The sequence below is a fragment of the Rhynchophorus ferrugineus genome, unplaced genomic scaffold, assembly GCF_030347505.1.
Source record: "Rhynchophorus ferrugineus isolate W39M unplaced genomic scaffold, kcgeb_rfMv2 rfM1, whole genome shotgun sequence".
NCBI classification, from domain to species: Eukaryota; Metazoa; Arthropoda; class Insecta; order Coleoptera; family Curculionidae; genus Rhynchophorus; species Rhynchophorus ferrugineus.
Genome location: NW_027472580.1, coordinates 60,845,803 through 60,967,698, shown reverse-complemented (window position 1 = coordinate 60,967,698; position 121,896 = coordinate 60,845,803). Strand labels below are relative to the sequence as shown.

Sequence of the window (121,896 nt, the reverse complement as noted above, 5' to 3'; positions counted from 1 at the left end):
GCTCGGGTTGTTCAGGAAACCCTTGATCTTGGTATAGGAAATTCTAACGAAGGCGGCATATTCCCCAGACTTGGCCCCATCCTACCAAGCACACCTAATATATCAATGTATAAAATTTTAATTTACAATATAATGCAGGAAGAACATAGATTTTTATTTTCTCATTCTATACAAAATGTCAAGGTCCACCGTTGACAAAATTAATGACAAAAATGTTTAAATATTTTAAGAATATTTTGCCTTACAAGAGGAAGGTCATAATACTCAGTATCTTCATTATCAGTTATTACCCAATATTTTAGGACAAATGTATAAACTCGCCAAAAGCGATTCTAACCTCAAACATTATCTCCATTTTAGATTATAAACACTTTTATCATGATATCTCGATTAAATTTTTTTGTTTCTCCATTATTGTCACTATACTGGTTGTGTAAACTTGTTTTGTGACATTCAACATCATTCAATTAGACATAATTCAAAGGCACAATTGATTTTTTATTTAATAATAAAAATACTATTGGGTAATATAATATACCATTTGGTAAAATAAACAGTTGTTTATATTACACAATGTATATCTAATTAGAAAAATTCGCGGTACTTATTAATTAAATTACTCAACATTAAATATATATAGTGCAGATTGAGAAAACACAACCAATCAGACCAAATATATATTCATTCCATGCCTTGAATTATGAGAATCACTACATGATTTAAAATTACTAAGTGAGTAGTAAAACTGAGTCTAACATTATCCCCCTTGTTTATCATGAAACCAACACCTGATGATCGATAAGTTGTTAATCTTCAATACACAACGTTTTTAACCGCTGCCATAATACCAATATCATCGTAAATTAAACATTTAAACAAGAAAAGAAAAATATTAAATTCAATTATTAATCCAGTTATTTTTAATCTTATACAACATAACATATACCATATTCATTTGTAAATTTGCAATATATTAATTATTCAATTAATAATATTTAATTAATCCAGTACTAAATTAATTTAATTTTTGATTTATAAAGTTATTCGCATTTTTATATTTTGTACTATAATAAAAATTGAATCATTCAAAGATATTAAATTTAATTTTATATTTTGTCAGAATTGAATGTCATTATTGTTACATATCAGTTGTATATATTATTTGTAAAAATATCATCAAATTATACTTTTAAAAAATTTGAAATAGCCAAATTACTAAAACAAAGGATAGCAATTAAGTAATTATATTTAAAACAATTTAAAATAATATAATTTCATGGTAAAAAATTGAACAATAGTTTTAGTGCAATTTTTTGGTGCTAAACAACTGAATACTTATTATAAACATTTTTTTTTTCAATTAGTTTAGTATTTCGTCATTTTATTTTCAATGATTAATTGATAATGAAATAAAAATAGTTTTAAATTGCAGTAAGCATTTTCCACAAAATAACGCACCTATTCACGTAGACAGAGCACTATAATTGTTGAATTAAAATACGAATTATTTCAAAATCCAACTCCCTCTGAGTTCTGAACACCAAAGTGTATTTAACGAAAACAATTTTCTTCAAAAGAATAATCAAACTTTACAGGCCATATAAGAAACCACTACAACATTGGAAGTCCATAAATTGAGACCACCTTTTGAATTACTGTATTGGAATTTTAAAAATTATGGGAGAAAATAAGGTAATTACTACAAACATAATTAAATATAAAAATATATTATATATATTACTAATGTATTTATTATATCACAAATCCTATTAATAGTTTTATTTGCTTACAAAATTGTAAAAAATTGGTGAGATTAAAAAGTAGTAGTAGATTTAAGTTTCAAGTATAAATATCAAAGTTTGCTATTACCTTTAAATAATAAAATGCATTGCAGAGTTGTGTGTTTATGCTTACATAACAATATTTTGTTACACATTGTGTAGTCCACCAAAAACCATTTCAAAAGGCTTAACTGCAGATAAGTAGAAATAGCAGTATTATGCATTTTTTACATTGCTATTATAAGGTCCTACTGAAATTCGAGCAGTTATACAAATTTTAAGATGGGTATAAATAAATCTTCACCGCTCAGATAAATCATATAATCAAATAAACAATATGAAACGCTACGAATCCTTTTGAAGGAGGAATGTTAGAACTATGAGGAAGTTCATCACACACTAATATATAAGTATTAGATTCCTAATAACGTGACGTGACAACGTGAATCATTCAATATGCCAGTGAGTTTTCTGAAACTTGCCAATCTAATCAATAAGTTCAAACTTTATATATTAGACAAGTAACAAGTAATAAGTAATGAGTCCTAGAACGCACTATATCTCTCCCCATAATATATAGTGGCCTTCCTAGGAAGAAATAACCTTAAGATAGATAATAGAGTGGGAACCATGGAGGAAAACATACAATATTGCTAAATTCTAAGCTTTATTATAACACAAAATTGAGAGAACATCCTTTCACTATTATATGTTTTGTGCAATGATCACACGTAGATGTTACATTCATATATAAAAGAGTGAGAACGGCCTGACCTCCATTCTCATGAAGAATGAAATTAATGATAGGCTTTAATGTTTTTTTTTTGTAAATAAAGCATTAGAGCTCACGAAAAAAAAAGGAAATCATGATTTTAGTATTACAAAATCACTAATATATAATTAGATATTAGATTTTTTGTTTAATTCCACTCATTTTGTTCTTATTATTTAAGTAAATTTTAAGTGTCTTCTTTTAGACAACTAAGTAAATATGTCTATGTATATATAGGAAAGAAGGTTAGCAATAAAACGCCAATATTTTTACAACTATTTATTCCTGTCTAATTCTTAAAACAGAACTTGGAACAACAGTTTAGTTCTCTATATGAAAATAAAAAATGCTCTATTTCAATCACAGTTAATCCTAGCTTAAACATACATTTCAAAATACCAACGTGTTATTGCCACAAAAATTGGAAGGAATTCTTTCATGTGAATTGAAAAACTATTTCTTCCCAGTAAATTGTTCTTTTCCTTTATTAGCCCATAAGCTTAAAACAACCCATTGTATAATAAAATTCTTCAAAATCTCTATTCACCTAAATTTTAGTTTTTAACTTCTTATCGACTAGTGCAAACACTATGAATGATATTAGAACTGCATTTAATTGATGTTTAAAAATATATTGTAGACCTAAAATAAAACTACATAAATCTATATAAACTGATGACAAAATTAACATATAAGATGTTTCTGAGATGATCTTAAAAATAGGAAGTTATAGGAAGCCAACATTTTCAAAACAGCTCTTAAGTGTCTAAATATATATTCTTAAGAATCCTCTATAATCTTAATTTGCAAGTATCTAACTAAAAGTTGCAATATCTATTTTCGTTGTTATAAACTTGTCCCTAGAATATATAGTAAAAGTCCTGATTTCCTGGTTAACCATTGCACTCCGAATTTAAAACTGCGAATGAATTTTAAACTGATATGTTAACTGTATATAGCCAATAATAAATTTATTTAATGTTAACAGGTAATGCAGAATAAATATGTCGATGATAGTTTTTATGTCTAAATCTAAAAATATATTCAAAAAAAATCACAACCTCTTTTAGATACTTGATATAAACTAATTATTGAACACTTGTTTCGATTTTGGCTTTAAAAGCACAAGAATTGACCTAGTGATTCAGTCTATCTTCGCAGCTGGTTGTTGAATACCTCACAAAAGTGCTTTTCCCAATATTTCTTGTGCAAGTGATATTGCTAGATGTAAAGCAGCGGTATGATGCACGCGTTCGCAGTAGAACCTTTATATATTTTGTCTACTCAAACAAAAAATAAGCTAAATGTTAGCCAATTGTTTTGAAAACAAACGAGCATAAAGTGGGAGATGAAGATAACGAAAATTTCTGCATCACTAACGAAGTCATACCATAAACAACATATTTAAAATTTTACATATTTTTTAACAAGAAACGCTTAAACATATTACAGTACAAATCAATCAAATCTTTAATTTGATTTTATAAGCTAGAATCTAAACAGCTCCCTGAAATATATGCTACATTTATATATTTGATGAGATTAATATGTTTATTCACATAAACATATATCTTCAAATAAATCAACATTAAAATTAATCATCATACTAAAGCTGCTTATTGGTATACTCTAAGTACTTCAAATTTTTCACATCAAGAATTAAACAAAGTTATTTTGTTCATAGCAAACAATGTTAAAAAGAACAATCTAAAATATAAACTATTAATTATACAAAACAAATGAGCAAACAAACTTTCCAATGTATAGCTTTCGCCGGTAAATAAATTTCATCTGATATATCATTTTTCGAGCTAGTGCTAATCCAGCTGGATCAATAGAAATCTGACATCTCTATTTGCCTTAGAAAAATCAATTTTATTCACAGGACACTGATCCGAGTACTATCACCTTAGGCGATAACCAAAGCTGGATTACATATGAATATTCAGCTGTTTAAGTGCACGTAGTAAGAGTGCTATTCAAGCTGGTAACAGATTCAAAATGAGCTGGCAATGTTAGAAGAGCTTCTTCTGCGGATCGATCTTCCGAACAATTCAATGGTTTGGCGCGTGTAGTGTTTACACATTCTATTGGCATCTTAATGGTTTCCATGTTGTAGTTATAACCTTGCAGTGTAATCTAGAATGGAGAAAAAAAGAAGTGAGTTTATACTATATTACTAGAAATACACATGATCCAAAATAGATTTTGTATGTCTGCCAAGTTTACTCACTTTAATAATAGTATGAAGCGGCACGTGGACATATGGAGTTTCGTCTGGTGGTATTTCCAAAAAGTAACCGAGCACGCAACGAAGCACGGCTTGATGAGATATTGTCAAAACGTTGGTTTCGCACTCTAATTGGGTTAGAACTGGTACCAATCGCTGCATAACATCAACATAGGATTCACCTTGCGGATAGCGGTACTTCAACTTCTCCCGATCTCTTAAAGCCAATTCTTTCGGAAAACGTTCTTGTAATTCCTCGTAGGAAAGATTTTCGCATTCGCCCTAGAGGAAAAACTAAATTAATATATGTCTTTACTGTTAACAATTAGATGATATGACTGTGAAAATGATAGTGACGATATTTTAAGTTATATTATCTTTGTTCATAAAACTGAAATTTTAAAAGGAGAAAGACGAATTCAAACGGACATTTAAGGCTGTTAGTTCATCACTAAATCATGTTAATTATATTGTCATATAATAAACAAAGATAATGAATCATTTATTTATGTAAAAAGGGATATACTTTTTTTAATATTCTTTTAATACTTTTAAACAAATTTGGTGCAGATTCTAACATATTTACATTTTGAAATCAAACATAGATTGTCGTAACATTTGGCAGAAAATAAATGATTTGATGTTGTAAGGCTATTTTTGATTTTTTCTCAAAAACCAGATTTCGTAAGAAAAGTCAAATACAACGTTAAAATGTATCTACAAAACCTACATTAAAAATATTTTTAGTATACATATTTTAGGATATATACATTTTTAAGTATATTTTTTGGTTTTAGTATTTGAACAACAAAATTTTTATATAAATAATTAGTTTGCATTAAGTAAACATATTTCGATATTATCAGAGTCAAAATACGTTTTATATTTACTATCAAACCATTCAGTAAATATTTGTAATAAAACGTGTATTAATTTTAACAGCCGAATATTTGTCATGACCTAAAAATACCATCAATAATAGTATTTTCATTTTTCACACGCTTCATAAATCCAAAACAGGTGTGATTATTGCTTTAAAAGAAGAAGCGCTGTAAAAACAAATAAACGTTGTAATATTTACCTTTATATAAGTATTTACAAAATCAGCAATGTGCCATAGTAAATTAAACACATTCGAAGACAATTTAAGAAAATGAAGATGTTTCATACCTACCAACATCCCTTAGTCCACGCCCTTGATACTTACCGACCAGATCTCGTCCAATTCATGCAGATGCTGTTGTGGGGCGTTGATATGAGCGCTGGTGGCTTGGGTTCTTTTAAGAGTGGACGTCCAGACCTGGAGACTAGGTAAGTTCAAGGCGTGGATATGTTTAGCCAGCGACTTTGCGTACATGCGACCTCTTGGTGATAATTGAGCATCGCCTCCAATACGTCCTATGACGTTAAATTCGCTCTCACCATGCTGTATGTAAATAATGTTATGATTTAGTAACAGTATTAAGAAAGTCTACAAGTAGTACTAGCGTGTATGATATATCTATATTATATTATATCATATTATATGGTTAACTTATAAATCTAACAAAAGTAATTCTAGAACTTACAGGGATTCGTTATCAAAAGTGTTTATAGAAATGACCATATATGAGGATATACATAAGGATATCGGAGAAAACAATAAATAAATTCTTATGCGGACAATTAAAGAGTTACCAGATTATGTATCAATATAGAGCATAAAAAAGGCACATGAACATGCTAAACATGTGAAAATCAGAAAAATATTAGTGGTAGTATATTGTTGCGTTTCGAAGTATGGTTATTAAAAAGGAAGGATGAGAAGGGATTAGCAGTATGGAAGACGAACGTTTTAAGAATATTTGGACGATCACAGACTAAGGATTATGTAAAAGATATAGTGAGATGATAGATGTGAAGTGAAAGAAAAATTGTTGAATAAGAGTAGTTAACAAAATTTAAGTAAGTGATGGGCCTTCCAGGTCTGTAAAACTATTGCATATGTGTATAATATCAAATAAAACAATTTGATTTAGACTCGAAATTACTTATTATTAAATCAAAACGAATATATTTTAGAGGCATTTTGACAGGCAAATATTTGGAATATTATAATAAAAAACAACAAAAAAAAGTTTAAATTACTTATATCAATAATGTTCAGGTATCAGTTGATTATGAACGAATTATTATTTTAGTGAATCTTTAAACATGGATCTAATTTCGAGAACAAATATTTATTCGAAGCCATGCGTAGGAAAATATTTTGATCTCCAGCAGAGAGTGTATAACAAATTCAAACATCGCAAAAAAAGCGTCATAATTCCGAGAATTGTATATTTAGCAGTATTCTGCGAATGTCTACTTTTAAATATAGAATAGGTTCACGTATTTTCCCTGTGATATCGGTGAAAGAGACGAGATACTGGAAATGTAGTTGTCGCCCAAGCAATTTATTTTTGGGATAATATGTAGACAATGTGGTGTCAAGCTAATGAGAACGCACTTGTCGATTCTGCCAGACAATGACATATATTACAATATTCAAAAATAAGATAGAATTTATGTTGAGGTTAAAAAGCCTATTAATATAATTTGAAATTGTATAAAATGAAGTAAATTGTGCCTTACATTGAGATTTCAAAATTTATTTTTAATTAAAGATAGAATGTCCAAAATCACAAAGATGATGCATATATTTTTTTAAATATAGAAAGAAAATTTTGTTTAAATCTGACGCCATAACATTAACGGTCTAACATATTTGGGCAGACATTATATTAATTTTGTCAAATTTAAAAATCACTAAAAACAAAGAGCTTAGTTATTATTTAAAACATAAAATATACAATTTAAAATCCGAAGTTCGAAAATAGATCCAAATTTATCTTACAACCTTAATAAAAGATACTTGAATCAACTTAGAATTTTAAATTTTAATTGTATTTTTAAATACCACAGTATCAATAAATTTAGGAGCATCATCCTCAACATGTGTACAATAGTTTGAAATTGGGCCAAAGATTCTTATTTCATAATGTATATATGCTGTTATATTGTTCAGTTAGACAAACTATTTAGACTTATTAGATTACACTTTAGCTAACAGCGCTCGGCTTTTAAAATTGAATTTAAATAAAAAAAATACTATTAAATACTACAATAAATTGTTCTATGTGAATTTTATCTTACCCTGCTGAAATACAGAGTTTGTTGGTACGGTTTAGCAGTAGAAATATAGGATAATATCTTGCTTTCTCTAACACCAGTAACTCCATGGGCAATAACACCACCCTCGCCGCCATCAAGTAGCTTTATCATGGGACAAGGTAATTCCCACAAACTTCCCAAGTTGGGTGACTCATACTGTGCTTTATAGTGAGCCATTTTCAAAGTTAGATCTTTCAAAGCTTGCTCAGTTGCCATATCACGGTAATCCGCACTGTATTGCAATATTTCCTAAAACATGATTGTAGAAATATTAGATAAAATGAAATACACATAGTTGTTAAGTCTAACCTTGAAATTCCTTTCAAGAAGAATAGGATCTTCGCAGACACATTCGATAAACATGACCCTGTAACCGCGATTAGTATGAGCGAGATCGTAGATTTCTTGGCGTTGTGATCTTGATACATTCGGCCCGTCTAGTATGGCTACGTAATGACCACTTTGGCCCAGCCAGTCACAAGCATCCTCCAAACCTTCACGGAAGCTCTTTTGGCGGATGCGCCAGGCAGGAAGGTTATCAGCCCTGAACATCTCATGGGATTCATATTGTTTCATGCGTTTACGCCTGTATTCGGAAATGTCGTAAACTGTAAAAGAGAAAGTGGGATTATTTAGTACACATTAATACGCTAATGCATTATTTGGATAACATAAAAATAATATAACCAACGGAAATTAATTATGACTAAAACTATATTCTTATTTTAATGTAATCTATTATATGTTTTCTCATATAACTGATATCAATACAGATAAATCAATTAAACAACAAATATTTATAGATATAAAAACTGTGTTATATACCAGTTATTATATCATATCGATTTATAAACTATTTATTTTTGAAAATACTGCCGTGAATATCACAATGGTACTTGAAATGCCTTTAGTCAGCTTCCCTTCAATCAACGTAATATAGATATGAAAATATGCAACACTGAAATACTAAAATTAATACATGATATTTAATAGATCAATAAATCCCTGATGTATTAATCAGTCGCATTTATCATTATTAATCAAACGTATTACATCAGACAGTTCTATTGTATGGTTCCTTTTAAATCCCACGACGTGAAAAACAAATTTCAATGTCATTCCAAATGTTATCGGTCCTGTTATTTCATTTTATTTTAGTTAAATGTTCAGAAAATGAACGAAGATTCACCGTAATAGTTGTCATGATCCTATTGGTACTGACATAAAATTTTTATTTTTATATTATAATCAAAATGAATTAATATATATATATATATATATATATATATATATATAATTAATGTATATAATATATATTAATTAATAATAATAATGAAATCAATAAATGTAATTAATAATATATTAATTAATGTTATTAAGTTGATGGACGTTGAGTTGATGGGAATATTTGGAAACGTTCAAGCTGTGACATGTACGAGCAGGCAAAACTAATCCAATATTTCATGGTGATAAGGAGACTGTCTCAGCAAATAAGAGGATATATAAAATTGTGGACTCTATTCCATCAACACATCAATTTCTAAATTTTCTCTACAATAAAAAGACAAAACCTAGGTACCTTTTTGTCGGCTTGACAAAAGGTACCTAGGCTTGAGTTTAGTTGGGGTTTATTACACTAGGTTTTCTGCACTCTCCAGAATTTCAATTAACTGTAATTGGTTTTATATCTAGTCAGCAGAGAGGCTATTGTAAAAACAATGTCAATTGAATATTTTACTATTATTTTATAAAGTTTATTCTTTTCGCTAGATGGCAACATCCTGGGTCTATTGTTTACCTTCTACATAATCATATGTTTTTATTCTGTATTTAAAATACAAACGCACATCCATGTAATGGATGCTTCGTACGCAATGAAAGCTTCGTACATTTCTAAAATCATAACATAAAAGTGATATGGTAAAACTGACCACGACCCTATCAGCTGATACCAAAACAAAGTTGCGTCATAATTAAAACAAGTTTTAAATATTATTTGAATATAAACTATAAAGTCGTTTCATAAACGTAAACGTAAATGAAACGTTCACCATTGCTACATATCGACCTGCTCTATAATGGCCCGAATAGCGCGGAGAAAATTTAATCAGCAGGAACCAAAATATTTAAAAATCTATTTTGAAATATAAAGGTCAAGCCAAAAACACGCATTTAAATGAGAAGAAAATCCTTCGGCCTGTTCTATTAATTGAGGACACGTGTAGATTTCGAATTCGAGAGAGGTTTGGAGCTTCGAACCCATTCAATCCAACTAGCGTATGCCAATAAATGACGTTAACAAATAGTGTTCAATAAACACAAAATAAACCTGTTAAATATTTGCATACAAATCGATCATATAAATAATGAAAATAATATTTCCACTCTTTATTTAATAGGAACAGTAGGTAAACTAACATCAATATAAAAATGTCAGTATTAAATAAAATTAAATTATTGGTCAACACAGTATATCATTTGAAAAGTCGCCGGTGTCGCCTAAATATGATATGTAATAAAAATGTAGATAACATTAGTAAATACCAATATACAGATAGGAGATTTGGCCAGGAAACAATTATTTAGGATGTTTTGGTACTGATATTTCAATTTCAAAATCAAAAAAACATGTATTCATTAAACGTTGCAATAAAAAATGTGATAAAAAAGTATTAGGCATATATAATATAACACTTCTTGGTAAATAAAGACTATTTGTGAATAATTTTACTGCATTTAAAAAAAAATAAGACCATAAATATTTGTTGGGTACGTTAATGTTACAGATTAAGAACACCTTTGGTAAGACTATATTATTGCTGATGAGGTAGTCAAATTAAAAGAAACAATTAAAGAATATTGTATTTAAGCTTGACATTAAAAGAAAAATGATCGTTATACTAGCCGAGTTCTAATAAAGTGACGTTTCTTACATAACCATTAAAGACATATCATTTTCTGAAGCGGATTTCAAATATAATCAGTACAATAGAAAAAGTGGCGATTAGCACTGTAATAAAATCAATGAACCAAGGACTTTTCAGTTATAAATTATTGTAAATTGAACGATTTATAGCAGATAGCGGAAAATACTTAAGTATTATTAAAAAATATTCGCACAATTATGCATTCAAATTTCAGGATATTTAGTATAATTCAAATCGTCCTCCAAATGTTTACATGAATTCATAAAATGTTAAACAGGTTAATACACAGATGATCACGAATCTTACTATATATTATTATATACGAATTTGCTACTATATTTATTAACACATCCTTATATGAATTATATGACATGATAACTTCCTAATTCATAATAATTCATAAAATTTCGAATACAGGTTATTAAAGCATATTACTCTACCATCAATGGCATTAGTGAGCTAATATAACCTAATTAATGATTGCTATTATTGAGTATTTTGTAATGAAAATTTAACAAAATTTGAGAATGCTAAAACAACATTAATAGTTAACTTTTCAGATCACAACAGCAATAATTATTAATTTGAAATAAATTAATAAAGCAATATTGTTAAACATAATTTCTTCCATTTTACTAAAAATATTCGACTTTAGCGTGGAGACTCTAATATATAATAAATTGTGATATTATATTATCAAAATTATATTATAATACTAATTGTTTTCCTTAAGAATTGGTTACACAACTACAGCTACAATCTACGGCAATTTGTATCTCAATATGAATATAATTATTAATATATTTTGTTAGATTTTAAAATGGTAGCCCTTGCTGCCGAGCTGTCAGTGTGATATATTTTTATTAAAGTGCAGGTTACCAAAAACAGTAATATTTTGTCTCAATCTAAAATTGTATCTAACCCAGTATAAATTCTTGGTATAACTTTATGTTTACTAATAATATCAGTCATAAGGCACCATATGATATAACTGTTTATATTATGAATTAATATGAGCCTTCTCTAACACCAATATATAACCACAAGTTAAAATTCCCAAAATATTTAACATACCAATTATAGTTATTCATAAATGGTCGGTTTTTCAAGAAAATACGATGGAAGGAAATATGATGCAACAAGACAACTCAATGAAAAAATGTGTTTACTGAGTAAATTAATGACGGCCATTAATGTTTTTAACGAATTGTTTTCGTAGCGCAATTATATTAGAAGGCATGGGGACTAATAGGAAAAACAATTGCTACAGCGCGCATGGCTTTAATTTTCTTTATTATTTAATGACTGATGATTAGCAAACATATCTTCGAGTTAAGTAATGAAAACTCATAATTGGTTAAATATTTGGTTATTCAAAGAAAATCAAATTAAAAATATGTAAATATATTACACAACAAAAATCCATCCATTCATAGTTCGAGCGTCCATAAATTTTTAAAATCTATTTTTATTTTTCGGTTTCCTGATTTTCGTATACCAAAGTATTTAAAAGGATGTGGAGATTATGTGAAAAAACTTTAAAATAATATATTTAGATAATTCTAGGTTAGGTTAGAGTTTTATGGATACATATTTTTGTTAATTATTGTGAATTAAATTCACTCAAAGTTGTTTAAGATATTTTTACACAATCATTTTATATTTGTCTATAATTAAACACATTTTAAATATAAAACTTAATCTAATAATAAACACATAAAAAACAGGATCGACTATATAGGTGAGCGTTATATGCTTATGACATATGGCTAACAGATAACACCAACATGTACAAAATAAATTAGAAAGATTAGAGTTCAGCGAGATTAGCTTTCTTATGACGCAAAAAGGTACATTACTTGTATTTTAATGCAACTAACTTATGGATTAAGATATTATTTTATATTGATATATTCTTTATACTTCCTAGAGCGGCACTAGGTTTCTTAGGGCTCATCAACAAAAACAATGTTCTAGGTAAAAATACATTAAACAAAATAAATATTTATTTGTATAATCGGCATTTGGTAACATAAAACTGTTTTTATATAACTATGTTTATAATAAAAGTAAATTAATGTAATAATAATTTTAAAATAAGTGTATCAATGAACGAAGAAAACAAACGTTCTCAATTGATAGCCTTTGGCATATCTCAGGTAACTCTGATAGGCATTCCTTTATGTACTCGTTTTGTAAACAATTTATTTTATTCTTAACGTTATCGATCTCCTCTAATAGAGATTACTATTTCCAAAAATTATATGTCTTAAAAAAGGAATGAAAAAAAAGAGCTTTTAAAAGCTTTCTGGATACTTTGGAGCAGTCTTTATTTTACATGCTGACTCCAACAACTCATGTTTAACTTCAACCATCTCAATTTAGTTTTTTTTGGTCCCAATATGGCTTTTAAAATTTTCCTTTGTACATTCTTATAAATGTCTTTCTTAAGATATTTGTCAAAACTGAAGTGTTTTCCCTTTTAAATTAATATTTTGATAAATAAACACTTTTATCTATTCCTCATATATATCATCTGACCATATAAAATAATATTTATAATCAAAAAAATGTAACATTAGCGAAGCAAAAACTAGACATGAGAACATCATGAAAAATATTTCATCATATCGTTTCCAGTGTAAGTACCAGAACATTCCGGTACTTACACGTTCTTATAATCAAACTGACAAAAAAATTAATCAATTTTTAAACTACTAAGCTCAGCAATTTAATACGGTAATATCTTCCAAACAATAATGATATGTAAATAGACGATAAGTTCGGAGTTACTAAATGTTTGTAGTGTTCTCTTTCCTGATACGGTTCTCGTGTATCACTTTTGTTGTTTACAAGTGCGCCAATCGAAATCGTTCAACCTTGTTAAATGTGATAAAATGGATAATTCGCGACGCTTTAATTAGAACAAAATAGTATTTAAATGTATGGGTTATATGTACATAAAATTAAATGAATTAACTTATAAAAAAATGGTGAAGGCGACAGATATATCAGAAAGCACTCAGCCTACCACTATAAGGAACTTTTAGGAAGTAAGAAAATATATCGAATATTGGAGATTTGGTATATTAAAGATAGGATTTAGATTTGTTTAATCATTTCCTTCTTTATTTATTTTAACAATGTAAGCCAAATTTAAGAAAACTAATAAAATTCATAATCCAAAATCACAGCATAATCAAAAATATCGATTAAATGAATATTATATATCAAAAGTAAATAAGGAAATATTGAAATTGTCATTGTTAAATACCAAGGAAGACATGTGCACTTAAATGTACATGCGGTTTACCCTATGGATCTGTATTTATATTATAATAAGGTAGACGAATGACCGAGTTTAAGTGTTTATTATTTCAGATACTTTGTGGAAAATTTAGCATTTCATAATCATTCCAGATTCCATCTAATAACAATAGTAAAAGCACTAATAGTCATAGTAGTAAAAGATTAATATTTACTTTATAAAAAATAATATAAAACAACATTAATATAAATTTATATATATTAGATATATACCTAGTAAGTTTTTCATATTATATTTATTAGGCAAAATTTTTCCATATTAATATTTACTTCAAATCTGAAACAAAATATCTTATTTCATCTAAAATGACATTGTTAATCATGTTCATCATCATCATGTATCATGTTGAAATGAGTCATTTTATTAGGTTCTTATAAACTAATTAATAAAACGTGGAAAATTATAATAAAACTCCAAATACGTCAAAATTAACCTCATAAAATTCAAAAAATAGTACATTTAGAAGATACATAAATGGTGTAAAAATACATATGGTCTAATAAGTTACCAAGATAGAATTGCAAATATGTTGAATTGACTATCAAGTTGATTTATTAATACAGTGGGTGATTTCAAATAATGTCCCATCCATAACTAAACAAGAAAAGAAAAATCCTAGAGAAATTAGAAATGTAATTACAGAAAAAGAAGTGTGTCGAAATAGATCGAGACAATCGTGCGACATTTTTTAAATCCTTAAATTAACCTAAAAATGATACTATTACACTATCTTACTATTGAGTATTAATAATCATCACTGTTAATATATTGTAAAAATAAAACAGCCAATAATTAAAGATGTATCAAAACAAACTTCCCCAACTTACCATCCAACTTACAAGTTTGTCATCAGTTAGCTAAAAAACGTTGATATATATTTAAGGAATTAATTTGAAGAATTTAACCAAGATCTCTCTTAAGCCATATGACACTAAATATGTTTTCAAACCTCAACTATTTCCAAGACCTTAAAATGACCCATGTCATTCAGATTAGGTCATTAAAAGTAATTTTAAAAGTATAAAATCAATATTTTTTTTGTCTAAAAGGGACTACTTGTATCCCTTTTGATAGGTAGTAAGATAAAACTGGGTGCTTCAGTTAAACGCATACCGACCTTGACAGTTCATTGGACTGTCCTATGGTTGAGATAATAGATAGAAAGTTGAAAACTCTAGTGTCTTTGTTATAATACCGTCGCATACGAGGACACACAGTCACATTTCGAAAAACAAATCAAATATTGTTTATGAGATAAAACAATTAAATATAGAAATTACCATTTCGGTTCGTAAACAGTTTAATGATAACGTAAAATAGTTAGAATAGTCTGCTGTGAATAAATAATTTGCATTCAACAATAAAGTTTATTGGCAATAGCTTATCATGAGAACATTCTAGACTAAATTTAATTCTAAATTTAACATATATAAATTATGATATAATATAAATATACAACATAATCATTTTTTATTTTCATTTAATCAGAACAATTCTGTGAAATAAATTCAGTAATTATATAATCGAAATTTGAGAAAATGTGTTTGGTAACATGCAGATACTGTATTTTTTTTTAGATTACTGGGAGTCTCTCTTTTCAGAATATCGATCAATATATTAATTATAATCTACTAAGACGAGATTATTAATATGTCAAATTTCTAGTAATTTTCAGTGTAAAAATCATTTAATACAAACAAATGGAAGTTGATACATTATAGAGAGTGATACAACTGAAGTTTGGAAAGTTTTGCTCTTGCTGTCTAATTAAATGAGAATTACTGTCGTGAGCAGTGTTGTTGAAGAGATAATCGAGTGTTGTTGGAAAAATGTGAGTATTGGCTGTGACGTTTAAGAAGTGATTATTTTAATATAGTTGACAAAGAACCTGGCCAACTGTTAGGCCAGACGCAAAATGGGATGTAGCTTGATAAGGTGAGGCAGTGTGAGGCACGGCGAGATTTTATGGGTTTAGAGAATGATAGCTACCGCGCAATATTGCTTCGCAGCGTACCGTGACGTACGTTTTAGCTAACGGCATACATACGTATTCTTGTCGCAGTTTTTCGTTTAAATTCACGGTGAGTGTTTAAAAATGGAAGATGTGCGGATCCGTCAAGATTTGCACTATACCAGTCATGTAGACTACATGAGGATTAAATTCTTTAATTAATGTAGTAATTAAACTATTTAATTAAAGTAAATTATCCGTGAGTCTTTCTTCTTATTAGATTCAACTTCTCGGTTACCTTTTACTAGCCATCTGGGAGATAACCATTACCATTTCAGATTTCAATTCGTCTTCCAACTTAGATTCAGAACTCAATTGCAGTTCAGTCGTTATTAGTGCAGTATCGACGTCTAGAAGTTTTATCCACATACATACGCCGTAACCCCTACTGCTCCACCTCACCAAGCTGCGTCCCATTTTGCGCCTTGCCTTCAACATCTAAAGGACATGACGTTTTTCCGATTTAAAAAAATATTCTACCACCACTAATGATAGATAGAACCTTCAAAAATAATGTATGACATCATATTAATATACCAATTTTGTGTATAGTACTTAATTCGATATAATTTTATCAAACTTATCCAGGTTAAGTTTTTAGAGTTACCGATTATTTACAATAAAAAGAAGATTGGTGTTGATTTCAATGTCTAAGATAAAATACGGATTATTGAACAAAGATACACAATTCATTCCACACAAGAATAAGTTCCAACATCATTAAATAGATAAACAAAACATGATCTGTTCAATGGAAATATCAAAAAAATACTGTTTTACACCATAAATTAAAAACTAAAAAGATTTATGTACATGGCTTTTCAATATGTATCACGTCGATTTGGGTTTCGAACTACGGACCTTTGGCAATTTGGACATCATGTCAGCTAATGGGGTAATTCAGATGATTATTTTCGTTTAACATTAAACTATTTTCAATATTTTCCCATATAATGAAAATGAGATAATTTATTCCGTAGGCATTAGACAAGAAGCAAAGCAGATGATCTGACTCAAAATCAAAAAACTGTACTGGTTAGACGGCAGATAGTCTTACCAAGGAGATTGCTTTATAAGTTAATCATAAAGCCAATTTAAACTTATGGGGTTAACTAAAACTATGGGGTGCGGCTAGTAATCTAAAGCTGCCAAAACAAAGTTCTTCGATTAATTCCCAATGGTTATCACTAGGTAAGGAACGATGGCCTTGAAATCAAACGGTTCTACACAGTTTTCCAAGATTTTCCTTTATAACGTGAAAGAAGGTTACTAAATCACAACAACGTCGAAGCAATATAGCTACTAGATAAAATGCAGGAAATCAGAAAGAATGCAACAACTAAGTATAATATATAAATGTTACTCTTAGCCTTAGATTAAGCAGCCTAATTTAATTATAATTTGGAAGCTAACTGACACATAGATGGCGCTACTAGAATCAAATCCATATGTTTTTTAGTTTGCCCTAACCCTCAAAAGAGGCGCGTATAAATTTGACAGCTGTCGGATCATTAGTTTGTGAATTATAGAATTTTGAGTGAAGCAACTTTCGTTATTGTGAAAAAAAATGGATAAAAAGGAATTTCGAATGTTGATAAAATATTGCCTTTTGAAGGGAAAAATACAGTTGAAGCAAAAATTTGGCTTGATGCCGACTTCCCGGACACTGCCCCAGGAAAATCAACGATCAAGGATTGGTATGCTAAGTTTAGACGTGGTGAAATGAGCACCGAAGACGATGAACGCAGTGGACACTCAAAAGAGTTTGTTACCGACGGAAACATTTTAAAAATCCACAAAATGATTTTGAATGACCGTAAATTGAAATAGCAGACACTCTAAAGATATCAACTGAATGTGTACATTATATCATTCACGAATATTTGGGTATTAGAAAGCTCTGTGCACTTTTGACCAAAAACAACGACGAGTTGATGATTCGGAGCAGTGTTTGAAGATGATCAAGCGTAATAAACTCGAGTTTTTGCATCGATATGTGACAATGGATGAAACATGTCTCCATCATTTCAATCCGAAGTCCAATCGGCAGTCATCCGAGTGGACTGCACACGATGAACCCGCTCCAAAGCGTGGGAAAACACAAGAGTCGGTTGGCAAGGTTATGGCGTCTCTATCTTGCGATGCGCATGGAATAATTTTCATTGACTACCTTGAAAAAGGAAGGACCATCAACAGCGACTATTACATGGCGTTATTGGACCGTTTGAAGGCCAGAGAATCTGCCGCATTTGAAGAAAAAGAAAGTGCTGCTTCACCAAGACAATGAACTGTGTCACAAGTCAGTGAAAACGATGGCAAAAATCCATGAATTGGGCTTCGAATTGCTTCCTCGTCCACCGTATTCTCTAGATATGGCCCCCAGCGACTATATTCCTGTTCTTCTCTGACTTTCGTCGAATGAAGAGGTGATCGACTAATCTAAACCTATTTTGAAGCAAAGGACAAATCGTACTACAAAAATGGTATCGAAAAGTTGGAGGGTTGCTATAATAAGTGTATCACCCTTGAACGGAATTATGTTGAATAAAAACTAACTTTGCCAAAAAAAAATGTGTTTTACTATGGTAGACCGGGGACTTTTCAAAGGACATCTTGCTTGTTTATTGGTGCAAGTAGAACGGAATAATATAATTAATTTGTAAAATAAGATTGTACTACGCATATCTAATGTAAGATGTAATAAAAAATATTGCGTAGTTCTATTAACAAGTGATATTATGAGTAGTATTTAATCAAATTATTTTTGGCTCCATTCTTAATAGAATTATCGAAGTGAGTACTCCGCGAATGATAGATTTATAAATAGCGTTAAATTATCCCGAAATAGATGAATGAAACGAACCAATTGTTGTTGTATCGCATAAACCAATTGGTGCTCGTAAAGCGAATATTTTAAGTTATTAAATTTAATGATTTCAAAAAGGAGTAGTTAATGAAAACGATTTGAGAAAATTGGAAGCTTTTATAAAGAAATAGAAACTGTACCCATATGTAAATTGAAAAATGTGGGGGTTACGAATATATATGAACAGGAATATCATATGATCATACGAAAGAAAATCGTAAACATCAAAAGAGAAAGTTGTTTATCAGTTGGACTTTATTAAAAAAAATTCATGGAAAGCCTTGAAATGTTGTTTCGGGAGTATTCTACCTCTTTTCTAATGTTAATTATAACCTATTTGATATTTTAAAACGTCATCATTATGGTAAATAACGTTATTTAAAAACGTATTTCTTTAATAGACTTGTAATAGATTATAGTATGTTGTTTTTCTTCTTAAAATATTACCAAATTCTTTTTTTAAATATTACCAAATTTAACAAGCTTTGCTTCCGCGGTTTTCATATCTACAATTGGTAAATATACATCAGTGCGTATTTTCAATTACTACCGTCATTTTACTAAACTAAATCATCACCATTAGCGAGATTTTTTTTTATTGCTATGAAGAATTCTGCCACAATTAAGTGGGACAACAAAGGCCGTAACAAAAGGCCGAAAGTATAAAAAGACGCAGAAATAAAATGTTAATCCGAACCAGCATGAAAGATGGCTATTAATGCGTTTGAACAATGTTCGCCTACATTTTGGAAGATCCTTGAAAATCTACATGTAAACACTTAAATGGGACGTCCTACCACACCCACCATATTCTCCAGAGTATAAAATGTATCGATCAATAATTTGCCTGACCAGCACTTCAGATCTTTAAGAGAAGTAAAAAACTGGATCATTCGAAGTTTTTTCACAGAAGGCTACATTTGAAAGCAAGAACATTTTTTTTAATTACTACTAAAATATTTTCTAATATAATTTTGATAATAACATATAAACAATATTATTTTTTATATATATTTTAAAGTCTCCTTTTACCACCTATGGGTTTATCTGGACTGGACCTAAAGTTTAACCGGGGCTCCGAACCACGGTCCTCAGCATTTAGCCTACCGACTGGCGAGTGACCAGTTTTAAAAATCATCCCAGGAGACATCCGGTCTTACCTAGCCTGGTTACTGGCGAGACTGGGATCATTTTTCACCAAAATCATCAAATAAATAAAGATCAAAATAAATTTATTAAATATACTTATTAAATTATATTTTAGCGGAATGCGTGCTTTTTATGCCAGTTAAAAATAATACAAAAACATATACATAATGGTTTTGTAAGATCCAAAATCAATCAAATTATGTATTATTTATTTATATGCATAAATTTAAATCTCCTTAATATTCATTACTAACTTTCAATATATACCATTTCATGGACTAAAATAATGTTATTAAATATTACTATTAATACTGGTATTATTTCAATACATTAGAATTAAATAAAAGGTACAATCAACAGCAGCATTTCAACATTTATAACAATAGTATTTATTTACAAAATATTATTGACTATTATTTGAACAAGAACGTTCGAAATCATACCGTTAATTTGATATAATATTATTTTAACTTCGTGGAACTGCCTCGTATACACTAGCCACGGTCCAAAGTATAGTATTTTGAATTTTTCAGTTACTTTTTCATGACACTCCCTGATATATGCATAACTAGAGATAGATAGCAGTGATAACCTACATGACAACACGAATATAACCTCGTTTACAGAAATCGAATCGCAAAATCGGAAGTATTTTTAGCAGAAATATGATTCGAACAAGAGAAAACTAACTTTCGGTTTACGACCGTGACAAGTCTGTGTTAGCCTTGACTATTTCGTTCCCCCCTTTTTAAAAATCCTACTCCATGAATATCAATAATACTGGGTTTAGTCTAGACTTACCTGCACAAGTATCGCTCGTGTAATTCAAGAAACGGCACAGTCTTTTGGCTAGGAGACTTTTTCCTCGGCCCGGTAGTCCTACCATGGCTACTAGAAGAGGGTTGAATTGATTGAGAGCACCCCGTCTTGGCGCCGGTGCTGATTGGGCACCTGAAACGATAAAGCGTGCGTTCATGTCGACTGTTACGGTACAACTGAAAGGATGAGACGTGTCGTAATGTTATAAATATTGTTTAAATTGCGAGTGCTAATAATAAAATGTGTACACAGCGTACCGAGCGGCCCAAATAAACTAATTCGTTAAACGAATTGACGATATCACCGCTGAGTTGAGCGATAAGACGAGATAACTAGCATAGACGATTAGGAATGTTTTCGTTGACATTTAACTTAATTCTTAGTCAGAATTATATAAATACTAGTATCTTTTACATTTTAACAATTGTACAACATTTTAATTTAAATATTCTACTATATATAATATTCTATAAATTTAAATTCATTATTTTGTTGTAACAATAATAAATTAATAACTAAATTATTTCAGTCATATAAGTGTTACCCATAAATTCTTATTGTAAAAGAATCAGGTTCTGTTAATGTTAACCAAAATGTAAATAATCTCATTTTCAAATATGTTAAATCTCGAAATATGCGTTTTTCTTAAAGTTGATTATTCCCGTGCTGAATAGACTTTGATTTGATAACATTGTTAAAAAACAACAATAAACAAAACAATTGTTCTTGATCTTATTGTTAAGACCTTAATTTTTGTGTTTATATTTCAATTGTTAATTAAGATGATTAACGATCAATAATTTTTTAAATGTTAATTTATGCAGTTTCTATGCTGAATACGTATTTTCAAGAAATTTGCGTTTCAATATAAAAAATGGATGTGAAAAAATTAACTTATTCTATTATTTTCGCTTATTAACTAACAACATATCAAAACATATTAAAATATATTTTGTTACAATATGATTGTTAAATGGTATCTCTAATAAAATACGTTTTACAGTAACTGTAGTCATACTTAATATTTCCCCAACAATCGAAAAAGATATTTCATGTTAAAACTGAACATATATTAAGAAATAAAATTAGTCGGCTTGGTGGCGCAGTTGTAAAGGCGATGGGACGGGCCTCCTACTGTTGCGATAGTCGCCGGTTCGAATCCTGCTGGGGCATGGTCGTAAATTTAGGTTTGTGATTGTTCTAGTCAAAAGTGTAAAATCCGACAAGGAAAATGATCCCAGTCACGCCAGTAACCAGGCTGGGTAAGACCGGATGTCTTCTGGGATAATTTCTAAAATTGGTCACTCGCCAGTCGGTGCTTAACGCTTAATGCTGAGGACGTGGTTCGGAGCCCACGTTAAACTTTAGGCCCAGTCCAGATAAACCCAGAGTTGATGAAAGGAGACTTTAGAATATATATATATATATATATAATAATATATATATATATATATATATAATAATAAATATATATATATAATAAAATTAAAGTGAAAATGAAGTATAAAGTTCTTTAAGAAACTATTGATGTCCCATAAGTGGTTTCTCCAGAAAACAAAATAAAACCATAAAAAATTCCTGCAAAATGTCAGTTCGTGGTTGATTAAGAGATATATTAGCTATATTTAAATCTAATGTGATTCAGTTGATTAGTTCATATTTAAAGTATTGTTTCACTCAGTTTGGTCTAAACAATTAATAAAAAATAAATTCATCAATAAACATCGGAATCAAAACAGTATTTAGCTGAGTGAGATCAGATAATTAAATTTAGGAATTGAGAGAGTGATCAAAAAACAACAATTGGTTGAAAATTTGAGATAAATGTAGAATATTATTAGGCTATTAAAAAAAGGACAATTAATAATTTAATATATGCATATGCACCGTAGGAAAAACTTACTGCAGCATTTTCATAAATTCTTTATTGTCAAGAAGGCCGATACACATTATTTTAAAATAAAAAATACACAAATATTAGAAAAGTGTAAGTACAACTGTATTTAGTTTAAAGTTAAAAAAATATATTCAAAGATTTTCAAAAGAACACTTTATTAGCTGGATAAGATACTTTTCAGTCGTTACATTATTAAAATATATGTTTAAAATAGACAAGAATGTACTGACCTGATATTAGTAGTTAAGGCCAGGGTACAAAGTGAATAGTATTTTCCAGGGCAAAACTAATATGCAGCGCAAAAATTGATTGCGCTTCCAAAAGGTCAACATTTGGATAACCTTATTTCTAATATAGATTCGCGACGTTCATTGTTCTACATCATAATTAACACGTGTATTCTAGTATTTTATTGTTATCTATGACGATGAATTATAATGGCTTCGATTATAATATTATAAAATGGATTAAAAATTACCATAAAACTAAGTGTATGAAAAAGTATCAATGAATATCTTAATATAGCCTTTAGTATACAATATGACATCATAATTATCTAGTAATAATAATTGTGTCATTTAATCATGATTTTTAGATAAATAATATGGTTTTTCCCTATAAACTTATCAATAGTTCAATTTTAAACGTATTCTGGTGCATTTCATCACGATATTCATCTATAATTTAATAATTAAACGGAGAACCATAATTTCGCATAAACTCAATTTTTAAAGTGATATAAAAATATCGTATTTATAACCGAACGTAAAATTTCTTCCAGAATATCTCTTATTGGATGAATAAAGGTCATTTTGTGTTATTATTTGCATTATCAATCGATAGCGAAATGAAGTAAAATAATATTTACATGCCAAAAACAATTATAATTTCTAAAAAATATTTACCTTTCTAATGTAGATGTTACCGAAAAATAGCGATACAAAGCATAACTGCAATCCTTTTATTGACATAATAAATTCAATCTTGTTTGTATTGTATATGAAATATTTAAATTTTAACTGCAAGAAAATATATAGAAATGACATGAAAAAATGAAATGAAAATCGTATGTAGATGGATTTTAAGACACGTTAGTTTCTTTGATATTTTAGTGACTTAACCTACTATTTAGCGTATGCTCAAACCATAGTCATCGCAATTAACCCTGATCATCCCAGACAATACCAAAACATCCTGTCTTACTCAGCGCAATGGTTACTAACCTGACTGGAATGATTTACTTATCGGATTTTATACTTTTGCGTATGAACAGAATAAGGAACAATCATAAATATAAATGTACAGCCATGCCCTATGATTGTTTCGCAGACTTAACCACTGCAACTACTAAGCTGGTAGTTATTCATATAGAATTTCGATATTCTCCAAAATGTCCAAATTACGTTTTTATATATAATTGACAACAGTCTGTCGTTTTTATAAATAAAATAAAAATCATAAATTGAATTATATCTAAAAGATATTTAGGCCAAATAGCGACAATGAATAACGCTATGATCATTTTCCAATAATAAGTTTGTTTGGAAAATAGATTTCTAAATGGCACTCCGCATAAATTTATATAATATAAAAAGTACCAATAACCAGACTGGCACAATTAAAGGCTAGAAGAACGAAGAATAGCGACATTATCTCCAAGTAAAATTCATGTATATTCTATATGTATAGTCTATTCAAATTTATTTTGAACATAAAGATGTTTAATGTATTGCCTGTCGCAATTTACAAATTCGTTTCAGAATTTCACACAACATTTGTTAGTTCGAACGCATAAACGAATAAGCCTGTCAAAGTCGTCCAGTTGTCAAACGTATGCAAAATTCTTGTAAGTAATAGTGACAAGAGATTATAACTCTAACGTATAAACTATTGCGGTTAAACTATAACGTTAAAATAAACTATATTTGATAATATTCAAATGTTCAATTGTTTTATTTAGATTAGAATTTTGTTATACTTTAAAGACAAACTGAACTAAAACTCAGAGTTGATGCGGCAACATTGCGACGTTTTAACGTCACAAATTTAAATGACGTATGTACAAAATAACTTTGAATAGACTATATGTTGGTAACGACAACTCTGAAAATTTATTAATTATTCCTAATTCAACTTAAGTTAAATTTTAGAAATACATTCGATCCGTTCTCTGCCTAAATCAACAGCATGAATAAATTAATTTCTTATTCAACATATCCAATAAAAGAGTTTAATTAAAAAATCGTTATAAATAATTCAATTAATTATTCAATTAATTCGTTATTATAATTCAATTTAAGTTTAAGAACGAAGGAAGTTTAGGAACGAAACTAGAAACAAGGGGCTAGGTAAACTGAATATATCGAATAAAAATAACATAAAGTGGTAACGTTCAGTGAAAGCTACATGTTGACTGTAGCTTGATATTCGATGTGCCTTGCAATTCAACTAATGGAAAAATTCGTGAAGGATTTGGGTGACTATAATATGAAACAACTTTAAATAAAAAAAAACAATATTAAAATACGAATTTTAATGATTAGTCAGTTCTATTAAAAAATATATGAGATTATCCACCTTTTTAATTTAAATAATAAAACTAAGTTATGGTAATATATTAAATATGTTCTAGATGTGGTTAATAGTTAATAAATTATGAAGTTATAATTAAAATTATCAATTAATACAACAAAAATACATTTACTTTTTAAAATCGTCTTATTTTTCTGAACTACTTATAAGTTAGATAGCTAGAAAACAGCAGCTCCCTTCTGCCTTGATATTTATTTCAATAACAATTTATATTATCACAATAATAATTAATATGCATAAGACAATAGTATAAAAACTATGATCGTAATAGTTTAGTCTTTAGTATTCATAGTATTTCTGACATATGAAGTTATATAATTTTAAATTATATCAAATGTTTCTTATGTTATTAAGCACATATTAATCTCATTATGATATATTATGGGCTCATTATGGGCTTCCTTCTATAAAATATGTTATATATATTTTAAGAGGTGAAACATGTGCTTTAGGAGAACCATAAATACGATATAAGAGAAAAATATATGAAGATGTACTAAAATATTACAAAAAAAACAAAAGAAACTAATTACATAACATCATTAAACAAACCAAAAAGATAGGGATAGTGTTGATCAAGAGAAACGGTCTACCGTGTAGTCTAATATTCCTCGACTTAAGGAAAGCTATTTGCATCATCAGAGAAAATAACACTGGAGTTAAATAAAATTATCAACAAATATTATTGAAGGGTATTTTGATTCATTCAGTCACTTGCCATCGTACATTTTAGACGTCCCACCATCGACTGCTCAAGCGTCTCTTCAGGTAAAACCAGCGCCGCTTCCTTTTATCCATTGTATTTTATATTTTTATTTAATCATGTACACACCACAGTTTTATTTCGTCCTACCTCCATTCCATATAAACCGAGCTATATAAACCCCTAAGTATATAATACCAACATCTTTGTAAACCTAGTATATTTAAAAGTTTTCCATCAAGTCGAAGAACAAAGACGACAACAATAAAGACAACCCCAAATATGAGATATTTTAATTTTGTTAGACTTTTATAACCTTAATTTCATGCTTAAGCAATCAAGTGGTTCCCAAAAAGAACACAGCAACTGAACTATTTTAATAACAAATAGTTTTCTGCGGTTAGGGACAAAGGCAATGACAATATAAAATAATCAAAAATCCGTTAATTATTCTGGTAGAATTTTCTAAAATTGATAATAATTTCGCACTTCAATGATCATTTGATTTCCAAAAACAGAGACCCCTAATTTTTTTGCCAACCTAATGCTTTGTTTCATTCGAAGGACAAGGACAATTATTAAAAAAAACATTCGTCATTATTCAATGAATTATTTTTAGCCACACGAACATTTTCGAATTTTAGCCGCAGACCAGACCAGAGTTGTTTATCAGGTTTTCTTGTGGATATTGAATAAATACGAGGAAGTAATTAGCAATCAGTATTATAAAAGCTTCTTATTTATTCAAGTAGTATAGATTAGGTACATTAAAGTGACGAAACATGTAAGAAAAACGTAAACTTAATACAAATTCGAATGTTTGTTGTCCGATTTAAGAAATTGGCCCAAAAACAGGAAGTGATGTCAGAGTAAAAACATCGACAGAATTAATATTCGAGAAAAATAACAGCCTCAGAAATCAGAACATTGGTTACATTATTAACTCCTACATTAATTACATTGTTTTCACGTGATGATACAAAAATTAAGTATTTAAAACCGCTTATATACTAAGCCTGAAATAGAAAGATAATGGAGAAAGGAACATTTGAGCTGTGACAAAAAATGTTGTTATAAGATCAAAAAATATAACCTGAAAGTAATTAAATACCCCAATGCCAGATGTCAATGCCAATGACCCCCAATTACAGATGACTTAATTAACATAAGTGCTAAATGTATAATAAAATTAAAAGAGTTAGAGAGAATTAGTTATGTTAAGAGAATTACTGATAGGTCCAGCTAACTATATAAGGCCAATATAAGGGTTGTTAATATAAATTACTAGCCTTAATAAAGGGAAATATAAAATTTTATTACATTCAATGTAATGACCTTTAATTTACACATTCTGCCTATTACACATCTTAGCTATGATTGTGAAGGGACGATGAAGCTTAATATTCTTGTTTCTTATGCTTAATATTCATGCAAAATGTCCAGTTTAACCACATTTAAATCCAGTATACTTAACCTAATACTCTCCATGAATGTGTTGCTCTTCAAAGTAATTTATCAATTGTGTGAAACCAAAAACATCTTTACCGCAAAAACAGTCATAGCTATCTGGCACTAAATCTCCGTTCATCATAATATTAGAGAATAGGGGGATTAGAAGTACTTGTCGAAATTTGATGTTTCAAATGGTCAAGCTTGTTGGCTTTGTTTGATGAAGCTTAATGATTGATAAAGAAAATGCCAAGAAAGTCCATAACACCTTCAGATGTCAATTATTTTGTTATTAACTTTTTTTACAACTCTCCTAATGGAATAATATTACATCGTTAGATCCAGATAAAATCTAAGAGGCTCAAGATCTTTCCAAATCCAAATTTCCCTTGAAACGTACTCGCCGAGAAGTCAAGATACTAACTTTCTCTTTCAAAACATATTTAGATCTGCCACTACAACGTTAGTTAGCCAATATCCATGATTAATAAAACCTTACTGACATATTTTTATGTATTTATAAACATAGTCTAGGCTTTCATGTTTATTATTATTTATATACAATACAATATAAATATAAGAAAAATAATTATATGTTTAACTTAACAACCCAGTAAAATTGCATCGTCCCATAAAGATTTATATAACTAATATAATAAAAAATTAATTTACGTTTTCGAAATGGATAACAATATTTGTTTTCCAAAATGACCATCAGTAAAATTGTGATTGTTTCTCTAATTAGACTCAAGGTTAATGTAAACTTGATCTTTGGAGATTAATAAACCTTGGAAAATGTAAACCCCGAACAAGGATCTAAAAATAATAAATTTGGATCATAAAAACATTGCATAATTATTGTAGACTCAAGTTCAAAATTTCTTCATCTCTTTGAAATTCCTAAATATTCATCAACATACTCTTAAGAATAATACATTAATACCTACACAGCTGTAACTTTTTGATTTTTGATTTACAAAAGTGTTTTTGTAATTAATCAATATAGTCAGCTGATGGCTAATCTTTTAACAAATGTTATTTATTTATTGTTGTGATAATAACAAGGGTTGTAACTATAAAACCAGAGCAACTTGTAAAATAATAATTGGAATATCATGAGACTTTGTTACTTTTGTTGGTTAAGTATCTAAAAAATCATGTAGGTCTGTCCACAATGATATAACAACCACGTATCAGACTTGACACTTAAGTAATGAGTTTTTACCACCATACTTGATATTACCAAATTATGAAGGTGAATTACATATTAATACGGAAAATTGGGATATCTGAAGATGCAAACATATCAACAGACAAAATAACATAAATTAGAAGCAATAAAACTATCCCACTTCCCATGGATCACAATAATACTATAAATCTAGCTTTAACATAATATTTTGCAATAAATGTTTAACGCCAATTAAACAAGAAAATTTCGAGATTGTTTATTATTTTTCGAGGTGATTCGCGGCTATCGGCCGGCAAGCGACAAATAGTCTGAAGTAAAAAATGCCGTTAACCATTTCTCAATCGTTTTCACAGCACATATAATCTTTGCGTATGTAAAACGCCTGCAAAACATTCAACGAAAATAACATGTCCGATTATTTAAACGTTTCGTTTCGCTGGAGCTTTGCTGGCGTATTTGTTTGTGGCGTCGGCTAATTTATCTTTCCTTAATTTTATTTATAACGTTTAATTGGAATGTTATTTGATTTAAGAGCTGATGGTATACATTGTAATAAAAAAATATATTAAAAGTTTTAAGTATTATGTGTAATTTTTATCTTTCCAATTATTTAACCGGTATAACACTTTATATAGTCTATTTAAAGTTTTTTTAGTTATGCGTCATGGATATTTGTGACGTCGTAACATTGCAACGTTCCCGCATCAAATCTGAGTTTTAGTTCAATTTAGCTTTGACATACAAAAAAAATTTAATCTAAATAAAATAACTGAATAAAAATGTTATCAAATATAATATATTTTAACATTATAGTATATCTAAAAACTACAGTTAATTATACAGCCATAATAATTTATAGATAAGAGTTAAAACCTCTTATCACTATTGCTTTCAAGAATTTTGCATACGTCTGACAGCTGGTCGCTGTCCAGTTCTCAGATTTACGCTAAATTATTCAAAATATTAGTTATAATTATTGCAGGTTATAAACCGGCAAACATTATTTTAGCCTTTTGATTATTCTTATAAATTTTAAGTCCCTCCATAATATATCATATCACTTTGTTTGAAAATGCCGAAAACAATAGATATTCAGGGTCACAAATTGATAGCAGCTTTAATAGGTTATTTCGAAATGGAACGAGATAATAGAGGCCACCTTTCAATGTAAGCAAAACAAATCTAACCTACAAACTATTATACCTGTGTTCTTAATTGTAGTTTTAAGTTCTCAATAATATAGTATTAGATGTACTATAATGTTAAAATAAATTATATTTGATAACATTTTTGTTTCAATTATTTGTTGCCTATGTCAATTTGCTCATAAAGATATTCTATGAGTTTGGTGAGATTAAAGGAGTACATTCTCATCATTTCTTAAAACCTCTTAAAAATATTAGATCTTTGAATCTCAATACATTTTTGTAATAGACAATTGAACTGAGTTAAGCAATGTACTTTGTATAATAATTTCATTAGATATTAGTATTTCTAACATTTCTTTGAGCTATATAATGAACTATATATAGTATAATATGAAAAACTGGAAAACCGGACCTAGAATGGATTCGAATGATATTATTTTTGCACGAAGTATATGTGTTTGCCAAAAACATGGCAAAAAGAAACGTTACTCCAGGAAGAAGGGATATTCTGATTATAAATCACGGTTTATTTAATACTCAATGCCATTATATATTATATTCAATAATAGAACGAAATAGTGACATGTGAAAATAGATAAAAACAAGTGAAGTATATTTAGAGATAACTAAAATATTTGATAGGATTTGCCATTAACAGTAATTTAGAATAATCGCAAAAACACATTATGAGTTTTCTCGACGATTGTAAGCTGGCGCCGATTTTGTAAACCCTAGAGGAATAATTAAGTGACGCATACCTGGCAAACAATTAAATTCAAATGAATGCCGCAATAAAAGACTGCTATTTTGGCAACATCAAATATCAGTTGCGATTATTTTGATCAACGATATATGGTGACAATGAACGACCTCAATGACCATAAAACATCAAAGACAATGAATTGTTAGACTTATTATAGATTTATAGTATAGAGAAAACTTAGCTCAAAATGACAAAGGACTTTCAGACAACTTGGCAGTTCATGTGTCACTTCATGTTCATGTTCATGTGCTGCCAGTTGTTTTCACGCGATCGAAAAAGTCGAAAACGATCCACTTCACGAAAGTAGGTGTGTCAGCCATCGAAAAAAAGTATAAAAAATATCGATATTTTACGAAAAATATATCGATATTTTTAAGAAACAATAAAAGTAGTGAAATATTAGCCTAAAAACATAAAATTGTTATTCAAGAAACTTTAAGAAAGAATAATGGGTATAAAAAACAAGTAAAGGTCATGAAACAATAAAAAATTATCAAGGCAATGATATATTTCTAAAATATACGAAATGTTGGTAATATTGTAAAAAGTGTTAAAAATAATAAGGTATTTTTGTTATATTTTAGAGTTTCAATTACCATTTACGGTTTATCTGGACTGACACCCACGTGCGCCGAAAAAATTTCGATATAAATAGTTTTGTTAGTCGATATTTTTTTATTTTTTCAAAAAAAAAAAATTTCTTAAACATTATAAAAAAAGATTAAAATATTTTTAGTGAACCTTTGAAATTGGTAGTTAATTTAAAGGTTTAGGATATACAAGCACTTAATTTTAAAGTATTTTTAACAGGAGATGAACCAGATCATCATTATGAAAAATGTATCACTAAACTAGTTCTTATATTCAGAAATGTATAATTGCGTATTGTTTGTATATTCATTTTAATAGATATTCCAACATTTTAATATAATCTTATTTTTTTGACGTATATTAATTTATTATAATCACATATGCTGTTGCTGTTTGTTAGAAGTATTTTATATTAAAGTATTCATTCAAAAAATGTTCACACGTTGACTGCAATAACAACATAACCCACTACTATACAATAAAATCTATTTTAGAATGACAGCAAATAAAGATTAAAATTTATTAAATATTTGAAGCGCATTAATAACAAAAATATTCCAGTTCCGAGAATTTCGTTATCAATTGTTTGTACAATATTTAATTTGGAGATTTTTAAAGATTATAATACTGATATTACCTACTTAAACTTGAAAACACGTATACGTATTAATGTAAACAATCGTAATAGATTGAGCATCAGCTTTATCTGGTTTTAGCATATGACATACTAGATTTTTAAAAAATGTAAAAGTATTAGAGAAGGGGTAGTAATGATCCGCAATTGTTTCTCCAAGTTTATCTTTATAATATCAATGTAATAGCTATCAAAAATGTTAATAAGAAAAAATCACAGTTCCAATATTATCAACTTAAAATAAAAAAGAACTATATGTGACGCAGAACTTAGAAATAACATGTTTTTTCGATTTTTGAGGTTCCATGCTACAATTTTGAATAAATATAATGCATTGACCAAGACCCGTTGATAACCTATTCCTTGGTATTATTTTTCACTATTTAAATTAATTATTTTAAACTTTCTGTGTTCTTTTCAATAAATAATGCTGTAAGAACTGCGTTGTAAATAAACAAATTTACCATTTTTGTTTATGTCTATCATTTCCTAAAAGTGTAAATAACGTTTCTATAATATTAAGTAAGCCGAGTGCCAAAAAAGAATATTTATTTGTACTTTATTAAAAATATTTGTGTTTCGCCACACTCTCTCGAAAACATAAGAATAATTATTTACCGCAGGAGATAAACAACACTGTGCAGCACAATTTAAAAACTGAAAACAATAAACAAAGTTTATGCCTGCTTGGTGGTGTATATAAAGGCGACCGGACGGAACTCCTACTGTTGCGATAGTCACGGGTTCGAATCTGGCTGGAGCATGGTCGTAAATGTATGTATGTGATTGTTTAATATTTGTGATTGTCCTAGGCAAGAGTGTAAAATCCGACAAGGAAAATGACCCCAGTCACACCAGTAACCAAGCTGAGTAAGATCGGTCGGTAGGTATGCCTAGTTAGTAAAAGGAGACTTTAAAATATTTAAATAAATAAATAAAGTTTAGAACAAAATTATTAGAAGTGATCAAAAGATTTGACCGTGATTCTATTCAGAATATAACCATTAAATTTGCTGATAAAAAAAATGTCTAAAAACACATTTTCAATTATCTATTTTTTAGGCAAATTCTTCAAACTCTAAATTATGTTGCATATAATATAAACATAAAAAACATTAAATCGAAATAATTAATTAACTCGATTGTAATTGATAATTGAAAAATTTATTATTTCTTCATTGGTAAAAAAACTAGATAACTTTGTAAACTTCTCTATTGTATTTAAGAGATATGTTGTAAGATAAGATAGAAATAACTTTCTAACCGTAACCATTTTGTGTAAACTTATTAAGGAAGTTAATATATAAAATGTATCTGACAAATACAATGAACAGAGAATGAATATTTTCACAGCTCAAAAATGTTTATACTTTGAAAATAAACTCAAGGTTCCAGCGGCTACTCAATATTTTTTATGGGCATAAGGAAGTGTTAAAAGAGCCACAACAACACAATATACGTTTCGCTGAAGTAAACAATATCCAAAAATAATGTAACGGCAATTTTGCAAGCAGTTTTACTCGCAATGCACGATGTATTTTCAACGATCCACAGGAGTTAAATGAACTTTTTATAGAATTGACCCTCTTTGTTTATTCAGTACCATACGATGTACGCAAACAACGTGCATCCTGCAAAATGACATTGTATATTTTTCTTTAAGCGCTAAAAGCGATAAAGAGTAACATCAAAAGCATTAATAGAACTATTAAGATGTTTACAGCGAACAAGAGAAAACCTCCTATGAAGTATAAAGAGCTGAAGTGTAGTTTTTTATAATCTATATATCGAATGATGGGTCATAGTTCAACATTAACGTTTAATTAACCAACTTACAACTCTTCCTTGCTATATTAACTCCTTAAATCATATTTTGATGACACTAGATCTGAGTATTGGTATTATTAATAACCTAAAAAAATGTATTAGAATGTAATAAAAATTAAAAAATGTATCGAAAATGTGAGAAATGTGCGTATACTCTAATAAGATGTTAGTTACAATTAACAAATTTCTAGGTATATAGCGCGACTTATAGTACACTGGATGTTCTAAGAAATGGTGGTAATTGTAGTTTCTGAAGATGTGATGTGTCTACATTATAGGACTTTTTATATTAGAATGGCCGACAATATCGTTTGCACAGTTGTTCCAATAAGTCACTACTTCTTTTCCTTAAAATAAAACATCTCTCAAATCATTTTGAAGTTTTTGTTTGTTTTAAATATTACAGATTTCATAATTGAAGCAGCCGGATTAACCCGATCATCTCACTTTGCAAGAAAAAAAGACAGATTGAAGTTGGATTGGCGATCGTTACTCGAAGTAATCCTTAGCACAGTTTAGTGGAAGTCTGATAAAAGTATCCTAGTTTAAGCTCTAAGGTCACCAAAAGTGGATTGAAAAGGCTCAAAATCCGCTGGGCCCGCACTATTGGAATTAGGAAATACCCATGTTTTGTAAAACATCTCTAGTCCGTGGATGCTTCGTACAAGCTTGGCATCGGAATTTGGAACCACCAAAACTTGTGTAAATCTTTCGATATGGCGATATGATTCAAATTCAACGATACTATCAAATAATTTTACTACAATAATAAGCTGTCCAGATGGAACCAACTTTGGTCGCTTCTTCAAGAGGAAGGTTACATAGAACGGCTTATATAACACTGGACATTCTAAGAAATCAATGTGGTGTGTGATGACATGATGTGAGGACTAATATGTTTATATTATAAAGGTTTTGTTTGTATTAGAATATAATTGGACTAGCAGTATATTTTATGCAATTTATTTAATCAATAAGTTTCCACTTCTTAAAATATTACACGTTTTATAACTGTAACCTCTCCGATTGTTACAATATTATAATATATTGCTATAATATTATTATTATTGTTTCAAAATGCAAAAAAATAAAAAAAACTCTAACAATGATGATAAAGAATGCCAACGTACTCTACAAGATATATTTGGATATAGTACGTCATACACGGTCATAAAAAGTGTATTAATATCAACGAGGATAAAACCGTAATTATCAACTTTACATGTAGATAAATAGGCACATGTAAAACAATCAGCAATAGACAATATACAATATACAAATTTTGATTCAATACTAATTATATTAAATTAAATATAGGATTCTTTCGGGAAAATAAGTATATATTGACCATAAAAATGAAACGAGACCTACCCAAAAACTTTCAAACCTTCCTCAAAAGGTGTTTATAAATTACTGTCTATATTAAACATCGATTAATAAGATAAAATTAATGATGAAACTATTCAGGGAAATGCACAGTACATTGAAATTCAGACACCACAAATCACGCCACTTTTGTCTGATGACCTGATGCGCATGGTGAGTGACATATTGGTTATGAATGTCTCTTCTTCGAATTTTGTTATTTAACAAAAGATCCTGTGACTTAAGGTTGTCGAGAGAAAAACTATTTTATGTCTAATTTTTTATATCTGATTGTATATCTAATAAAATATATAATGATAATTTATTAACTTTAAATGAAGATACTTTATTAACATGACGTTGATTTATACGTCTTTATTGGCTCTCAGCAATTACCATTATATTTAAACACGATTTATCGCGTATGTTATTAATGTACTCTTGAACAGTATCTGATTATGATTTATATTTCACTCTAGGTTGCTCAACATTTAATTGGGATTATTGGTATCTAAATTTGATCAATAAAACTCCATCATTAATAAAGGGAATATATAACTTGAACAGTTTAGGATCAGTTTATATAATAACACACCTAACAGGTAGTCAGATATATAAATACTAAAATACACTAGCTGGTAAATTCTCAGAGAAGGCGCTTCAAAATATTTGGGTAGCTTAAAGATGTGTTTACTCTAATGCATTCACAGCAGTGATAGTAGCTAAACTAGTAATATAATCTTATTTTCAAAAGCATATAGATTTTCCTACTGTTGCGATACGTGACGGGTTCGAATCTTACTGGGGCATGATTGTAAATTTATATTTATGATTGCTTAATATTTGTGTTTGTGCTAGATAAGACAAGGAAAATGATCCCAGTCACGCCAGTAGCCAGGCTGGATAAGACTGGATGTTTTCTGGGATGGTTTCTAAGTTGGTCACTCGCCAATCGGTAAACTTAATGCCGAGGATCGTGGTTTAGAGCCCACGTTAAACTGTAGTTCTGCCTATTAATAAACGCCAGCTTTTCATTTTGAATAACGTCAATCGATATCAAACATTCGTTAGATTTTATTTATGTATGCAGAAATTTATATTGTTTAACATGTTGTTGTAATATACGTAAATTTACTTGTAAAATATAAATCCAGTTGTCTTGAATAAATCAAGTTCAAATAAATACTTATTCTTGAAATTGTTACTTAACGTTTCATTGCCAGACTTGTCTTACTCTCCTGTATAATCATGATACATGTTAAAAGTGATTTCAATCACAATATTGTCGTGCATATTTTTTTAAATTTATTATAATTATAACATATAATTATAACATATTATAACAGTCTCGTTATATTTTGTATCTATACAAAACCCGAGTAACTCTGATTCTGACAAAAGTGTGATATCACTCCCGTCGATATATCTTATGTTTTATTTCTAGTATTGTTCGATTATTAGAATTATATATGTTAAATAAATGTATAAAATTCTTATACTTGTTTCCAAAAATACCATTTTTATAATATCTGCGTTTTTATAGCGTTATGGCGGTAAAAGGAAAAAACTCTTCTAAGTGACTATTGGTTCCAAGAAAAGGCAATTCGCAGAGAGAGTGCACTTTTAGAGTGGGTGTGACATACACGCCACCTTAAAAAGGGCGAACCAAGATGTTCGCATTCTCCAGGCCTAGATGGTATCACAGCAAACCATCTTAAAAACCTCACCGGTACGCAACTTTCCGAGCTTGCTAACATCATAAATTCCATTCTGATGTTGGAGCATTTCCAAAAAAAATGGAAACACGCGTCATCCGTCGCAGTCATCCCCAAAGAAAGAGTTTAAATCCAATCCCTCTGACTACAGCTCCATCAGCCTGTTTAGCTCACTCTCAAAACTTGCCGAAAAAGCGATATTACAAGCTCTCAATAGTTTCACAGAGGCAAACCACATAATTCCCAATGAACAATTCGGTTTCCGTGCCAAGCCTCAAGCCTTCATCAAACTGCCCGCGTCGCAGCCACCATTCATCAGGCTCTCCGTAAAGGTCGCAAGACTGGAACCATCAATGCTTTCGACCTGTGTGTCGAAATGTAGCACAACGGCCTTATATTCAAAGCCAATAAACTAGGTTTACCGGATTCCTAATTAACTCATAATTGGTCTCAATATAGGTATTATCATGTAAATGGGGATGAGTGACGCAGTCTTTCCTCGGAAGAAAATCTCCGCAAAAGTTCCACAAGTTTCTCCATTAGCCCCTGCCCTGTTCAACCTGTACATGACCAATTTCCTAGTCCCCAAGTCATCAAACACAGCATTGTATAAAGAGGACACAGCAGGTTTCAACGGTCAGCCCAAATCAAACACGCTATTTACAAAGGCAATTATGAGTATAGCATCTTATACCCACTCCTCTGCAGAAAAGTTAAACTTCCTACGCTCTCAGAAAGCGACTGTGTATAAAATGTTGGTTAGATCAGACTGCCTCTGTGGAGTACAGGTGTGGTACAAGTGCGTTTCCGAGGACAACTTGCACTACTCCAAGTGTTTCAATCCAAAAAACTCCGCGCGTCACTCGAACGCGAATCGCGTTCGAGAAACGAGAATACCGACCTCGGATCAGGCATCCCGTTGGTGAAAAGCTTCGCTTTCTTAGTGTAAGGTTCTCCCTTGCAACATGAAAACCAACTGATCAAAACTCTACCCATTCACCACTCGTGGTAGATAATTAAAATACGGTAATCCCAATCGTAACCCAGGGTCTCTGTCGCCTGTAAACCCAAACATCTTGAACCCGAAGCAAAAGACCAATTGGTTCTAGTTGGTCAATTTGGTTTAATAAAAAAAAAGTTCGCGTGCAGTAACGACACGTTTCTAGTTAACGTCGTAGTCAAGTTTATAAAATACGTATTCGTATGGTCGAAGATAGTTCAAGTATTGTATTATAACTGTAAATATAAGTATAATATACGTAATTAAGAAACAGTTTACTATTGGTTAAAGAGAGATAGTGAATACCCAAAAATTAATTGATGTCAGTTTCGTGAATCACTGATATTCTTAAGAACGACTTATTTTTTGACTATATTGAACCAAAATTTATTTAGTGAATTACACAAAGTAATTCAACAGTGAGTTTGTCACACCCAGCGTACTCACCTTCTGATTATTATTTGTTCAGATCGATGTAACATGATTTGGTTTCCAAATGCTAAAGAAATGCGAAAACGGAAAATGGCAAACCAATATCGTTATTTCGACAAGATATCGCCATATAGCCAGAAGGATAGGAAAAAGTTGTAGAATATTATGGATAACATTTTTATTAATACATATTGTATAATATTTTTTCAATTAATGCTTTTATAAAGTTTTTTCACAGAATATATGCAATCATGTAATAATTATGACTAGTGCAAGTGTTGTAGTGGAATAAAAGCAAATTGACATTGTGTGGATCAAATATAATAAATACGCTGAACTAACGGAAAGTTCAATCCAATTGGCTAGTAGTAACGTTAAGAGGAGGTGCCTCACTAGAAAGTTTCTGTTTCTCCTATTTAGTACACACTTATAACTCTCCCCTTGTATGAAATTCGACCCAAAAAATCTCTGAAATTATTAAAAAATATCTTAGAGGCTGGAAAATTCGGTGACTCGAAATGGATGACGTAACCGGTCCGTTTTTGATGCGGACTTTAGGATTGGAGTTCAAAGTTTCCCGGCATTTTGCCATTTTTAGATTTTTTTCTCTCTTGTTCGGGCTGGACTTGGAAACGATGACGATACATTTTGGAAGCGTACGAGTGTTTACCGAATTCCTAGAACTTTAATCGAGTTTCGTTTCCTGATGACAAAAACCAGATATTACTGGATGCGCTGAAACATTCGCTTGACCGCCAATTCCGCGATATAATTAACTTGTATTCAGGTTAATTATTTTTTAAAAGTCTTTGATCCTACGAAACTGAACAAATTGGAATACGTGATTTATTTAGTTAATGGAGATTTAATATGTTTCAAATTATATTTAATAGGTTGAAGTAAAAATATTAGTTAATTGGAATTTACACCATCGTCAATTCATCAATTCTTCATATAATCCGAAATCTGTCTAATATAGATCTTGCTTGAAAACTTTCTTGAATAAGAGGATCCTTAATGAAACGATATATCACTCATAAGGCCACCAAATCATGGGCAAATAAAGTTGCTGTGGCGACCGCCACGACCCTTTAGGTCACCACGAATTCATCAAGTACAAAGGTTGGCAACGCCGGTGGATTGGTACCATGCAGTTCCAGGCTATAAAAGACCATCACGACGACGTCTCGCTCTCTTTTCTTTTCTCCGTCCCCTTGTAATAGTACCACTTCCACAGCGCTACCGTATTTCCTCTACCTAACCTAATATCCTTTCAATTCTCCCGTCGACCACATGTATAATTTAATATTAAAAATAAACAGTATTTCTTCAACCAGTGTTTTCAGTTCTCGTGCAAATTCCTTCCAGAAATAGTAGTGAGTGTTCTGACAAATAATCGCAGCGGCAGCCACACATTTACCGAAACGATTCAGGTTACAAAAAAAGTCTACAGTCTTTATCCCATAATGGAATCAATGAGGTGTTTTAGGATAACAGTGAAGGCCTAAATTATAATCACCACGTTGATCTATCGAATTTACAGTCGATTTTGAATTACTTGTTGTAATTCACTACATAATTTTCGGAATGCTGATTCAATATAGTGAAAAAATAAGTCCTTTCTTAAGGATATCAGTGTTTCACAAAACTGACATCAATTAGTTCCTGGGTATTAATTATCTTTCTTTAAATAAAAGTAAACTGTTTCTTAACTATGTATATTATACTTATATTTACAGTTATATTACAATATCCGAACTATCTTCGATTACGGACCGATCTTACTTGATAAACTTAACTATGATGTTAAATAGAGACTGCGAATATCTTGGTTCGCCCCCTTTTAAAGTGGCGTGTATGCCACACCTATTCTGAAACTATAGTGTACCTGACAATCATCTTTTCTTAGAACCACTAACCACTTATGAAGGTTTTTTTCCTTATTCAAGTAAGAGAGATCCGGGCAGTGGCAACATGTATAAACATAACAATTGTAATAATTTATCCCTCTGGCATCTTGAACAGTCGATATCATCAAAATTCGTGAATTCATCAACGATTTGGAATTATCAAGGAAATGGAGTTCAACATATATACAAAACATTAATTTGACTGATAACCAAAAAACTGTGCAGAATTTAACATTCAAAAAAGCATTAATAAGTCAAAAGGGAACCCAAATTTAAGCCAGTTACTCTTGTGATTGACAGTGAAACGTAATGCTTTGAGTACGACTCAGAAATAAAACTGCAGGACAATGACCGGAAACACCCAAATGAGTTTAATTCAAAAAAAGAAGATAAAATTTAAAAGGAATAATCCAGAGTTAATTTCGCCGACAAGACGGTTACTGCTACTGTTACTGCTATCAGAATAAACAACAAGTTGAGCCACAACTGACAATAGTGACCGTAACAATAGCTATTCGTTGATAGTTACTCTAATTATTTCACTCTGTATTTAGCTGACTACCTAATTGACACTTAAAAATATTTCAAAACGTAGTTTTCTTTAATTAACATGTCTACGTTTTGTTCTGCAAAGAGATCAGAATTGGTTAATACACTTCGATAGTTAAAAACAAAACGTTGCTGTTGCAAAAACGTAAATATTGCATTTAACCTACATCCCGCACTGTGGGCAAAGCTTAAAAAATACAAAATATTTTCCAATACCAAACAGCTTTAATATTATTTAGGCATACAAGAAGTGATACAAGAAAAATTGACGCAATATTCGTTAATATAGATGATATCCAAACAGTACACTTACACATACATGAGCTATTTTATACGACAGATATAAATGTATTTTAAACAATTCCATGAAAAGTTTATTTATATATATATATATATATATATATATATATACATATATATGTATATATATATATATATATATATATGTATATGCATTATTTTTGAGGTGTATAAAAACACAAGACGCATATAGTTAAATTACTTGTTATAACAAGTGCAAACGTTGTAAACAATACTCTCATAAGCGTTGGTTAAGTTTTTAAAATTATTTAGAATGTACATGTTATATATAAATAATAAAGATATCATTGTTGTCGTTTTCAATAACCGTTTCAAATAAAACATGTCACAATTTTTCTGATAAAAGCGGTGTTTCTTTTTGCAAAATGCTTAATGCCAACTTAGCTAACATTACAATATTACTTCTTACATGTGGTTGCAATAATATTATAATACTTAGATTTATTGGTTTTTATTGATTGATTGTTTTTGAGATGTATTAGAGTGCCCCTTTCACCAACTAGAGTTTACCTAGTTTACCAGTGACAAAACCAGGATTTTCCAATATTGCGTATAAAGATATTTACAATTACAATAACAACATAACCCAACATATCATAACATATTCCCATGCCCCAACAGGATTCGAACTCGCGACTATCGCAACAATAGTAGGACCGTCCTGCCGCCTTGACCACTCCGCCTTTTTTTCTTATTTCAGATTGACCAGATAGAACCAAATGGTCTTTTGCTGATGTCGCTTCGGGTTCGGGATAGAGAAATTATGCGGGCGACAGATACCCTGTGGTGAGACTGGGATTGTCGTAATTAGTTTAAGTTCCGGGGTTTATGGATGAATAGGGATTTGATCAAGATGTTTTCGTGTTCTAAAGCGCCGAGGGACAACCTTACACTAAGTATGTTGATGCCTGATTCGAGGTGAGTATTCACGTTCCTCATAAACCATGGGGTCTGGAGTAATGCATGGACTTTTTTGGATTGGAACACTTGGAATAGTGCAAGTTGCCTCTCAGAGACATACCTGTACCACACCTGTGCTCCGTAGAGGCACATTGGACGAACTAGCATCTTATACAGAGTCGCTTTCTGGGGGAATTGGGAGTTTACTTTTTCTGCAGAGGAGTGAAAATAGTACGCTGTACACGCCATTGACTTCGCGAATAGCGTGCTGTATTTAATTTAACCATTGGAACCTGCGGTTAAACTAGACACCGAGGTATGATACCTTCTGGAGCCAGAGGATAGGAACTTTTTCGATTTGGAGGCGATAAGCACAGAACTCCTTCTTACGGTGGAACAGAATAGCTTGAGTTTTGCTCGGGTTAATCTGCAGCAGCCAGAATTTTTACCACGCAATCGCCTGGTTAAGTTTGACTTGAAGTCTGTCGCGGATGGTGTCGGGACTGTAAGAATGGTGATGAAGAAAGTTGTGTCATCTGCATAAAATGCTGTGTATGAATGTTTGTGAAGTGGGAAATCAGCCATGTAATTAAGGTTGTAATTAAGTAAGGTTGAATAGGGCTGGGGCTAGTGGAGCACCTTGCGCGATTCCCGCGGAGATTTGTTTTCGAGAGTAGACTGAGTCGCCGATCATTACTTGAAAAGATCTATTGTCCAAGTATGAATGAATCAGAGAAATTAGGTCATTCGGTAGGCCTAGTTGGTTCGCTTTAAAGACTAGACCGTTGTGCTATACTTGATCGAAATCTTTAGAAACATCTGGCTTTTCGGCAAGTTTGTATTGACCACTGCATCAATTAAGCCAGCTATTTATTAAATTGCTTATTAAAAGGATACACTTAGTTCAGCTAACTATATCACATCGGATTATTTAATAACAGTTAGAATTAAACGCACAAATTAGAAATTTTGAATTTATAATACCTGACATTATTAATGTCTTAATATTTTGGTTAATAACATATCAACTATGATTAATACAAACTCCAGGCCAACAACAGAACATTTTAAAAGTGTATGGAAATTATACAATATATTAATTTGGGGGGAAAGTAATTTCGACTTTTCCTAATAGATTTTTCTTAATTTACAGTCGCAGTTCCTTTCGTTAAATCATTTCCTTAAATCTGAAAAGAACTAGACATGAATTAGCAGTGAACAATGCAATGGATCGACTTTTAAGTTGTGAATCGCTGTTGAAACGAAATGAAATCTGACATCGTGTCTACGCCTTTAGAAGCTTCACAATTGGTTCTATAGCCCACATTGACGCCTTGAACTCGAACTTGTTCAAAGATATAAAGCGACACTACAAAAGCTTCAAAAGGTTATCGATATTAAATTGGCTCATGTATCACTAATCAATCTATAAAATATATAGATCAATTTACTGTATATTCACTGTATAAATTCATTGCGCTGAAATTAATTATTTAATCCAATTCCTATTAAAATCACTTAAAACTTTGTTAGTTAAAGTTAGTATCTCTATATCACAATTGTACTTAAAACAAATTTTAAGAATAAGAGAATATAACAGGTTAATTAAAAAGTCCCCAGCTTGACACATAGATGGCGCTACTAGAACTAAATCCATATGTTTTTTAGTTAGCCCTAAGCCTCAAAAGATGCGTGTATAAATTTGACAGCTGTCGGATCATTAGTTTGTGAATTATAGCATTTTGAGTGAAGCAACTTTTGTTATTGTGAAAAAAAATGGATAAAAAGGTATTTCGCGTGTTGATAAAATATTGCTTTTGAAGAGAAAAAATACAGTTCAAGCAAAAACTTGGCTTGATGCCGAGTTTCCGGACACTTTCCCAGGAAAATCAATCATCAAGGATTGGTATGCTAAGTTTAGACGTGGTGAAATAAACGCCGAAGACGGTGAACGCAGTGAACACCCAAAACCGACGAAAACATTAAGAATCCACAAAATAATTTTGAATGACTGTAAATTGAAATTGAATGAAATAGCAGACACTAAATATAACAACTGAACGTGTACATCATATCATTCACGAATATTAGAGTATGAGAAAGCTCTGTGAAAGTGGGTCATTCGGAGCAATGTTTGAAGATGATCAAGCATAATAAATCCGAGTTTTTGCGTCGATATGTGACAATGGATGAAACATGGCTCCATCATTTCACTCCAAAGTCCAATCGACAGTTATCCGAGTGGACTGCACACGATGAACCCGCTCCAAAGCGTGGGAAAACGCAACAGTCGGCTGGCAAGGTTATGAGTCTGTATTTTGGGATGCGCATGGAATAATTTTCATTGATTACCTTGAAAAAGGAAGGACCATCAACAGCGACTATTACATAGCGTTATTGGACCGTTCAAGGACGAAATCGCCGAAAATGGCCGCATTTGAAGAAAACGAAAGTGCTGCTTCGCCAAGGCAATGCACCGTGTCTCAAGTCAGTGAAAACGATGGCAAAAATCCATGAATTGGGCTTCGAATTGCTTCCTCATCCACCGTATTCTCCAGATCTGGCCCCCAGCGACTATTTCCTGTTCTCAGATCTCAAAAGAATGTTCGCTGGGAAAAAATTTCGTCAAATGCAGAGGTGATCGCCGAAACTGAGGCCTATTTTGAAGCAAAGGGCAAATCGTACTACAAAAATGGTATCGAAAAGTTAGAGGGTCGATAGTCGAAAAGGGAATTATGTTGAATAAAAAAAAACTAATTTTACCAAAAAATATTTTTTACTATGGTGGGTGACTTTTCAATTGACCTGTTAGTTTCTAGATCCACTTGATTACCAGTAATAAAAATTCTCAAGACACGTATATAACAATCAAACTTTTTAATAATTATTTACTGAAAATGTTTTTAATTGCACAGATGAGTGCTGTGAAAAGGTTTTCGAAAGTGATCCGTAGTTTCATTTAAATTATACAAGCGGGTAAATTCGATCGAATTCTGAGAAAGCATTTTTAAGAACATAGACACATTATAAAATACATTAACAATTTTAACATCGATAAGATGTCTTCCCCCCATTAACATGCAATTAAATTCTTAATTAGAAATATACTACGTCTTTACAAAATCAAGGCAACATATTTTTTTAAGATTATACACAAAAAACGTGTCACCTAAATTCGAAATCCGCATAATCTCATTTCAATGTTATTATATTTACTAGAACATTTCGGGAGATATGCTAAACGATTATATAAGATTAGAATTTCTAGGAAATCGTCGAAACTTAGTATGAACTTTGTTCTTATCTGCCGTGAATTCGAGGAATTAGTTCACATGTTGGCGTCATGTAAATTCGTGCCAATTTTATTGTTTTATATGGTGATCAAAATTTTGTTTTTTCTTATCACTTTAGCAATTAATTAGTTGTCTTTTTTCCTAATAGTTTTAATTTATTCCCGATATCACTGAGAACTGACCTCAAAATTGGTAAGTAGTAATATTTCCTTGTAATATTGGTTAAATTCTACCAAACGTATAACTCGTCCAATAACGCATATCATAAAAAGTTATTATAGTTACAACGTTTGCCGGTTTATAACCTCTAATTATTATCATTAATCTTTTAAAAAATGGCGCAGACATTTGGTAACATAGTCCACTAATACCAACCCAAATTGAATGTTATAGGCTCAGTTATATGTTCTCTCTTCTACCTCTTTTTAAATAGGATAAAATAAGAATGAAAAATTCGCTCCAAACTTAAAACACAATTTACATTTTTACACACTGCAATTGCAATCAACAGGTCGCAATGTTGCCGCATCAAATGTCATTATTACAAATATTTTAAAGAATTTTACGGACATTTAGCAACATGGTCCACTAATACCAACCCAAATCGAATTTCATGGGCTGATTCTGTTGCATATTCTGACGCATCAGACCGTAAACTATCTCTTTTTAACTAGGATTAAATTATAGATATTCAGAACTCGAATGGCTATAGCAACCATGATCAAAATAGATGAAATATGTTAAAAAATACTATATAAAAACATTATACAATACTCTACGTACATCATATGAACTTTAGACAAATTATATTCATATTATCAAAGGTACTTTTAAAGTTTATTATATCTGTTTCTTCCAATAGAGATTCACTTCCTCGAGTATTACGATTTGAGACGCTGAGTTTTTATTAGTCAATTGAAAAATAACTCTCGAACATACGGCAATCTAATATAATTCTAATATAGTTTTAATCTAATATAGCTGAGGTAAGAATCCACAATATTGGAAAAATTAAAGAAATTGTGGAATTTAGATATTTTCCTATGAAATTAGCCCAAAAATGTCAGACATATTTCCTATGGATCAAAAGGCATTAGAAAATGAAATTATATTTTTACAAACTGACTTAATCTAATAAGCCAGAAAAATTGAAGATTTTTGGAACATATCAGTTTCATACTTCCAACCAAGCCAACGAACAACTAAACAACGTTCTGTCCTGACTAGTTCCCATACTAAAAACTCATTATTATTATCTTTGTCATTAGATATTCATCTAATTATGGTTTCTTAGTTAGGAACATGAAAAATCAGTCTTTCTATTAATGTTAAGGTAACAACATACATATTTAATCTACCTTTATCCGTATTAATAAATATTGTTAATAATTATTTAGGTTATTTTAACTCCACTAGACGTTAATTTTTTGATCCTTTAAATAATATTTTTAAATAATGCATGAATTTCCTAAAAGGTTAATTTATTTAAGGAAATATTATTTTTTTGGATCTGTTAATGCACGAAGTCAAAAATATACGCCACTCAAAAACTATGTTAAAAAAATTATTGTTGTTATAAAATGTGACGTTGGCGATCAGTCACTCGATGTCACAGTGTAAAGTCACATATCTGAAATACATTTAAGAATCAATCAAATTCTTTCGCAGCAAAATCATTTCATTACAAGTGCCTATAATTTACATATAAACTAACAAATCAAATTACTACCATCTGGATATTGGACGTCGCAAAATTTTTCTCCAAAGATAAGATCTTTAGGAGGAATATTAATAAACCTTTTATAACTAAAGACATAAAAATCATTACAGAAAATGCAGCAGAATAATCAATAAATTTTTTAATTTATTTTATTTAAAAGATTACAAAGGACACATTAATGTAATAAAATAATACTACGGTGTAACAACTTCATAGAATCTAAAAGTAAAAGTTTAGAAGACAAATAATGTTCATATTCCATAAGGAATCAATATAATTTTTAATAACCAAGAATAAGTTTTCAGGTAATTTCGTTAATTCATTGTATCCTAGAAGTAATTAATTAGAAATATTGGTAAGTGTTGCCAACCTTCAATTAACGGATAAAAAACAACAAATTAAAGTTACAGACTCTGAAGTAATAAACTGCCCTATCACTGTTACATTTAAAAATCATTGTGTTGAACTTGCTACTAAAATAGTAGTGGTGGAAGTAAAATTACACATTTTATTTAAAATATGGAACTTATAAATAAATATAAATAAAAGATAATTATGGAAGTTTGTACAAAATATATTATTAAGTTATGGGCAAGAACAAAACGTTAGTTATATAATAATAACCAGTGACCAAAAGGAAATGAAGCACTTAGACTTCAATACCGATAGTTTGTTTAAATTTATAATACGTATTTCATATATTTTAGATCGCATTAATCAAAATTTAATTTTAAATCTTTTGGCTCCAACTATGCAAAAAAATAACCAAACAATAATTCTCCAAAACAATTATAATTCCACAATAAATATATATTCTTCTGGGAATAATATTATTTATGAATCACATACAGATTTAATTAATATATTTATCACATTCTAATACCAACTAACACCTTTTATAAAAAAAAGCATAATAAACTTTAAAAATATATAGTTAGCATCCCTTATTTGATCTCAAGATTAGAATTTAACATATGCAATCATGGAATGCCACACATGGAATAAAGCCAAATACACAATATTCCATTAAGCCCATTAGATATTTTTAACAATGATATTTCAACGGTCTAGTTCCATGACTATAAATAAATAACCATAATTACTATATGTTGATAACCTTCATGACAATTTGTTTAAAGAAGTCGCAAGATATTTTTTTAAGACTAGTTAATATCAATTACCAATTTTAGCGGAAACTGTGGTTTCCTTTAAATATTAAAAAATATATTAACGATAATTCAGTTACACAAAATTTCAAAGTAGCTAAATCTAAAGTTCTATAACTAATCTATCATCATTTATTTAGGTTTTGATTTATTGAACCAAAATGAATACTAAAATGGGCATATTGCATAAATGAATGTCTGTTCCTAATTTCCTAAAAAAATATGTTACCAATACCAATAACTCATTAATAAAAAAAATGGTTGTTTTAGAGAAAAATGTTACGCCTCTGGTTATCAAAACCTGTTAATGATCTTCGTAATTTGGACATTTGAGAAGCCCGAAAATCTTAGACTTTAAAAAGGATATAAGAAGTATTCAGGTAAAAAATTTAATAGTTCCCAGGCAAAATATGTATACTGCTTTAGAAGAACATGATATAAAACAGACGATAGCCAGAGATTTATAAAAATATATAACTAAAGGAAATGGATATTTCAATTGTAATTTTCGATTTGAATAAGAAATCTCAATCTATGTAATCGATGAAAGTATTTCCATTAAAAAAAGTATTAAAAATACATCAAAATGTCATGATAAAATGTTAACAAAACCACATTTCTAATTGTTAAGGTAAAAGAAAAGCTTTAAAAAAAAACTTTGAAGTAAAATATTGTGTCATAAACTCTTATCCTAAGAAATCAACCATCAATAATTACGCTCAACTACTAAATAAACATGGTTAAATGAACACTGGTGTCATCATCACTCTAGTCAGCTATCCCAAATGATTATTATATTAAAGTTGCTACAGGTAACTAACATCCTATAGGTTAATTGGGTTACCCTAATGTGTGTTAAATCAGCCTAAAACAACGTATTCACACTGTTAGGCATTATCAAATAAAATATGACTTTACTAGAATGAAAATGAAAATGAGTTAAGGAATAAATTCATATTTGGTCAAAAAATATTTTCTAATTATAATGAATTATATTAACATTAGTAACTTTTAGCTGAAATAAAATATAAGCAAAATAACAATAATCGCGTATCTATATTATTACGTTATATAGAGAAAATCATTCAACTCAACAAGTGGTAAAACTGGTAAATAAAATGAAATGAAAATAAATAATTTGAAGTGTACCAAATTTTGTATGCTAGCAATGTTAATATAAAATTCAGTAAATAATTCGCACTTACTAAAATAAAACGCAACATTAGGTATAAAATGTTAAACATCTTTTATGTTTTCTTGTAGACTACGTCAGTGTCTACTTAGTTTGTTTGTTTGGACCCAAACAACCCAAACACACATTATGTCAAGATAGATGTTATTAGTAGCTAATTTACAAGGTGCTTTCATACAATAACATTATACAATAATTCTGTAATTAAATATCTTACCTTTTGCTTCGAACTCAACTTCCTTTTCTGCAGATAATTTAGATTCCATTTTAGAGGGCTGTCGGTTTATTATATTAGAAAAAGAACACTCTTTACTAGTAGAAACGCAATTTCTATCACTACTATCAGTATCAAAACAACAGTTGTAGTTCATACACACTTTGAAAATAGACTTTTGAATGATAAACAAATGGATAAATTAACAATGAAACAGAAAGGAAACAAACCGAACTAAATTAAAATATATAAAGGATCCTCTGAAAAATGGTCAGACGATGTGTGAATAATGAATTTCTTTAAAATCAGTCTCATTCCAATCCTATATCGGATTTCAGTAGCCAGTGTTGTGCTCTTATGAGGACTCTTTAAAAAAATGTCTTGAATTCCGATGATGGTGACTTTACATCACCAACATTTGATAGCTATTAATAAAACCAACAATGACATGAATTTTTTCTTTTTCAAAACACTGTATCAGACGTGCCGCGCCGAAACAAAACGAGACAATTTGCTCGATAGGCACTATATAGACCTTTCAACACTACTTTGGTTAACTGAACACTACAACTTACTAAGCGCAAACTCAATAATGAGCAGCACCAATGTTTCCATACGGCTTAAAGATCGATGTTTTGAAACGTTGCCACGAGCGTAACTCGGAGGGGGGTGAATAACTCAAAGTTCGAGATAGACAACTTTAAAATTACACATTTACTGAAATTTTACTAGTTGCCTATCTATAAGGCACATGTGTAATTTAATTATCAATTTAACCGATAATAAAATTCATAATCAAATTAAATTTTAGACTGCTGAAAAAAATTGTTAAGTTTGTTAGTAATTTTACATAAACTATTATACTATAACCGTAATTGTTAACCTAACCTGAATTGAACCTTTAAAAACAATATTTAATAAATAAAGATATAATAATAAATAATTTCCTTTTGCAATTTGTTATTATGATACAATTATTTGCCTCAGGTCAAAAATTTATGAAATTTCTTATTTTAATATTAATTCGGAAAAAGATAATTTTGCTTGATAATATAGGAACCTGTATGTCAAAACTTAACATGTTTTTTCCTTGTTTTTGTCTTGTCATATTGTTAGATTGTTCAATTTTACTAGTGGTGATGTGACGTTTTGAGTTTTTGAAATCGTTTCTATTAACCATTGGGAATTCCTATTATTTTTTATATTTTTCAATGCATTAGCTAAATACCGTTTTCAGTAATTTTTTCCGAAATTTCTTAAATTATTGAAAATGGATTATCACAGTGAAAACGGAGGTCTTGGTTTGACGACAGACCAAACTGAGAAAGTTTTACAATTTCAAGACCTCACCGGTATTGAAGATATAACAATATGTAGGGATGTTTTACAACGGCACCAGTGGAATTTAGAAGTTGCGGTACAGGAACAATTAAATATTCGTGAAGGCAGGCCTTCTGTGTATGCATCAGAATCCAGACCTCCTGTGATAGTTAATGATCTTTTGGGACAACTAATATATTTTGCACCACCGGCAGATGGTTCTGGATCTGGTATCAGAAGATTTTTTAAAGCTTTTGTTGGCTTTATGTGGAATGTTTGTTATAATACTCTCGTAACCGTTTTACATATAACGAAAAGGCTGTTAGGTAAATTTATTCTATTATATGTAGCTATATATACGTTTTGGTGTTAATTCTGAGTAATATAGGTTTAGAATATAGACCAAGAACAGATCCTCTTCAAGAAGTGCTAGAATTTGTTCAGGTATATGAAGAAAAATATGGACAAGACCATCCTGTATTTTATCAAGGCACATTTTCACAGGTATTTTATTTATATAATTGATATTTTTATTATTTAATTAGGTAATTCCTTAATGTATTTCTATGTTTCTAGGTTTTAAATGATGCAAAACGTGAATTAAGGTTTCTAGCTGTATATCTTCATGATCCAGACACTCCCGATACTGAATTGTTTTGTAGAAAAACACTTAATGATCCTGAAGTAGTAAGATATATTAATAATAACTTTCTATTCTGGGCATGTTCAACAAAATCAGAAGAAGGTAGAAATACAACAAATGCCCTTAGGGCAGGCTATCCTCCTTATGTGGCAATTTTAGTTCTGAAGGCCAATAGGTTGTAAAATATTTTAGTTATTTTATAAAATTTTGATTTATCCAATTTTTAGAATGACCATTGTTGGGCGTCTTCAAGGATTTTCTGATGCCTCTTTATTTCTACAGAGAATGAGGACTGTCGTTAGTGAATTTGAAATAAATTTAGTCAGTGCCAGAGCTGATAGATTTGAACAGAGTATTAATAGATCTATCAGACAACATCAAGATGAAGCATTTTTAGAAAGTTTAAGAGCTGATCAAGAAAAGGAAAGATTAAGAGAAGAAAAAAAGAGGGCTGAGGAGGAAGAAAGAAAGAGACTGGAAATTGAAGCTAAGGAGGAAGAAGAAAGGAGAGAAGCCCTTCAGAGAGAAAAAATTGAATCAGTTGATAAGGTCCCTCCTGAACCAGATGTTGGTCACCCTGATGCAGTTCATGTTGTTTTTAAATTGCCTTCAGGAAGTCGATTAGAAAGGAGATTTTTGAAGTCACACTCACTTGAGGTAGATATTATTTAGTCTTTTCTATTAAAAATATTCTGATATTTAAAATATTACAGCATGTATTCTACTTTGTGTTCTGTCATCCCAATTCCCCAGACTACTTTGAGATAACTACCAACTTTCCAAAAAGGGTGTTAAATTGTCGCCCTGGTAATGAAAGGGATAGAGTTTTGACATTAGAACAAGCGGGTTTAAAAAATAGAGAAGTGCTATTTATAAATGATTTAGATGCATAATTTGTCACTATTAATATTTGACTTTCAAGATACCACATTATTACAATATTAAAAAGGAGAAAACAAAAATTTTTATGATATAGAAAAGTTTTTGTATTTTCTTTAATAAATGTGATATATCTAAGAACATTCATGATTTATGCAGTTGAACTTGGATTATTATTTTTTCCCCAAAATTTTTAGAATAATAAAACCTTCTCATTGAAGGGTTAAAAATAATAGATAAACATCATATATTTTCTTATGAAACATTTAATATGTAAAATATTTTAGTTTCCATACAAAATCATAGCATCTAAGAAAAATCTGCGGTTATAAGAAATTAAATATATTGACTTTGGAATAAAAAATATGTTATTTTTAAATAGTTGGCTTATATTTAAGTATTGTGATTTCCTAGGTATATTGTTAAGTAGAATTAGTTAATAGCATTTATTTAGCACAAACATTTTGTATTTCCCACGTCCTTTATCTTTAAGGACCAAAAGATATTTTTAATAAAATATTTCCGTTACATTTGTATATAATATGTAAACATTAAAATTTTTGTTGTTTATTATAGTGTTTACTTCAATCATATTTACTTTATAAAATACTTTCATTCATAGTCTTTATTGTATGAATGCTATAAATTAGATACCTAATTTTAATAAAATGTTTATGGAATTATATAATTTCTATACTTATACAACAAAAGGTCAAGAATCAAGAGTACCGATAACATTTGACGTTATTATTGTTTAATAACTTAGGCCTGTGCGATGCCTAAAAAACAGTTTGTTAAATATTCTACAATCTGTTCTGTAGTATTAACATGCGAGGTGGAAAGAACATTTTGCCTAACTGGCCATAAAATCATGTTAGGTTTATTCTCAAGTTAATTCTCTTAAGTAATCCTGCAATGTTTCTTAAATACAATATTATTTATATTTGACAAACTAATATAATATATTCGATAGATAACATACACATCGCCTGATATACAATTTACCTAAAATATTACATAGTACTTAAGCATTATAAGTTTATTAAAATTGCATATATTATATGCATTATAACATTTGTTAAAATGTTATACTATGTTGTCTCTTGATTGGATAATTATTTTGAATTATTTACTTATTCCTATTCACCTACAGTTTACACACTGTCACAAATGAGCTTTTTTGTTTCCAAAGTGCACAGTGCAGAATTATGTTTATTTTTAATCCAAAACCTACCCCAACCGAAATGTTCATTGCCTAAAATGAATATAATAATACGCAGCAGTTTAAATAGAAATTGTTATCGGAATTTTATAATAGACTGAAGGTGAAGTGTGGAGCAAAATACCGAGGAAACTAATACAGTATATTACTATACGTTGTACGAAACCAAAATTTAAAGATAGAACTGCCATAGAACAATCTACCCAATTTTCCTAGTCATATATGATTTAAGAGAGGCTTTAAAGCGTTACAGCAGAATTAAATACAAACTTTGTGGACCCAATGCTTCAGCCCAGTTCATATACAACGATGGAAAATAAGATCGGTAGATGAATAGTAATTGTTCAGGCGTTGACTTTGTGGCTCAAACACATCTTGAGTCTGAGGTGTTGAGAAAATAGTAATATTGTCGAGAAATAATCAAATCAAATTGTCAAAAGATCTGTCCAATTTCCTTAGCCATATATGATTTAAAAGAAGCTTTCTGAATTAATCGAAAACCGATGATCGAGAATTGAGGAACTAACAAACGATACATCGACAAAATTACTTTATGGTAAAATTAATAAATTTTAAACTCGGAATCTATTAACTTCATCCGCCACTTTGTAAGGGTAGAAAACCAAAGGTCAAATGGCAGGATAATGAGAGTAAAAAACGAGATTACATTGATAGATAATGGCACCATCAATTTGTTATAATTAGTTAGCAAACACAATCAAATCTTAAATATATATATATCCTTAAAAGTCAAATTTCATAATTTGGAAGCAATAGAGTTCACGTTGTTTCGCTCCTACGGTTTTCTTGATAAGGAACTCTACATGAAGATTCGGCACAAATTTTGGTGCACTTCTTAATTAAAGTCTCTAGCTTCGCATATACTGCCAATTAAGTTTTTGCCTATTGAGTTCAACTCAATTTAGTCTGTATATATATTAAATGATATATGTTAAACATGCACATAGCCCAATATCATATACCAAATTGATAAAAAGTGGAAAAACATTTAGTGGTTAGCTAAATTCTCTTTCAGTCTGATATCAACCGGCTATAGAAGAAAGCTTAAACCTTTGGAATATTCCAGTTACCATATAGTTATTCACTGAGTAAAGTAGTTAATATCGAATCTATGCAGAACTATTATATCTGCAGAAAAAAATTACAATTCATAGTGTTTACTATGTAATAATACATTAATTATTATTAATTTATATAACTGTTAGCATTAATTTGTTTAATATTTCAGTAAGAATAGGAACAGATTTATAAAAAAAAGCATTTTAAAAATCTAATTACTTTATTAATACTATTATCTAAAGAGTTGATAAAAATATATTTAGATGTAATTTCAGGATAGGCTTGTGTTAAAAATCCTTTTTATTATGATTGAGAAACATATTTTTTTAATGTTTAAGTATTACTCAATTTCTCCCAAGTAAATCATTTTATCACTTCCAACAGATGCTACAATGGGCTCATTTGGATGAAAAGCAACACTGTTAACACAACCAGTATGTCCTGGCAATTTGTATATTATTCTTCTTGATGTTGTGTCCCAAATATATACAAATCTATCAGCAGAACCACCACTGACCTACAAATTATATCTTAATTCAATCACAGTGGTACAATACTAATACAACTGATAAAAGGTTACTAGTAAGAATATTTAAGCTTAAAATTAAATCTTAAAAGCATGAGCACATTTAAGCTCCCTTATTTACCTTATTTCCATCTGGTGACCATGCACATCTTAATAAATTTTTTTCAAAATTATGTTGATGCCCACTAAATACTTTGACACATCTTTCAACAGGTGCAAATGGCCGTACATCCCATATTCTTAGTGTATTATCCATTGAATTACTTAGCAGATAAGAACCATCTGCACTTAAAGATAATCCTGTGATTGTATCAGTATGCCCTTTCATAGTATAGATTACCTCTTTCTTCCTAACATCCCATACCTAAAAGAAGCATTCTGGAGTCTAAATAATAATAAAATTTAATCATCTACTTTTATATCGTTATCTATGCCTCCACTAAAAACTTGCTCTGCAGTGTCATTGAAACTAACTGCTGTTGTTTGATATACAGTATTCATAGTTATTGTTGGTTGCTTCTTTCTTTGATCCCAAATCCTAACTGTGCTGTCATCTCCTCCTGATACCATTAATTGCGGGCCTCGCCTAGCTCCTTGTATACAATTGACAAAGGTATTATGACCTTTATATTTTCTGACTCTTTCCCCTGTTACAACATCCCACAATCCTAAAGTATAATCTGTAGATGCTGTAATAATATTTGAACCATCAGGAGTGAAATGTAATTCCATTACAGCCCCAGTATGGCCTGTCATAACTGAAAGATTTTCACATTCTCCATATACACTCCATAAAACTAAAACAAAATTATAAATTAAATATAAAACAACACAAGTATACTGTACATACAAATTTTTCTATCAAAACCTGATGTTGCAAAATATTGACCTTCTGGATGAAAATCTACAGTGAATATTTCCCCTTCATGTCCCTCACATACCATAATAGGGGCAAAAAGATTAGAAGTCCTGGCAGGAGCCTAAATAAGTGTTATATACAATGGTTTTTTTAATAATAAACTCATATTTTATTTTACATACCGGCTGAAGTTGAGAAACTTGTTTATTTTTACTGGTAGTAGCCAACTCATTTTTTGATTTTTTTTGAACAGGTACAAGTGCTGAATCCTCAGCTTTTCTCTTACTTTCTATTACCATTTTTGTTACTGCCACAAAATATAGAGAATATTCCTCTAATTTGCGATTACTACTTTAAATATATAACTAATATTTAATACCTAACCATTACCTAACCTACTTCATAGAAAATGTCTATTTACTATTAAAATCAAAACACTTTTTGAAGGAATTAATGATTTAGAAGATAATTATATTTCAAAAATAAGTAAGAACTGACTTGAATGAATTGTTGAAATAAAACAACTTTTTCATAAAACACAGCAATAAGAACATAATTATAAAATTAATTTATAAATATTAGATATATCGACATATATAAATCATATATAAAAAATGCTATGTAGGTTATCTGTGGGTTATACATTCAAAATACTTTGTTATAATTGTTTACTATTCTTAATAGCCTATTAAAGTGATTACAATTTTATACTGGTTTTTGTTAATATTAATAGTTTCAATTAATAGTAATTATGAAGACTACATCCAAAGAACGGATATCTTCCAACATACGATCTGTTATAAATGTAAGTATTTAAATAATTTAGAAATATAATATAATTTTAAAATCTAATAGGATTGTCAGTGTTATGCTTTGAATTAGTAAATTACATATTTACAGGATTAAAGAATATAAACATTAGTACATAATGGAATTATCAGATATCAACATCACTACGAGGAAAAATTCTTGCCATCTTAATTTAACTAATATTAATGAAAATTCTGCAACATCGATGGAATATTTACAAAAGCAATATAATTACTTACAGTTAGAATTTGAAATTTTAGAGGATAAAGTTAAGAACCAAGAATGTTTTTTACAGGAATTAAAGAAAGAAAATTCATTCTTAAATTCTGCTTTAGAAAAGCTTTATAAGTAATTCCAATGTTAGTAGTAGTTTGTATATTTTAGAAGAAGAAAAGAAGATCTACAAAGAAAGAAATCAATACTGAAAATTCTTCTGATGATGATATACCATTAAATCAGCTAAAAACCCAATTTGCAACAGGAGATTCTCAAAACTATTTGAATTTACAAAGCAAACAAGAGGGTTATAACAATATAGTTGACCTTGATAAAAATTTGCTAAAAAGGAAGATTGAATATTTGTTAAACAAGTATGACCAATTAAAGAGTAGAAGTATTAATTTGGATAAGGAAATTAAAATATTGGAAAATGTAAATATGGAATTAAAATATAAGGTGTTTATGTAAATAAAATTTATTGTATAATTTATCTATATGAAAATAAGTAAAAAAATACATTCAGTCAATTTATTACTTAACATATGTTCATTAGAGGTTTTTCCATCATAAGTTTGGACTTAAATATAGACTTCTTTTTGATATTATCTTTTTTTCTTTCCATATGTTTATTAATAGGTCCTAAAGGAATATATTTATAATTATCTAATGTTTTGTAAAAAGTTAATACATCTGGATTTGCCCATACTTGACTAGACCTACGAAAATATTTGTGTGAGATTATTGCAATTTTAGTGATTAAATTTCTTAATGTTTGCTTACTTGAAATCTAAAACCCTTAAAGTCTCCAAACTTTGAGCCCTGCTTAAAGCAACATATGCTTGACCTGCCTCAAATACTCGCCCTAATGACATTTCTACACAATCTAATGTTAAGCCTTGTGACTTATGTATTGAAAATGCCCAAGCCAGCTTTAAAGGCACTTGTTTTCTTGTCAGTGAAGCTCCACCTATAGGGATGAAATATAATGAAAATATGTTTGCAGTTTGTCCGACAAGAACAGGTATAGTTTGTATCACCCCATTAGTACAGTTATAAGACGTAATTTTAGTATTAATATATTATACCTGCAGTTTTTACAATCCACTTCTCTTGCTGTGCTAAATACTCTTTTTTGTTACGAAACTGAACAACTGGAAGACCATCTCTGAAACTCTTAACTACTCCTCTGGCACCATTAACAAGGCCTGCAGTTATATTGATATTTTTAAGTAACATTACCTAAAAATTACCTAACTATATATGCTTCTCATCCAATAATACTTATAGATATATAATTACTTGAGCACCAATTTTTAATTCAAGTTTATCAGGAACGGGAGTTTGTTGATTCAATTGTTTAGTAGTTCCAGGAATAGAATCCTGAGCTTCAAATGTTTTTGAAATTCCTTCTAAAGCTTTTAATTTAGATTCATTTATAATATCTGCATCTGCTGTATGAGAGCAAAGCCTTGTAGCTAATATACCATCACCTTCTATTTTTTGTTTTGAGGTTGCTGAAAGGATATTGATGACATCTTCATCAACCTTGCCTGAAATAATTATTTTAATTTAGATAGCCAAATGAAATAAGTTTTTTTACCTAATCTAATTTTATTTAAAATGTCAATAAATCTATTGTCAGTTTGCCTATGAACTTTTTTTAACTCAAATGTATGGAGTAAACAAGTTTCCCAAGCATTTGTTTGAAAACAAAACTTTGGAGATGCTTTTTTATCCCCTGGGCGTGGTTTACTAACTGGAGGTAACTGGAAAAAGTCCCCACACAAAATTAATTGAATACCACCAAATGGTTTGTCATTTCTCCTTATTTTTCTTGCCACCTAGGTATTGTAATAGTTAATTATATGTGAGATAAATAATGTCTTATTTCATGATACCTGTTCAATTTTCTGAAAATATGCTCCATCAACCATTGATATTTCGTCAATAATAAGATGCTTACATTTTCTCCAAATAGATACAGTAGGTGGTTTTGATGCCATTTCAATAGACCTCTCAAGAGTTGCTTCTCCTCCACCTATGCCAGCAAATTGATGCAAAGTAATTCCACCAATATGACATGCTGCTACTCCTTTATGAAAATAATAACATTTAAAAATTAGTGGAAATATTACATGTAATAAAATACCTGTTGATGCTGTTGCTACAGTAACATCAGGTGGTAAAGCTCCAATAATTTTTTTTAATAAATAACTTTTTCCTGTTCCTGCACTTCCAGTAAAAAATATATTTTTTCCTGACAAACATGCATCCATTACTTCTTTTTGTTCAATATCTAATTGTTCATTTGGAATAGGCGTACCAGCATATAATTTTTTTGCTGCAGGTGCCTTTTCATTGCTATTTCTATAAATATATTTGAAATGTAAATGAATCTCAATAACTTTATATTTTACTAACCTTTCTAGTTTTCTCTTCTTCCCAGCTAATGGTGAAGGAGTTGTATCTGTCGATCTAGATGCTTTATTGGCAGCTTTTTCCATTTCAAAATTTGTAATAGGGGAGATTTCTTCAAATTTATTTGGCCGATGACCAAGAAGCTGTTCTCTGAGAGGTTTATTTGTTTTTTGTGCCTTTTCCCCTGTCATTTTCACAAACATAGTCCTAATATAGAGAATAAAATAAATCACTCTACATTAACTAACAAATAAATACCTTAAGAAAGACAACAACTGTCCTGGTGGAGCATTTGATAAATACAGTGTAGCATTGTCATCTAAAAATTTAATTGAAGCTTTTCCTTCACCCATGAACTTTTTATGTACATTAATAGATTTTAATTTAAGTTTTATAGGGGCTATTTTCTCGGCGACTATTTCAATAAAAATGTCACGACTATCACTGCGAATTAGCCTTAAATTGGATTTTTTTGTTGATAGTTTTCTTTGAATAATACCTTGTTTATTCATCCACTCAATATTAGTTTCACAGCATAGAAAAGCTTCATTGTTCATTTTAATTAAAATAGTAGATAGTGATAAAATATGTTTAAAAGAAAAATTACAGGAATAACAATTTTGAAATAGAAAAGCCCTATTAAACTGTTTTCGTCTTAAACAATTTTTACGCTAAATCATAAACTTTATTTCAATTTGACAGATCATAACTGTAAACTGTGGTTTAAATGTAAGTATTTTGGTACATATAAACTACTGCATTGTCATATATCATAAATTATATATGATACTTAGTTAATTTGTTTTTCAAGCCATTATTTAAATATCTTACAGCTCTTTGAAGTGATTTTCCTTTAGATACCCACCAGCAATTAATGACTGGAAACATCTGCTTAAAAATTTGATTTTGGATGTATCATTCAATTTAAAAAACAAATAATTTTATATTTTCAATTTAGTGTCTTATAAGAATTCAACTTTTTTAAAAGATAATTTGTAATGAATATATCTAAATTAAATATTTGCTACCTATCTATCTATACCTATAAAAAATATGTTTAAAAATGATTTTTAACCTGTTTTGTAAAATGAGCCTTTAGCAATAATAGAGTTAAATGATTGGAATATTTGAATATACGTTATTCGTCTTTTACATGTATCTCGTAAAATGTAATTGAAATAATAGTTTAGACAACTTTTTAGATAATTTTATTAACTTAAAAAATTCCTACATTTATTGTTCTTTAACTTCTCTTAAACGCCTAACTGCGGATCTGACTGAAGAAGCAGCAGTAGTTGAATATACCCATGCTCCTCCAGCTACAATGCGTTTACACCTTTTGCAGGACCAAATTCCTACGCAAGATCTCTTCATCGCATCCTACAACAGTTTTATGTTACAAAATGAAATTATAACTATAAGTAGAAATTATCAGTAGTACCTTGCCACAGAAACTGCAGGAATATTTACTATGTTGTGTAATTTCCATCTTCTTAACCATCTTACGGAGGGAAGCACCATAACGGGTTCCATATTTACCGGTGATTCCAACCTTCTTGGTGCGTTTGGCCTAAAAATAAAAAAGAAATTATTTAGAGAACTAAATACCTTTCAGTACATTTTTTAAATACAATGTACTTTAATATACTATGTTTTAATATATGTAAACAGAAATGACACTATAACCTATATATTTTGCAAATATAAAGATATTAGGAGGATTTTTAAAAAATATTCGATATATAGCATATAATAGACTTTGCACAATAAATTAATAATAATAATAGACACTTTTATTAAAAGATGACTAAAATAAAGTACAAACTTTTATCTTACCATTTTGAGAGGTCTTCTATGGAATACTTCACAACTAGAAAGAACTGTCAAGGGGCAGTGACACAGACATCTTTAAGAGCCAAGTGACATTTGTACTTTTTACAGAAAACTGTAATGTAATCATAAATATAATTATTTAATTATCCTAAATTATATTAATAGCGTAAATATCTGATACACCATTGTATATTATTATATAGCAATTTTAATGAAAACCTATAATATATATTACACCAGAAATGGTTTAAATCTATATATAATCTTGATGTTCAAATGGCGAAGGTAGATATAAATTTTACTATTAGATAATTAAATATATATATTATATTATTTTATAATTTTTCTTAACTAATTTTTTGTGTGTTGTTTTTCAGTAAGTATGCAAAATTAACTAACATATGTGAAACATAGGGAGGCAAAAATATGATTTGTTGTATAATAATAGGTTACAATGTTTATTTTATTATGGATAGCCCTGTTATTACTTATATTAGTTGAATTGGTTTAATTATTAGGCGGAAAAAAATATTTTAAAAGTGTCTAAATAAAATATCAATTTTATTTATTATTAAGTTATTATTAATTATAAGTTCGGCCTCAAACCTCATAGAGCCAAGACGTGTTTTTCCTTCTCGAAAACAACTCTCTATCAATATCATAGAAAATTCATCTGTATTTTATTGCGGTCAACTTTTTATTAATGGTTTCAAAGAGTTCCGGGTGTCGGTGATGCGGTGAACTGAATACATGCTGCGAAACAAAGAACATTCCAAGTTTTGTACTTATAATAACCGGATAATGAAAACAAGAACTCTTATAAATGTAAATTAGAACTATCATACAAAGTGGATCCAACTGCACTTATGAAACAAAACAACGAGTTAAAAGCAATTCATCAGCAGTTAAACCAAAAACTTTTGGATATAGCTAATGTGTTTTCAGCTATGCGATTGCATTTGCATTGCTATTCAGAGCACAGATAAAAGGAGTAGCAACTATCCAAGTACAGTTCAAAGTTCTGCCAAATCATGGCAACGTTACTGTTACAAAATAAATTTACTATAGAAACATAAAAAACATTTCATTTAGATGAAATAAAATAAAGATAATCCTGAATTCCACACTTACGAATTAAAAAGTAATAAGTAGTACAGAGTCGTTACTAGAAGATAACCGTCAACAACAAGCCAGGACAATATTAATAGCGAACTAGAGGTTCATGGACATCAAATCGCGACCGTTACGTCTATGGTGAAACAAACGACTAATTTAAATGGCTAAAAACTTATTGGCGAAGACCTTTCCGAAATTTTTCGTCGACTTAATACAAAATAAGAACAACAAAACCATTTATGACGTAAACTATATATAGTAGACTGTAAAATAAAAGTAGAACCATAGAGGAAAAATAATAGTATACCTTAATGCATAAACTGTCGACAACTTAGGCAAACTAAAAACATCTGCAACATAGAACCTAGATGTGTGAAGTGCGCTAGTAAACCTCACACAAATCAATACAGAAAGTAACGGAATAGCGTAGCATCATGTGCATTATGCAATGAAAAAGGACACCCTGCCAAAAAGTGTGTAGTGTACCAAAAGAGGATTAAAGAACTTCAACCAAATAAAATTAACAGTAGTACAACAATTAAGACAACTCAACAAAGCTCAAAACTCTGTAAAAACATCTGCTTTTGAAAATAAAAAAAACTAAAACAAATGGCAATGCAATTAGCTAAAAGCACAAATGGCAACAAAAGAATCTAACGTTAAGCAAATTGAAATAAAAATATTAGAAACTGTAACCCATTAGCGAAACATCGTCAACATGGTGAAATTTCTCGGTGATTTTCAGACTGAAATGCAGTGAAAAATTACATTAAAATGCGGGGTTATGATACCTACTGGACGCTACGCTACACCTCAGCGAACAGAACTAATTATAAAAAAAATACAGAATTTCCAATAAGATGAGATTAAAAAGGAAGAAATATAAGCTACGAAAGTTAGCATTGAAAAGAATTTCGTTGAAATAAACATAGGAGCTGTATACTGATAACAACAATACAGACATTCAAAATTAGGCCCGAGGTTATTGGAGTGGAATTTAATGTTAAACACATAGCTTGGGGTTCACGATTAATACTGCTTAGAAAAGGTGATAAATTTCCCACAGCTATTAAAATTTGTAATTAATTAATTATAATTTGTACTTTCAGACAAACATCTGAATATAATCAAAGATTGCATGAATGCAAAAGATCAACTTGACGCACTGAGAGGACTCTTTGTTCGATTCAGTTCATTCACCAAACTTTCGCTATGGAGAAAATTAGTTAATTTACGAACAAACATGAAGGATAAACTGAAAGAGTGGATCCGAGCTAAATGCGAGTGACAAAGTGTGCCACTAACTTCTGTCATTGCCAAGTAAGTACGATACTGTAGTAACAGCATTACAAACTGTGGAGAATGTAAAATTAGACTTCGTCAAGGCACGTTTATTGGATCAGGAGCTTCAAATAAATGCAATCAACGAGAGAAACATTGAAGAAACAGGCTTAAAAGCAGGGACAAGGAAGTGCTATTTATGTGGTAGTGAAGATCACATACGACCGAATTGTCCGAAAAGATATCAGAAGGGATACAAGTTTCGTGGAAGAGGATACTCAAGAAAAGGCAGAGTGCAACATTACCAAAACCCAACATCAAGCAGAGCAAATACTGCGGAATAAGTACAGCTGTATGCAGCACATTTGAGCAACGATGTAACTAACAAAATATCATTAGTATTTCAGGAGCGATCATTTTGTCGAAGATTCCTTCCAAACGACGTGTTAATACGTTAATACACTTGGCCAATGGGCAAATCTTAAGAACAAAGAAATCTGTAGTGCTGAAGGTGAAATACAGGGATAAAACCATATCAATAGAAGCAAAAAAGAATCTGTGAGTAAATTGGTGTGAGGCAGTTTTGCAAGAGGAAGAAGAAAACAAGAATGTGAGTGATAACGAAGAAAGTAGATAATAGACAGTGATGACGAACCTGACGAAAATAAACCTATCTTTTCTAAATTGGAGGAAACTAATTCTGAAAGACCTCGACACCAAGGAAACTAGACGAGTGTGAGCTACATGTCGCCTATTGTCTGCTTACTTCAAGAGAAGAAATACCAACAACATTTAATGGGGCTTATGAAAAGAAGAATGGAGATAAGCAATAAATAATGAAATAAAGTCGCATGAAAGATTAAGAACATGGAGCCCCACAGAGTTGCCAGAAGGAAATAAAGCCATTGAAACAAAGTTGTTATTCAAGTAAAAAGATGACGATAGAAAAAAGGCAAGATTAGTAGCTAAAGGATTTCGAGTAACATTTAGTGCTGAAGAATTCAGTTATGCTCCAGTGTGCAGGCTATAAACCATAAGAACCAACAGAACTGGAAGATACAGCCACTATATATAATTGCATCATCCATCTCGATGGTAGGTTAAATTGGAGACATTATTGTAAACAAAAAGCAGATTTGCCTCAAAGTCAAGCAACTGTACTGGTTAGTCTAATACTAGACTAGCGAGATACTATCAACTTGACCTAAAATCAGAAATCTCTTCGATTTTCTTTAGAAGAATTTCGAAGTCATCTGAATTTTCAAATCATTTGAATCAGTCAATCATAAAGCCAATTTGGACCTATGGCCATAGGACCTATTTATCCTATGGTCCAAATTGGCTTTATGTATTTTGTCTCAAAACACAAAATCACAGCAATGTGGAAGCAATACAGCTAATGGGCAACAAGCAGGAAATCAGAAGATGGAAACGAAGCAAACCGCACGAACTTATATAGGGTATAAGTATATTCTTGAAGTAGTTTAATTTTATTTTAATTTCGTAAATAAATTCTGATGTGTTAACCTCGTACTCGCCTTGCTTGTCTATTAAAGCAAGTACAGCAAAACAGTAGTAATAAATTAATTTCTAAATTAGGATTGTACTAAGCATATCTAATGCATGATGTAATTAATAAAAAAATGGTTTGGTAACTATGATCAACAACAACAAATTTGCTTCCACTATTTTTTGTTATTATATGATTTGGCAATCGTCCAAATGATAAAACTTCGTTAATGCAAATGTTGTGCCTGTTGTGGGCATTTTCCCCTTGACCGTGGCCCTTCCAATTCCAGTTTCCATGGTTTTGTGGCCAAATTCGATCAAATTAACAATTATATGTCCAAGAAATGCCATATCGGCCATGAATATTGCCGATTTCTATAAAAGTGCATACGAACACAAGGCGGTCAATTCGTCGTTGTGCAGAATAGCAGATAACTTCGTAGATGATCCAATTTACTCAATATCTTAAAATTCATGGACTGGGCTGCGGATCGCTTGGAAGATGACTTGAATTTTTGCCCAAAAAAAATCATTAGCGATAATTTTTTCGTTTGAACTGTCCTATGAACAATTTTAATTGGTGTGTAGGAAATGACGCTAATTTATACCAGTTTTATTAGTCACTACATCCACAGAAGATCAATGGTGTGGATTTTGGAACTAGCGGATTTAATTTCCATTGTACTTCTGTCATTCGATAGCAAAATTACGTCATTCCTACTGTACCTTCGCATAATTTTCATTAAATGTTAAAGGTTATATTATGTTAAATGTTATATTCGGGTAGAGTTTCGTTTTCTCTATGTATATGATAATGTTTGTTTATATTTGTAAGATAAAAATATTTTTGGCCCAAAATATCGGTCTTACACACCAAGGAGCACAGCTTACTGGCAAATCCGCCATTGATTTTGTAATAACATAAATATTAATGTTAAACACATTCCTTAATATTATTGAATTGATTGATACTTTACCACAATTTATATTTCACTGTGTGCACTTCCGAAGTGGTCCTATTAGAACCAAGTCAGGATTTGATGGAGAAAGTGTGGGGGGGGGGGTAATAAATCGAGAAAAACCCTCAAATTTCAAAGGCACGTAACTGCAGTTATCATGCCATTTCAACAGTTGTCTGGTTCATTTATAGCTATTAACCAATGTCCCCCAAGTGATGAATACGAGCTCATATTGGTGAATTAAGCCTACGAAGAGGACACCATATTAAAAAAGATCGCGAAGAGCTCTACTACATGTGAAAAATAAAGTATGGAAAAGAGTTTATTTAAAAATTGTTATACATAAATTAGCATTTTTACTAATTTCATAAGTAAAACGTAGATAAACATTTCCAATTTTTTTCATCGCTACGTAACCAAAGAAGAACTGCACGATGACCTGGAAAACAAATGGTTTGCGACGTTATCCAAGATTTCGCCTTAAAACTCGAAATAAGATTACTAAATCATACTAACCTGGAAGCAATACAACTACTGGACAACGCGCAGGATATCAGAAGATTTAAGCGAACCAAAGCATACGAACTTATATAAAGTGTATACCTTTAGTGTAAACTATAGCTTAAGTTATTATAATTTTATAATTGAGGAATACATATTGATGTATTTATCTTGCACTCGTTCTGCTTGTGAATTAATTCAAGTACAAATGAAATGTAATAATAATAAATTAATTTATAACTATAATTGTGCTAGGAATATTTAATAAAGATCTTATCAAAAAAAAGTTGACACGTGGCTTTTCTGAGCGAACATCTTAGCTCACTAGCTGCTTGAGAAATTCATTGCCCTTAGTTGTCATCATTCTAGATCCCCACTTTGTATTTTTTGTGTTGAAATCACCACCAATTATTTCTCTCCTATGCTATTTAGGCCATTCAAATAATTTACCTTCTTATGGTTGTATCGTGGAGGGCAACAAATTGCATCAATAAAATAAAAATAATGTTATCAAAATATAATTTATTTTAAATTATAGTACATATATGGAATATATTATCAAAGGACTTACGTGTCCTTTTCAAATAAATTTTATATCACTATATTTCCCCTTAGTTTCTTCTGTCACTAATCGCCGCATTCTCACTAATGCATTTCTCATATCTGTAAAACAGTTAATATGTATTGTCTCCTTATACATTCTAACCAATTGATTATGTATATTCTGAACAATTACATATATATCTATGCATACACATTTTTCATACTCTACAATATGATTTTCTACTGTGACTCTATATTAAATATATACTCAGCTTTATTTGTTTCTACTCTTATCACCCTGTCTTCGAATTGCCCGCACTGGATTATAATCTCGCATCCCGAAAGTTTCCTTTTGTTCCATCACTGTTCCTTTTTGCGCCACTATTCAAGTCAATAATTAAATTCATTCAGTTCATTTCTAATCTAACATTCGTTCACCATTCCATTAAAATTTTGTTTCGGTGTATTTTATGGAATTCATCCAGACTAAATATGCTATTGTAGACAATGCTTCTTTTCTCACATCCAAACAGTTTTGCTTGTATGTCCTTCTCGACCTGTCTGTATATTATAGTAATTTTTTGCCACAATCCATATGCAGTGATATGAAGACGTAATACTCCGTGATTTGATTAATTTATTGCTTTTGTCGGTCCACTTAAATGTTGTCACTAGTGTGCTATATGTATGTATGGCGCATTGTCTATAAGAATAACTGATGGTCCCTTCAAGTTCTTTAACAGGTGATCCTCAAACCAGATCAAAAGTGTTATGATTAATTTATTCATGGTAGTCTTGTGGACTTGGATGAAAACACTAACTCTGCTTCAGGAATTAAACTATTCCTTTTTCCAGCATGAGGAAGAATAGGTCAGTAATGAATTATTAAAAAATGTTATTACTGAGAAAAAATGTTTTTCTCTGTTATTTTATTTTTTCCAACATTTGTTAATCAACATTTGTGTAAAGATAACACTGTTTTTATTACAGTCTTGCTAAAAGAAGCCCAATGTTCCGTTTTGAAGTATTCATGTTTCGTCTATATAAAACGTCAATTGAAAAGTCCCCGGCCTACCATAGTAAAACACATATTTTTGGCAAAATTAGTTTTTCTTATTTAACAAAATTCCTTTCAAAGGTGATACATTGATTATAGCGACATTCCAAGTTTTCGATGCCATTTTTGTAGTACGATTTTTCCTTTGCTTCAAAATAGGCTTTAGTTTCGACAATCACCTCTTCATTCGATGAAAATTTCTTCCCAGTGAGCATTCTTTTGAGATCTGAGAACAGGAAATGGGGGCCAGATCTGGAGAATACGGTAGATGGGGAAGCAATTTGAAGCCCAATTGAATGAATTTTTGCCATCGTTTTTACTGATTTGTGACACGGTGCATTGTCTTGGTGAAGCAGCACTTTCTTATTCTTCAAATGCGGCTGTTTTTCTGCTATTTCGTCCTTCCAGTCCAATAACGCTATGTAATAGTCGCTGTTGATGGTTCTTCCTTTTTCAATGTAGTCAATGAAAATTATTCCATGCGCATCCCAAAATATAGACGTCATAACCTTGCCAGCCGACTGTTGCGTTTTCCCACGTTTTGGAGCGAGTTCATCGTGTGCAGTCCACTGGGATGACTGTCGATTGAACTTCGGAGTGAAATGATGGAGATCATCAACTCGTCGTTGTTTTTGGTTAAAAGTGATATCGCGCGGCACCCACTTTGCACAAAGCTTTCCCATACCCAAATATTCGTGAATGATATGAGTTACACGTTCAGTTGATATCTTTAGAGTCTGCTATATCATTCAATTTCAATTTTCGGTTATTCAAAATCATTTTGTAGATTTTTTTAATGTTTTCGTTGGTAACAACCTCTTTTGGGTGTCCACTGCGTTCACCGTCTTCGGTGATCATTTCATCACGTCTAAACTTACCATACCAATCCTTGTTGGTTGCATTTCCTGGACAGTGTCCGGAAACTATAAGTTCTTGCCTCAACTTTATTTTTTCCCTTCAAAAAGCTTTATCAACACGCGAAATTCCTTTTTATCCATGTTTTTCACAATAACCAATGTTAATTCACTCAAAATGCTATAATTCATAAACTAATGATCCGACAGCTGCCAAATTTATACACGCATCTTTTGAAGGGGCTTGTTAATTAATCCAAGTACATAGGAAAAGTAGTAATAAATTAATTGTAAATTAAGATTGTACTAAGCGTATCTAATAAAGATGTTATAAAAAAATCTTTTGAAAGTTAGGGCTAACTAAAAAACATATAGATTTAATTCTAGTAACGCCATCTATGTGCCAGGCCAGGGACTTTTCAATTGACATATTACATACATTGAAATAACATTTTTTTTGTCTTAATTTTATTCTATGCTTTTAGGCACTATATTTATTAAAACCAATGTCTGGAAGTTGCATTAAATCTCTTCGTGGGTTTTATTTGCATCATTTAAATCCTATATTTCCTAATGGTGTATGAATGGATAACTTATTGGAGTAATAACTGCATACTTCTTAGTTTTCTATGGATACTTCCCAGACTAATAGTTTTCTCTGAAATAATTTTATTCAATTATGTTTATATCGAATTTTAATAATAACAATATTAATAACTGCGGCAATGGAAGCGGTCTTTAATTAAATTAATGTGAAAATATCTTTTAAATATTTTTTCGAAGAGAATTTGGAATTTAAACGCAAAGCTATTATTATTATAGAAAAGGTATTATTGAAAAATCTGGTGCAAGTAGAGCAAGAATTTACCCCCGTAAATTTAATAAAGACATTTATTTAAAAAGTGAATGGATCTGTGGATTTGCTACATAAAATGCGTTCTACTGTTTTCCCTGCTTAGTTTCTGGTGGCGATAAAACTTGGACGTAAATAGGGGTCTCCGATCTAGAACACTTTAGTTTTTAAAATAAAAAGACATGAAAATTTTAAAATCCATCTTCATAATTGTATAGAATTTGTATTATAGTTCAATTAAATTTTGCGTATTGGATAAATATATGACATAATGAAACTGTGTCAAATAATAGATATGTTTTATAAAAAATTATATCTTTCATTAAATTTTGTGGAGCTTTTAAATTGGCTCTTTGGGGACATGATGAGAGCGATACTTCCCAGAATCTGCGGATATTTCGTGGACTTAATTTTTCGGCTGAACTAGATTCAACTCTAAGAGAGCACCTAAAGAATATTTCAGTATCTAAAGTCACTTAATGTATGCTTGAAATTTTGTCAGGAAAAAATAATTGAGGATATGAATAATTTTTTATTTTTGGCGATAAAATAACGTAAATGAAAATTGAAGTGCGTGAAATAAACAATGTATTTATTTTATTTTTTTATCCTCTGGAAGTAAATTAAATAAAATATTAAAAATCTAAAAATGGCAAACCATAGCGATTCAACCAAATCACCTGGTCACGAGGTCGTAAATATTCACAATATACGACATCACACGACAAAAAAACCTCTGCCTATGTTTTATATAGATATAAAACCTAATGGAAATAATAAGGTGGTGTATGAAATCACCAAATTGGAAAATAATATTATTAAATGCGAACCACCACATATAAAAAGAATTATACCACAATGCACAAGGTGTCAAGCGCACGGGCACACAAAGACTTACTGTCGCAAATCATATAGATGCGTAAAATGTGCAGGAGAACATAAGACAGGAGATTGTACTCGTAAAGTTCGCGATGAAAAAGTGAAATGTGCTAACTGTAACGGAAATCATCCAGCGAACTACAAGGGTTGCGCAGTTCACAAGCAACTACAACAGAAACTCTATCCTGCCTTAAGGGAAAAAGGGCATCAACAAAAACAATCCACTACTACCAATCTACCACTACCAACCAGACCAAGTCAACCAGACATAACTTATGCCCAAATGGTTGAAAATGGTTCAGCACAAAATCGAGAAACGACATCTCAACCTACTGAAACTAGCAACATCTCAAGATTAGAAAACATGATGGCCAAACTAATGGATCAAATGTGTACGATGTTTGGTCTACTCACAACCGTCGTCAGCAAACTTGCCTAATGCCTGAAACCAATAGCTACAAAATCGCCGTCTGGAATGCCAATGGGCTCCAACAACACGCCAGGGAACTAAAAATGTTCGTAAATGAACAAAATATTGACGTTATGATGGTTTCCGAAACACACTTTACGAACAAACATTATTTGAAAATTCCTAAATACAAGCTTTATCATACAAATCACCCTGATGATAAAGCACATGGAGGTACAGCCATAATAATTCGAGATGATGTAAAGCATTTCGAAAAAGAAAAATTTCGCAAAGACTACCTGCAAACCACCAGTATAACCATAGGGGAAGCCCATGGACTCTTAACAATTTCTGCGATCTATAGCCGACCCAAACATAATAACAAGGTAGAACAATTTCAAGAATTCTTTAGTACGCTAGGTAATAGCAGGAGGAGATTATAATGCAAAACATTTAATGAGGGGTTCAAGAATAATAACCTCAAAAGGTAGAGAACTGCTCAAAGCCATAAGGACAGATAACTTACAACATATCTCTACTGGTGAACCAACATATTGGCCTTCAGACAGAAATAAAAAACCAGATACAATAGATTTCTGTATTACAAAAAATATTGATCCATAAAAGTGTCGGGCAGAATTATGTTTCGACCTGTCTTCTGATCATTCACCAATAATAGTAACAATTTTTTCAAAAATTACTATCAAAGTTAAACCCCCTTTTCTGTGCAATAATAGAACTAACTGGCCCTCATTTAGAGAAAACTTAGAGCAAAATATCTCTCTAAACTTACCGTTACAAACTGAAATGGATATAGAAATAGCAGCAATAAATCTTACAAAAAATATACAGGAGGCAGCATATTCCACGACTCCCAACAGTTAAACATTTCCAAGAAAAAATACACATATATCATGTACAATACAGAAAAAGATAGCAGAAAAAAGAAAGTTACGACGAAATTGGCAACAGCAAAGGACTGAAGAGAATAAAAGAAAATTTAATAGGGCCATAAAAGAGCTGAGAGATCTAATCCAAATTGAACAAAACCAAAGCATTCGAGAATACCTAGAAAACTTGACATCAACTGAGGCTACAGACTATTCGTTGTGGAAAACAACAAAAAAGCTTATTGACAGCATAACCCAGCATAACCCACCTATTAAAACAAGCGAAAATAATTGGGCGAGAAGCAATAAAGAGAAGGCCGACATTTTCTCAAAACACTTAAAAAATGTTTTTAAACCTTTCCAGTCTCAGCTACATAAGGATGAGGAAAATAAAATTACTAGCTTTCTAGATTCGCCATTTCAAATGGATTTACCGCACGAGAATTGAACGGTCAAAAAAGTTAAACATACAATAATGAGAGAGATTAATATTAAAAAAGCTCCTGGTTATGACTTAATTACTGGCAAAATTTTAAAAGAACTATCAGAAAAGGGTATAAAACTATTAACATTTATATTTAATGTTATGCTACGAATTAATTACTTCCCTAGTATCTGGAAAGTAGATAAAATATTAATGATAGTTAAACCAGGAAAAATATCAGAATATGTTACCTCCTACCCACCTATAAGTTTATTACCGATAATCTCGAAAGTTTTAAATTAATTTTAACGAAAAAAGCTAAACTATATAATAGAAAAAAGAAAAATTATTCCAGAACATCAGTTTGGCTTTCGCAATAAACATGGGACTATAGAACAAGTGCATAGACTTGTAAATAAAATAAACGCTGACCTAAATGCCAAAAGATACTGTTCGGCTGCTTTCCTAGACATATCTCAGGCTTTTGACAAAGTATGGCATACGGGCTTGCAGGTTAAACTAATGAAACTTCTCCCTCATCCGGACTATCAGTTACTAAAATCGTATCTCACTGACAGACATTTTATTGTAAATCAAGGCGATGAACATACCGAATTAAATCCAATATATTCAGGAGTTCCGCAAGGTAGTGTACTGGGTTCAGTACTGTATCTTCTGTAAACGGCTGATCTGCCCACCACAAAAATAACTACTGTGGCAACATATGCAGACGATACAGCAATCTTAGCATCCCATGAAGATCCAGTCACAGCATCAATAAACCTACAAACCCACCTGGTGCAAATACAATTATGGTTGAAGACATGGCGTATTAAAGCTAATGAATCAAAATCCACGCATATAACGTTTACCCTGTTTATACTCAAGCCCATTTGGACATATGGAATCCAACTATGGGGTATCGCTAGCAAATCTAATATATCCATCATTCAATGGTTCCAAAATAAAGTGTTGCGTGCCATTGTTGATGCTCCGTACTATATTTCAAATAAAGTGATACAACGCGATATTCCTCTAGAACCTATAACGAGTGTAATTCAACGTGTTTGTGTGAAGTACCTCGAAAGAGTGTCAGTGCATCCCAATGTACTCGCTAATCAGCTAAATATGCGACGTGATAGTGAAGTACGTAGACTAAAACGTTTAACACCACCTGATCTGATTACTGGACATATGTAGATTTTAGAATAAGCTTTAGAATAAGACTAATTAATTAAGATAATATTTTATACAGAACATTGCTTAATGAAGTGATTTTCTACATGCCATGTATATATAATATAGACAGAAGAAATACTTATTGCCAATAGGGCAGATTGTGGACTCACGAAGAGTAATAAAAAAATTTTTTGGCGATTATGGCGGAACCAACTGATTTTATATATGATCGCGATGGTGAGCCAATAGAGGGCTTTTGGAATTACTTAATTCCTGAAAAGTGCTATGCAGAAATACATATAAAACAATTTTAAGCTTTATAGATCCTTTAATTGAAAACTCCGCTTCCACAAATAAGCAAGTACATTTATTTTTTATAATCTACAAGACATTCTGGCTTTTTTAATAATTCATAAAAATAAAAAAATGTTAAATATCGTGACCGGACCTGAATTCGAATATAATGTCAACTTAAAAGATACATTAAAAAAGAAGATTCTAAAGACGTTTTAGGATGATTGTAAATATTGAACAAATTGTAGGTTTGACAAAATAAAACTCGTATATAACTTAATATAATTATATTTATTAAATATTGGTATATGTAATAAGAATATTATTATTAGAGTATTTTAACAATGTGAAGGTTTTGATAACATTTTAAAGTACTTGAAAACTTAATAAATAATTACATATTTGTATCATACTAAATAATACATATAATTTAATGTTGGTATTTGTAATACACATTTAAATATTATAACATGTTATTATTATCTATAGTTTAAACAAGGTACCGTGAAGCAATGCCAGTGGTCGTCGTAATAGTTCAGTTCATGTTGATTTGTTAAAATATTCGTTCTTTACACCTAAGTGTGTCTAAGAACCTATAAGAGAATTTTAATATTTATTTAATGCTGGATAATTATACTCAATATTCTTACCCAACTCGTTGTTTCGAATTATTAAATACTATCTGTCCAAATAATGCTATAGCAAATATAGCCTGAACGGTATTCGTCAATACTCTGAAATTATTATCAAGCTTCGATGTGTAGTCAGTTTCCTCGACTGTAGCAAGATGGGCATTTTCTGAATTGCTATGGGCTAACTCCCTATCAGCTATTGTGATAATATTTGTTTTCAAATCATTAGAATTAGGGAGTACACGAGACATTTTAGGTTGATTAATTTCATGAGAGTTCATTTTGTTTTCTTGGTTTTGAGATTGTTCTCGGGTGTCTCTCGAATATTTCTCAGATGACCGCAGTCGTCGATCATGTTCGGATCGTACTCGAGAAATATCAGAACTTTTCACATTGCGACGCGATGAAGTATTTTGCACCGAGTCTCGTCTTTCTTGTACTGAACGCTTTCGGTCATCCCGTTCAGTAACTGATCTTCTGTCATCAGAACGGTCTTGCGAGTGTTCTCTAGATAGTTGTAGTCGTCTATCATGTTCAGTACGTTCTCGAGAAATAGTAGAAACTTCTACGTTACGACCTGATGAGCGATCTTCAGCCAAGGTTCTCCTTTGTTTTACTGAACGCTCTCTAGCATCCCGTTCATTAACTGATCTTCTGTCATCAGAACGGTCTTGTGAGTGTTCTCTAGATAGTTGTAGTCGTCTGTCACATTCAGTACGTTCTCGAGAAATAGTAGAAACTTCTACGTTGCGACGTGATGAGCCATCTTCAGCCAAGATTCGCCTTTGTTGTACTGAATGCTCTGTAGCATCTCGTTCATTAACTGATCTTCTGTCGTCAGAACGGTGTTGCGAGTGTTCTCTAGATAGTTGTAGTCGTCTATCATGTTCAGTACGTTCTCGAGAAATAGTAGAAACTTCTACGTTACGACCTGATGAGCGATCTTCAGCCAAGGTTCTCCTTTGTTTTACTGAACGCTCTCTAGCATCCCGTTCATTAACTGATCTTCTGTCATCAGAACGGTCTTGTGAGTGTTCTCTAGATAGTTGTAGTCGTCTGTCACATTCAGTACGTTCTCGAGAAATAGTAGAAACTTCTACGTTGCGACGTGATGAGCCATCCTCAGCCAAGATTCGCCTTTGTTGTACTGAACGCTCTCTAGCATCCCGTTCATTAACTGATCTTCTGTCATCAGAACGGTCTTGCGAGTGTTCTCTAGATAGTTGTAGTCGTCTATCATGTTCAGTATGTTCTCGAGAAATAGTAGAAACTTCTACGTTACGACGTGATGAGCGATCATCACCCAAGGTTCTCCTTTGTTGTACTGAACGCTCTCTAGCATCCCGTTCAGTAACTGATCTTCTGTCATCAGAACGGTCTTGTGAGTGTTCTCTAGATAGTTGTAGTCGTCTATCACGTTCAGTACGTTCTCGAGAAATAGTAGAAACTTTTACGTTGCGACGTGATGAGCCATCCTCAGCCAAGATTCGCCTTTGTTGTACTGAACGCTCTCTAGCATCCCGTTCATTAACTGATCTTCTGTCATCAGAACGGTCTTGCGAGTGTTCTCTAGATAGTTGTAGTCGTCTATCATGTTCAGTACGTTCTCGAGAAATAGTAGAAACTTCTACGTTACGACGTGATGAGCGATCATCACCCAAGGTTCTCCTTTGTTGTACTGAACGCTCTCTAGCATCCCGTTCAGTAACTGATCTTCTGTCATCAGAACGGTCTTGTGAGTGTTCTCTAGATAGTTGTAGTCGTCTATCACGTTCAGTACGTTCTCGAGAAATAGTAGAAACTTCTACGTTGCGACGTGATGAGCCATCCTCTGCCAAGATTCGCCTTTGTTGTACTGAACGCTCTATAGCATCCCGTTCATTAACTGATCTTCTGTCATCAGAACGGTCTTGTGAGTATTCTCTAGATAGTTGTAGTCGTCTATAGTGTTCAGTACGTTCTCGAGAAATAGTAGAAACTTCTACGTTGCGACGTGATGAGCCATCCTCAGCCAAAATTCGCCTTTGTTGTACTGAACGCTCTCTAGCATCCTGTTCATTACCTGATCTTCTGTCATCAGAACGGTCTTGTGAGTATTCTCCAGATAGTTGTAGTCGTCTATCGTGTTCAGTACGTTCTCGAGAAATAGTAGAAACTTCTACGTTGCGACGTGATGAGCCATCCTCAGCCAAGATTCGCCTTTGTTGTACTGAACGTTCTTTAGCATCCCGTTCATTAACTGGTCTTCTGTCATCAGAACGGTCTTGCGAGTGTTCTCTAGATAGTTGTAGTCGTCTATCATGTTCAGTACGTTCTCGAGAAATAGTAGAAACTTCTACGTTGCGACGTGATGAGCCATCCTCAGCCAAGATTCGCCTTTGTTGTACTGAACGCTCTCTAGCATCCCGTTCATTAACTGATCTTCTGTCACCAGAACGGTCTTGTGAGTGTTCTCTAGATAGTTGTAGTCGTCTATCACGTCCAGTACGTTCTCGAGAAATAGTAGAAACTTTTACATTGCGACGTGATGAGCCATCCTCAGCCAAGATTCGCCTTTGTTGTACTGAACGCTCTCTAGCATCCTGTTCATTAATTGATCTTCTGTAATCAGAACGGTCTTGTGAGTGTTCTCTAGATAGTTGTAGTCGTCTATCACGTTCAGCACGTTCTCGAGAAATAGTAGAAACTTCTACGTTGCGACGTGATGAGCTATCCTCAGCCAAGATTCGCCTTTGTTGTACTGAACGCTCTCTAGCATCCTGTTCATTAACTAATCTTCTGTAATCAGAACGGTCTTGTGAGTGTTCTCTAGATAGTTGTAGTCGTCTATCACGTTCAGTATGTTCTCGGGAAATAGTAGAAACTTCTACGTTGCGACGTGATGATCCATCTTTAGCCAAGGCTCGCCTTTGTTGTACTGAACGCTCTCTAGCATCCCGTTCATTAACTGATCTTCTGTCATCAGAACGGTCTTGCGAGTGTTCTCTAGATAGTTGTAGTCGTCTATCATGTTCAGTACGTTCTCGAGAAATAGTAGAAACTTCTACGTTGCGACGTGATGAGCCATCCTCAGCCAAGATTCGCCTTTGTTGTACTGAACGCTCTCTAACATCCCGTTCATTAACTGATCTTCTGTCACCAGAAAGGTCTTGTGAGTGTTCTCTAGATAGTTGTAGTCGTCTATCACGTTCAGTACGTTCTCGAGAAATAGTAGAAACTTTTACGTTGCGACGTGATGAGCCATCCTCAGCCAAGATTCGCCTTTGTTGTACTGAACGCTCTCTAACATCCCGTTCATTAACTGATCTTCTGTCACCAGAACGGTCTTGTGAGTGTTCTCTAGATAGTTGTAGTCGTCTATCACGTTCAGTACGTTCTCGAGAAATAGTAGAAACTTTTACGTTGCGACGTGATGAGCCATCCTCAGCCAAGATTCGCCTTTGTTGTACTGGACGCTCTCTATCATCCTGTTCATTAACTGATCTTCTGTAATCAGAACGGTCTTGTGAGTGTTCTCTAGATAGTTGTAGTCGTCTATCACGTTCAGTATGTTCTCGAGAAATAGTAGAAACTTCTACGTTGCGACGTGATGATCCATCTTTAGCCAAGGCTCGCCTTTGTTGTACTGAACGCTCTCTAGCATCCCGTTCATTAACTGATCTTCTGTCATTAGAACGGTCTTGTGAGTGTTCTCTAGATAGTTGTAGTCGTCTATCACGTTCAGTAAGTTCTCGAGAAATAGTAGAAACTTCTACGTTACGACGTGATGAGCTATCCTCAGCCAAGATTCGCCTTTGTTGTACTGAATGCTCTCGAGTATCCCGTCCATTAACAGAACTTTTATCATCAGAATGGTCTTTTGAATTTTTTTTTGATAGCTGTAGTCGCCTATTATGTTTAATGCGATCTTGGGAAGTATTAGAGTCATCTGCATTTCGACGACATAAGATATTTTCAGCTTCAACTCGTCGCTGTTCCCGTAAGGCACCTTGTTTTGCAGAATATTTTTGAACCGAGCTTCTCTCAATCTTCTTAAGTGGATCGCTGATAGGTTTTTGGATGTATAGGTTATTTTGGAGTTTCCTATATTGCCTTATGGTTTTGTCGTTGCCGTCAGACATTCTAGCTGAACGGTTCTTAATAACATTGTCGTTATTATTTGTAAGTTCTCGATTGTTAGAAGTTGTTCTATATTGGCTCTTATGAATTCTTTGGGAGTAATTTTTATTCCAGCGATTCCTTTCTATTTGTAAATTAGTATTGAAATTTCGGGGTCTGGTTTGAAGCAATTCGCTTCTGATTTCCCGAAAATCCGTGCGGATATCGTTAGCATCAATTCTTGATTGGCGAGAATCAGCTCTAACGTCGCGAATATGGGTTGATATAGCTATGGTTTCCTGGCGAGTGGCTAGGGCAGGCTGATTTTCAACATTCTTTAAAAGGCAGTTCGTTCCATGAGACAAAAAGCAGGAATTATTAATAGTTACACCGTCCTGGCGACGACTGAAACCACCATTAATAATACAAAATAATACCATTAGTACGGCAACATTCGGAGGAACGCTGTTCGGTTTTTTCTTGAACGGGATCATGATGGCGGGAAAACAAAACACTATTTCTTTTGCGAGGTGACTTGTATGGTAAAACTTGGTAGACTCTAGATATCTTCGTATTGTTTCTTCTTTTACTTGTAGCTGGCGACTGTGGCTCTCCACGGCGGTGTAAACCTGTTTTATACCTATCCGGAGCGACTTAATTTTACGCCTGGAATGGTCCAGCTGAAGTTTACTGATAATTCGATTATTTAGTAAATTGAAATAGGATCGATTATACTTTTGTGCTCTTCTACACAGAGAAAAATAGCTGGTTTTCAATAGGACTGAGTAAAATATTATTTTATCATATTTATGTTGTAAATAATATTAATTATTGCCAAATTAATGGTAAATTTTAGAATTCGACAAATTAAGAAACAAAATATGCGTTTTTAGTAATTTGTTCAGGACAAGACTTGTAAAATCAATCATAATATGAATGCATTATATTTTGCAAGTAAGAATTCAGCAGTTTGAATTAATATATACACCGGAAGAATATATAAAATAATATAAATCACAGTATACATTTTTTTAAAAAATTTTACATATGTTTATTTTTAGTCCAAAGATTAAAGGGTATATAATAGCTTTTGTTGTAGGTGGAAAAGTCACTAATTTTGTTAAATTTTCAAAAAAATGGTTTGAATTGTGATGAGAAATTATAAACCGGCAAACGTTGTTTTAACGCTTTGATTGTTTTGATAATTTTTAAATTGCTGTTTATTATTACTCTGATTGAAAATGCCAAAGCCAAACAGGACCGATTGAGTCTCTAATCAGTTATTTCGAACAAGAACGAGATAATGGAGGGTCCCTCTTACCAGTGAAATTCGTTAGAGAGGTAAGTATTTTTAAATATTAACTTAAATAGTAAGTTGCTGTGGTTTTTTATTGAAAATGTTTGTTAGTGAGTTGCTGCACTGAATGTATGATATATATATGGATACGGTCACTGAAATATCTTAATAAATGAAAAATGTAATCCTGGACTCACCGAAGAGAACCTTCATCATACGAAGCGGATGGCGTATCAATATTAGCTTGATGTTAGCTCTGTCAGAGATTAAATATATGAAACAGTGAGTAGTTTTTTTTAATAAAGATATAATTTAATGCAATTATTATATGCAGCTCTTTGAGGAATGTGACAATTCATTGCAGATATATTGTTCTTCATGCTGGAAACAAGAATAGTTAATAACACCTTCGGTTTGGGTGAACTCGATCAGACACATTGAAGACGAAGTTGACAAATGATGGTATCGTGAACAAATATTAGATAGATTGGAAATTAATAGGTTAGTTATTTATTTGAATGAAACTTTCCAAATAGGGGATTGTGATTCAATTTATGTGTTAATGTTCAGAGCTAATGTATATGAACATTTGCTTAAAATGTGCGAGGAGAAAGAATACTAACTGTTTTGTAGATATGGCAAATGAATTAAACAGAAGGCAGTGATTGAATCTAGTTTTATCAAGAAGGATGCATACAGGTAGTAAAAGAACAAACTAAGGAGAGATACAGTGATATCAAAATGACTTAGAAGGAAACACTGTATCTAAGAAAACAAGAACTAAGCGTAAAAGGTAAATATGCTCTCTAATGAAAATAATATATTACTAAGATTTACAATAATAATACTTTTTTACTTTCATAGACTTTTTCAATAACATCTCTTATTCTGTGGATCTGGTCAATTGTTGAGTGCTTCTAATAAGCCCAAAATGGTGTGTTGGTATTAGATTTTTTCTCTCTATGATCGGTTTTCTTCTTTTCAACAGAACTTTTTCAAAAACCTTAGATAGTACTGGTAGCAGTGATATAGGTCTATAGGCTTTTATTTCGTTTGCTGACTTTCCAGGTTTTGGGATCATTATAATTTCCGTCATCTTCCAAATGTCTGAGACATGTTTTAATCCAAATGCTGTATTGATCAAGCTGGTGAGTTTTATAATTCCCTTTCTTGGTAGTGTTTTCAGTAATTCTCCTGTTATTAAATCCTGGTAATTTCCTGGTGTTAATGTCAGTTTTAATAACTCAGATAGTCATTTATGGTTTTGTTTCTAATTTCCAGTATTACTCTTTTCAGTCTTTGGGTTATATTGTTTAAACTATTTTTATTTTCAGGTGTTCTGTTTTGTTGCCATTTTTTTCGTAATTTACGTTTTTCAGCTACCATTTCCTTCACTTATTTTGGATAATTAATTCCTTTAGGTGTACTTTTAATTTCTGGAGTATTATTCCAAGCATACATAGTTGAATAATTACTACGAATTTTTCTGCTTCAAAATTTAATTGTTCAGTTGTCTTGAAGCATTTTTTTTCAACATTTAGTTGAATTCGTTTTAATGTAAATTTAATAAAATATTATCCTAACCTATAAACTATTATAAATGTATAATTAACTATTGTTTTGAGTCAATTAGATATACTATAATGTTAAAATAAATAATATTTGCAAGCATTTTGCCGTCATCAATTCAGATGACGTGTATTCACTCTTTTATTGAATGGACTATATGCCATGTCGTATATTTATATATGAGAAAAAATTCCCCTCTGTCAATTAATTGACATATTTAGACATATTTATGATTTTAAATTTGTACCAAGCACCAAATGTAGCTTTTCGATATAATTATATCTTCGGAAAAATTATTATTATATAGAATTTTTTGTAATGTGTAGATATTATTTTCCATAAATTAATTCTTGGTGTATATTTTCAATGTTGTTTAACAGGTTCCTTTTCCTTCATGATAGCGATGCTTTATATATTAGATTGTACTCTATACTAAATAGAAGTTTATAATCAAAAAGAATTAACGAATTTGTATGGAAAAAATGTTTCTAAAATCGATATACGGTATATATTGTTTATGTCTAAAATACAAGTATATTAGTTTATAACGAAAATTAAAAATTTTTCTTTTAAACCCTTAATATTTCATAACTTGTATATATAATGTTTTTTTAATTCAAATTTTTAGCTACTTTTTCCAGTGTAGAAAGTACCACATGTTAATAGAAAGGAAATAAACCAGTGTTAAAGGCGAACTTGTTGAAGGTGGTAGGTTCTGATAAGACGACCAATTTACTGTTAAATGGTTTAAACCTCAATTGTGTGTCCCATATGTCTTTAAGTTTTCAATCATACAGGTCACTTGTTGGGGTGCGCATTGATTGAATGAATTACACCCGCCAAAAATAGTATTAAAATGTATTATGGTTTTTAAATATATAAATATTAATTTATTATAATTTACTTTGTATTGTTTAGATTCCATCTTTTTGTTTGGTATATTTTTATTATAGAATATAGGGTTTTTAAATTTAGATGTCCATGTTCTTGTTGTTGACCCTTTGCTGATCATGCTGTTTCGAGGATCATGCTGTATTTTATACGATTCATTACCTTTTTGGAAGTTAAGTCGATTCTTCGCACAAGAACTTGGCATTTAACGATACTTAACAATATAATAATTTTTATTACCTTTCATTTATACTTGCTTTATACATATAAGTTGACATACAATCAAACATATTGGTTTATTATAAAATCTTTTAAAAGCCCAATTTGGGCTTATCAATTTTTATTGCTATGTAACCAAAGAAGTATATGAAATCAAATGGATTTACAAGGTTATTCGGGATTTTATCTTTAAGCATGAAATAAGATTCCTAAATCAGATGTTTGAAACGAACCAAAGCACATGAACTTGTATAGCGTATAAATAATTAATAATATCTCTAGCTTATGTAGTCTAATTTAATTTTAATTTGGGACATACATACTGATGTATTTATTCCACACTCTAGTTAATGTATTGATGCAACAATAGTAATTAAGATTATAGATTCTACTAAGCATATATAATGTATGATGTAAATAAAAAAGTAGACGATGTACCCATTTTAGGGATCATAATAATTTTCGCAATCTTCTATTATATAGAATGCAGAAACATTGAAGTGTGCAGATAGAGAGAAGCCTTATTAGTGTAGTATTCAGCATAGTTTGCCAGAATGTGAAAACTGTAAATAAAAAGTACTTAATTAATCAAATATCAGATGGCCAGCGTCTGCTATTATTTTGTAATACAATGATTAAAGAAGCTTAAACAAAACCATTAATACTAGAGTTTAGTGACTAGGATTTGATTAGAGAAACATTATTGCGATTGATGAAGTAATTTCTAAGTGATGAAGGGTTTGTTATTGATTACTGTCTATCTAGAATAAATTAGTAAGGTTAAGTAATGAATATTAAACAGTATTAAATTGAAGAAAAAATATTATTTATTTACAAAATATTGTTATTACAACACGAAGAAGTAATATCGTTAGATTTAATGTACTTCGCCATTGCTGTTCTCTCTGATCCATTCATTGTAAGCTCCAACTTTAGCAAAGACAGACGGCAAACGTTGAGTACCGCAAGGTATGTAACCCCATGAAACAACACCAATCAATCGACTACCGCTAACCAGGGGACCACCACTATCACCACTGCAAGCGCCTTCTCTGCCGGTATCAGTACGTGGTACCGTACAGACGTTTAATAAAGGCCTGAAGGGATTATTTGCTCCAGAAACAGAGGCAATTCTTTCAGCACATTCTGAAATTAATGGAATTTTGATAAATTTTCAAATTTTTTAGCTACCTACAAACCATCTTGAGGTAAAATTGGCAATTCAACATATTGAAGATTAGCGGGGGAGGTGACATTGTTGGGTCCCAATGATCCCCAACCGGACAGGGTGGCAAATCCTCTAGCGCTGCTTCCAGCTGCTGCAATTGCGACAGGTTGGATTGAGGCATCGAATACCAATTCTGAGGCGAGACGAATTAGGCAGATGTCATCAGCAGAAACAGAATTTCCACTGAAAATTAATAATTCGTATATGTAGATATGCCTGAAAAATATTTGGTTTATTTACTTACCCAGGATATCCTGGGTGGTTGATGATTTGACTGACTTGTCTTGTAGTACCAGTTTCAGTTTGGAGGAGGATACCAGCAACAACTCTGAAATTGCTGGCTGCTCGACCGAAAGTACAATGGGCAGCAGATATAACCCATCTATAAGTTAGAATAATAAATAATTTAATATTAAAACTCAATTATCAACAATGATATAACTAGTTTAGTAAACAAAATAAAATAAATTAATTTAATTTGATTAAAAACTGAAGTTAAATAGCAAATATGTTAGTTTTTGTTATATCATCACTTAAGTTCCTCACTGCCGGACTTCTGTTACTAGATGTCTAGAACACTTAAGGAAGTCTTAATATTTAGTGTTTTAATAAATTTAATTAAAATATGATATTTGATCTTGGATATATACCTTGCACTAACTATGGATCCACCGCAAATATGGAAATAGGAAACTAACAGCAGTCTTTGGAGTGAAATTTGGTATGGGAATTGGTTTCTTACTGCATTCCATCCGTCAACTACTCGCAAACTGTCACTAGTGTTTTGGAAAAGCCTAGGTTCGGTGGGGTAAAACTGCGGTTGAAGGTAAGTTTCCGCTAAAAAAAGTTTTATGTTATATTATAATTTATTATATTATTATATTTAAATTGGAATAAAGATTAAAATAGTTTAATACGTTCGCTGAGAATAACGCGCTAGAGCGTAATGTGTAGCTCTCATTGGACACCAATTACGCTCCAGCACGTTATATGTGAGGTGGTCTTTCTAAGCCTTCTATTTAATTCGGTGTTAGCAGTGTGCCCGTACAGTTGTATCTGCATCTGAAGACTATACGTGAGTCATTTACGTGCTTGGTTCCGATTTTTCCTTTTTGATTTATATGTATTACAGAATTGCATAGGGCGGAAAAAATATCGATATGTCAGGGCCCTCTCGTCCTAAAAGTGGAAAAATAAATATGAACCGTGCCCTAACTTTACAATAAATATTCAGGCAATCGTATTCCAATTTACGACTTTCGTGTGTCTATCATAAGAAGGTTACTAAAGGCCAGACCAAACCAAACCAAACCAAGCCTACTTCCAGAGTGGTTATCAGCGAACATGTTTTGAAAATACGAGAGGAGAAGAAAGCAGGATAAAAAATATTACTCGCCTGTATTTCTCGATTAATCTCAAGTTTTTACTGTTTATGTGTTACTGTTTGGAACACTAACCTGAAAGTTAAGCCGAAAACGCTCCTTATCACAAACGTATTTATGCCTCAGCTACTAAAACTATATCTTACAGATATTAATTTACAATAATTACAATGATATAGTTTACTCTAATACAGGATGATGATATCTGCTAGCATACTACATCTACTACATCTACTATATGATTTATATTCAACATATTCGGATATTCCGCACGGCAGTGTTCTTGCACATATATGTCTTATGAACAGTTCGACTACCGATATCAGAAATTAATACTATGGTTGAATGAGAAAATGATGACGGTGCGGCGGATCCAATTTTGTGCATTTGTATGGACGCATAACTTGAGAGAAGCATATCTATATTTTAATCATAGAGTAAATATAGATGTTTAACTTAAATAGGCAAAATCGAGGAAATGTTTTGCGTGGTCCATTCAATGGCGGCTCTGAGACCACTTTTTTGTTTGGTTCATTTGAATTGGCCTACGAAGGCATTTGATTGGTTCATTTCTATAACGCCATTGTTTGTTTCAGTTTGTTTACGACAACATTTTTGTGTCTCTAATATAAAATACGATTAGCATTCTTGTGTCTTAAATATAATCACTATTATTCGATTTTAATGTATTTTCTTTCTCTTTCTTCTCAAAAGTGTTGTGTATCCAGTGTTTGTGCTTGGTTCCGATTTTTCCTTTTTGATTTATATGTATTACAGAATTGCATAGGGCGGAAAAAATATCGATATGTCAGGGCCCTCTCGTCCTAAAAGTGGAAAAATAAATATGAACCGTGCCCTAACTTTACAATAAATATTCAGGCAATCGTATTCCAATTTACGACTTTCGTGTGTCTATCATAAGAAGGTTACTAAAGGCCAGACCAAACCAAACCAAACCAAGCCTACTTCCAGAGTGGTTATCAGCGAACATGTTTTGAAAATACGAGAGGAGAAGAAAGCAGGAAAGATAATGAGAATGTAATATAAGAGTTGTTATTTACAAAAAAAAGAAAAGGCACTATTTATGTATGCAGTGCATGTCCTGGATATCCGGGTTACTGTTTAGACTGCGTCAAAATTAGTCATGAGTGACTTTTTATGATTTATTTGAATAGGGTCTTTATTTATTATGTGAGATTTAGTGAAAATTTATATTGGCTTATTTATTTCTATTGATTTCTCAATTTACTTGAATAGATCTTTTGTTCGTTTGTAGTAACATTTATTTAATTATTTTTTTCTCGTTTTTTAGCTAAATACTTTTTGATCTTATTTTAGCAATTGATTCATTCCCATTTATGTATAATTTTGTTATGGTATATTAAATTATATCTTCTAATCAATAATGTATTCTCCTATTGTGTCCATTTTCATCTGCCACGTGCTCGCGCGTTATTTGCGCGTGACAAAAAAATTTGTCAAATAATATTAAAATTTAGACTTGATACACATTAAAAAATGTTCTTACGAATATTTTATTGTTATAATCAGAAAAAATGTAGTCGGCTTCTAGGGTAAGTATTTGATCCCAGACCGGCAGCGAACGTGTTAAACAATTTTATTTAAAAAAGTACTATTAGGTTTTGGAAAAAGTTAAAAGCGTTTTACAAAAGCTAAGACGGCATTTTTGTGGCCTCTTTAATTATACACCACACAGCTGATTAAACCATTATATACCGCATATTTTATTTAGTTAAGGAATACTATAGTCTTTTGTACACCGCTAACCAGGGTATATTGTATATAAAATATTGATATATATAAATATTGATATAAAATAATATATAAATATATTGATAATAATAATATATAAATATATTGGTATATAAAAATATTGATATTTTAATTTTTTTCATCAAAACTGAAATAAATACAGAAACTGCTGTAACTAATATAGGAAAAACGTATTTCATACCTAATTACATTCAACTCATAATAGTGCAACATATCATCCAGTTAATATTATATCACCCACAACTAAAGAGAAAATCAGAGAAAAAGGAAAACAAGAAGCCTTTCAACAAGTAAGAATAGAAGAAAAAAGAGGTAATTAAACAAAGTAACAAAAATATCTTATGACTTAGTTGACAACATTAAGGAATCCGACATATTTAAAAACCAAACCAAACAATAAGAAGTATTACAAGGCCCACCAATCAACAACATAAAAAACTCGTTAAATATAGAGATAATGTTCGGGCCACGAGCGACTAACAAAAAGAGAAAATATTCTCTAAATATCTTAAAAAATAATTAATCCACATTTATATCCATAGTTGAGGAAAAAGATATAATTGATATGATCATAATAGATGATATAAACAAAAACTTAAATGATAAAAAATATTACTCGCCTGTATTTCTCGATTAATCTCAAGTTTTTACTGTTTATGTGTTACTGTTTGGAACACTAACCTGAAAGTTAAGCCGAAAACGCTCCTTATCACAAACGTATTTATGCCTCAGCTACTAAAACTATATCTTACAGATATTAATTTACAATAATTACAATGATATAGTTTACTCTAATACAGGATGATGATATCTGCTAGCATACTACATCTACTACATCTACTATATGATTTATATTCAACATATTCGGATATTCCGCACGGCAGTGTTCTTGCACATATATGTCTTATGAACAGTTCGACTACCGATATCAGAAATTAATACTATGGTTGAATGAGAAAATGATGACGGTGCGGCGGATCCAATTTTGTGCATTTGTATGGACGCATAACTTGAGAGAAGCATATCTATATTTTAATCATAGAGTAAATATAGATGTTTAACTTAAATAGGCAAAATCGAGGAAATGTTTTGCGTGGTCCATTCAATGGCGGCTCTGAGACCACTTTTTTGTTTGGTTCATTTGAATTGGCCTACGAAGGCATTTGATTGGTTCATTTCTATAACGCCATTGTTTGTTTCAGTTTGTTTACGACGACATTTTTGTGTCTCTAATATAAAATACGATTAGCATTCTTGTGTCTTAAATATAATCACTATTATTCGATTTTAATGTATTTTCTTTCTCTTTCTTCTCAAAAGTGTTGTGTATCCAGTGTTTGTGCGGAAATAAAAACCGAACGTAGTTTTCCTTGGAAGAAACACGCCAAGTTAGCAAAATTAAGGATTTGTGTGACTTAGCATTGCTTTTACCTGGTACGTATACAATTATTTATATAAAGCATTTGTGTTCATATATATTATTATTTACAGCAACATAACAGCAAAAATTATGAATATATTACCCACACTCTAAATCAAAAATTTGGCCAAATGAGGCAATGGTAAAATGAAAAGTTTCTGTTACCCTTTAAAAAGTTGTTCGTAAAGTGCCATCAATTTAAAACTTAATTATTTTGAAGGGGTTATTTATTTACTTAAATCAAATGTATATTGGTCAAGATACTTATAATTAATATTTTGGCTTAAGGCTCCTTAACCGAGATAACTTGTTCAACAAGGTGAGCTTGATTTTATAAACAAGAGATTATCATGCTTGTTTTATTATATTGTTAAAATAAGCCTAAGCTGTCTTTTTAACTCTTCATTTTACCATAATAAGAGCACAATTTTGAAATATATTTATGATACTGTTTTAATTTTTTGTTGCTGTTCTATCTTCGTTCAAAAAGTATTACTTTTTGGTATGTTTTCTCCATTCTGATTCTGTTTTAATTATCCATTCTACAATTTTCGCAATCACATTGTAAAAATAATAATAACTTGCCTCAATACATTTTTGTGTTGAACAAGTAGTTAAAATATTAACAGACTTTCAGCTGTACTGCTTTGCTTTCAGTATGCGTGAACAATAAGATAGAAATTTTAATACATCTTATTTGAATTGATAGCACTAAAAATATATAAAAAAGGGAAAGAGGTATAGACAATTTTGCTTATATTTGCTATGAGATATGTCATGTTTTCAATTAGATTGCAGGCAATTTTTATATCCACATTTAATTATTTTTTATTTATATACATTATATATTATTATTTAAAATTTAATTGGTCAGTAGAATGTGACGTCAGAGGTTAGTAACGTGATAGGTATGAAATCGTCGACCAATGAAATGCTTCCCTTATAAAATATTTTTTATAAAATATACAGGTAGCAGCTCTAATAGTTATTTATACTAATCAATGAAATTCAGCGAAATGACGTTCTCAGCGCCTTTCTATTGAGACCACGCAAAACAATTCTGAAATTATTTGTATTAAGTTAACTTTCTTCTATATTAGTCTATGATTTTAATCGCTTTAGCGAAATTGTTGCCTCCCTTTTTAAAGAAAAGGTAGGGCACCTGGAGGCGTCATATCAGTGGCACAAAATATATAAACAAACCGAGCGGGTAACTATGTGGCCTAGGAGTTTAGCTCGCCAATAATAGCATATTAAGATCGAATCTCGCTGGAGATAAAGGTGTTTTCAACAGTTTATAAAATAAAATAAAGGATAGTGTTCGTTAAAATTAAGTGAATGTTTGTTTGTTACATTTAAAACGATATTAAAAACGGAAAGGGTGTGATTAAAATATTATTAAACGAATTTATATAATTTTAAGCAGTATTTTGTGTTGTGTTAAAACAGTATGGTCATGTAAAGTTATATTTTAGATTTCTTGTAAAGAAAACAAATTAACGTGCTCATTTAAATACTCTTGGCCAACAAATGTGACGTCACAAAGTAATCCGGCGAAATGGCAGACCAATCAAAGCAAAGTATTTTCCTTACAGGTTTTTACATAACTCTTTTAAACTAACCAATCAAATTCACGTTGTTAGCGCCGCCAATGATTGAGCTAAGTAAAACTTTGCCCCACTACTTACCATTGGAGTTGCACACCCCTGGTTGTAGTGTTTGACATTTATAAAAACATAGGTTAAGTTAGAATGTAAGCGGGAAAACAGTAAGCATTGTAAAATAAAACAAGAAAAAACGTTTAAGGTAAAACATGTAGTCTGTACAAATTAAAATAAGTGAATAAAATCCATAAACAGTTCAAAACATACTTTATTATTTTGTGAACTGAAATCAGGGGTAAATCGCCCCAACAGACTATATGAATACATAATTGAAGTAAAGAAAATATGCAGGATTTAAAATGAAACTAACTACATAATTTGCATAGATGAAACCCATAGGATTAATAGAAGAAACTATCAATTATTATCAGTACATTTATAAATATTTTAATGCATTGTTAATTTTTAAAGTGTTTAATGGTTAATGCACATAAATATGAGACTATGTGACATTTTATTTACATTATATTTCTAAATTGTAAAAAATAAATTAGTTAATTCCTTTTGTTATTATTTTAATATATATAAAGTCAAATATTAATTTAAAAATTGTTTCATTCATATATTCTCTGTTTTAATATATAAATATATGTTACTTAATTTATTTTTCCATATTTAGATTTATAACATAAAAGTAAAGAAAGATCATGTATACTTATATTTAATGCTCTGAAGTTAGAGTTCTGGAAATAATCTTTATTATGATATTTTGTTATAATATTCAGTGGTGTATTAATTTATACTCATGAATATTTTGTAATTTTTAAAACTTAATGGAAATTATATTTAATTAAATGCAATTTGAAATGTTAAAAAATATTCTTGTGATAGTTTTCATATATTTTAATATGTTTTAAGATACAGTTAATGTTATATGTAAAATACATTTCTGATCTTATATTAAAAATAATGTGGGAAAAATTTTACTAACATATCATTATTAAATTACTACCTTTACTTTATTATGAAACATGGTTAATTTAATACATTTAATACCACAGGGCGATGGCTAGTATTAATAAAGCGTTAAAAACTTTGACGTAAACTGAACTATGATTAGACTATTATTCTTATAACAGTTAGTAGACTTATTAGCACGTAAGGTATCGAACTGTATGGTAGTACTAGCAAATCTAATATGGCAATCAGATGATGCAAATTGCAAAATGTAAGTGCTCTATGGCATCTTTAGAACCCATAACGATTATAATCCACAGTGGCAGTATGAAGTACTCTGAGAAACTATCGTCTGAATGTACTCGCTCGTCAGTGAAGTACATAGGTTAAAACGTCTACTAACCTCCGATCTGTTTAATAGGTAGAACAAAATAGTTTTTAGAATAACATATAATAGTACTTAAACTAAATTCTAGTATATAAGTTTGTACATTCTAAAGCGATCTTCGCGTCATTATAAAATATCAATCATATAATATATTTATTACTTTTTGGTACCAGAAAAGTAAAATAAATACCAGAACACCAGAATACCAGAAAAGTAAAAGGGAGGTTAATAGATAAGTATTTTATAAAAAATCTATAAAATATCAAATATGTCTTATTTTTTGTCGACAAAGTAATTTAATATTCAATATAAAAAAAGCAGCCTCGAAATGAAATATGTGGCAAACGGAAAAATGGGTGGAAGCCATAAATAATAAATTTTAAATATAATTTTATATAAACACTTCATTAAAATGAGATGGTGCTAATTAAGTCCTAACTAATATATCATTTTAGTTCAACTAATAATTATATTGTTTAAACTTTATTATATTCGCAATATTTGTTTTGTAATTATCAATTAATGATATCTTGTACTTACCCAAAGCGGCAGTTACCAAACCAAGAACTAATAAAAGCTTCATTATGACAGTAGGTCGTGTGATTAACAAGATGCAAAATCGCAATTTATATATGCTTCGTCTTTTGGTTTTTATCGTCAAAAAATCAAGATCACTTAAGAAAACTATTTAAATTATTGATTAGATGTAAAAAGTATTATCGATATCAGTCAATGATGACAGACAAACTTCTTCATGAGAGCGTCTTATCAGTAGACGAAAAAAATACGACGAATAATATGAGAACTTGATAAATATTACTAAATTAACGGCACTCAATTGATATATATCTCTGACGATGTTTAGCTATTTCAATATTTTATTAATTAAACGATGGCTCTTTTACATATTTTTATTTTTAACGTATTAGCAAAAAGTTCCTGTGCATATCTGATGGCAAACTTTCAATCAAAGTTCCCTTCTTAAAACAACTAGTGTTCATTCATATTTTTCGTACATTGTGTCGTCGCACTGGATCATTTAATAAGTTTCTGAAGTACCATCGATTCATAAACAATTGATTTTATTTCTAAATATGGTTTCAATTTGAGTTTACCATCATGATTTTGAACCATATTAAGAGATTGATGTCCTCGAAACAAGTTGTCCAGAAATCCAGAACCTGAACTTATTTCAAATTACGTCTAAATTGGTATAACAATAAGCTAAGATTACATGTAATCAAATTAATTGAATATAAGTCATCTTCTGGGCTAATTGTATGCAACAATTTGTCAAAATTATATTAAGCTGCCAAAGGAAAAATAATTTTCCATTAAGATCAAAATTCATCATCACGAATTAAAGTACGAATTGCTTTAATAATCAACTTCTAGTTACAACTAGTCAAACCCTTCAACAACTAGTTAAACCCTTCCTTTCTTAGACTATGCTCTTCTCATAGCTACACAAGTTCTTCAATCGAAAGCTATTTTCATTAAATGAAGAGATAACGACTGCTATTGCGAGGTTATATAGGAACATAATATCATTTTTACAACTATAAATCCGTTTTATCTTTCTGATTCTGGAAAATTCTTCTAGCTTATTACACAATCTATAATATATCGCTACTCCTAATTGTTTAGTTACATCTTTATACATATAATATACATTAACAAAAGTAAAAACTTGACTTCCGTTGTCACTGTTTTGAAGGAAATTAATTATTTCGTCACTAAACTGCCACACTGATTTATATAAAGACATATTTTAGGACTATTGTAATAATATCCTAGTAAAGAAAATATGCAGTATTAAATCAGAAAAATAAAATAATCTTTAATCACAAAACGTTTTATTATATATCTTGTTCATATAATATTGTTTAATCTAGTGTACTTCGCCATTGCTGTTCTCCCTAATCCAGCTGTTGTACGCGCCAACTTTAGCGAAAACGGATGGTAAACGTGGAGTACCGCAAGGGGTGTAACCCCAGGAGACAACACCAATCAAACGACCCCCGCTGACCAATGGGCCACCACTGTCACCACTGCAGGCGCCTTCTCTGCTGTTGTCAGAACGTGGTACAGTGCATACGTTTAATAAAGGTCTGAATGGATTGTTTGCGCCAGATACAGATGCAATACGTTCAGCACATTCTGAAATAAATATTTCTTTAATGCGATGTTCATAATTTTAAAATCTATCACCAACCATCTTGAGGTAAAATTGGCAGTTCGATGTATTGAAGGTTAGAGGGAGATGTGGAGTTGTTAGGTCCCAAGGATCCCCAGCCAGAAAGGACAGCAGTTCCTCTAGCGCTGCTTCCTTCTACTGCTATTGGGATAGACTGGATCGAAGAACCAAATGTCAATTGTGTGGTAAGACGAATCAAGCAGATGTCGTCAGCAGAAACGGTATTTCCGCTAAAACATAACTTATTTAGATATATGACATTACTTTTTCTTCTCTAATTACCCTGGATATCCGGGATGGTTGATGATTTGACTGACCAGGCTTGTGGTTCCGGTGTCAGACTGGAGAAGAATACCAGCAACAACTCTAAAGCTGCTTGCAGCAGTGCCAAAGGTGCAATGGGCAGCTGATAAGACCCATCTAAAAGATTAAGGAAAACTATTAAAATTAAAGGTTTAAAATGTAAAATGTCTTAATCTTGTATTTTAAGCAATTTCACACTGGACATATATATATATATATATATATATATATATATATATATATATATTTAAAAATATATTAATATATCAATTAATATATCATATTGGTTATATTATCATGATTTTGAAAAAAAAATTGTATAAATATATAATAGAAATAGAAAAATAGAAAATAGGAAAATAGAAACTTCTATATACGGTTTAGTCGCAAAATATATACATAGAGAAATAGAGTTAACTGGTTGGGTTAAACATGAAAGAGATTTATGATCGTTTCCATGTCAAACATTTTTGTGATACATTTAAACTTTTCTTTAAGTACTTGTGAACAATTTAGTGATGGCGAACATAATACCACGAGCCCAGAATATGTACAAATGAAAGTGGATCAAAATCAAAATGACATAGAAGGTAAATTGAAGGAGTCAGTCACATTTCTGTTCATAATTGTTACCATTAATTTCTAAACTGTCTTACTCTATTTCTAGTGCCTATTTCCATCGTTCCAGATTCACAACCAGGTTGTTCAGAGCAAGTATCATCGACATTTGAACAAACTCCAGAAGGTAATGGTAAAGTTTGTATTAATTTAGCCAGTATCCCCTGTTCTGCTTATTCTTACCGTTAATTATTTGACTATAACTTCAGTCCAGATGTTTCAATAAGAGCAAACAAAGTTTTACATTATATAGTAGTGTACATCTCAGGTTATTTAGTAAAACCTTTGAAAAAAGAAATTAAGTGTAACATACAACTATGAATAAATCAGTAAACCCACAAATTGAGACTAATTCGATAGAGGCGAGACAATATCTCGTGTCCCAGACTCCAACAAATATGTTTTATTATACTGTCAGTAGGTCCTTCAGATATGTCTTATTTTATTCAATTTTTTTTCCACATCGATATTATAACAAAATGTTTGTCAAATGTTTCAAAAAAACCCTTCAATTGTACATTCCATAATGATTTTTTGGATAAAATATTAAAAGTACTAACAAGGTGTTCTATATACTTTTGAGTAAAATAGGTGAACAGAATGTTAAGAGGGAAAGACTCAAAGTTTGCTTTTTGTATAAGAAAACCAAAAGACAAAACTCTGATAGATCCTATTAAATTGGTGGCACTAAACATATATTAAAAAGAAAAAAGAAGAAGAAATAATTTTGATTTGCAATGCACCAAAGTTTTTTGCTTACGGTCTTATATATATGTATATAATATTTATATTTTATAGATATAAATTTTCTTAAATTATATTTATGTTTTGTACATAAATTTACATTATATATTTATATTTATTGTTATAGAATATATTTATATTTATTTATTTTTACAGATTATATTTATATTTATTTATTTTTAAATATTGTATTTAAATTTAATTAATTTTATTTAATAAATTTATTTCAGAAAAAATGGGTTTTTATTTAAATTTCATTGGTTAATTAAACATGACGTCAAGGCTGTTACGTGCCAAATATTATTCATGAGCCAATCAAATATCTTCAGAGTAAAATATTTTTCTTACAGGTGCCTATATGGAGATTTAAATTGACCAATCAAATAACTTGAATGGCCCATTATGGCGCCCTCTGGATGTTGGGCAAAACAAAACTTCATGCCAGAGTCCTCTATTGAGTTGCATCTCTATTACTCTATGAATATATATTACATAGTTGCGGTTAATGCATTTTCGTAAAATAAAATAATTTCAAACCAAATTAAACGTTTTGTTTTTACACACTATACTTATACAGGTGTAAGTGTGTTAAGAGTGTTTATAAAGCTTATTAAAAGAAATTGTTGTAATGTTATGCTGGGATTTTACTACTAGCTATGTTTATTAAATATTGGTCAAGGTATATTATATTGGTTGTATTTTTTTTTGACTTTTATTTTTATAATTTTTTTATCTACGTGCTTCTGGTCAGATAATACCTCCAAATGATGAGAGGCTTTTCATAAAGTGGATACAAAAATATCGAAGTAACATTAAATGATTCGACGAGAATGATTTGAATTTGTGCCCTTACTAAGATACGAAAAAATAATTAACATCTAACAGAATTAAATCAAAAATATTTTACTTTGTTATATATTAGAAATTGTACACTATGAAACGTCAATTGAAAAGTTTTCGACCTGACAAATAGGTAGTGCTACTAGAATTAAATCCATATGTTTTTAGTTAGACCTAACCCTCAAAAAATGCGTGTATAAATTTGACAGCTGTCGGATCATTAGTTTGCGAATTATAGCTACTTTTGTCATTGTGAAAAAAATGGATAAAAAGGAATATCGCGTGTTTATAAAATACTGCTTTTTGAAGGAAAAAAATACAGTTGAAGCCAAAACTTGGCTTGATGCCGAGTTTCCGGACAATGCCCCTGAAAAATCAACCATCAAGGATTGATATGCTAAGTTTAGACGTGGTGAAATGAGCACCGAAGACGGTGAACGCAGTGGACGCCCAAAAGAGGTTGTTACCGACGAAAATATTTAAAAAATCCACAAAATGATTTTAAATGATCCTAAACTGAAACTCAATGAAATAGCAGACACTCTAAAGATATCAACTGAACGTATACATAATATCATTTACGAATATTTGGGTATGAGAAAGCTCTGTGCAAAGTCGGTGCCGCACTAGCTCACTTTTGATAAAAAACAACGACGAGTTGATGATTCGGAGCAGTGTTTGAAGATGATCAAGCGTAATATACCCGAGTTTTTGCGTCGATATGTGACAATGGATGAAACATGGCTCGATCATTTCACTCCGAAGTTCAATCGACAGTCATCCGAGTGGATTGCATACAATGAAACCGCTTCAAGGCGTGGTAAAAGGTAACAGTGGGCTGGCAAGATTGGAAAGATGGCATCTGTATTTTGGGATGCGCATGGAATAATTTTTGTTGACTTCATTGAAAAAGGAAGGACCATTAACAGCGACTATTACATAGTATTATTGAACCGTTTGAAGGACGAAATCGCCGAAAAACCGCTGCATTTGAAGAAGAAGGAAGTGTCAAGTGAAGACTGTGTCACGATCGCAAAAATCCATTAATTAGGATTTAAATTGCTTTCTAATCCACCGCATTCTCAAGAACTGTCCTCTAGCGACTATTTCCTGTTCTTAGTTGTCAAAAGAATGATCGTTGGGAAGAAATTCTCGTCGAATGAAGAGGTGATCGACGAAACTGAGGCCTATTTTGAAGCAAAGGACGATTTGTCTACCACAAAAATTGTATCGAAAAGTTGGATGGTCGGTATAATCAGTGTATCACCCTTAAAAGGAATTATGTTGAATAAAAAAAATGACTTTTCAATTGACTTATAATTTATATTTAAAATGTAAATGACTTTTTGAATTATATATATATATATATATATATATATATATATATATATATATATATATATATATATATATATATATATATATATACATATACATACCTTGGACTAACTATAGAACCACCGCAGATGTGAAAATAAGAAAATATAAGCAATCTTTGGAGCGAAATTTGGTATGGGAATTGGTTTCTCACAGCATTCCATCCGTCAACGATTCTCAGGCTATCGCTAGCGTTTTGAAAAACTCTAGGTTCAGTAGGATAATATTGAGGTTGTAGGTAAGTTTCCGCTATAACAAATATAAAAAGAAATTAAAAACATCCTCAATCGACTTACTTACATTTGTACATTTACAGTAAAAAAATCAGTTTTAATTATAAATGAAGAAGTTAGAAATACTTTTTTCAAAATAAATATATTTAACCATTAAAATCTCATCTTTATCTTGTACTTACCTAAAGCGGCAGTTACCAAACCAAGAACAAACAGAAGAAGCTTCATGATGACAATATGCCAGGTACTGAGGAAATAATAAAACCGCCACTTATATATGTATGCCGTTTTGCGATTACTATCAAATAATAAGGAATTATATCGTCAGAGATTTAATCCCACTCAACTTAAATATTTCAAATGTTGATTAGAACTAAAACATGTAATCACTATTAGCCAATGATGATAGACAAAGGTCTGCATGAGGTGATTTTATCAGTAAATGAAAATAATCTTGTAACTATGTAAAACATGAAACCTTTCGAGTATATTGTATATCCTTCATTGATAAATATAATTTTAGATGTTTATAATATTCAAAATATAAATAAACTAAAATAGTATAAATCAAAAATGTTTTAATATACTATTAATTATAAATTAATGTATGTATGTATTTATAATTTACATATTATTTAAATAATATAAATATAAATTTAAAAATATTGCAATTATATAAACACTGAAACATAGTCATGTTGTATCAAGCCTACCAAAGAGACAAAACCTTATTTAATAAATGTTCGAATTAACTGAAAACTCTCACATAAACGTTCAGAAACGACAACCTCTAGAATTACTTGTCAACAATAACACTCACAGTAGACACTGATTTTTTTGCTGTGGAAAGCAACAAAAACGATAAAGAAGACTAAAGTTCAAATAACGCCTATTAGGGACAACATAAGAAGATAGTCAAGATCAAATAGGGAGAAAGCCAGTACATTACTATCTAAGTACTATGCTTTAGCCATTTTTGGAGTCCGAGGACACTCCTGCATACAGCCGAAGTCGAATAATGCCTTAAATCACCTCAGCAATGTAAGGTCACCGGGCTATAATCTGGTTAACGCAGCTCTTTTGACTAATCTAGCATACAAGGGAATCATGATCGTTGTCAAGATATGTAATGCCTGCTTTAATTTTGAATATCCAATCTCCTAGAACAATGGAAAATTGTTCAAGTAGTACTGGTGCCCAAACGAGACAAACCACTTAACCGTAAGATGGAATCTCGTACAGATCTATAAGCCTCCTCCCAGTAACTGGAAAAATTATTAAAAAACTTATTTTAAACAGAATCAAGGAGCCCTAAACAACATAATCCCCAGTCACCAATTTGGATTCCGTGAGGATCATGGAACGGTTGAACAACTATATAACTATACCGTTCTGTAGATGTCATCAGTAGACCCTAAAAATTGATTATAATGCTTTGTTGCCTTTCTGGGCAAGTCAAGCATTTGGCAAAATCTGGCATGATGGACTAACATATAAAATAAAATGACGCTCCCACATTCATATTATCATATGCTTATTTCCTAGCTTAACAGAAGGAGCTTCATGATCAAATATAATGCAAGCATTACACTAAATACGCTCAGGTATCCCACAGAGTTTTTTTATAACATTTTTATTAGATACGCTTAATTATGCATTAATTTATTACTACTTTTCATTTGTACTTGGATTAATTCACAAACAAGACGAGTGCGAGAAAATACATCAATATGTATTCCTCAATAATAAAATTATAATAACTTATAACTATAGTTTACACTAAAGGTATACATTTTATATAAGTTCGCATGGTTTGGTTCGTTTCAATCTCCTGACATCCTGCGCGCTGTCCAGCAGTTGTATTGCTTCCACGTTAGTATGATTTAGTAATCTTCTTTCGCGTTTCAAGGCGCAATCTTGGATACCTTCACAATTCCATTTGATTTCCAGGTTATCGTGCAGTTTTTCGTTGGTTATGTAGCGATAGGCATTGGTAATCAATCGAAGAACCTTGTTTTGACAGCGTTGTATGGCTAGTTTAATTGAATTTTTAGTGCAACCCCATATTTGCACCCCATAGGTCCACATTGGCTTTATAATTGTCTTATAGATCAACCTCTTTTATTTTATATCAAGTTGAGAGTATCTTCCGACTAACCAGTATAGTCGTTTTATTTTGGTTCTAATGTGTTTTGTTTTTTGTCAAACGTGATGTTATTTATAATCTGAGAAGAAAAAACCTTCCCGTCCGTAAAATTTTACAATGAAAACATCCCGCAGTAGGAATATGCAGAATACTTGAGCCTTTACTTGGATCGTAGGGTAACTTGGCAAAAACATATCTGGACCGAACGGAATAAACTTGACAGCAGACTGCGTAGTAGGTCGACACTCCTATTTAAGCAATGAGAGCAAATGAAAAGTTTCAGAACAAGGCTATGAGGAACATGCTCAATAGTCCTGCGTTAGTTGTGGCATATAGTTCTAACAAACAATTTCTTTTTTCACATCTACAATATAATACCGATGAGGATCGAATATAGGATTCCTGTTAAGATATCATTAAAACTATATTAAGGAGTGGTGTCCAGTTGTGATAACATACTAGGGAACCAATGAAAATATCGTTTAGTCATTTTAGAACAAAGCATTTGGGCTTGCAAAAATTACGCAGTTGTTTTTTAAATTAAGTGCAACAATGTCCCTCAGTAAATGTTATGAATTCGCTGACCTGAGATATTCTTTAATCATATTTTTTTTAGATGCAAAGATCCTATTTCATAAATATTGATTTCTTTCGCGTAACCTCTTTCATTTATTGTTAATATCCTATACATCATTGCCAATTGTAAATTTGATTTTTGGTATAATTTTATATTATCTATTAGAATAATTTTGTTGATATACTGTAGTCATGTATTTAGTTTCAAAAACGTATACTTTATGAATGAATTTAATTAAATATTTATTTGCTTATGAAGGATAATACTTAAACTAATATATAACAATCAATCATTCATATACTTGAAACTCAAGGTGCCGACAGAAACGATATAATTTGAAAAAATATCATTGATAATTTAAGTATTTATAGATAACTATTACATTTTATCAAATCGTAGCAAATAAACATTTATTTATGTATTTAAAGTCACAAGAACGTATCACTCTCGAATTAATACCCACACTGGGTATTAATTTTAAATAATTCGTAAAGCTTGATTACTCATCGATATGTCAGTAAGCTATGCGGAGAACTTCTGAGGCGGCATATGATTTTAATTCATATAAAATTCAGTATTATTGGGTGTAAATAAATAAAAATATTCATTATTTGAATGCGTCTGGACCACGCCCATAAGTAATGTATGCTGCTAATGTCACAACAATAAAAGAAACTGAATTTGGAACATTTTCCGATCACACAGTTAGGACACATTTATTATGCCAAGGAACATATCTTTGCGTAGAGCTATAGAAAAGGTACAAGTGGTAATCAACAAGATACAGAAATGGACTAAAGACTGGAAAATATAACTTAATAGCTCTAAATTTAACCATATCAATCTTGCAATTGTGGCGAAATGAATAAAAAATTAATTACATACAATTTCTGAAGCAGAATTGAATACCCTCATGGGTACCCCGATGGTAGGTAAAATTGGAAACATCACGTTAGACAAAAAACTGATCAGATTAAACACAAATTCAAATAACTATACTGTACAAACAGTACAAAGACATAAAATCAGTTATTGACGATATAAAAATATACAAATAAGAATAGATAAAAGGATTGCGCGACGCTGGTTTGGACGAGGTTTGGCCAGTCGATGGTGGCACGTCTAAACTGAACGATGGTCAGTGACGAAAATATCTTTTATTAATATCTGAGATCAACGTCTCGGGGTTCCTAGATCTCCTTTATCGTTTACTAGTCGGCGCTGCTGCCACCCCGCACGTGTTCAACTTTTGACATGTTTGAGGTATTTTGTACGCTGTTTTTCTAAGATGTAAAACTCGACATGCCTCAGGGTTGCTACAAATTTCCCACTTAAAGCACCCTCTAGTGGAACATGATTGGCCATTCATCTACATTTGAAGCATTTATATGGAGTTCACTGTCAGTTTTTTAACTTTTATTAGTGGAATTAATTTAAGGCCTTAGGGAAATCCATGTTGTGTAGATGTATAATAACAAAACGGGATGGGTGAAAAGTGTTGATATTATTGTCCATGAATCGTTGTATGTTGAACAGGAAACACTTTTAACAGATTTTCTATCGCCATCGGCCACCATATCGGCCTTACATCATCGTTTAACCATCATAATATACACCTTCCACTTTACTTTATTGTCTTTCAGAACCCCATAACTTCTTTCCTCGCCCAACTTCCGCTACCATACACATATTAACAATATATATCAGATCATTCATAATATGATCTACATCCATTTTCTCAACACTGACTCCCTTACGCATTTACGCTTTTCCTGATACAATCTAGGCATCCAGACTAGACTATTGGTATTCCCCTCCTATTATCGTAGACTACTCTTTCTGATCTCTGTCGTAACGACCATTTTGCAAATTATATCAATAAATTCCCTAGGTTTTTAATATCAATATTTTAGTTTCATACTCAAAATTCGATACTCTCTTTTAAAACAATAATATTTTCCAAAAATATCTCGAAAAATTAAAAATCAGATATCCAAAAATTCTCGCTTCAGAGTCTAGAATTCAATTTTCAACAAAATCAGGTGGTAGCTCTTGAAACTATTAGGGAAATCACATGTCCCTCTTGTTTAAGTTTTGTTAAGGATGTCGTTCCTCCCCGTTACATATCTGGTGCGGCGACCGCCACGACCCTTTAGGCCACCAGGAATTCATCAACAAGTACAAAGGTTGGCAACGCCGGTGGATTGGTACCATGCAATTCCAGGCTATAAAGGACCATCACGACGACGTCTCGTTCTCTTTTCTTTTCTCCATCCCCTTGTAATAGTACCACTTCCACAGCGCTACCGTACTTCCTCTACCTAACCGAATAGCCTTTCAATTCTCCCGTCGACCACATGTATCATTTAACATTGAAATAAACAGTATTTCTTCAACCAGTGTTTTCAGTTCTCGTGCAAATTCCTTCCAAAAATACTAGTGAGTGCTCTGACAAATAATAACAGCGGCAGCCACACATTTCGACCGACTGACCGACCCGACGAACATTCCTCACTGGAATATAATTAAGACCACCGTAGAACTATGCAATCACCCCCCAATGATGATGCAAATTCAAACATTAATGTGTGCTTCTCCTCAAATTAATTAATTGAGGCTTTAAATATTTTCTGCTCTTTTATTTCTGCTTAATATTTCGTCTCTTGGACACTTTCTACTCTCCTTGTTTTATTCTATTACTGGAAAGTCATTACTGGTTTTCTAACACATATCGCTAGGCTTAAGAATGCAATGTTATGATTTGACACATATGTCATTTTATTCTATTGACATCAAGCTTCAAAATTATATGTTTTATATTTTGCGAAAATAACGCCGTAATAGATTTATACCGCTGTGAAAATATCAAGTTTCATGCCTGAAAACATGCATTCGCAGCAAGCCTTACTTTTCTTATTTAGTAAATAGAAAAAGGCCGCTGAAAGTCATCGTTTGCCGCTAGAAACTTACGATCCTTAAAAACATGTGAGGCGTGGTTTCGAAAATTCAAAACTGGTGATTTCAATATTTTAGACATAGAAAATTCTGGTAGACCGAAATATTTTAAAGATGCGAAACTTCAAGAGTTACTGGATAAAGACCCAACTTAAACTCAAAAACAACTGCTAGAAGTGTTAAATAGGGCCCAAGAAATGTTTAGCGACCGATTACGAGCAATGGTGAAAATCCAAAAGATGGGTAGATGGGTATCACATCAATCTATTGACAGACAAATGGAAAATCGGAATATCGTCTGTGAAATGCAGCTTCAAAAGTTTGATAGGAAGTCGTTTCTACGTCGAAAACTTTAAGCGCAAAAAATCATGATTATCACTGATCGAAGTCAGCCAGGTGAAAATCCAAAGCCAAATCGTTTTGGTTGCAAGTCAATGCCCTGTGTTTGGTGGGACCAGAATGTATTACTAAGTGTTGAAATCTGATGAAACAGTTAATAGTAATCGCTACCGGTAACAAATCATCAATTTGAAATATGTGTAGATTAGAAAACGCTCAGAATGGGCCCGAAGACATGGTAAAATAATTTTATTCCCCGTATTCTCCAGACCTTGCTCCATTAGACTATCAATTTTGAGAGAAAGTACTTTGTCAATTTCGAAGATATTAGACAATTACTCGATGAGTAGTTTTGCTCAAATTACAGACATTTTATTTGGGATGGTATCTATAAATTGCCTGAAAGATGAGCAAGATTTGTAGAATCAAATTACCAATATTTGAATAAAAATATTTTTCCATATTCTTGAAAGTCATGTAGTCTTTATTCGAAATAAAAAAAACCGGTAATGACTTTTCGGTACACCTGATAAAATGAGGTAAACTCCTCTCTATGACTGCTAGAATGATCCAAGAAAATATCTTAGATCGACTCAGCTGGATGAGTCTAGGTCTGATGAAGAATGAGCCAAAAAAAAAATAAAAAAGTAATACATTTTGATATCACCGAAAGTTTAATAATTTCTTATTGCTTCAGGATAGTGCAACTCAAATGTTGAAATAAAGTTTAATATATTATATTAAATATAGTTAAATATAGTTAAATTTAAATATATGTTTCTTATTTATCTGTTAAATACACTCAGTCAGCCAGTAAATAATAACCAACCTCACCTATTATAATTATATAAACATTTAAATGGCCATACAGGAACTAAAAGACATTAACCTACAAACTATTATCGTAGTGTAATTAATTCTATAGTATATTTAAAGTTTTTTTAGTAATGCGTCTTGGATATTTGTAACGTCGAAACATTACAATGTTACCGCATCAACTCTGAATTTTAGTTCAGTTTGGCTTTGACATACAAGAAAATTCTAATCTAAATAAAATAATGAAACAAACATGTTATCAAATATAATTTATTTTAACATTATAGTACATTTTTTTTATTACTCTTCGTGAGTCCACAATCTGCCCTATTGGCAATAAGTATTTCTTATGTCTATATTATATATACATGGCATGTAGAAAATCACTTCATTAAGCAATCTTCTGTATAAAATATTATCTTAATTAATTAGTCTTATTCTAATGCTTATTCTAAACTCTACATATGTCCAGTAATCAGATCAGGTGGTGTTAAACGTTTTAGTCTACGCACTTCACTATCACGTCGCATATTTAGCTGATTAGCGAGTACATTGGGATGCACTGACACTCTTTCGAAGTACTTCACACAAACACGTTGGATTACACTCGTTATAGGTTCTAGAGGAATATCGCGTTGTATCACTTTATTTGAAATATAGTACGGAGCATCAACAATGGCACGCAACACCTTATTTTGGAACCGTTCAATGATGGATATATTAGATTTGCTAGCGGTACCCCATAGTTGAATTCCATATGTCCAAATGGGCTTGAGTATAGACTCATACAGCAATACCTTGTTATCTAATGATAAATTGGATTTGCGCCCAATGAGCCAATATATTTGATATAATTTTAGTCCTAGTTGTTTCCGTTTAGAGAGTATGTGCTTCCTCCAGGTTAGGCGTCGATCTAAATGCATACCAAGATATTTAACATGCTCTGCTTGGGGGAGTTGACGATGATTGATATTTACTGGTGGACATGTTCTTCTACGCAGGGTAAACGTTATATGCGTGGATTTTGATTCATTGGCTTTAATGCGCCATGTCTTCAACCATAATTGTATTTGCTCCAGGTGGGTTTGTAGGTTTATTGATGCTGTGACTGGATCTTCATGGGATGCTAAGATTGCTGTATCGTCTGCATATGTTGCCACAGTAGTTATTTTTGTGGTGGGCAGATCAGCCGTATACAGAAGATACAGTACTGGACCCAGTACACTACCTTGCGGAACTCCTGAATATATGGGATTTAATTCGGTATGTTCATCGCCTTGATTTACAATAAAATGTCTGTCAGTGAGATACGATTTTAGTAACTGAAAGTCCGGATGAGGGAGAAGTTTCTTTAGTTTAACCTGCAAGCCCGTATGCCATACTTTGTCAAAAGCCTGAGATATGTCTAGGAAAGCAGCCGAACAATATCTTTTGGCATTTAGGTCAGCGTTTATTTGGTTTACAAGTCTATGCACTTGTTCTATAGTCCCATGCTTATTGCGAAAACCAAACTGATGTTCTGGAATAATTTTTCTTTTTTCTATTATATAGTTTAGTTTTTTTATGTATAATTTCTCGAAAACTTTCGAGATTACTGGTAATAAACTTATAGGTCGGTAGGAGGTCACATCTTCTGGTATTTTTCCTGGTTTAAGTATCATTAATATTTTAGCTACTTTCCAGATACTAGGGAAGTAATTAATTCGTATCATAGCATTAAATATATATGTTAATAGTTTTATAGCCTTTTCTGATAGTTCTTTTAAAATTTTGCCAGTAATTAAGTCATAACCAGGAGCTTTTTTAATATTAATCTCTCTCATTATTGTATGTTTAACTTTTTTGACCGTTAATTTCTCGTGCGGTAAATCCATTTCAAATGGCGAATCTAGAAAGCTAGTAATTTTATTTTCGTCATCTTTATGTAGCTGAGTCTGGAAAGGTTTAAAAACATTTTTTAAGTGTTTTGAGAAAACGTCGGCCTTCTCTTTATTGCTTCTCGCCCAATTATTTTCGCTTATTTTAATAGGTGGGTTATGCTGCTGGGATCTCCTAAGCTTTTTTGTTGCTTTCCACAACGAATAGTCTGTAGCCTCAGTTGATGTCAAGTTTTCTAGGTATTCTTGAATGCCTTGGTTTTGTTCAATTTGGATTAGATCTCTCAGCTCTTTTATGGCCCTATTAAATTTTCTTTTATTCTCTTCAGTCCTTTGCTGTTGCCAATTTCGTCGTAACATTCTTTTTTAACATTTCCTTCTTTAACATTTCTTTTTTCTGCTATCTTTTTCTGTATTGTACATGATATATGTGTATTTTTTCTTGGAAATGTTTCACTGTTGGGAGTCGCAGAATATGCTGCCTCCTGTATATTTTTTGTAAGATTTATTGCTGCTATTTCTATATCCATTTCAGTTTGTAACGGTAAGTTTAGAGAGATATTTTGGTCTAAGTTTTCTCTAAATGAGGGCCAGTTAGTTCTATTATTGCACAGAGAAGGGGGTTTATCTTTGATGGTAATTTTTGAAGAAATTGTTACTATTATTGGTGAATGATCAGAAGACAGGTCGAAGCATGATTCTGCCTGACACTTTTTTGGATCAATATTTTTTGTAATACAGAAATCTATTGTATCTGGTTTTTTATTTCTGTCTGAAGGCCAATATGTTGGTTCACCAGTAGAGATATGTTGTAAGTTATCTTTCCTTATGGCTTTGAGCAGTTCTCTACCTTTTGAGGTTATTATTCTTGAACCCCACATTAAATGTTTTGCATTATAATCTCCTCCTGCTATAAATCTATTACCTAGAGTACTGAAGAATTCTTGAAATTGTTCTGCCTTGTTGTTATGTTTGGGTGGGCAATAAATCGCAGAAATTGTTAATGGTCCATGGGCTTCCTCTATGGTTATACTGGTTGCTTGCAGGTAGTCTTTGCGGAATTTTTCTTTTTCGAAATGCTTTATATCATCTCGAATTATTATGGCTGTACCTCCATGTGCTTTATCATCAGGGTGATTTGTATGATAAAGCTTATATTTAGGAACTTTCAGATAATTCTTGTCCGTAAAGTGTGTTTCGGAAACCATCATAACGTCAATATTTTGTTCATTTACGAACATTTTTAGTTCCCTGGCGTGTTGTTGGAGCCCATTGGCATTCCCGACGGCGATTTTGTAGCTATTGGTTTCAGGCATTAGGCAAGTTTGCTTACGACGGTTGTGAGTAGACCAAGCATCGTACTCATTTGATCCATTAGTTTGGCCATCATACTTTCTAATCTTGAGATGTTGCTAGTTTCAGTAGGTTGAGATATTGTCTCTCGTTTTTGTGCTGAACCATTTTCAACTATTTGGGCATAAGTTATGTCTGGTTGACTTGTTCTGGTGGGTAGTGGTAGATTGGTAGTAGTGGATTGTTTTTGTTGATGCCTTTTTTCCCTTAAGGCAGGATAGAGTTTCCGCTGTAGTTGCTTGTGAACTGCGCAACCCTTGTAGTTCGCTGGATGATTTCCGTTACAGTTAACACATTTCACTTTTTCATCGCGAACTTTACGAGTACAATCTCCTGTCTTATGTTCTCCTGCACATTTTACGCATCTATATGATTTGCGACAGTAAGTCTTTGTGTGCCCGTGCGCTTGACACCTTGTGCATTGTGGTATAATTCTTTTTATATGTGGTGGTTCGCATTTAATAATATTATTTTCCAATTTGGTGATTTCATACACCGCCTTATTATTTCCATTAGGTTTTATGTCTATATAAAACATAGGCAGAGGTTTTTTTGTCGTGTGATGTCGTATATTGTGAATATTTACGACCTCGTGGCCTTTTTCAGCTAGTGCTACCTTGATGGTGTTAAAGTCCGTCCCGTGATGTAATCCTTTTAATACGAATTTAAATGTTCTCTCGGATTTTGGCCTGAATGTATGGTATTGGGTGTTTCTTTCATCTAATTCTTTTATAAGAACTTTAAAGTGATCCGCTTCGAATAATTGGATTTTAGTTGTTTCATAGCTCACTGTTTTAATTGTGTAGTTTGCAGTAATGGTTTTCAATAAATCATGGATATTTTTTATTATTCCTACCTTATAGACTGTTATTGGTGGTGGTTTGGGAACAACTTTTTCAGGGCTTGGTTGTATGTTCTCTTCAATTTCTTCCGACAGGTTGCTAAAACTGTTTTTTGTCTCTATCGGTTTCTGCAACCAATGGTCACTGATTCTTATTTGTTTCCTCGCGATTTCTTCTTCTGGACTTCTCAATCGTTTTTTGTTAATGACTGTAGTCCATTCTGATGGCGGAGTTTGCGTTATTGCTGTTTGTTCTAATCTTATATCAAAGTGTGCAGGTGATTTGGTTGAATCGCTATGGTTTGCCATTTTTTAATTTTTAATATTTTATTTAATTTACTTCCAGAGGATAAAAAAAATAAAATAAATACTTTGTTTATTTCACGCACTTCATTTTTCACTTACGTTATTTTAGCATTAGTTTTTTACTATAATACTATAAATGAATTTGAAAAGGACTGTTGTAAAATAAGATGAAATAATTTTAAACACTAATAAAAATGAGATGCAGTCCTTTTGTCTGGTCACGTAAACACGTATTCACTACACTTTAGGTCCACTGAGAGACGGATAGCCGTATCTGTTATGCGTTTTTAATACTCAATTAAATAACCGTAATAAAATACTGGGTTTTTTTAAAGGAAGGTATCTTTTTATAGCTTGGACCGTATTGAAAATACGTCTTCACCCTACGAAGGTTGGAACTGAACTATAGTACATTTAATACATTTATTATCGAAGGACTTAAAATTACAATTAAGAACACACGTATAACACTTTGTAGGTTAGATTTGTTTTTGTTTACATTACATTACATTGCACATTTTGTTTACAACTCTTTTCCACATCATCCACGAGGTACAGTTTCTAGGCGCGTTTTTTTATGTAGTGTTATCCCCCTGAAGGCCTAATCCACCTAAGTAACAATTGAATATCTGAGAAACGTATTTTACTTTCATTTAAGAGCGTATTTACTTTTTATGTTTAGTTCTTGTTTCCTTCGATGGTGTGTTTACTTGGCAAGTCATCTTGGTATCACTGTATTTTTATTTCTTCTGCTACTACCTGTACCATTCTTGATTTAGATTCATTCATTATTAATATTAGAATGTTGTTATATATCAAGGCCAAAAAAACTAAAAGTCAAGGTTAAATGTGGTAACATTGCCACGTTTTAACGTCATAAATTTATATGACGTTAGTTAATTATTTTATTGGATAGGTTATGGTTTAGGGTGTACCATAGAGTAATAGAGATGCAACTCATAGGGGACTCTGGCTCAAAGTTTTGCTTTGCCCAACATCCAGAGGGCGCCAAAATGGGTCATTCAAGTAATTTGATTGGTCAATTTAAATCTCCATTATAGGCACCTGTAAGAAAAATATTTTATTGTGAAGACATTTGATTAGCTCATTAGTAATGTTTGGCAAGTGACAGCCTTGACTTCATGTTTAATTGACCAATTTAAATAAAAAACATTTTTTTTTCTAAAATATATTTATTAAATAAAATTTAATTAAATATAAATATAACATTTAGAAATAAATAAATATAAATATAATCTATAACAATATATATAAATATATAATGTAAATTTATGTATAAAATATAAATATAATATAAAAATAAATATATCTATAAAATATAAATATTATAAACATATATATATATATATATATATATATATATATATATATATATATATATATATATATATATATAAAACCATAAGCAAAAAACTTTGGTGCTTTGCAAATCAAAATTATTTCTTCTGTCTTCTTTCTTTTTTTTGTTTTCTTATACTGAAAGCAAACTTTGAGTCTTTCCCTCCTAATATTCTGTTCACCTGTTTTACTCAAAAGTAAATAGAACACTTTGTTAGTACTTTTAATATTCTATCCAAATGATCATTATGGAATGTACAATTGAAGGATTTTAAATTTACTTCCTTTTTTAAAAAGATTTGACAAAAATTTTGTTATATTATCGACGTGGCAAAATCGTTGAATAAAATAAGACATAGCTCAAGGACCTACTGACAGTATAATAAAACAATTTTGCTGGAGTCTAGGGCACGAGATATTGTCTTGCCTCTATCGAATCAGTCTCAATTTGTGAATTTACTGACTTATTCATAATTGTATATCACACTTAATTTCTTTTTTCTAAGGTTTTACCTGTAATAACATGAGATGTACATTACGGTACAACGTAAAACTTTGTTTGCTCTTATAGGAACATCTGGACTGAAGTTATAGAGTCAAGTAAGAATGAGCAGAAAGGGGGATACTGGCTGAATGAATACTAACTATACCATTACCTTCTGGAGTTTGTTCAAATGTCGATAATACTTGCTTCGAACACCCTGGTTGTGGGCCTGGAACGATGGAACTAGGCACTGTAACTAGAGTAAGATAGTTTAGAAATTAATGGTAACAATTATGAACAGACATATGACTGACTCCTTCAATTTACCTTCTATGTCATTTTGATTTTGATCCATTTCCATTTGTACATATTCTGGGCTCGTGGTATTATTTTTGTTATCACTAAATTGTTCATAAGTACTTAAAGGAAAGTTTAAATGTATCGCAAAAATGTCTATGACACACGCTGTAAGGACCATAAATCTGTTTCATGTTTAACACAACCAGTTTAGGTTTTATAATGTTTTCTACTCATTTCTTAAAGATCGTCGGGTACTTTTTTAATGGAAAACGATGATGCATTTGCTCACTATCTATGCATCTGGGCATACAACACTTCCTGGAACGAGAATGCATTTCAACTACTGACTTGTATATACTAATATTATTTATATAATAATTATTTAATAATATATACGTTATAAAAATCTGACCACACTGTTCTCTAGATACGGCATATTGAAAAATGGCGTACAAAATAAACAAACCGTAGAACGACATGAACCAATCAGATCCCGTCGTGGATCTTAGCACAGCGAATAAAACAAGTAATATGTTAAAGGTAGCGACATCTACATGATGGACATCGCGAAACATTTCGCCAAAATTTCCTATGTAGACATTTGGAATTTGAAGTCACAAAAATTTGAGAAATCATTTCATACAGTGTATACCATGGAAATAGAATACTATTCAGAAAATTATTAAGGGAAACTGAAAGACGATGGTATAGGCTATACTCAGAAATAATATTATTACCATAATCAGTAAAAGTTGTAAAAACAAGGAAAGATACTCTGTGTTTATATTTTACGTATTAATATGATAAGTGAGACGTATAGACGCACGAATTTAGATTTAAACCTACAGCGTTTTGTGTTCGCCGTTAAACAGTTGCCACTTCTTTCCGAGTATGTGCAAATGTTAAAACTAGTTTCACTTCTGTCTAAAAAGATACAGTAACGAAAAATATCTTTTTCAAGACAGTACGAAGACTTGTAATTACGTTGCTGCGCTAGAATGGTTGAATTAGGATGTTATATGTTCGCACTTATCGATATTTAATTTCCAAATTTGAAAACATTGCTTGCTACGAAGAAGTAAGATATTTTACTTTAGCAATGCTTTAAGACTTTCAATGAAGATTAATTTTAAATTTACATTTTTTATAATTACAAATTACGAATTTTGTTTATGATGTAACATTTTAATTGATATTGTTGGAAATGTCCTATAGATTTAATATCACATGTTAACAATGCCTGAGAAATTCCTAAATTGCTACAATGTATTTAAAAATATTTCGTCGAGTATCAAACCCATTTCATTTTAATTGTATAACTTATCGTAACATTATCTAAAAGGATCGTTTAAAATAATCGAATTTGTCTATTGCGTTTCTTGTGTCCTTTAAGTAATATACGGATGAGCGATACATTTTTGCTTATCTCTAGTCATTATAACAGGATTCGAGTTTTGATGTGATTTGAGCTTTAATGGTCTGCTGTATCGAGACGCTATTCAATATATTTTGTAAATGTCTAGTTAATATAAACAATAATGAATAGTTGAAGGGGAGTGGTTGGAATATAGCGCATTACATTCTTAATGAACGCGCCTAGATAGTTTGAAATATCCGTGCAAAACTTGTTAACTACTATATCGTGAAATTTGTACTCCATACATAAGAGGTCAATTGAATAGTCCTCGGCCTATCATAGTAAAACACATTTTGGCAAATTTAGTTTTTTTTATTCAACATAATTCCCTTCAAGGATGATACACTGATTAAAACGACCCTCCAACTTTTCGATACCATTTCTGTAGTACGATTTGTCCTTTGTTTTAAAATAGGCCTCAGTTTCGGCGATCACCTCTTCATTCGACGAAAATTTCTCCCTAGCGAGCATTCTTTTGAGATCTGAGAATAGGAAATAGTTGCTGGAGGCCAGATCTGGGGAATACGGTGGATGAGGTGGAAGTAATTTGAAGCCCAATTCATGAATTGTTGCCATTGTTTTCACTGAATTGTCACACGGCGCATTGTGTTGGTGAAGCAGTACTCTCTTTTTTTCAAATGCGGTCGTTTTTCGGCGATTTTGTCTTTTAAACGATCCAATAATGCTATGTAATAGTCGCTGTTGATGGTCCTTCCTTTTTCAAGGTAGTCAATGAAAATTATTCCGTGCGCATCACAAGACGCCATAACCTTGCCAATCGACTGTTACATCTTTCCACACTTTGGAGCTGGTTCATCGTGTGCAGTTCACTCGGATGACTGTCGATTGGACTCCGGAGTGAAATGATGGAGCCATATTTTATCATCTTCCAACACTGTTTCGAATCATCAACTCGTCGTTGTTTTTGGTCAAAAGTGAGCTAGCGCGGCACCCACTTTGCACAGAGCTTTCTCATACCCAAATATTCGTGAATGAAATGATGTACACGTTCAGTTGATATCTTTAGAGTATCTCATATTTCATTCAATTTTAATTTATGGTAATTCGAAATTATTTTGTGGATTTTTTACATGTTTTCGTCGGTAACAACCTCTTTTGGGCGTCCACTGTGTTTACCGTCTTCGGTGATCATTTCACCACGTCTAAACTTAGCATACCAATCCTTGATGGCTGATTTTCCTTGGGCAGTGTCCGGAAACTCGGCATCAAGTCAAGTTTTTGCTTCAAAAAGCAATATTTTATCAATACGCGAAATTTCTTTTTATCCATTTTTTCACAATAAAAAAAGTTGCTTTACTCAAAATACTATAATTCACAAACTAATGATAGGACGGCTGCTAAATTTAGATACGCATCTTTTGAGGGTTGGGGCTAACATATCGATTTAATTCTAGTAGCGCCATCTATGTGTCAGGCTGGGGACTTTTCAACTGACCTTTTATTTGCATTTGACCCTTTATTGGATCTCATATTCCCCCAAAATCAGTTGCAATTAATTTATTTCAACTGCAAGATTTATATCATCGATATTACTGTGTCACCATGCACGTGAAATTATGACTTACGTGGATTGGTCAAGTAATTTCGAGTCTATGATACAAAGAGTAGATCGACTATATTGTAGAATATAGATAATACTGGTCTTAAATTTAGAGGCTATAAATTATTAGAAATTTAATTTAGTACACAAACATCAAAATATACTTGTAGCGACTCTCTACGACTTTTAGACCATTCATATATACACCAACGCGGGAATATGCAATGGACAAAATTTGGCAATGCGCAAAACTGGTACCATGTGGTCTTAGGGTATTAAAGATCAGTACGACGACGCCTTTCTCCCTTTTCTCTTTTTTTTACGTTAACTTTTTAGTCCGTCGCCATTTCCGCAATTATCCAAACCTAATCTAATTGTCCTGTTCATCCTCCCTACGACTACGTGTACACTTTACGCATAGATATACAGTATCACGAATAAATAATTTTTAAACCAGACAGCTTTCCTATTCCCGTGGCATTTTCTTCCAGGAAGCGTTACAAACAAACTAAATTACAATTACAATATATCCTCCGATTGAGCATATTGAGTCCATGTATAATCATTCGTGATAACAACAATACAGAAAATTTCCAAGATTTCTTTATACTTTAGGTAATAAATTCATTGCTGGGGGAAATTATAATGTCAAACATCTAATTTGGGGTTCAAGCTTGATAACGTTCAAAGGTAGAGAACAACTTAAAGCAAAGAAGGCAAATAATTCACAGTACCTTTCCACTGGTGAGCCAATATATTGGCCGTCGGATACAAATAAAATTCCCGACAATATAGATTTCTGTGCCATAAAAAATATTGAAACTAAAATATGTAAAACTGAATCATGCTTTCATTTATCATCTGATCATTCGCCAGTAATCTGAACCGTTAATTTAAATAATATTATCAAAATTAAACCGCCTTCTCTGCATAATATGAAAACTTACTGGATATTGTTTAGAGAATAACTGGACAGTTTAATGTCACTAAATTTGTCCGTAAAACCTAAGAGAGATGCAGCATGGTATACAATTCCTAGTAGTGTAGCATATTAAAAAGTTAACTTCATATCATCTACCATTAAACGGAAAATCGCAGAGAAAAGGAATTGAAAATTGTAGCAACAAACAGGAAAAAATTGAACGCGGCTGATGCAACGTAATATTCTCTCTGGAAAATAACAACAAAGATTAAAAGGCATCAACAACATAATCAGTCCATTAAGCATAGTAATAATACTTGGACTAAGAACGACAAAGAAAAAGCGGATGTTTTGTTCCCAACATCTAAAAGATATATTTAATAAGTTCGCGTCCGAAATATCTGTATATGAGGAAAACAAATAATTGTCAACTGTTAACTATTAACTGTAAGTTTACAGATTGGTCAATTAAATAAATAAAAACTTAATCGATAAAAAATATTATTCGGTTGCATTCCTCGATATATCTCAAGATTTGATAAACTATGGCTTACTGGACTTTTAACTAGTAAAGTTATATCTTACATTAGGCATTTTATTGTGTAATAGGGTGACGAATACACTGAACTACATCCAGCAAATTCAGGTGTTCCGCAGGATAGTGTGCTTGGCCTATTATTGTATATCTCCTGTATACAGCTGACCTACCGACCTCAAACATCACTACTTTGGCAACATATGTTGACGATACGGCGATTTTATAATCTCACGAGGATCCAATATCAACCACAAGGAACCTCCAACTTCATCTCAAGAAAATCCATTTGTGGTTGAAAATATGGCGTATCAAGGTGAATGACACAAAATCTACTCACGTAACATTCACTCTGCATAGAAGGACTTGTTCTTCTGTAAATCTTAATAATCATAAACTCCGGAAAGCACATAATATTAAATATCTGGGAATACATCTGGACCGATGCTTAAATTGGGCTTAAACTGAACCAGATGTAGTGGCTTATAGGGCGTAAATCCAAATTATCTTTTTATAGTAAGGTTTTGCTGTATAAGTCTATTCTTAGGCTCTTATGGAGGTATGGTATCGAACTGTAGGCTACTACTAGCAAATCCAACATAGCTATCCTTCAGTGATTCCAAAATAAAGTGCTATGTGCCATCGTGGGGGCGCCCTATATTATAATAGTAAGAACCTAATTAGGCACGATATTCCTCTGTAAACCATAGCGAATATAATTCTAAATGCCAGTGTAAAGTACTCTGAAAGAGTGTTGTGCACCAGAATATATCCGCCAAACCATTAAATGTGCGTGATGTCAGTGAAGTGCGTACATACGTAAATGTACTAGTACGTACGTATGAAATATTTTAATCTTAAAGCATCTAATGGATCAACGAAACTCAACAAGATCCACGTGCTCGATATAAGCACGGAAGGAAAGATGATGAACTCATCAATATCACACGGCCCAGGTTTCCACTAGACTAACATAATGGACGAAGACAACAGCAATTGTAGCACGAGGCGGGGGATGTAAGCTTTCAACCTTACAGGTACTCAAATCGAATCGCTCCCATTCGAACTACATTCTGCTTTTGTGGAGATGAGACGAGATCCTGGAACACTCCTTACCAAGGTCGGACAATCATGCTTCAAACAGTCCCAAGGCAAAGAACTTTATTTTAATCGGTCATTTAATTTTTTGCTTTAGATGCCGGATTCATTAACAGTTTATCATGAAAACACCTTTGTCTAAGTTATTCAAAGGGGATCAAAATTACTTTCAATAAGTACATTGCTATGTTTTAAGTGAATCTTGTATTTCAAAAGGATGTGAACAATGAATTGACAACAATAATGAGGATTCAACAAAATTATATTTGATTGTTACTTTATATATTATATGAAATGTTTTTATACATATTTTACTATGGGTAAGAATAATACTTGAGTTTATCGCCAAGATCCCTGAATCAATATAAGAGGCTTACAAGTAATGTAAACCGATACATGATTTGTCTAGAAATTATACAAGAGGGTATGCTTTTTTAGAAATTTTTCAAAAAATTACCTTTAAATATGAAGATATATATCACTTTTTACCCGGTTTTTATGATAATCAATAATGTCATGAGAACTGCCATAAGCTAGAAATATATTATAGGTACGGATAATATGAAATTGTTTATGGTCAAAAAAAAGAACTATCGTTTCTATTATTTTATTTTGTATGTTATACGTTATATACATAATTTCCTGTACCTTTCTTTTCTTTCTTTTAAAGGAAACTAATATTAAACTATAAGATAAGAGATAAGAGAGATATATATAAACTATAAGATTGACATGATATTTCATGTTTTCTGAACATTCTTCTTTCGTATCAAAACTATAACAAATATTTTACTATTCTTAAAAGATTTGGGGAAATATCCCCAAATATATATAATATATTTAATAAAAAAGGTTGCAAAAATATTTCTCTTTTGTTTAAATAGTCATAATAGATATAACGACAGCAATCCTTTAGATTAAAAATTTGATGTTTTTAGGTTGAAATTAGGAAGGTTGCAATCGCATATATCCTTTAAACGTTAACACATAACTTAATAGTTTTTATATCAGTTGAAAAAAAAAGGATAACTAGAATATTCCCTTAATTAAAAATTCCCTTAAAAAATAATTAAAAAATGTTTGAACAAGGTTTTAAAGAGATAAACAGAATATGGTTAACCTAAGATTTTTTCTCGTAATCAATCATCAATTTTCATGAAAATCAACTTCGTCGACGTCTCTTATTCAATGGAGTGTAAGTTTAAAATTTCTTGTTAAACTCTGTTTCTTATTATATAAAGTAAGTTATGAATATACTATTAAATTAAAATTATTAATTATTAAGTATGTTAAAATGATTCATTATCATTAGTTAAAAACATTATGAGAACATATTATATTTTAATTATGGTACTCGTAATTGTTATCGGGACAAGTTTCTTATCGTCAGGTAAAAAAAATAGAATTTGTAACGACGCAGTTCATTTCTTGGAATTAATTTTGTTTAATACTATTTAATATGATATATAAAATAAAATATAATTTACAGCTCTTAAAACTTAAAACTAATCCTGAGGTATAGTTACACAAATATTAAATTAATATAAAAGTAAATATCAACGCATATATTTATTATAATATTATTGCAGTATATTTTAGTTCTCTTAAGTTGAATTAATATTTATTATTTATAAATAATAAATTTAAGTTTATTTAAGTTTTTTAAATTTTTTTTTAAATATCACTTAGTTAAAAGTAAAAAGTCACCAGTTTTAAGACAATAAGAGGATAAAGATATTGATATATGAACTGTTTTTGATGTTCGTTTGCCCTGTTTTTTTTTATTATTATTTGACCAAGTCTAGTTGAAATGACAGCTATGACCAATTAAGGCAAATCGAAATATGAAGTAGTGTTTGTGAATCGCTGATGGTACGAAGTCGTATTAAACCAATAAAAGGGCTCCTATGCTCAGTTTTACTAGGGAGCTATCGAATATATCCTCCAATATCATCGGAATAGGTTAATACGGATTTAATCCTATTATAGTTATTATAACACTGAAAAATGTTTCTGAACAAAATTATGTTTTGCTATGGAGACATATATTAAAGCGATAATTCCTTTAATTTTATTTCAAAATCTCTTCAGATAATATAACTAAAATAGAGAAATAATAACATATGTAACAATGTATAAAAAGAGACTTATTATATATTTTTTAAAATTTGTGTTAATATTTGCCACATTAAATGTTATTAATTGTATTAATAATGTATGTATTAATTAATATCCTAGAAATGCACATTCAATTGCTTGTTGAAGCAAGATGTTAAACTGACCCGTTCTTCTTTTCAAGTCAAACGACAACTTTAAGATCGTAACACTTTCATGCTGTACTGTGCATAGCTGAAACGTATTTGTTAATTTGTGTTTGTCTGTAATAATTTTCCCAGGCGTATCTTGAATGCTTCATGCTTTCGTCAGGAACCCACATTAATCAGAAGACCCATTAATCACGAGTTCGTAAGTAATATCCAGCGACTTACAGCGAAAATATATTTATTCAGGAGTTGACCGATTTGCTTGATCTTCATGAGCCTACAGTTGGTTACATTCCTTGGTAACCTTTAATTGGAGGTGTCACAGGTTCGCAGGTGTATAAACCTTCTACCCGATTAAATATCAGTAATGTTCAAAGGAATTACTAAAGGATGTTTTAGTGGGTACAGTGTTATATAATTTAGTTAAACCATTGAACTATGCACCGGGCATGTCGCCTTTTGTTTTCAAGACAAAAGTTATTAGTATCGAACTTTGATAACAAAACAACTATTGGTTTCAATGATTTAGTGACTGTGATGCATATAAGAGTTAGATGTTTTACTTAAAGTATATGCCAAACATTTCTCTCATTCGAAAATAGATTAAAAACTAAAAAACGTTTTATCATAATTAAAAATAGTATAACCATAACAAACATCTGAAGAAAGGCGCCACATTAAACGTTAATCTGTATTTGTTATTAAAATCACATATACATTTTAATAAGCATTATCTGTTTCAATAGTGCTCCTGATCCAATCAACGAAAACAGATACTTTTGTCAGAACTGAAGGTATTCCGGGATAACCACATGGACTGTAGCCCCATGAAACAATACCAACTACTTCATTGTTTTGTACCAATGGCCCACCACTGTCACCGCTGCATGTGGCTTCTCCGGTATCAGGTGTCCTCGGCACCACACAAATGGTTAGATCAGCATAAAATCCATTAATTGCGCCAGAGATAGAATAAATTAAATCAATACATTCTGTAAAGTTGAGAATTAGTTGTTTATATTAGTTGGATTTTTAGAAGTTACCTCTGGCAGTTGCTATTGGTACTTCGACATATTGCAAAATATCTGGTAGGTCGTTGTTAGCTGTTCTACCCCATCCTGATACAACTGCATAACCGTGTGGAGTGGTCCTAGCAGCAGGAAGGGAGATTGGTTGAACATTTACGCCATAACTCAGTGGTGTTGAAAGTTGTAGTATACTTATATCGTAAGGTGAGAGGCTGACGTTTCTAAAATATATATAAGTATAAATTTGTATGTATGAAATCAGTAGTACATGTTTTACTCATCATAATTCGGATGATCAATAATAGAAGAAACTGCAATCGTTTGCTGGTTAGGTATGCCAATATCCCTCGTATCTAAAATTCCGGCTACAATTCTGAAATAGTTTGGAGGAAACTCCGAAGTACAGTGGGCCGCAGTCAGAATAAAGCTTTAACAAAGTTACATATATATCAGCTATATATATTATCATATAGTTATATATTATGAATTTAAATTAATACATACTTTTTATTTAAAATCGATCCTCCACAAATGTGATAATAACTGGTGATAACGTGTCTACGCACTGATACCTGATATGGAAATTGATTCCTGACAGCATTATGTCCATGAGCTATTTTTAAAGGTGGTATATCCTTTTGCGCAGAATTTAATGGGTAATAACTAGGTTTGAAATTGTCTTCACCTGATATATAAAAAATTATATCTATTATCTGTATATGTTACATATTTTCAATTAAAATTTCAAATGTATAATTAATACAAAATAAAATATGAATTGCATAAAATTGAAGAATTCTGGAGGTTGTCCTTCAATTACTTTTAAAGCTTAACAGAATTTTGTATTTGAATACAACTGTTTTTGGGGTACTTGCATACGAAAACAAAAATTTGCTTTTTTATTTTTGTGCTTTGATAAGCACCTTAAATACATGGGTTTTGAATGCATTAACGGCTTCTTTAGGCATCGGAAACTTTGGCTGGAGAATAACCCATTGAGCTATTGAACAGTTGGTTGTTTTAGCTGATGTGTGACAGCTTGAATCGTTGTGATGAAGAATAATTTTTTATTGGCACTTTTTTCGTATTTCACGCACAGCATTCTGGAAAATATAGTTATTTTGAAGAAACATAGGATTGTCAAGGACCTTTACGCATGAATAACTCTCAATAACTTTTGTCGGATTTGGCTCTTCTGGGAAAATGACTCATACAATGTATTATTGTTTAGTATGAGATTTTGATGCACCGCATTCCATTATTGGCCATTTCCATGCATGAATTAACTCGAACATCTTTTTGAGCTTTTGTCAAATTATGCGGGATCGAAGCACATATCCTTTGCAGCCAAATGTTCTGTAATATCTTGTTGATGCTCGTCATATACACATAAATAAACATACATGGAACTGATTCTCTACGGCTTTCACGACTTTCGTCCTTGAACTACGACCACTAGCATATGTGTTATACTAACAAAAGTCAGAAAAATACATCACAGGAAAATGTTCACGAGAAAACTCATTCAACATTTTCAAGTTAATGTAAACAACACAAATTGTGTTCAATTGACAAAGCGTTCTGAAAAACTTTTTATTATAAGTCATACTTCCAATTGAAATCATCATATCAGATCAGATCAGATGCAAGATATAAATTATAACCCACACATCATTGAGGTAGAAGGAGTGCTATTATAACTCACAATTGATGATTGAGAAG

General features: G+C 31.2%; 10 protein-coding genes across 12 annotated transcripts in view; 2 read left to right on the top strand and 8 right to left on the bottom strand.

Moving 5' to 3' along the window:
* Window positions 1–2,819: 2,819 nt before the first annotated feature.
* Window positions 2,820–50,324, bottom strand: LOC143193605 (6-phosphofructo-2-kinase/fructose-2,6-bisphosphatase). The gene is made up of 7 exons (XM_076399959.1): window positions 49,652–50,324; window positions 21,058–21,207; window positions 8,285–8,583; window positions 7,958–8,224; window positions 5,991–6,209; window positions 4,787–5,065; window positions 2,820–4,692 (listed from the first exon to the last, which is right to left on the bottom strand). The coding sequence occupies exons 1-7, from the start codon at window positions 49,803–49,805 to the stop codon at window positions 4,507–4,509; spliced, it is 1,554 nt and encodes a 517-aa protein (XP_076256074.1). The 5' UTR covers window positions 49,806–50,324; the 3' UTR covers window positions 2,820–4,506.
* Window positions 50,325–50,751: 427 nt separating this feature from the next.
* Faf2 (Fas-associated factor 2) lies at window positions 50,752–53,060 on the top strand. The gene is made up of 5 exons (XM_076400041.1): window positions 50,752–51,294; window positions 51,357–51,472; window positions 51,545–51,786; window positions 51,839–52,268; window positions 52,325–53,060. The coding sequence occupies exons 1-5, from the start codon at window positions 50,919–50,921 to the stop codon at window positions 52,502–52,504; spliced, it is 1,344 nt and encodes a 447-aa protein (XP_076256156.1). The 5' UTR covers window positions 50,752–50,918; the 3' UTR covers window positions 52,505–53,060.
* A 1,933-nt stretch (window positions 53,061–54,993) lies between these two features.
* LOC143199138 (U5 small nuclear ribonucleoprotein 40 kDa protein) lies at window positions 54,994–56,798 on the bottom strand. Its single transcript, XM_076408922.1, has 5 exons — window positions 56,360–56,798; window positions 56,169–56,298; window positions 55,733–56,115; window positions 55,440–55,682; window positions 54,994–55,309 (listed from the first exon to the last, which is right to left on the bottom strand). The coding sequence occupies exons 1-5, from the start codon at window positions 56,474–56,476 to the stop codon at window positions 55,133–55,135; spliced, it is 1,050 nt and encodes a 349-aa protein (XP_076265037.1). The 5' UTR covers window positions 56,477–56,798; the 3' UTR covers window positions 54,994–55,132.
* On the top strand, window positions 56,798–57,806 carry LOC143199143 (uncharacterized). 2 transcript variants are annotated; one of them, XM_076408934.1, is made up of 2 exons: window positions 56,798–56,982; window positions 57,372–57,806. In XM_076408934.1, exons 1-2 carry the CDS (start codon window positions 56,929–56,931, stop codon window positions 57,672–57,674), a joined length of 357 nt encoding a protein of 118 aa, XP_076265049.1. In that variant the 5' UTR covers window positions 56,798–56,928; the 3' UTR covers window positions 57,675–57,806. The 2 variants fall into 2 exon arrangements, 1 of the variants encoding a protein (XP_076265049.1); XR_013006364.1 differs by lacking the exon at window positions 57,372–57,806 and adding an exon at window positions 57,078–57,215 and having other exon boundaries at window positions 56,844–56,982.
* Pif1 (Pif1 DNA helicase) lies at window positions 57,666–60,338 on the bottom strand. 2 transcript variants are annotated; one of them, XM_076408910.1, is made up of 9 exons: window positions 59,883–60,338; window positions 59,628–59,831; window positions 59,356–59,573; window positions 59,105–59,298; window positions 58,807–59,047; window positions 58,506–58,756; window positions 58,292–58,445; window positions 57,987–58,173; window positions 57,666–57,922 (listed from the first exon to the last, which is right to left on the bottom strand). In XM_076408910.1, exons 1-9 carry the CDS (start codon window positions 60,179–60,181, stop codon window positions 57,742–57,744), a joined length of 1,929 nt encoding a protein of 642 aa, XP_076265025.1. In that variant the 5' UTR covers window positions 60,182–60,338; the 3' UTR covers window positions 57,666–57,741. The 2 variants fall into 2 exon arrangements, with proteins under 2 accessions (XP_076265025.1, XP_076265015.1); XM_076408900.1 differs by having other exon boundaries at window positions 59,356–59,831; window positions 59,883–60,337.
* A 478-nt stretch (window positions 60,339–60,816) lies between these two features.
* On the bottom strand, window positions 60,817–61,593 carry RpL37A (Ribosomal protein L37A). Its single transcript, XM_076404243.1, has 3 exons — window positions 61,461–61,593; window positions 61,066–61,194; window positions 60,817–61,004 (listed from the first exon to the last, which is right to left on the bottom strand). The coding sequence occupies exons 1-3, from the start codon at window positions 61,461–61,463 to the stop codon at window positions 60,858–60,860; spliced, it is 279 nt and encodes a 92-aa protein (XP_076260358.1). The 5' UTR covers window positions 61,464–61,593; the 3' UTR covers window positions 60,817–60,857.
* A 13,039-nt stretch (window positions 61,594–74,632) lies between these two features.
* LOC143191949 (uncharacterized) lies at window positions 74,633–79,526 on the bottom strand. The gene is made up of 2 exons (XM_076397433.1): window positions 74,856–79,526; window positions 74,633–74,798 (listed from the first exon to the last, which is right to left on the bottom strand). Exons 1-2 carry the CDS (start codon window positions 79,427–79,429, stop codon window positions 74,759–74,761), a joined length of 4,614 nt encoding a protein of 1,537 aa, XP_076253548.1. The 5' UTR covers window positions 79,430–79,526; the 3' UTR covers window positions 74,633–74,758.
* A 4,189-nt stretch (window positions 79,527–83,715) lies between these two features.
* LOC143195298 (trypsin beta) lies at window positions 83,716–92,382 on the bottom strand. The gene is made up of 5 exons (XM_076402355.1): window positions 92,225–92,382; window positions 84,790–84,976; window positions 84,384–84,521; window positions 84,111–84,322; window positions 83,716–84,057 (listed from the first exon to the last, which is right to left on the bottom strand). Exons 1-5 carry the CDS (start codon window positions 92,265–92,267, stop codon window positions 83,789–83,791), a joined length of 849 nt encoding a protein of 282 aa, XP_076258470.1. The 5' UTR covers window positions 92,268–92,382; the 3' UTR covers window positions 83,716–83,788.
* Window positions 92,383–93,523: 1,141 nt separating this feature from the next.
* On the bottom strand, window positions 93,524–98,337 carry LOC143195219 (trypsin beta). Its single transcript, XM_076402238.1, has 5 exons — window positions 98,179–98,337; window positions 97,826–98,012; window positions 94,164–94,301; window positions 93,900–94,111; window positions 93,524–93,844 (listed from the first exon to the last, which is right to left on the bottom strand). Exons 1-5 carry the CDS (start codon window positions 98,222–98,224, stop codon window positions 93,576–93,578), a joined length of 852 nt encoding a protein of 283 aa, XP_076258353.1. The 5' UTR covers window positions 98,225–98,337; the 3' UTR covers window positions 93,524–93,575.
* A 21,486-nt stretch (window positions 98,338–119,823) lies between these two features.
* LOC143195154 (trypsin-1-like) overlaps window positions 119,824–121,896 on the bottom strand; it is a 3,384-nt gene continuing 1,311 nt past the window's right edge. The window contains exons 2-5 of the mRNA XM_076402119.1: window positions 120,679–120,859; window positions 120,452–120,601; window positions 120,190–120,395; window positions 119,824–120,138 (exon numbers count right to left, since the gene is read on the bottom strand). Of these exons, the coding sequence (XP_076258234.1) occupies window positions 119,867–120,138; window positions 120,190–120,395; window positions 120,452–120,601; window positions 120,679–120,859 (809 nt within the window). The 3' untranslated portion in view covers window positions 119,824–119,866. The remainder of the gene's footprint in view (window positions 120,139–120,189; window positions 120,396–120,451; window positions 120,602–120,678; window positions 120,860–121,896) is intronic.

Coding starts and splice junctions, on each gene's coding strand:
- LOC143193605 (XM_076399959.1), bottom strand. CDS start 49,805: ATGAACTACAACTGTTGTTTTGATACTGATAGTAGTGATAGAAATTGC. Junction 6,210..7,957: donor AAACTCTGTATTTCAGCAGG/GTAAGATAAAAT, acceptor ATTTACATACAG/CATGGTGAGAGCGAATTTAA. Junction 4,693..4,786: donor CGCTTCATACTATTATTAAA/GTGAGTAAACTT, acceptor TCTCCATTCTAG/ATTACACTGCAAGGTTATAA.
- Faf2 (XM_076400041.1), top strand. CDS start 50,919: ATGGATTATCACAGTGAAAACGGAGGTCTTGGTTTGACGACAGACCAA. Junction 51,787..51,838: donor TTAGTTCTGAAGGCCAATAG/GTTGTAAAATAT, acceptor TCCAATTTTTAG/AATGACCATTGTTGGGCGTC. Junction 52,269..52,324: donor TGAAGTCACACTCACTTGAG/GTAGATATTATT, acceptor AAAATATTACAG/CATGTATTCTACTTTGTGTT.
- LOC143199138 (XM_076408922.1), bottom strand. CDS start 56,476: ATGGTAATAGAAAGTAAGAGAAAAGCTGAGGATTCAGCACTTGTACCT. Junction 56,299..56,359: donor AAGTTTCTCAACTTCAGCCG/GTATGTAAAATA, acceptor ACACTTATTTAG/GCTCCTGCCAGGACTTCTAA. Junction 56,116..56,168: donor AGGTTTTGATAGAAAAATTT/GTATGTACAGTA, acceptor ATTTTGTTTTAG/TTTTATGGAGTGTATATGGA.
- LOC143199143 (XM_076408934.1), top strand. CDS start 56,929: ATGAAGACTACATCCAAAGAACGGATATCTTCCAACATACGATCTGTT. Junction 56,983..57,371: donor ACATACGATCTGTTATAAAT/GTAAGTATTTAA, acceptor TGTATATTTTAG/AAGAAGAAAAGAAGATCTAC.
- Pif1 (XM_076408900.1), bottom strand. CDS start 60,181: ATGAACAATGAAGCTTTTCTATGCTGTGAAACTAATATTGAGTGGATG. Junction 59,832..59,882: donor CAGTTGTTGTCTTTCTTAAG/GTATTTATTTGT, acceptor TCTCTATATTAG/GACTATGTTTGTGAAAATGA. Junction 58,757..58,806: donor TTTAAATAAAATTAGATTAG/GTAAAAAAACTT, acceptor TAATTATTTCAG/GCAAGGTTGATGAAGATGTC.
- RpL37A (XM_076404243.1), bottom strand. Junction 61,005..61,065: donor CCTGCAGTTTCTGTGGCAAG/GTACTACTGATA, acceptor AAACTGTTGTAG/GATGCGATGAAGAGATCTTG.
- LOC143191949 (XM_076397433.1), bottom strand. CDS start 79,429: ATGATCCCGTTCAAGAAAAAACCGAACAGCGTTCCTCCGAATGTTGCC. Junction 74,799..74,855: donor AATTCGAAACAACGAGTTGG/GTAAGAATATTG, acceptor ATTCTCTTATAG/GTTCTTAGACACACTTAGGT.
- LOC143195298 (XM_076402355.1), bottom strand. CDS start 92,267: ATGAAGCTTTTATTAGTTCTTGGTTTGGTAACTGCCGCTTTGG. Junction 84,522..84,789: donor GGATCCATAGTTAGTGCAAG/GTATATATCCAA, acceptor TCTAACTTATAG/ATGGGTTATATCTGCTGCCC. Junction 84,323..84,383: donor AACCACCCAGGATATCCTGG/GTAAGTAAATAA, acceptor ATTAATTTTCAG/TGGAAATTCTGTTTCTGCTG.
- LOC143195219 (XM_076402238.1), bottom strand. CDS start 98,224: ATGAAGCTTCTTCTGTTTGTTCTTGGTTTGGTAACTGCCGCTTTAG. Junction 94,112..94,163: donor AACCATCCCGGATATCCAGG/GTAATTAGAGAA, acceptor GTTATGTTTTAG/CGGAAATACCGTTTCTGCTG. Junction 93,845..93,899: donor GCCAATTTTACCTCAAGATG/GTTGGTGATAGA, acceptor TATTTATTTCAG/AATGTGCTGAACGTATTGCA.